Source organism: Aphis gossypii, chromosome X (genome assembly GCF_020184175.1).
Source record: "Aphis gossypii isolate Hap1 chromosome X, ASM2018417v2, whole genome shotgun sequence".
Taxonomy (NCBI): domain Eukaryota; kingdom Metazoa; phylum Arthropoda; class Insecta; order Hemiptera; family Aphididae; genus Aphis; species Aphis gossypii.
Genome location: NC_065533.1, coordinates 51,378,387 through 51,522,565, shown reverse-complemented (window position 1 = coordinate 51,522,565; position 144,179 = coordinate 51,378,387). Strand labels below are relative to the sequence as shown.

Here is a 144,179-nt window from a genome sequence, read left to right as displayed (position 1 = left end):
ATTTAGTCTTTTTAAATTTAATATTATAATATTTTTCAAAAAGTAATAGTATATTTTTTCTAAATTTTATAACGAATCTTATTTTTATACTTCATCTGTTAGGAATGAAATCTTTTGTCTTAAATCAGCAAATATTAATAAAAAAGTCATATTTATATGAATGTTAATAATAAAGAATAAAAAATTGGTTATTTTTTTTTTCTAAATTAAATATTATCATTTTATTCAATGGGTTTTATCATATTTTTCTAAATTTTAAAATGAATCTAATAATTATACTTTCATGTGTTTGAAATGAAATTTATGTGTCTAAATTAGCAAATTATTAAAAATATAGTCATATTTATACGAATGTAAATAATCAAAAATTAAAACTTGTTTTTTATCATTTTATAAAATAATATTATCATTTTATACAATGAGTTATATCATATTTTTTCTAAATTTTAAAATGAATATAATGGTTATCCATTCATCTGATTGAAATGAAATATTATGTCATAAATATGAAAATTGCTAACAAAATTGTCATATTAACAAACGTTTTAAAAACAAAATTTGGTTATTATTTTTTTATAAATTTAATATTATAATATTTTTCAAAAAGTAATAGTATATTTTTTCTAAATTTTATAATGAATATAATTTTTATACTTTCATCTGTTAGAAATGAAATCTTATGTCTTAAATTTGCTAATTACTAACAAAATTGTCATATTTACACTCATATAAGAACTAATAATATTGAAAGCATACCGTTTTCAAGGGGTTGGATATAGGCAATATTGAATAATTTTTGTGTTTAGCTGTGTGAGTTTGTGAAAAGTGTTTGATCAGTAGTTTCTGTGTGTTACTTGAACACATTATATCATTAAAAATAAAAATTAGTATTTAGTCTTTTTAAATTTAATATTATAATATTTTTCAAAAAGTAATAGTATATTTTTTCTAAATTTTATAATTAATCTTATTATTATACTTTCATCTGTTAGGAATGAAATATTATGTCTAAAATCAGCAAAGTATTAATAAAAAAGTCAAATTTATATGAATGTAAATAATAAAAAATAAAAAATTGGTTATTATTTTTTTCTAAAATATATATTATCATTTTTGTCAATGAGTTATATCATATTTTTTCTAAATTTTAAAATGAATCTAATGATTATACTTTTATGTGTTTGAAATGAAATGTTATGTCTTAAATTAGCAAATTATTAAAAATATAGTCATATTTATACGAATGTAAATAATCAAAAATTAAAACTTTGTTTTTATCATTTTATAAATAAAATATTATCATTTTATACAATGAGTTATATCATATTTTTTCTAAATTTTATAATGAATCTAATGCTTATACTTTCATGTGTTTGAAATGAAATATTATGTCTTAAATTAGCAAATTATTAAAAAAATAATCATATTTACACAGTTTAAAAAAAAAAAATTGGTTATTATTTTTTTATTAATTAAAATATTATAATATTTTTCAAAAAGTAATAGTAAATTTTTTCTAAATTTTATAATGAATCTAATTATTATACTTTCATCTGTTAGAAATGAAATATTAAGTCTTAAATTTGAAAATGGCTCACAAAATTGTCATATTTACACAGTTTAAAAAAAAAAAATTGGTTATTATTTTTTTATTAATTAAAATATTATCATTTTATTCAATGAATTTATCATATTTTTTCTAAATTTAAAAATGAATGTAATGATTATACTTTCATGAGTTTGAAATGAAATATTATGTCTTAAATTAGCAAATTATTAAAAAAATAGTCATATTTATACGAATGTAAATAATCAAAAATAAAAGCTTTTTTTTATCATTTTATAAATAAAATATTATCATTTTATTCAATGAGTTATACCATATTTTTTCTAAATTTTAAAATGAATATAATTTTTATACTTTCATCTGTTAGGAATGAAATATTATGTCATAAATATGAAAATTGCTAACAAAATTGTCATATTAACAAACGTTTTAAAAACAAAAATTTGGTTATTATTTTTTTATAAATTTAATATTATAATATTTTTCAAAAAGTAATAGTATATTTTTTCTAAATTTTATAATGAATCTAATTATTATACTTTCATCTGTTAGGAATGAAATATTATGTCTTAAATTAGCAAATTATTAAAAAAAATAGTCATATTTATACGAATGTAAATAATCAAAAATTAAAATTTTGTTTTTATCATTTTATAAATAAAATATTATCATTTTATTCAATGAGTTATATCATATTTTTTCTAAATTTTAAAATGAATGTAATTTTTATACTTTCATCTGTTAGGAATGAAATATTATGTCTTAATTCAGCAAATTATTAATAAGAAAGTCATATTTATATGAATGTAAATAATAAAAAATAAAACTTTGTTTTTATCATTTTATAAATAAAATATTATCATTTTACTTAATGAGTTATATCATATTTTTTCTAAATTTTAAAAATGAATGTAATTTTTATACTTTCATCTGTTAGGAATGAAAGCTTATGTCTTAAATTTGCTAATTACTAACAAAATTGTCATATTTACACTCATATAAGAACTAATAATATTGAAAGCATACCGTTTTCAAGGGGTTGGATATAGGCAATATTGAATAATTTTTGTGTTTAGCTGTGTGAGTTTGTGAAAAGTGTTTGATCAGTAGTTTCTGTGTGTTACTTGAACACATTATATCATTAAAAATAAAAATTAGTATTTAGTCTTTTTAAATTTAATATTATAATATTTTTCAAAAAGTAATAGTATATTTTTTCTAAATTTTATAATGAATCTTATTTTTATACTTTCATCTGTTAGGAATGAAATCTTTTGTCTTAAATCAGCAAATTATTAATAAAAAAGTCATATTTATATGAATGTTAATAATAAAGAATAAAAAATTGGTTATTTTTTTTTTCTAAATTAAATATTATCATTTTATTCAATGGGTTTTATCATATTTTTTCTAAATTTTAAAATGAATCTAATAATTATACTTTCATGTGTTTGATATGAAATATTATGTCTTAAATTTGAAAATGGCTCACAAAATTGTCATATTTACAAACGTTTTAAAAATAAAAATTTGGTTATTATTTTTTTATTAATTTAATATTATAATATTTTTCAAAAAGTAATAGTATTTTTTTCTAATTTTATAATGAACCTAATTATTATACTTTCATCTGTTAGGAATGAAATATTATGTGTTAAATTTAAAAATAATTAACAAAATAATCATATTTACACCGTATAAAAAAAAAAATTGGTTATTATTTTTTTCTAAATTAAATATTATCATTTTATTCAATGAGTTATATCATATTTTTTCTAAATTTTAAAATGCATCTAATGATTATACTTTTATGTGTTTGAAATGAAATGTTATGTCTTAAATTAGCAAATTATTAAAAATATAGTCATATTTATACGAATGTAAATAATCAAAAATTAAAACTTTGTTTTTATCATTTTATAAATAAAATATTATCATTTTATACAATGAGTTATATCATATTTTTTCTAAATTTTAAAATGAATGTAATTTTTATACTTTCATCTGTTAGAAATGAAATCTTTTGTCTTAAATCAGCAAATTATTAATAAAAAAGTCATATTTATATGAATGTTAATAATAAAGAATAAAAAATTGGTTATTTTTTTTTTCTAAATTAAATATTATCATTTTATTCAATGGGTTTTATCATATTTTTTCTAAATTTTAAAATGAATCTAATAATTATACTTTCATGTGTTTGATATGAAATATTATGTCTTAAATTTGAAAATGGCTCACAAAATTGTCATATTTACAAACGTTTTAAAAATAAAAATTTGGTTATTATTTTTTTATTAATTAATATTATAATATTTTTCAAAAAGTAATAGTATATTTTTTCTAAATTTTATAATGAACCTAATTATTATACTTTCATCTGTTAGGAATGAAATATTATGTGTTAAATTTAAAAATAATTAACAAAATAATCATATTTACACCGTATAAAAAAAAAAATTGGTTATTATTTTTTTCTAAATTAAATATTATCATTTTATTCAATGAGTTATATCATATTTTTTCTAAATTTTAAAATGAATGTAATTTTTATACTTTCATCTGTTAGAAATGAAATCTTTTGTCTTAAATTTGCTAATTACTAACAAAATTGTCATATTTACACTCATATAAGAACTAATAATATTGAAAGCATACCGTTTTCAAGGGGTTGGATATAGGCAATATTGAATAATATTTGTGTTTAGCTGTGTGAGTTTGTGAAAAGTGTTTGATCAGTAGTTTCTGTGTGTTACTTGAACACATTATATCATTAAAAATAAAAATTAGTATTTAGTCTTTTTAATTTAATATTATAATATTTTTCAAAAAGTAATAGTATATTTTTTCTCAATTTTATAATGAATCTTATTATTATACTTTCATCTGTTAGGAATGAAATATTATGTCTAAAATCAGCAAAGTATTAATAAAAAAGTCATATTTATATGAATGTAAATAATAAAAAATAAAAAATTGGTTATTATTTTTTTCTAAAATATATATTATCATTTTTGTCAATGAGTTATATCATATTTTTTCTAAATTTTAAAATGCATCTAATGATTATACTTTTATGTGTTTGAAATGAAATGTTATGTGTTAAATTAGCAAATTATTAAAAATATAGTCATATTTATACGAATGTAAATAATCAAAAATTAAAACTTTGTTTTTATCATTTTATAAATAAAATATTATCATTTTATACAATGAGTTATATCATATTTTTTCTAAATTTTAAAATGAATGTAATTTTTATACTTTCATCTGTTAGAAATGAAATCTTTTGTCTTAAATCAGCAAATTATTAATAAAAAAGTCATATTTATATGAATGTTATAATAAAGAATAAAAAATTGGTTATTTTTTTTTCTAAATTAAATATTATCATTTTATTCAATGGGTTTTATCATATTTTTTCTAAATTTTAAAATGAATCTAATAATTATACTTTCATGTGTTTGATATGAAATATTATGTCTTAAATTTGAAAATGGCTCACAAAATTGTCATATTTACAAACGTTTTAAAAAAAAAATTGGTTATTATTTTTTTATTAATTTAATATTATAATATTTTTCAAAAAGTAATAGTATATTTTTTCTAAATTTTATAATGAACCTAATTATTATACTTTCATCTGTTAGGAATGAAATATTATGTGTTAAATTTAAAAATAATTAACAAAATAATCATATTTACACCGTATAAAAAAAAAAATTGGTTATTATTTTTTTCTAAATTAAATATTATCATTTTATTCAATGAGTTATATCATATTTTTTCTAAATTTTAAAATGAATGTAATTTTTATACTTTCATCTGTTAGAAATGAAATCTTTTGTCTTAAATTTGCTAATTACTAACAAAATTGTCATATTTACACTCATATAAGAACTAATAATATTGAAAGCATACCGTTTTCAAGGGTTTGGATATAGGCAATATTGAATAATATTTGTGTTTAGCTGTGTGAGTTTGTGAAAAGTGTTTGATCAGTAGTTTCTGTGTGTTACTTGAACACATTATATCATTAAAAATAAAAATTAGTATTTAGTCTTTTTAAATTTAATATTATAATATTTTTCAAAAAGTATAGTATATTTTTTCTCAATTTTATAATGAATCTTATTATTATACTTTCATCTGTTAGGAATGAAATATTATGTCTAAAATCAGCAAAGTATTAATAAAAAAGTCATATTTATATGAATGTAAATAATAAAAAATAAAAAATGGTTATTATTTTTTTCTAAATTAAATATTATCATTTTATTCAATGAATTTATCATATTTTTTCTAAATTTTAAAATGAATCTAATGATTATACTTTTATGTGTTTGAAATGAAATCTTTTGTCTTAAATCAGCAAATTATTAATAAAAAAGTCATATTTATATGAATGTTAATAATAAAGAATAAAAAATTGGTTATTATTTTTTTCTAAATTAAATATTATCATTTTATTCAATGGGTTTTATCATATTTTTTCTAAATTTTAAAATGAATCTAATAATTATACTTTCATGTGTTTGAAATGAAATATTATGTCTTAAATTTGAAAATGGCTAACAAAATTGTCATATTTACACAGTTTAAAAAAAAAAAATTGGTTATTATTTTTTTATTAATTAAAATATTATCATTTTATTCAATGAATTTATCATATTTTTTCTAAATTTAAAAATGAATGTAATGATTATACTTTCATGAGTTTGAAATGAAATATTATGTCTTAAATTAGCAAATTATTAAAAAAATAGTCATATTTATACGAATGTAAATAATCAAAAATAAAAGCTTTTTTTTATCATTTTATAAATAAAATATTATCATTTTATTCAATGAGTTATACCATATTTTTTCTAAATTTTAAAATGAATATAATTTTTATACTTTCATCTGTTAGGAATGAAATATTATGTCATAAATATGAAAATTGCTAACAAAATTGTCATATTAACAAACGTTTTAAAAACAAAAATTTGGTTATTATTTTTTTATAAATTTAATATTATAATATTTTTCAAAAAGTAATAGTATATTTTTTCTAAATTTTATAATGAATCTAATTATTATACTTTCATCTGTTAGGAATGAAATATTATGTCTTAAATTAGCAATTATTAAAAAAATAGTCATATTTATACGAATGTAAATAATCAAAAATTAAAATTTTGTTTTTATCATTTTATAAATAAAATATTATCATTTTATTCAATGAGTTATATCATTTTTTTCTAAATTTTAAAATGAATGTAATTTTTATACTTTCATCTGTTAGGAATGAAATATTATGTCTTAATTCAGCAAATTATTAATAAGAAAGTCATATTTATATGAATGTAAATAATAAAAAATAAAACTTTGTTTTTATCATTTTATAAATAAAATATTATCATTTTACTTAATGAGTTATATCATATTTTTTCTAAATTTTAAAATGAATGTAATTTTTATACTTTCATCTGTTAGGAATGAAAGCTTATGTCTTAAATTTGCTAATTACTAACAAAATTGTCATATTTACACTCATATAAGAACTAATAATATTGAAAGCATACCGTTTTCAAGGGGTTGGATATAGGCAATATTGAATAATTTTTGTGTTTAGCTGTGTGAGTTTGTGAAAAGTGTTTGATCAGTAGTTTCTGTGTGTTACTTGAACACATTATATCATTAAAAATAAAAATTAGTATTTAGTCTTTTTAAATTTAATATTATAATATTTTTCAAAAAGTAATAGTATATTTTTTCTAAATTTTATAATGAATCTTATTTTTATACTTTCATCTGTTAGGAATGAAATATTATGTCTATAATCAGCAAAGTATTAATAAAAAAGTCATATTTATATGAATGTAAATAATAAAAAATAAAAAATTGGTTATTATTTTTTTCTAAATTATATATTATCATTTTTGTCAATGAGTTATATCATATTTTTTCTAAATTTTAAAATGCATCTAATTTTTATACTTTTATGTGTTTGAAATGAAATGTTATGTCTTAAATTAGCAAATTATTAAAAATATAGTCATATTTATACGAATGTAAATAATCAAAAATTAAAACTTTGTTTTTATCATTTTATAAATAAAATATTATCATTTTATACAATGAGTTATATCATATTTTTTCTAAATTTTAAAATGAATGTAATTTTTATACTTTCATCTGTTAGAAATGAAATCTTTTGTCTTAAATCAGCAAATTATTAATAAAAAAGTCATATTTATATGAATGTTAATAATAAAGAATAAAAAATTGGTTATTTTTTTTTTCTAAATTAAATATTATCATTTTATTCAATGGGTTTTATCATATTTTTTCTAAATTTTAAAATGAATCTAATAATTATACTTTCATGTGTTTGATATGAAATATTATGTCTTAAATTTGAAAATGGCTCACAAAATTGTCATATTTACAAACGTTTTAAAAATAAAAATTTGGTTATTATTTTTTTATTAATTTAATATTATAATATTTTTCAAAAAGTAATAGTATATTTTTTCTAAATTTTATAATGAACCTAATTATTATACTTTCATCTGTTAGGAATGAAATATTATGTGTTAAATTTAAAAATAATTAACAAAATAATCATATTTACACCGTATAAAAAAAAAAATTGGTTATTATTTTTTTCTAAATTAAATATTATCATTTTATTCAATGAGTTATATCATATTTTTTCTAAATTTTAAAATGAATGTAATTTTTATACTTTCATCTGTTAGAAATGAAATCTTTTGTCTTAAATTTGCTAATTACTAACAAAATTGTCATATTTACACTCATATAAGAACTAATAATATTGAAAGCATACCGTTTTCAAGGGGTTGGATATAGGCAATATTGAATAATATTTGTGTTTAGCTGTGTGAGTTTGTGAAAAGTGTTTGATCAGTAGTTTCTGTGTGTTACTTGAACACATTATATCATTAAAAATAAAAATTAGTATTTAGTCTTTTTAAATTTAATATTATAATATTTTTCAAAAAGTAATAGTATATTTTTTCTCAATTTTATAATGAATCTTATTATTATACTTTCATCTGTTAGGAATGAAATATTATGTCTAAAATCAGCAAAGTATTAATAAAAAAGTCATATTTATATGAATGTAAATAATAAAAAATAAAAAATTGGTTATTATTTTTTTCTAAAATATATATTATCATTTTTGTCAATGAGTTATATCATATTTTTTCTAAATTTTAAAATGAATCTAATGATTATACTTTTATGTGTTTGAAATGAAATCTTTTGTCTTAAATCAGCAAATTATTAATAAAAAAGTCATATTTATATGAATGTTAATAATAAAGAATAAAAAATTGGTTATTATTTTTTTCTAAATTAAATATTATCATTTTATTCAATGGGTTTTATCATATTTTTTCTAAATTTTAAAATGAATCTAATAATTATACTTTCATGTGTTTGAAATGAAATATTATGTCTTAAATTTGAAAATGGCTAACAAAATTGTCATATTAACAAACATTTTAAAAACAAAAATTTGGTTATTATTTTTTTATAAATTAAATATTATCATTTTATTCAATGAGTTTATCATATTTTTTCTAAATTTTATAATGAATCTAATGGTTATCCTTTCATCTGTTAGGAATGAAATCTGATGTCTTAAATTTGCTAATTACTAACAAAATTGTCATATTTACACTCATATAAGAACTAATAATATTGAAAGCATATCGTTTTCAAGGGGTTGGATATAGGCAATATTGTATAATTTTTGTGTTTAGCTGTGTGAGTTTGTGAAAAGTGTTTTATTAAATTATTAATAAAAAAGTCATATTTATATGAATGTAAATAATAAAAAAAAAAAGCGGGCAAGTGAGTACCGCTCTGCTGTACATTAGGTGCCGTATGGATCATTATTATATATTATAGGAGTGTTAAATTTGAATCCAATGATAGTTATCATTGTATACGAAAAACGATTCTGAACGAAGATGATTTGTCAGCCTAGGATATAATTTCTAGTGGTTGGTGAAAAAGGTGGTTTAAAAAAACCAGCTTATATTAAAAAATATTTTGAAAATTAAATCACGTAAAGAAAACGCGAATCTTAATAACTGGTAAAATTTTCAAGTATCTACGACTTATACTTTTTGAATAATAACAAATATTTAAAATCGTTTGAGGATAAATCGTTATCGTTACGCTATTTCGTTAAAATTTAAAATTCAAACGCACTTAAAATTTTTCCTATAATGATGCTTCGAGTTTTCTCTATAGATACTTGAAGGTAAACTTATGGAAAACTTAGTGTTGTATTTTTAATCCTTAGTTATAAACACAAAAAATTTTATGATTTTTCAACTTCAAATATTTCGCAAATATTCATAATTTTGACGAATTTTCGTCAAAATTTGAACTTCAAATGCTAATAAAAAAAATTGTGGCTATGTATTCTTATAATTTTTTAATCACTATAAGAATAACATATGAGGAACTTTGTATTAAATTTTCAAGTATTTTGATAGGGCCAAAAAAATTTTATCGACACTTCAAAAATATTTTTTCAGAAAAATTGAAAATTTCAGTTGTCTATAAATAGCTCAAAAAAAGTCAAAATATTTTGAAATTTAAATCACGTAAAGAAAACGCGAATCTTAATAACTGGTAAAATTTTCAAGTATCTACGACTTATACTTTTTGAATAATAACAAATATCAAAAATCGTTTGAGGCTAAACTGTTATTTAACGCGGTTTTTGTAAAAATTTAAATTTCAAACACCCATAAAAATTTTTTGTCTGAATCCGGTAGAGTTTTTTTTACAGATATTTGAAGAAAAATGTATGGAAAACCTTGTACCAAATTTTCAAAACTTAGTTATAAAAGAAAAAAATTTTATGGTTTTTCAACTTCAAAATTACTTGCAAATTTTCACGTTTTCGACAGATTTCGTAAAAATTTGAACTAAAAACGCTTATAAAAAAAAATTGTGACTAACGATTTTTAATTTTTTTTAGCTACATTCAAAACAACTCATAAGGAACCTTGTATTAAATTTTCAAAACTTTTTGGTCATCCAAAAATTTTTTATCGACACTTTAAAAAAAATTTCTCAAAAAAATCGAAAATTTCAGTGGTCTATAAATAACTCAAAAAAAGTCAAAATTTTTTGAAAATTTAACTATATACGAATACCACTGACATTAACATTTGGTGAAAATTTCAAGTATTTTCAGTAATTAGTTTTTGAAATACAACCATAAAAAAAAATTGATTTGGTCGAAAACTGGTTTTGCGTAAAAATTGCCGTTTTTCCGTCATTTTTTTTTTGTTTTTCTCGATTTTTTTGAAAACTGTTGGAAAATGTTAACTTTTTACCTCTATAATGCACCAAGGATATTCACTTTTACATCGGAAACCACCCCCATTGTTTGAAATTGGAGCATTATTTCGACTAGTTATGCTGTACACAGACACAAAAACAAAAAAAAAAAAAAAAAAAAAAAAACACACACCATTGTAAAATCAATACATTCATCACTTCGTTCAGAATCTAAAAATAAAAATTTGGTTATTATTTTTTTATAAATTTAATATTATAATATTTTTCAAAAAGTAATAGTATATTTTTTCTACATTTTATAATGCACCTAACTATTATACTTTCATCTGTTAGGAATGAAATATTATGTCTTAAATTTGAAAATTATTAACAAAATAATCATATTTACACAGTTTAAAAAAAAAAATTGGTTATTATTTTTTTATTAATTAAATATTATCATTTTATTCAATGAATTTATCATATTTTTTCTAAATTTAAAAATGAATGTAATGATTATACTTTCATGAGTTTGAAATGAAATATTATGTCTTAAATTAGCAAATTATTAAAAAAATAGTCATATTTATACGAATGTAAATAATCAAAAATAAAAGCTTTTTTTTATCATTTTATAAATAAAATATTATCATTTTATTCAATGAGTTATATCATATATTTTCTAAATTTTAAAATGAATATAATGGTTATCCATTCATCTGATTGAAATGAAATATTATGTCATAAATATGAAAATTGCTAACAAAATTGTCATATTAACAAACGTTTTAAAAACAAAAATTTGGTTATTATTTTTTTATAAATTTAATATTATAATATTTTTCAAAAAGTAATAGTATATTTTTTCTAAATTTTATAATGAATGTAATTTTTATACTTTCATCTGTTAGGAATGAAATATTATGTCTTAAATCAGCAAATTATTAATAAAAAAGTCATATTTATATGAATGTAAATAATAAAAAATAAAACTTTGTTTTTATCATTTTATAAATAAAATATTATCATTTTACTTAATGAGTTATATCATATTTTTTCTAAATTTTAAAATGAATGTAATTTTTATACTTTCATCTGTTAGAAATGAAATCTTTTGTCTTAAATTTGCTAATTACTAACAAAATTGTCATATTTACACTCATATAAGAACTAATAATATTGAAAGCATACCGTTTTCAAGGGGTTGGGTATAGGCAATATTGAATAAATCTTGTGTTTAGCTGTGTGAGTTTGTGAAAAGTGGTTGATCATTAGTTTCTGTGGGTTACTTGAACACATTATATCATTAAAAATTAAAAATTAGTATTTAGTCTTTTTAAAATTAATATCATAATTTTTTTCAAAAAGTAATTGTATATTTTTTTTAAATTTTATAATTAATGTTATTTTTATACTTTCATCTGTTAGGAATGTAATCTTATGTCTTAAATCAGCAAAGTATTAATAAAAAAGTCATATTTGTATGAATGTAAATAATAAAAAATAAAAAATTGGTTATTATTTTTTTCTAAATTATATATTATCATTTTATTCAATGAGTTATATCATATTTTTTCTAAATTTTATAATGAATCTAATGGTTATCCTTTCATCTGTTAGGAATGAAATCTTATGTCTTAAATTTGCCAATTACTAACAAAATTGTCATATTTACACTCATATAAGAACTAGTAATATTGAAAGCATACCGTTTTCAAGGGGTTGGATATAGGCAACTTTGAATAATTCTAGTGATTAACTGTGTGAGTTTGTGAAAAGTGTTTGACCATTAGTTTCTGTGTGTTACTTGAATACATTATATAATTAAAATATAATTAAAAATTAATAATTAGTATTTAGTCTTTTTAAATTTAATATTATAATTTTTTTCAAAAAGTTATAGTATATTTTTTCTAAATTTTAAAACGAATCTAATAATTATACTTTCATCTGTTAGAAATGAAATATTATGTTTTAAATTATCAAATTATTAGCAAAACAGTTATATTTATACGAATGTAAATAAATAAAAATTAAAACTTTGTTTTTATCTTTTTATTAATTAAATATTATCATTTTTTTCAATTAGTTATATTATATTTTTTTTAAATTTTAAAATTAATCTGAAGGGTATAATTTAATGTATTAGAAATGAAATCTTATATCTTAAATTAGCAAATTATAAACAAAATCTCATACACACACACACACACACACACACACACACACACTTACATACCTAGTACAGTAAAATCAATTACATTCATACATTCATCTTTTTGCTTAAAATCTTAAATATAATATCACCTCAATACAATTTGCTTTACTAGTCTGACTTATTTTAATAACTTTCTAAAATATTTGTACCCATATTACATTACACGTATGACATGAAAGAATATTGACGATTGTTAACAATTTTATATACGTCATTATTGATCAATTGATTCAGCATTCATTCGAGTAAGTTGCACATGCGCAATTCCCGACGCAATCTAGCGGAGGGTACCGGGAAATATGTTTGTGTCGTATACGGTGGCCAATACAGTAGGTGGCGCGTGGCTTATCGTACCTCTGACAAACGCTCGCGGTAGCGGCTGGGATGCATTTATTTAGTCGTTTTAGTACTGAACTACGATTATTATTCCGTTGGGAAATATTGAAATCCAAAAATCTACGATGTTTTTTATTATGTTATTATTAATTATTTAACACATATTTTTGGGAATCGTGTTACGCTTAATGTAACGACCACTTGTAGCGAAATCGATACAATATTGTTTAAACGATTACAAACACCACAATAATTGATGCAACGCAATAATGATTATCCCTTATACAGTAAAATTGTTATAGCCATAATACCATTAAAATGCTCCATTAATAATTATGCACTACGTACAGATAAGTTAAACCATAACGCATAATATTAGTTGCCTACTCAATACCCCTTCATTTTACTACAACACCACATCCAATTTATTCAATGTCATCTAAAAACTCGAGAGACCATATTATTATATTGTTGTATTTTGGATAATGACTTATGTGTTCACTAATTTCTCTGTTATTTGATCAATAATACTTTAATATCATTCATTATTTGTATTAGTATTATTATTAATCGCACACACTCATCAATTGTACATTTGTCGAAAGTTCCATAACCATCGGTAGATGGCGCAGTGTATTCTTACCCGTAAACGGGCTCCGTATTTATAATCATATATTTTCTCGGTAGTGATTAGAATTATATCGATTAGTGCCTATGCGTCTTCTGTTTTTGATTAACTAACTTGTTTTTTCATTTTCGTCTATATTTTTTAGTTGAGTCAAATGATTTTTTCTAGGTACCTATAATAGTAATCATTCAGCTTAAAACTTATTTATAGATTTTGATTAATTAATGCATACTATGATGTTTTCATAATTTAAAAATTAATTTTCTTTCAATCAAGTCCCAGGGACGTCGTGATTTTATATGATAAGTGAATAATAAATATCTTTCTCTTGTCAGCTGTAAAATATTATTTCACTTATTTAACACAATGAGGCTATCGTACCGCGAAGTACATAGTGTAGCGGATATAGAATAGGTATTTGCCACCCTAGGCAAAAGCGTCTCTTCGCCTTCAGATAACACCAATTTTACAATTTCAGTGCGACCGTACGGCTTACTTAACAGTGTCAAAGCACAAAGGGAAACACCCGCTCACCCCTTTAGATTTAGCACCGAGTACAGATTTGAACGGTTAAACATGAAATAGACACTCAAAAGCCTCTTATTACATGGTTATGAAATCCACAATCAAATAGGTATAATGTATATATTATGATAATATTGACATTTAATAACGATAAACTAATTACGTAAATGTTCTTAATCATTTTATAATATTCATAGATTAAATATATTTAATTATTATTACTTATACTTATTTATTTATTTGTGATATAATATACCAAAGTAAATTTACCCAAGGTATTCGGAGTTAGGATTTTTTTTGGATAATTCATAATAAAATAATAAACATTAAGTCTTGAAATTGTTATCAATTTTATTACCTACCAATAAATATTGATATCTTAAATAATGCTTGCATTAAATGATAAGATTTCTAGATCCTGTGTTTTAACGAAAATACATAATACGGAGTATGAAAATTCATAAAATAGACAATATCCATATTATACTTATAGTAATTAATTATAAGACAAATTACTGAAGTTATATAACAGGTTAACTACTACATCATTTTTCAGTGCATTGCCATTACGTGTACCTACCATTATTGGTACACAAGACTAAGGGTCTTCGCCAAAAAGGGTTGTGTGTACCTACTATGGTACACGTAAATACGATTTTAACACAGAAAAATACTTCGTAGTCCACCAGACAAACAAATTTTCAACCAGCCCATTGAAATCTTATAAATTCATTTTTTAGGTAAAAAAAATTATAATTTAAGATGAAAAAATGGTACACATAGGTAGCGGTTAACCTGATAAACTATACTTACAAGTTACACATACTATCTTAATGTCTTGTAAATAAAAATATATTAATATATTATTTATAAATGACATTGAGAACCATAGATATGTAGTTTAATTAATTTAAAGTTTAAACTAAAACAATTTTATAATGTCTGCATATTTTATCTACTTGTACCAAATTATATAGGTATATGCATTGAAAAATATAATCACAGATAATTTTTAAGTAGGTATTACACTATTTTGTTATGTTTACTTACCTATTTTCCATATTATTATTTATGATTTCTACGATAATTGATTATAATACTAACTATTACATACTTTATTTATTATTTTTTAAGTATTTACAGTGTACGGCTTCTAGTTAATCAAGAAGTACCCGAGGAAGACAAAAATCCTCGCCCTTCTAATTTTGTTTTCAATAAAATAAATATTTTTAGGTCTCAATTAAAATTTATTTATTTACCAATTACTTGAGTAGAAAAATAATTAACAGACGATTTTGAAATCAATTAATACGCTATCATTGGAATATTTAAAGTTGATATGGAGTTTACAGATCCACCCAACACAACTCATTTTCGTGATGCAAAAACAAAATGAATAATTCATTTTTGTAGTTATTACAAAAACTTAGAATAAAGTATGATGGTTTATTTAAAAGATGATGTTTGCAGTAATTGTTTGAAGAGCAAAGTAATAACTCCATTTGTCATTATTGATCAAGTTGCTAAAAATGTAGAATTAATAATTAAAGAACGCTTATAAAAATCATAATAATAATAATAATATAATCTTATTATAAAATTACATTATTGTAAAAAATATCTCAATCGATTATATTTTTTCTAAATATAATACCATACTTATCAAACAATATATTTATAAATATGATGAGCTTTGAGTTTTTTTAAAATGGTATTCAATAAAAATAAGATTATTTTTACTGTTATTTTTGATTTGAAAGGTATATTTTTTATTTCACATAGTTATTATCAGTTAATGTGTACTTACACGTTTGCATTTCTTTGATCACTATCGAGGAAACCAAAATATTTGAATACTTAATAAGAGAAAACACTTAATGAAAACAAATTATATATATATAAAAAAAAAAAAATGATTTGCTCGTATACAGATTATGATACGAGCAGACACCAGTATTATTTAAGTAAAAACGTAATAGTATTATGAAATATAATTTAACAGTATAGGTACCTAATAGTTAGTGAATTTATGAACAAAAACCAAACCTTATTAATTATTATTATAAAAGAGTACATTTTTTATACCATGTGCTGCATAACACTGATGGATAAATTTCGAAGTAAAATTTAAAATTCCTACCAACTTAAATGTTTTCATTTTCAATGTTTATATTTTAAAATTTAAAATTCTACTTTTGCATGAAACTGAGGAACTTGGTTTTAATTTGCAGTATTGAATAAATAACACATAGCCACTTGTCTATTATGTATGTACTGTGTGTATTATATATAATATTATGTATATAATAAATATATTATTTTTGGCAAACAAAAATGTTATAAAATTTAATTTAATTCAATTTATTAATAGTGATGTGGTTAAAATATGGTAATAGCTAATAATAATAACAATGTTATTCAAAAATCGTTTTCATTAAAGAAAATTTTGATTTAATCCCAGTTTAATGACTTAGTTAATTAGAATTATTTTACTACTATGTTAATACGATTATATATTGTTGACTTGAAAAAGTATAGTTTTTGACAAACATTAATTAAAGATCCAAAAAACCTTTAAACTATTATAGAATATGTTTTTTAATAAGTTCATTACTAAAAACAAGTTAATATATAATTAAATGTATTACTATTATAAATATCAAACTACTTATAATTTAGTAATTTTCATTTTAGTATGATTGACAATTATAAAATTAATTTAAAAATTTTTTTTTTTTGGTAAAAAGAAGATTATTTTGAAAATTTTCTATTTTATAACAAAACAATAGTACTTATGTAAAATAAAGTAACATGCGTTGAGGCGGACCAATGACAGCGGCGGTCAATAGTGCTAAGTACTTACATACGTATACCTACAAACGTGGAACTACTTAATGTGTGCTATGATTCTATGAGTTTATGATCATCGCATACCAAACGTTATAATTACAATTTTTGTGGAAAGTAGGACTCGTTCTTATCACTTGTTAAAACTGTATTCAATTTATTGATTATGATTTTTTTTTTACTATGAGAATATTTTAAGTCGATTAATATTTTGATTGAAATACCAACATTAAAAATGTTTTAGAGAGAGGTGTATCCCCTTCACCACCATAATTAGGCCCCCTGGTACAGCTGCATCGTATAGTATATATGGGTAAGGTCAAATTTCACTCGGGACAGAATGAGGTTCGAATTTCATTGTGATTAAAAAAAAGGTCATATTTGAATATTGTACTAGAAGTAAAACCAGGTAATGTTCATATTGCATTTGTTCCGATCACATTATGGTTTAAGCAAAGAGTGCAATTCAACCAAACGCCACTCCCCGGTAGCATTACAACTGTAATAATTACAAATTAAAATGATAATCGTCGTTGTCAACAATATGATATATAACCAATAATACCCAGTGTAAATGTCCGGTGTATAATACTCGGTAATCATTAATAATAATAGATTATAAAATCACAAACGCATGCGATCGGTGTTCGCGAGAATTGAGAAACTGAACGACATATTAATAGTGATGGATAATAACGACATTATTACGGTATTGCGTTTCATTTCACGATTCACAGTCGAATACGTTCAGTAACGGTATAACAAAAAGTAAATATATATATATTTTAAAAACCGGAGTACTATAGCTAAGCTGCATAGTAGATGTCGACTGTAATTCGTAAATGACTAGGCCATTGTAATGGAAGTGTTAAATTTGAATTCAATGACGAATCAATGTATACAGCCAATAACAATTTTATAACAAAGACACCTCTACTAACGACAATAAGTCTGTCAGTCTATACTTTTAAAGATATTGTTTAACGTATTTATATTATTATAAGAGTAAAAAACGACGGCAGGTTGAACTTGACGGCCCAAAACAAAACAAATTGTTGTTATGATATATCTAATAATAATTATAAATTATAACAGTAATTAATATAATATTTTTTATTAGCTATTAGTTCTAATTACTTATAGGATGAAGTAAACAGCTTAAATGAATAATAATAATACAGGATGTGGCAAACGTCCACGTTACCTGCGAATGTTATTTTTATTTAACAAAATAACTGACATCGTTTTATTTGCGTTTAAATATTTAACTTTGTCAAAATTTGAATTTGAATTGTTTATAATTGGAATGTGTGTTTATGTATTTGTTTTTTGATGATTTTCCTGTTTCTATAAGCAAACATGTGCAACACAGAATACATAAAATGTTCAAACTTTTTCCCTCATAGTACCTAAATGAATACCATTACCTACAATCTACATTGAAAAAAAACTGATAATTTAAAATCCTTAAAATTAGCAAAAATTAAAGGGAAAATTAATATTTTGAAAATATGTAAAAAGTTTTGATATGATGACTTGACAAAAAAGATGAATTACAATAAAATAATGAAATTAATCTCGTTAAAAATTAGCTTTTTCACAATCATCTTTTTTCATTGTTTTTTTGTATTTTATAATTATTTTAAAAATGACTAGGCATTCTTTACTTTTGATTCAACAAAGATCTAACTAGATCCAAATCTCAAATTGTAACACTTCCAAAGTCGAGTATGGGATTATTTTTATCAGGTAGGTACCCAACTACCCAAGTAAATCAAAAATTGATGAAAAAAACAACGAAGAAAAAAATTAACACTAAACATTATAAAACCAATATTATATTTTCGCTATGCACAAATAGTGAAAAATATTTATAACTTCATTGTCGATAATAATTATCAGGCTTCTCATCGCGTCCGTCCTAATCTGGGTTTGGATTCCTCTGATCAAACATCGACCCGTGCTCGTTAATTAGATAATTATTTACAAATAATAAGTACTTACACCATAATACCTATAACATCATGAACATGATTCACAGTTTAAGAAGGTTCTTTCCGGGTCCCCATCGTGCGTCACTACATAATTATTTTATATTTCTATAGCGCAATAATTCTCCGAACTTTGAAATGTGGGGGGATGTCGACAATGTATAATAATATTCATTCCGTATTTGAACACACGCGCGAGCACGCACACGTGTACACGTGCCAGTAAAAACCATATACAGTGTGATTCTCGTCAACTGTAAACAGTGTATTGCTTTTGTAATATACGTCGCATATACATTTTTTACGTCACCAAAATAAGTGCGCCGCACTCGTCCGGTGACGTCGTTTTAAAACACATTTTCAATTGTTCTCTTACCCGTCTCAAATAAAATTTAATAACGATAATTTTGATCAATGTAGGTAGTTGAAAACGGAAAATAATTAAGTTTATAAATATGCTCTAGCCTCCATTGATTCGTATACCTATAAATAAAGGAAGTTTAATTTAAAACCATTGTTCGGTTTCCATATGGGAATAATTCTGGTGATTTTTTTGTTTTGTTTTAACATAAAACGTTACCGTTAAAAAGCAATACAACAAAACAATGTCGTAATTTCGTACACTTTATTTCAATACCTGGGGGATCTGTTATATATTTTCTGTTTGATCCGTGTTTACGGTTTTATGTTACGTATCACGAATGTGCTGTGTAGGTAGTACTAGATACCTACATTTATTATTTGCGTCGTGGGACGTAATATATTAAATATTATATATTTTCCGTATTTGCTGATTTGTCTCCGAATAGAGGTCGTTGTTCGTTTGATTATTCATGAAAGAAAATCGTCGGGATAATAGTATAATGTTGTTGAAGAATGAGTTTGTTTTCCTTATACTTAAACGCTTTCATGTTTCGACGCTGCGAAAACAAACACAGGGTTTCAATAATTTTTTGAGTCGAAAAGCGTTCGTGATAACTGACAATATTTAAAGATCAAAACTAACGTGTAAACATCAGATAAGGTATAAATTAGGGATAAATGGGTAATAATGGGTGCAAACGTACAAATAATATGAGTAGGTACCTATATGATATACTTAGTCATACGGTATATAATACACTGTTTGTACACAATGATGGTTGCATGTTGATTGAAATGTTGACACAATTTCTAAGAGAAAACTATACTACGAGTATAAAATCTATGAAGTCTATAAAAAAAAACCAATATAGCAAAATGTATTCCTATCTTTGAATAATCTATTATTTTAAGTTATATTTTCTATGATATTCGTATAAATTCGTGATAACTTATAATGATTAAAAAAATAATAAAAATACACTATTATTTGTATTAATGATATTATAAATTAAAAATATGAGCTGTGACTTTAAAACAGCTAGAATTTTAGAAAATGTTTAATATTAACTTTGAAAATTACTTGTGAGTAGCAAACATTATTTTATTTAATATTAACAGAAATAATGATAAAATCAATTTTCATAAAACATCATTCAGATTATTAACATAATATTATTACAATTCACATTGTAATTGATACATTTAATTATTTGCGAGATGTTACGTTTGTAAGTATTTTCCCTTAGGCTGTGAACGTTATAAATTATAACAGATGTACCGAAATTATGATATAATAATGATCGAAATCGTAATTGTAATATTTATGTAAATATTTGGGTATTTAAATTTAACATTTATATGTATAACGTACAGCTATATTGTAATACTCGAGCATGAACTATTTTGCGTATTTTCAATTATATACCGCACTTAACAAACCGTGTGCGCCCCACTGTGAAATTAAATCAACTTTTGTTTTTCATTTTCACAAAGAAATCCATTCTGACGTCGCGCGTGTATGAAATATTTAACATCAGTTTTGATTTACGAATAAAATAATATTCAGTGTTCACGACTTGATTGTGACGTAGGAGAATAACCAATAATATATATATATATATAATGTATATTGTATATGCAAACTTGGTTTATAAGGTATAACACGATTTCCTTGAACTTTCACCATTTTGCGCAGTTCTTTTCATCCCATCATTATATCATACAATACGTATAGGCAAAACACTTAGAGCTGATGGAAAATGTACCCATGTTGTGATTTGGTGACATTATAAATAATCATGTCAATATTGTTTCAAAAAAAAATATTTCAAAACAGAACATTTACCTACTTTATGATGACATACGCCTATGAAATCGGCTGTCATTGCTTACTGTGAAAGTCAAGAACGGATGGCAAATATAATAAATGTACTTTAATGTGCTTAAACGTTTTGATTAAGTTATTAATGAGGTATACATTTATAGGGAATGAGTTCACTCTAAGAGACACCAAAAAGTATATCAGTTTATTAACCTCGGATTGAAATAATGTCATTGAGAGGTTAAAGGTAGTATAGGTATTAGGTACCTATATATATTTAATAATAAATATATCATTGTTATAATATAGATAAAGCTCGTTTGAAAACGCATATTAATTTATTTTTTAATAATCAATATTTAAAAAACTGTCAAAGTCGTTGTCTCGTGAATAGTGTTCTCTTTAAATTGTGTATTAAAAACGTCTATATTTTTTAATGATACTTCGTTTATTTTTCGTGTCCATATTTTTACCACTAAACGGTCGTTTAAAACCCACATAACAAGGGACGATCAGATTCTAAATGAAATCTATTGTAGTATTGTATATTTTTTGTTTGTATAATGATATAATAATAGTTAATATATTATAAAGCGTATAGTTGTAACTTATAATACATTTTGAAAATTCATATTTTACCGTTATGTATATGCATTTTATCGTTAATCGGTGAAGCCTAATTTTTGATATTATTCTACATCACTGAAAACTAAGGTTAAATATTTTACAGGTAATCAGTGAATGTAGGATAATATAGTAAATAGTATGCAGTGAACCGTTAGTGTAGTATACTATATCAGTACCTATAGGCATATATACTTAACGTATGCCGATAACTGGAACATGAATGCGTCCCGACTAGTTTAGTAATCTAGTGCATAAATTAACGTTAATATTATAGTTGACTATAATGGTCACCAATACGGTTATATTATCTGTTACTGATAGGTACCTTGTTTCACGACACATCATTGGAAATGATATAATATAAATATATTATATAGTTGTTTTAATTTGGAGTTGCGATTGATTTGATCTTAGTGTGTCAGGTGTGACGTTTCCACTAAACATGGGAAATAAACAATAATTTCAATTTTACATGTTTAAGCTTGACTTTATCATATCGCGTTAGATTAGTATGATTCATGAAATGCCATAGTAGGAAAAGGTAAAAATTAGAAGAAAAGAACTGAATACAGAATACCTACGCTGGCTGTAAAAAATATAACAATATCACAAAAACAGTTGGTTATAATAACTAATAATTGTATAATATTAACAACGAAAACATAAAAAAAAAAAAAACAAAAACAATAATATAATATATTATGTTGTTTGTTATACAATTTACGATTTACAATTTATAAACAATAAACAATGAGATTTTGTTTAACTCATTTATACGTTTTTGTGTTCTATTGTTTAATATATTATCTTCATGAAATAACTATCTATATATTTGGTTAAAATTTCAAAACAAAAATGTAAAAAGGTATCTAACACGAGTAGTACATATTATATGTTCAATTTTAGGCTAGAATATTGTTATAGTTTATAAGGTTGTTATTGAAAAAAAATGTCTGTGATTTAAATGACTTTGCCTTTGCATATTATGTCAAGTCATTCGCATAAATAATATTATAACGTGTTGTATTAAAGTCATGAAAACGGAATCACATAAAAAGCTTCTCATAACTATAAAATAGTATACAGTTATATAGGTCAACTACGACAGTGTTAAAAATACAAATATATTATGTACGTTATGTGTTTGTCATATTATTGTAATTTTTTTAAAATAATATTCAATATTTAAATGTTTGTGTGTAGCAAGATTGATATTCGGTAAATGACCGTAACGTATCATAGCGCCAATCTCTTTCCGATCACTGTGATAAATAAATTTTCTGTAGACAAAAGCTTTATAATATAAATTAGTTTAAGTAGTACCTACGTTAATAATACTAAATCAACAGTGGTTAGCGTTTAATAGCAGTGTAAAAGGAAGAACACAATTACAATAAATATATATAATATATATAAATAATTAATTATAATCAAATAATATTCTGGTATTCTAAATGCTTGCTTTAAAATAGCTCATAATAAAAAGGTTCATTTTTAAAACTAAAAAAAAATTAATAATTGACATGTTCTAAATTTTATGAAAAAAATAATACGATTAGGCTGGAAAAAAGTAAAGAGTAGGTACTTTTAAGTGACGTGACAACAATTGTTTTAACTCTTAACTGCTATAACCGTGTATTGTATTTACTAAGTAGGTATTCGATGGAGAAGGATAACGAATCTTAAATGTAAATGCTTCCCCTCAGACTTCAAAAATAATAATAAAAAAAGAATCAAATTAAAAAACGTGTTTTACACAAGGGCAAAGCGCACCGTTTGAGTTTCCATAATAGATCACAGACGATGTCAAACGATGTCAAACGTAAGACACATACGGGATTTATGGCTATTAATAGAAAACTATGTATATTAAATATAAATATATAGAGTGATTCAAAAGTCTTTACCTATATACCGTTATTGTAAACACGAGGTAGTCCAGTAGTCATGTTTACTATCATTTTTTTTTTAAATGTTTTTTTGTATCTTCGTCGCTGATACACTCGTCTCTCGTGAGCGTTTATAATGATTGGCTAGTTTGCCGAGATGGACGCGTAACGAAAACAATACCGTATTTTAAATACCTACGACGTACCTACTATGTAGACCTGCGTGTACCGGGCAGACAGTCGAAGCACGTTTGATTATTTTTTATTTACTTTTTTATTACTCTTGCGTCACCATCCATTTAAAAAATATAAATATTATAGTTTTTGAAATCCGAGGAAGACTTTTGAATGACCCTGTACAATAAAATATAATATGTCTCTACGTTTATATTTCAGACGTCGTGCTGCGATGACGTACAGACTTTGGGCCATATTACATTTCTTGGCGGTGATGAGTGGAGGGTTGAGGGTTGAATACATAATAATAATAGTGATAATAATAATAAGTCTCTATACAATCGTACACAAAACGTTGCCACCCCGACCCACCAAAATCACCCTCGACCGCCTTTTTATATAGACACCCTCTTCAAGGACAACAGGGGTTGTTCGGTCGGAGGGCTGTTGTAGACCACGGCGGCCGCAGCTGCGGCGTTTGCGGCCGCCCGTTCCGCAGGTCGTATGTCCCGGTTGTAGTCGTACTGCACCGGTCCCACGCACGTGCACGAGCATACTGACACCTGGTCCACGTCGTCACCAGCGTCCCGGCCGATCGTGTGCCCGGCCAACAGTTTGCCGTTGACGGACGTCACTGCTTCGCCGTCGACGGTAATTACGTGCTGCGACACGCCCTGAAGCTCGTTGTCTTCGCGCCTCACTTCCTCTGCGTTCCTGTAAAAATAAAAATCCCCGGAACCGTTATTGACGCAAATAATAACATTAATAATAATAATAATGGTCTCTGTGTAGTGTTATTATTAGTATTATAACACGAGTTTGACGATAAAACCATAACAATAAAATATCATAAAGATATTGCTCTATTGTATTAAAAAAAACTTTTGTTTAATTTTATCTTCCAAACAATATAGTTTCCACGACACAAACCAATAATTAAATAAATAATTATTATTAATAATTAAAAAAGAACATACAATTAAAAAAATGTTTTGTATGTTTTATTGATAAATATTTTAAATTACAGATAGGTACAGTGTACTTTCGATTATTTGTGATGGATTATCCGCTTTGCGGATTACCAGTAGTCTCCCGCGGAATTATAATACATACATATTATATGTATACCAAAATAATTATAAAGTTTGAAATATTTTCTTAATATTATGTGAGTGTTTAAATAAAAATAAAACAAACTCTAATATAATTTTTCTTAAATACAATTTAAAATTACATGATTTAATTTTTTAATAATATATGAATGTATAATTATAACATTTTCATTTGAGTTTTAATTTTGTGAATTATCCATGGATGCTAATTTGCCCTATTCCACGGATAATCGAAAGTACACTGTATTAGGTTTTAAGATGTAAAGGGAGATGACTTTTGAGTAACGGAAGTGAAGATTACACGTTCCCTTCTCCCACCAGTCGACAAACAAAACGAGCAGGGGTTAAAGTCGTCTCGTAAAAGTTCAATAATAATAATGTAAAAATAATATATACGACCATAAAATTTAATTCAATTTTTATGTATCACATTATTTTCACGACAACAATCTACAAACTTCGAATAAGAAACATAGTGACTGAATAAACAACAATACAAGTAACAAGATTATTTAAGTGGAATCATCCCTCAGAACATGATTGATATGATTGATAAGACCTAATATGGCTTACGTGATATATTCAAGTTATGTGTTTCATCTGCCAGAAAGTATATTAAATTTTATATTTGAAGAGAGTAGAATTATGGTAAAATTGGCTGACGAAATTGTCTGTAGATCCAAAACAAAAAAAAGTGGGCAAGTGGGTACCGTTCTGCTGTGCATTAGGGGGTGGGGTGGACCTCGGACTAGGGTAGGTTAAATTTGAATGCAATGATAGGTATCATTGTATACGAAAAACGATTCTGAACGAAGATGATTTGTCAGCCTAGGATATAATTTCCAGTGGTTGGTGAAAAAGGTGGTTTATGTTTTAATGGCCTGAATACACCAAAATTTAAGTTCTTTAATAATTATTGTAAGCTAAACTTATGAAAAATCTTGTATTAAATTTTCAACTCTTAGCTACCTATACAAACATTTTTATGAATTATACCTACAAAATAATTTGCAAATATTCATGATTTTGACGAATTTTTGTCAAAATTTGAACTTCAAATGCTAATAAAAAAAAATTGTGCCTATGTATTTTTATGATTTTTTAATCACTATAATAATAACATATGAGGAACTTTGTATAAAATTTTCAAGTATTTTGATTGGGCTAAAAAAATTTTATCGACACTTCAAAAAAAAATTTTCAGAAAAATTGAAAATTTCAGTTGTCTATAAATAACTCAAAAAAAGTCAAAATTTTTTGAAAATTTAACTATATACAGATACACAGATATCACTGACATTAACATTTGGTGAAAATTTCAAGTATTTTCAGTGATTAGTTTTTGAATTACAACCATAAAAAAAAGTTCGATTTGGTCCAAAACTGGTTTTACGTAAAAATTGCCGTTTTTCCGTCATTTTTATTTGTTTTTCTCGATTTTTTTGAGAAATTTTTTTTAAAGTGTCGATAAAAAATTTTTGGATGACCAAAAAGTTTTGAAAATTTAAAATACAAGATTCCTTATGAGTTGTTTTTATTGTAGCTAAAAAAAATTAAAAATCGTTAGTCGCAATTTTTTTTTATAAGCGTTTATAGTTCAAATTTTTACGAAATCTGTCGAAAACGCGAAAATTTGCAAGTAATTTTGAAGTTGAAATATCATAAAATTTGTTGTGTTTATAACTAAAGATTAAAAATACAACACTAAGTTTTCAATAGGTTTTTCTTCAAGTAGCTATATAGAAAACTCGAAGCGTCATTATACGAAAAATTTTAATTGCGTAATTTAAAATTTTTACTAAATCGTGTAACGATAACGATTTATACTCAAACGATTTTAATTATTTGTTATTATTCAAAAAGTATAAGTCATAGATACTTGAAAATTTTACCAGTCATTCAGATTGGCATTTTCTTTACATGATTTAATTTTCAAAATATTTTGAGTTTTTTGAGCTATTTATAGACAACTGAAATTTTCAATTTTTCTGAAAATTTTTTTTTGAAGTGTCGATAAAATTTTTTTAGCCCAATCAAAATACTTGAAAATTTTATACAAAGTTCCTCATATGTTATTATTATAGTGATTAAAAAATCATAAAAATACATAGGCACAATTTTTTTTTATTAGCATTTGAAGTTCAAATTTTGACAAAAATTCGTCAAAATCATGAATATTTGCAAATTATTTTGTAGGTATAATTCATAAAAATGTTTGTATAGGTAGCTAAGAGTTGAAAATTTAATACAAGATTTTTCATAAGTTTAGCTTACAATAATTATTAAAGAACTTAAATTTTGGTGTATTCAGGCCATTAAAACATAAACCACCTTTTTCACCAACCACTGGAAATTATATCCTAGGCTGACAAATCATCTTCGTTCAGAATCGTTTTTCGTATACAATGATACCTATCATTTCATTCAAATTTAACCTACCCTAGTCCGAGGTCCACCCCACCCCCTAATGCACAGCAGAACGGTACCCACTTGTCCACTTTTTTATATTTAAAATTTCTGTATTTTATACTGACCCACCCCATGCGATGTTTTTTTTAAAATCATTTTGCTGAATCGTACTATACTGTCTATAGCTTATACTATATTACTATTTTATAAACTTTTAAGGAGGTGCTGATCATTATTTTTTCATAATTCAATGATTATTTTCCATTAAAACTAAAATAATAAATAGGTAAAACCAATTGTATAATAAGTATCGGTTAAAAAAAACTATTTTGCAGGTATAGCGGTATATGTAGATTATAGATATGATATTAATTTAGTACTGACCACGCTTCTAAATATTTATTAATATATCAAACTACGGCTGATTGTATTACATTTAAAGGCAATTAAGTTGATGTTTATATTTTTTTAATCATACGGATTTTCTGACAAATAATATAGGTAATAATTGTATTTTATTTAACAAAGTATTATATTATAAGTATACTTTAAGAGACTGACGATCGTCACTTTAAAACAGCCTTGATGCGGAAATAACAATATTATTAATTTAAATTTTAATATAATATACATACGTTAAACAAGCAAAGTAACTGGTGACGTGTGCTTACACCAGCAATACCGGTAGAATCAATATCCTACAGATTAAAAAATAACTATCAAATGAAAATTTAATTTAAAAAAACTTGCAAATTGATATTGTTATTTTTTTATTTTAATGTTCAAAAAGATATAACTACCAACCTATACAAATTAAAAAAATATATAAATTTGTACTTCTATTTTATATTGGTTGTGTTTGTTTTAATTATATTAAATTCACCTCACCAAGTAATAATGTTCTACAGTACTGACTCAAATATTTTGTTATGGTTCGGTTTCACATAGGGATGCGCAGAATAATTGATTTTTGTCGAGCCGTGGTACGTTATTTTCGTCGTACAAAATATTACTAAGGTATATAGGCATATAATGTACTCCGTTTGCAGTCATATTATGCACGAATTAACCACATTTTTTTCGGCCAAAGGAGTATAGTAATTAGTCTTCGACATACACATGACATGTATATTATATGAATATATGATATAAGTATATAACTATCTGATTTGTTTTTTTCGATGACCTTTATTAGCATAATGTTTGTTAGTAATAATTGTTGAAGGGAGCAACATACCTCTCATAACTTTAGGATATATACTGTCATATTATTATTATAGCTTTATATAGGCATCAGAAAACTCGAGTGCATCTAAAAAATTATCTTCTCTTTTTTTTTATTTCAGATGCATAAGCCATCTAGGTAATATTAGGAGAAACTCGAGTAAATTCTACATAACAGTTTATGAAAATAGTATATACCTATGTACTTTTATAAAAATAACACAAGAATGCAAATTATTTATAATATACATCGTGATGATAAAACCATGTTGTATGCAACCATATAATCGGTTAATATTGAAATAATAACTATTATGGACCGTCGGTGACAAAAATTCAAAGGTTACGAAGCGATTTTATATCACTAAAAATTAAATCTCGTTCGAAACAAAACCATTGTATTATATTAATACATACATAACGTGACCATAATTTTTTTTTTCAAAGCGGGACAACTGTTTATTTTAATAAAAAAAACCATACAATTTTGAGTAAAATAACATATTTATATATATATATATATATAATATATTACTATATTTTTGGATCCACATAATCTGCTTTAAAATAGCCTGTTTGGTTTGTATGTATGAATGATACTTGACATGATTTTTTTGATTGTGATTTGTGATCAATAACCTACCATATAACTACCGCAATTTTTTTTTAAAGCGGGACATGTAAAGGTTCTTTGGGGACAGCGAGACACTTAGCTTGAAAGCGGTCGTATAGTCATGTTATACATACATGATGTTAAGTTCACACACACGCGATGGACTCTATGTCGTCCGTCAAATAAGCACCGACGTTTGTTTTGTACGGTTTTCGATGTAGTTTTATAGACCTCATCATATTTAGGTACATATAAACATATTATTATTATTCAGGGATATGAGGATTATAATTATTCTGGACGTTATCTCAATCGACTCGATTGTCATCAGTGCATGGAAATCACAATGAAGTGACAAAGACCGATTAAACGGTACGCATATTATGTTATTGCTGTAATGTGGAATCGTCTTACTGATGGGGGCCTAAAATTGTCAACAATAATAATTATTGTCGATCCGGGAAGGAAATTAAACCGATCACGAGTAATATGTATATACCTACATACACGTACAAATATCCTGTGTTTATAAAGGATATACCAAGCGTCGCCGCATCTTGATTGCCGTAGTCGAGGTCGTCCCAATATAATATATATGTATTGTATAGTAATTATTATTTGCTCCATTGCGCAATGGCACGTTGATTGACGACCAACCAAAGTATTTGAGACGTTGATTCGACTATAGATTAGTCTCGGTCTGATCGATAATGTACATTAAATAACAATGTTGTGCAGTAATCTGGACACATGTGAACATGCGTTTAATAAAATATAACACAATGAAACGCGCGCAAGGGTGACCATAACCACCATTTCTAAGAGAATGTGAAAATGAAAGGCGTAAACTCAGTTATGAGCGATTGTACATTTCATCAATTAAACCTTTATTGAGTGTAAATTATACAGGTACTATTTGTTTACTTATAAAAACAAGTAAACTCCATTAATAATAGTTCTAAATTTTTATCTAAACTACCATATAATATAGGTACGTAAGCTCTTTCATGGCTTCATATTATTTAGTTTTTTATTTTTACGTTAAAATATAATTTGATAATAATTCTACATGTTATTTAACGCATTTTTTTTTTTTTGATCCCAAAGTTCAGTTAAGTTTGTAGATGGTCTGTTGATTTGTTTGAATAGTTTGTTCGATGGGTCCTAAATTTTTTAGGAACTACACTTGTTAGTTGTTTGGTACTCGATTTTTTAAAAGTGTGTATGTAACAACAACACAATTTACGTAGATGACACATTCAAAAGTTGCCCAAACTTAATTTGAAATAAAATATACTCAAAGAAAAATAAACTTTCTATTAAATTAGAAAAATGTTAGCATAATAAAGTATTTACTGAAAATCATTCGAAACTTAACTAGTGTAGACATTTTAAACTTGGGATCTAACTCGAAAAAATGCATATTATTCTTCCCAATTTAATATGGCTAAATTTAATTATGTTATGCGTTCAATATTTACATGACAATTTTATCAATTTAACTGGTGATAATTGATAAACGTGGTTTTTAATTTTATTGTTATTCGTTGTATAAATAATATATATTTATATATTTGTATACAAATTTAGATTTGTTTTTTTATTAATATCGTTGGAATTTACATTAGTACCCGTGAAACTTACGTTTTGTACGTTTTACGTATTTACGCAGGACAAAAATAATGTACCGATGGAATTTATACATGTAATAAGTCATACCCTTGAATCTACTATACCTGAAAATTTATGTAATTTACATGCACCTTTTTGCATATAGCTTTAAGTTGTTTGTTGTAAAATATAAAGGTATTTATTTTATAAATATTATGTTTTAAGAACACATCGTGCTCAAGTGTGTTGTCTCCATTTTATAGTACCTACCACATAACTTTGCATATTTTACGTTTAGAATAATACATTATACTATTTTTAATAAAACCATTAATTTTACTTATTACCTGATTTAATGCTAAAAATATTCTTTTCCTCGTATTCTTTTATTTTAATTTTAAGCTGTCTTCGATTATGAGAATTTTAAAATGTTCATGACATATTATACAATTAAAATTTAAAAAAAAATGTCTATATGGAACCCTTAAAAATATTTTTATCTTTAATTTCGATTCCAGGTCAGATTAATTCGTTAATAAAAGCAGAAAAGTAAAGTAGATTATTCCGAATGAAATTTGCTATATTATGCGTTAGTTTGACAAAGATAACTAATTTGTACGATGTAGGTATAGTTACTTTTAAAAGGTTATATAGAAAAAAAAGTATAACTATAGGTACATATTAAGAGAACAAAATATAATACAAATATATCAAATTGTAACCTTAATTTAGCTTATCAATAGTAATTAATTTGTATGTATGCATATACCTATGATTATAACTCATGTTTTAATATTTACGTAATCAAAAACAGTTTAACTAAAAAATATTAATTATAAAAATTTAATTTCAAAAACAAAATTGTTTTAAAAAGCTAGAAGGTATTGTTGAATGAGAGGAGGGGAGTCGACTGCTGTTTCGTCCGCTTGAAAATATCTCTGAACGGGCGTGTAGCGTGCACATCATTATGTTATTACTTATTATAATATTTACTTAACATTTTCTACATAATAATATATACTAATAAACACTGCTGAAATAACTACAGTCTGTATTTATTTAGTGTAAATACTTAGAGTGATTATTTTTATTTTTTCTACCCACTATAAAAATCTAAACATAGGTATATACATAAAAATGTAACCCTGTTTTGAGGATTTAAGTCCTTCCTATACATTTTTGTATTCAAACTACATTTTTAGGGTTCCGTACCTCAAAAGAAAAAAACGGAACCCTTATGGCTTATAGGATCACTTTGTTGTCCGTCCGTCTTTCCGTCCGTCTGTCAAGACCGTTTTTCTCAGGAACGCCTGGAAGTATCAAACTGAAATTTCTATATGATACTCAAGTTTACTGTCCCTAGAAGCTGTAGAAAAATCAACCATCTAAGCCAACGAAATCAAAAGATACAGCCATTTAGGCCGCAAATTTCCGCAAATTTTCGAAACTCGCACGGGAATCAAAACCTACTTCCCGTGAACTTAGAACCTTGAAATTTCGTACCAAGTCACGTCTTATAGTACAGATATAGGAAAAATTACGAAAGTCGAAAACCATAAATTTTTAGTTTCATCATATAAAAATAAAATATTTTTGAAAAATATTTTTGACAATTTTGAAAATTTCAAAGTTACTACTTCTTATCTCACGAACGCGTTGATAAATATAATTGTAGTTACCGCAATGGCCGAAACTTACCTCTATGTATTGAGAGGAGACAAAATTTTTCAATCAGCTTGTTACAATAAAATATAACACGCTGAATTACCCGTCGTTGCCGGGTTAAAGTATAAAAACATTAATAATAATTCAGTAAATTTGATAATATTTTCAAATTCTTATTCATCTGTTAAAACATTTTATAATTATTATTATTTATATTAATAATATTATATTTGGTATTATAAAATACCATAACTATGACTCGATTGTCGTGTTAGTTGAACTTTTACTTATATACCTACAGGTTTGTACGGAACCCTCGGTGCGCGAGTCCAACTCGCACTTGACCGGTTTTTTTTTTTAATAAAATGCACAAACAATTTAAAGGTATGTTTCGGTGTCCCGGTTGGTCTTTCACTTTGTCCCGATTAAAAAAAAATCTGAGAGAAAATAACATATTTTAATATTATACTATTTAATAATCAAACCTAAAATAATATATTGTACACTGTGTCATCGGTGTAAGGTTATATTATTATTACTGAAATTTATTAACGAAAATACATAAAAGATAGGTACTAAGTATAATTTTAACAAAAATGACAGAATAAATATAATAAACATAATAAATTTAAAAATTGTACAAAAATATAATTTGGTATATAGGTAATATTAATAAATAATAATTATGTGTTTGTATAAATCAATAAATATTTAAATGAAAAACTACTTAGGTAATTTTATTTACTTATTTCCAAATAAGTGGTACATAAAAAAAAAGTTGATTTAATATCACGTCCCAGTACGTGGTACATGATTTTACCAAAATATGGAAATCTCAACTCAATAGTTAATTAAAATAAAGAATTCGTAGAGTATTGAATATTATATTTTTACATTTTTTATGGCCAATTTAAATTTTTTAAATTCGTTCTATTTCAATTATTAATAGGTGGATATTTTATATTACACGTGTGATATTATAATATTATTGATTAGTTTTATTATTAGTTATTATATTGGTTCTTGTTACAGATATTATATAACTAATCTAAATTTTTATAATGTTATTGTAAATTATTGTATATACTGGGCATCAATTCGTTTATTCTAAAATAAAATAGACACGTAAAGTGACTCAATAATCAGTATGAATGTTAGTTGGTATATTATTTGATTGATAATACATGCATATACACTACAAGAAATGCAATCAACATTAAAAAATAAATATTATTACAAAATGTTATAATGCAAATTTGAAGGAATTTTTTTTCAAAAATAGTCAGAATTTATTTTTTGATTAGAAGAATAAGTCTGCTGTTAAACAAAAACCTTAGAGAATAGGACTACTCAAGCCTCCAAACCACAGGATTTAAACCTAATACCTATAGGCTATAACAGGAACTTGTGATTATTGTGCATTTGTTCATATATTTGTTTCAAAAGAATTAAACAGTTTTTCCCATATAGTTATTATGTATAGGTATAACATTATACTGTAATATATGTATGCTGTACGCATTGAACATTTATCTTATCAAGATAACCGAGCTATGCTTACCTAGTTACCTTTTTTAGTTACATTTTCGATTCAACATAATTTCATCATTCAACCTAAATGTATACAGTTAATAATATTTTTACATCGAAATACTCGGAATAATAGTTTGTATAGGTACATAATACATATTATTATAACCGGTTAGATATTTAGCTGCAGCTAATGCCCGCGTGTATTAATAATGGCACGTGTAAGCAACGGTGCACGTGTAAACCACTATAATAACAAACATTATGATGTCGGTCAACGACCCGTCCACACATATATGGCTGGGTGAAGAGGAGAGCCGCGGCCGCTTACTTTATACAAAACGTACGGTGACATAACTTCTGAGTAGGTTTATACAGAGTGTGAAATTATCCAACAACAACCCATACGCATAAAAAGTGAAGCACAGTCGTTAAACCTGTCTGTTCATCTCGGCATTCGGCAACCGTTAGGAAAAAAAAAAAAAAAAAAAACAGTGGTCTGAAAAATATATTCAACTATATAATATTTCTGTTAAAAATAAATACCATAACTTCGTGAACCAAGGTGGGGAGTAGGACCATGGTATTTTTTCAGTCTAATTTAGTTTTTGAACCACTTTTTTTTTTATATATGTAATTGGAACGGTTGACAACTGACGAGAGTTAAGATGAACTCGAGAGGTTATGCTTTTTCAACATAATATTCATGCGTGTGCAAAAGCTGTAATTATTGTTGTAGATACAATAATTATTATAATGATGTTTACATCTCAATTTAACAAGGTGTTATGATAGAAAGAAAGAAAAACCTTAAAAGTGTTGGAGAGGCAACCATGATTGTCTTGGTTAAAATATTATATTTTTCTTTACTTTAAACCTTTAATGTTTAAAGTATGCTACACTTCCCCTTGTCTTAATTCAAAATTGAATTTTTGTTTTTATTCAAACTATCTTAAATAATATAAATTGTCGAATTTTTATAGGTACACAATCTACAATTATAAAATAATACTATAGTAATACCTAACGATTAGATGAGCATTTATTATCCGTGTAAGTATATAGATAACCTATAATCAGTCTAGCGATAAAGAATGCTTAGAGATAAAGTGCTTAACTCTTGAAAGTACAAACATTAATTACATAACAATGTGCATTTATTTTTTAACTGTTGTAATGCACAACACGCCTACTATTTGTTACAGTAGTTTTTTGTCATAATATATATCATATTATATTTAAAACTAAAGCTTATTGTTTTTTTTTATAAATCATGTTGTTTATAGAAAACAAATATAAAAATTAAAAATTATACTAACTATGCAATAATACTACTCCACAATACTCTACAAGTTTCATTGAATTAAATGATGACTTAGCAAAAACTAAAACAAATAAAATAAAATTCAACAATCTTTCTACCTATATTATATTATACTTATTCTAACCAAACTTGTATACGCGTGTTTAATGTAATTATATGTTGTGAATTTGTAATAAATAAGAATGTATTATTATTATTATTATTATTTTGATATATCAGTTTTACACTTATATTATAAGTTATACTTAAAATTATTATTTATAAAAATTAATAATAATGATATCATAATATAATCAATAAATACTGAACATAGACATACCTAAAAGGTAGTAGTATTAATATTGTTTATTTATCTGTATTTTTTTTTTTATATATATCAGCCTTAAAGATTTACTTTTAAAAGAATGCCACGCTCGTATGTGTTGTTTCCGCTTTACAAACGTACAAAATAGCAAATTTTCATTCAGTAAAATTAATACTGTGTATGTTTAGCTTATCTATTACAGTGAAATTACCTTTTATCTAATTTATGAGTAAGAGCATTATCTGTGTTTCTTTACACACTATTTTAATTTTTAAGCGAGTTATGGGTATGTAAAATATAAATATTTAAAAATGCTCATAATTCACTTAAAAATATTAAAACACCGTGTAATAAACCGACGAAATCACGTTTGCTAATAGGTCATTTTACTTCGAAATTCTAGATAAACGCTTAAAACTGGTTCTGCTGAACAAAAAATTAGCATTTTATGCATTATGAAGACAGAGATAACACACCCGGGTGTAAAATATAGAACTAATAGTAGAAAAGATTTTAATTTTATCGAATAGAACTAATTGCGTGGTCGCCCATCTGCAAATCGTTTGAGTATAATAATTATTGAAACTGCATAACGTTGTTACATTATATTATTATATTCCATTATGTGTGGTCGATAATATATTATTATTATGTGCCTACGTCCAATCCTAATGATATAATATGGCTATATGAGGAAAGCTATTTATTTTTTCACGTCGCATCTACAGTCTGATTAAATTTTTTATAATTGTCAAAACAGTACTTTTTGCTAATCAAAGTTATTAGTCGTTATTAAATATCAATTTACTATAAAATATTAACGCATACACATACAAATAATATACAATAGTGTTTGGTGGATATCTAAAAGTGTAAACTATCGTTGATTTCGACGTTACTATAATAGGTATTACTAAAATGTTTATATTTGTAATAAAGTATACAACAGCATAAAGGCAGCTTACTTTATTGCAAATGAAATTAAAATATAATGATATTATAATATCTTCTTCATATACAACGGGTTCCTTTTGTCTGAGATTGTGTACCAAAACGATATTAAACTGTCAAATACAGTTCCATTATGATGATACCGTTTGAAGAATAAATAGGTGTTGTGAATAATTACACTTCAAAGTGCTACCTACATGTAAATTTAGATACAAACTAGTTGCATCCCAAATAAATACATTTAGTGTAGGTGGGCACATTTTATTTTACAAGTTTTTTTCGTTTCGAGAATTTAAAAGAAATATATATATTATATACCTACCTGACATAATGATTTAAAGATTTTACGTCACTATGAAGCGCAGTTAATCGAATAAATGAAGAAATGTTTTTTGATTTAATTAGTTAAGATATAAAACTTAATTACATAATTTTTAATGTAATCGTGACATTAACAAAACTAATTGTTTTAAATAATAATATTAATAATAAGATAATAATATTTTTAATGAAAAAAATACGTATCCAATATTGAATTAAAAAAAGTTTTTATAAAATATGTCGATTGAATACTATAGTTACAAAATAATAATTCATATCATGTACTTTTTATAATTAAAAAAAAAAAATGTTTTTATCTTTCGTATACTATAGCCAATAACTTCAGATGTCAAGCCAAAACAACTTTATTATACATAATTAAAAAAAAATATGTATGTATTTATGACAATAGATATATCATTATTTTGAATTATTTTTAGTAAAGCAGTTTATTCAAAAAATAGTTAAATAAAGTATAACTGATATAAATATATAACATTATTTATTTATTTTTTTGTTTTTTTTTTATGTAACATTTCAACTGAAAGGAATATAGGAAGCAAGTAATATTTATCCGTATTTCTGTCCCAAAAATAACAGGTACAAACAAAAATAATAATAAGTATGTTTATTACGTTAGGTGTAATTATGGCAAGTATAACAATATTAATATATGAAGTATTATAATATTAAATATACACATTTTGATTTTCAAAATTTAGGTATCTTTTTTCAATAAGAAATAGTAAGTAGTAAAACTACATTTTTTATAAATGGACTTGATTGTTTATTAAGTATACAGCTGTAACCACATGCATTGCTTGCATGACAAAAAATACAAACCTACTTCATACTAAAGGCAGGTAATTAATATTTATTATTATTGTTGACTACCTGTTTTGTAATTAGATTGTACCTAAATCTATTTGATTCACAATATCGATGAACGTCGGTGAGTTGTATGTATTTATGTCTATGATACATTTAATCATATGGCATACATCTTACATTTTCAATACATTTAACATTAACAATTTTAAATTATACCTATGTACAACAATACAGTATATAAGATTTATTATTAACGTGTGTACAACTGTACAACATATTTTTCTATACTAATTGTAAAACTAGGATGGAATTGTCTATATCTTTTAACAAGTTGAATTCTGAACTTGAGAACAATTTGCATAATATACTAACTATTCTGATTCTGTTGACGAAATTTTGAAACGCAATTAAATGACGGCCTTTTGTTACCCATTTATTTCGTGTAGAACTTTATAATATGAGCCAAAACAAAAATAATTTTCTAAATAATGGATTTACTTTCCTAAAAAAAAAAATATATCTAAATAAGAAAATTTTAACATATATTTTTTTCTAAAAATTAAAAATTGCTTAAATAATATTTAATTTAGGAGAGGGGCAAAATGATAAGTTTGATTTCTCAATATATTTTCTGGAGGGGAACTACCCCCTTTTTGCGAGCCCCCTAAAATTCCTGCTATGTTAGTATTGTATTTTTGTATAATTTTTAGTTTCATTATGATAGAAAGGCGTTAAAAGTACTGAAAGTTAAACCATAATATAATTTTATGCCTAAAAAAATCGTTTTTGCATTACTGTTAAAAGGCATTTATGGTTTTCTTATAAATCGTTTTTAATAGTTTTTAATGGCCAACAAGGCCATTTAAATTCAATGATTAATTGTTATAATAATATTTTATTTTTCTTGTCTTTTGCTCGTAATCATCTTTGGTGTTGTACATTCCTATATCAAAACTATTGACTATCTTACAGCAGTTTTATAATATTTTATTTTTTTTTCTTCATTACAATTTTCTTTTAAGCAGTTTAATTTCAAAGCCTGCATTATTCGTTGTACCTTATGCAGATTACCGCTTTGCATATCTAAACTTTGTGTAAACTCTAGCTGATATATGCTGTAAAATATCCGACTGCCCAAAACAATATTACTATCAATCATCATTAAATCTTATATTATTTTACATATTATATGTATTAGTAAGGCTTACATGCTTATCAGATTTAATGCACGTGTAAAAGGTTGTGTGAAAAATATTCGAACATGTTCATTGTCAGTTATCCAACGGACAAAAAATATTAATTATTCTATTATTATTACTATTATTATTATTATTAATAAACAACTGCAGTCGAGTTGGGAACAATAAATATGTCCCGAGTATACACAACAGTGAGGTAGTGGGGTGGTTATAGAGGTATACGTGTATACGTGGTAATCATAAAAAAACCATTTGATGGCATTCATCTCATCCAGACCCTCGCCCAACATCAACCCGACGTTTGAATGCACAAATAAGGTCATGTCCAGAAATTATTATTATAACTATATCATATTATTTATATTAAACGTACCTATTTCGATGTAAATAATTTTTATCTACGCTTAAATCGGTACCTACACAATATATCTCTAAACGTTTGACATATTTCAATGTGACCGTTTAATAACGGTTTATATATTATAAGTTTTATAATAGACAAAATTATTCTAAATATTTTGAAAATATCATTCTGTATATAAAAAAAAATAATTTATGTAATGACAAAATGTTTCAAGTCCCAAAAATTAACATTTTTTAAATCACAGTAAAATAATTAACAAAAATATTTTTCGTTTAAATATATAAGTGCAATTATTACTTCACTACCTTTACACTATACCTTGTCAATATTATATTTTTTAAATAAACGTAGTATATTGTTATAATTTAAAAATATTTTATAAATTATAAAATAAAATGTAAATAAATAAATGTCACAGTGAAAAGTGAAAATAAATAACAATAATATTTTCATTATTTGTTGTTAATAGCCAAGTAAGTATTCATTTTAATTAAATTTTCCGGAGGGAACAATATTCTTTCGTCCATTAATAAATCGTTATTAAAAATGATACAAAGTTAAAATGCATTTATAACACTAAGAAAACCTACAAAAATGAATGTAAAAATGATGTAGAATATAAAAACACAACATAATGTACAGTTTACCAATCGGTAATAAAAATGTACTATGTATAATATTATGATTGTTTGAAATCATATAGTGTTCGCAGAAAATTAATATTTTTATTTAAAAATAACATTTTTACTTAAATAAAACTAATGTTCCTACTTTAAAAAGATTTGAATATGAAATATCATGTATTCTTATAATATTTTAAGCGACTATAATATGGCGAACTCAATTTGAAATAGGTACCTATGTCCTAAATGTATATTGTAAATAATGTGTATATTCTTGATATATATATATATACTTAGCAAAAATAATGGAATTCTATTTATATATTTTTGAATATTCATTGACCTGGACATTTGAGTTATTACTAGGCATGGACCAATTGCGTCTAAAACTAAATTTGTATTTTAAGGTCAGGGTACCAATTGCGCTATTTATATTTTACGGTCAATATACCAATTGCTCTTGTATTCAAATTTTCTTGATATTTATTGATCAATTGATGACAGACTAAAGTGACTGATTTTAATATACCTATTTTATAATTTTATATTATGTGAACTATAATATTATTATGTACCTATTAATACTCCCAAAAATTATTTATGTGTATCTTTATTTTTTATTATATTTATAATTACGATTTAATTTTGAATAATTGACGATCAAACTTGTGACCGATTAGTGTACCTATTAATTTATTTGTATTATATATTTTTTTTAAATCAGCATGTTATTATTATACCTTGTGGTGACCAAATGAATTATTATAATGTATTCATCCTTTTATACTTATGAATTATGATTATATTTTCTTTTTCTCACGGTGAACAAATATATTATTTTGTAAACTAACCAAATTATATTATTCTAAATTGTAATGCCATACTCAAATTATTATTTACAAAATTATTATTATTATTAAAACATGCAAAATACTATAACATCATGATTATCATAAGCTCAAAATTTTATTACTTTATGTCTTAATGATTTAACCACATATTCTCTTATTATTATTAATATTATTTTATTTTAGTTATCATTAACTTTACTTAACTGTATAAAGTCTATAAGTTCACCGACTTGGCTTTAGGGTCAACACGTGGTTTATAGGTCATGAATTAAGTGCTCCCCTTGATTCATGAGTGGTAAGTAGTGCTAAGTTAGTAAAATAATAGAAATCTCGCAATGTATTATGCATTAATACTCGCAAAAAAATCGGTCACTATCTAACTAATACGTTTTTCTTAGGTAATGTAAAATGTTTAGAGCGCAATTGGTATAAACTCCCTTATTATTACTATATTGATTCCAATAACATCTACCGACGCTAAATATAATTAGTGAAATCATGTGACAACATCATTCGCGTGGAAAATGCGCTAAAAATAGTTGAGTTATTGAACGGTATGAAAAAAAATTATATGCAACCGTATAAAATCAAAATGTTATTAAAAATGCGATAATATAAACACTAAAAAATATAATACTTATTTTAAAACCTGTCCAATTGCGTAGGTAGATGCGTGAAAAACTCGGGCGAGGGTGTTCGTAAAAAGAAAAAAAAATTACTTTTTAAATTTTAAATTGAGAGTAAAAACATAATTTAATCGAAGGTACGTGATTTCTTATTGTCGTATAAATCATAATTGTGTTTATTCATTGTCATGTTTTGAACGTTTAAATTAATAATAATGTTTGTCATAAGAACTCAATTTCGATAAAATGTCACTTATAGTGCCTCATATTAATTGAACGCCTATAATGGAAACGTCAAATAAGAAAATATGACGTATATACCTTCAAATAATTTCGCCCCCTTCGTCCTAACACAGTGCTCGGTTGACGGCGACGCTTAAACCGACGATACACATCACGCGCGCGCGCATACACCATTTAGTGTAATTCACAGATATAACATATAATATAAAAATAGGTATGATATTAAATTATATTATTACGAGTATATGATATGTATAGATTCATATAATATATCACATCTGCACAGCTACCGTTAACAAGTTTTTACTTATAATACTTATATTATAAACGAGTAATAATAATTCGCATTCGGACTTTTCGAGGTGGATGGCACACGCAATGCGTTATATTATTAATGTTATGATGTAAAAGTATTTACCGTTTTGTAATAATGCGCTTATACATAGGTACTGCAGCGTGCAATAGACGCACGAGAGTGTAATATTCGTAACGCAAAACATAAAGCGGTAAAGCACGATTCCGTACGTTTTACCTTTTTAGGAACACGATTCCGTACGATTTTGATCAAACAATAGATTATCAAAAACACCCCAAAAACAACACGATTACGTACGATTGTCTGTGCAATGATGCCATTTAATATATATCGCCAATTTGTTTAAAGTATAAAAAATTGTAAAATTTTAAAAATGTAAAAAAATAATTATAATTTAATACCTTGATATTTGTTACAAATTTTTAACAAATATTTTATTCGTCGTTATTTAATATTTATAGTCAATTCGTTTAAAATATAAAAAAATTGTAAAATTGTGAAATTGTAAAATAATAATTATATAATACTTGATAAATACTTATATACTTATGATATACAACAAAAACGTATCTGATAGGTATATAATATCACTGTTGTACGTCAAGTATATAAATATTACTAAACAGACTACCGGATTTACTGTCCGATTTTTTATATGTAGAGTTAGATTGTGGTAAATTGACAGTTGACAGTGCCATTTTTCGCTGGTATCAGTAAGTTCACCCAGTACGCCGGACGCCGGCTCCGGCATACTGTACTTGGAGGAACAGGGCGACCAGCCGGCAAAATATAATCGTGTGTTTGGACCCTTACTTATAGTTAAGTATAAGCGAAACGTATGTAAAATGCTCTAATTAAGGGCGGAGCTATACACGGCGTTTTCCGCCGTGGATTACAACGCGGCGTATAACGTCCGTCGTGTATAACTATTATAGCTACTCCGATATAAACTTCCAATTCGACGGAAAACGGCGCGGAATACGCAGCGTACGAAACGCGGCGGAAAACGACGTTTTAGCCCCGGCCTAAGTCAAATAGACTAATACCATATGGAAATCTGGCAACATTGCATTAAACTCTTGAGTACAAAACGTACGGAATCGTGTGTCTTAAAATGTGCACGATTCTGTACGCTGATAAGCACCGTACGGAATCGTGTTCTACCCACATAAAGATACCTATATACAGTGCCGTAACTACCCTCCGTAGCGCCCTTGGCGAATTTTATTTTGACGCTTATTGTTGTTTTATTTCATAGGTACCCACCAATTACAAATTTTTATTCAATTCAAATGCGCCCCATGTATTACTGCACACTTAGCAAGCGCCCATGTCGCCAACCTCTAATTACGGCACTGCCTATATAATACTCATTTGGGCGGTAGGCGAACCAGTTATACGTCATTTTAATACATAATATATTTTTATACAATATAAAGGGTCTCATTCATAAACGTAGTACACATCCACACACATTCGAATACTTACGGAAATCTTTTTTCTATTGTAGATACACGACCAACGTGCAACGGTGCAACAGCGTCATCCGATTACCCTGTCCGAATAGGCAGGTACTTATATATTATAGGTACCAATGATTATGGATTTGTATTTATACGATTTTTTTTATACGACTCCCTCTCTGCCCATGATGAATAATACATGACATATATTATACTTACAATAGCAGCTATAGTTGTAATCGCGAAAAGAGGCGATTTCACGCCACCCCACGCGGACTCACGTTTCGGTTAATATATCGTAGTGCTATACAAAAAAATTATACGCGTGTACATAGAAGGTGGTGTGAGGTTCGAATCGTTTTTGCAATTAACGCAGAAGCCCCCGAACCAATCGAATATCCTACGTTTTAGTGCACTTCGACAGTCGGATTATGGTAATCCGATTAGGTACATACGAATGATTGAGTTGGTTTGTGTGTGGTAGTTTTAAAGTGAAAAATCGATTGATCAGTCTGCTAAAATCAAAAAGGTCGATCTGCAGCGATTTGGTCGCATAATTTGATTAATATTCAAAAAAATGTTTTAAGGTTATTAAATATAATGAATCGTGGTATTTAAACTTGTTCGTCCTATTATTCCACCACATTTTGGTAGCTCTCAAAGTATTAAGGAAACAAGAAAGATGTAATATCTTAACAATATATATTGTAGTTAAGGGAACTTTTGACGCACAAAAATGATTATTGTTTGTTTTCATTGGAGAGAAAAAAGTTGCTACTAAATCTTAATAACTACAAAAAGAACTGGAATAACAATGCTCCTAAAAAAAGCAACAAAAATAGCAGAACCTTCAAATCTGACTTTTTTTTTTGAATCACCTTTATATTTAAGTTAAATTATTAAATATTTTTTTCACATTAGAAATGTTTTTGACAGGGAAGAAAAAAAAGAAAGTTCATTTAAATACTTATTATACTCAAGAAGCTTAAAAGTGATAATGACAATATAAATTTTTAAATAAATGAAATCACTACTTAATAATTAAAAACTGAAGAATGACTTAATCAAAATATTGTTATAGAAGTACCTATATTATATGCTAAATAAATCTACTTTCAATACAAAAACATACTAAATTATTTTTCAAATCAAATAATTAAATAGATAAATATTTAATGAATATTATTTAAGATCAACATTTTAAGTATCCACATACTTTTAAATTATATATTTATACATTTTTGGAATTTTTATTCATATTATACAATCTTTATAATTAATAATAAAAATCTAAAAAAATTGTCAAAAATAAAAGAATAACGTATTATAAATTCCACTCCTATAGACCAATTACGATCGATATCGGACTATCGTCTGAACTACTAAAAATATAAAATTTAATATACTCAATGTTGTTTAGAAATTTTAATAATGATATGCTATTAGGGTATGTTGCGGTATGTACTGTGTCAGTAATGTAAAATACATTTTGGTCAAGCCAGATATTTAATTTTAAAAGAAAAAAAGAATCATATGAATGCATTTAATTCAGTGTTGTTTATAAGTTGTAATTGGATTTCTACTACCGTTCATTTTTATGCACATCCACAATAAACAATGCCGAGCACTTTATTTGTACACCACTAATTTATGATTAAACCAAAATTTCTTCAGATAAGTAGTTTGATATTTAATCGAATAATAACAATATAATGTATACACACATAACATTTCATTGTTAATACAGTTAAACATATTTGTATACATAATACATTTCTTTGTATATTATACTCGCCAGTCGCCACTCACGTGAAACACATGCTACAGTGGACTGTAATAAATAAATACCAAACAAATGGTGTCGCATATTTCTTGAATATTTTACTTTCTACAACGAGCGCTGCTTATAATATTATCCCAATGTTGTGTTAACAATTTTGTACATTATTCTATAAAAACTAAAAAAAAACTACCTAAACACTTCGTTTGATTGTATTTTATTTAGTTACATTATTTAACTGTTACAATTTATACCTCTTGATAGTTATTATATTTCTTCAAGCACACACCTAACTTAAACGTTATATATTTTTTTTTTTACGAAAAAATCGAGAGTAACATAATTAATCTGTGAATTGTTCAGAATATATTTTAGTTACACTTCAAGTGGCACAATTTATAATTTTATAATTCTTATAACTTTAAAAAATTTGAATCTATATTAATTTAGTTTATAGAAACCGCTTCACTTGTAGGTACTGCGCAGAGATTTAATGATCATTTTGAAAAACCCTTAAGGAAGCAATAATAATTGTAAATATATTAATAAAAAGGTTGTAACGTTGTGATGTATATACTTTTAAACTATTGTGTTGTTAGATAGGTATAATAATAATATACTCGTTTTGGGCAAACCAGTTGTACAACAGATTCACTAATCTCGGTTCGGAGAGACTGATGAAAAAATACTTTAGGCGGATGCAGCTGGCTGCAGATGTTATTATAATATAAATTCACACACACCGACTGCAGCTGGCTGAAGCTGTTAAGACACGCATAATACGCACGAACACACACACACACACACACACATACATGCATTAAAAATAATAATTTTTTGCACAAGGGGAAACGACGTGACAATCGATCTCCTTCATGACAGCGTTTGACGTGGAGGGAAAAATCAATAAAATCAGTCTGAACGACGACTGTGACAAGTGGCCTATGCGTGTATGCGTCACAGTACAGATAAAGACAACAAAAATTAGTGGAAAAAGAGAGTTCATATGTCTATATATTCTATAAGTCTGTATAGTTGGGACAGTTGGGTACATACGGTTATATTTGTGTGAGTGGGTTCGTTATAATAATAATAATGTACTATTATTCAAATTGTACACGTCTAGCTGTTTGTGTTCATTAAATAATCAAAGTAAGTTCAGTGACAGTGACAGTGAAAATGTGACAGTGACAGTGAAAATAAAAAAAACCTATACTGGTACACTGCAAGGAAGTTAAAAGTGATCATACGTTGACCTTACAAAATAAAAAACCATTCGTATAAAATACTTTTTGAGAATCTATAAGTAAATTATTTACCATAACGTTTAAGAACCTGTTGAGATGCGCATACAGGATAATATTTCTAAAATGCATAAATACTTATTTCATTAAAATAATGCATAAGTAATGTATCTAATTGAAAATACATCCTATAAAACAAAATTGCTGAGTAAAAATGTTGTTTTTATTTTCCGATTATTGAAGATTTTATATAAACTAACGAAACTGGCTAAAAAGATGAAATTCTAATTTTATTACCTAGTTCAGTTAATGAGAATTCGAAAAATGTTATGTAAAGTTATTGTGATTATTAATTTTGCTGCTCTTATTTTCATAAGCATTTTTAAGGTTAACTACAGGCGTGAATGTGTGATACGAAAATGACGTAGGTAACCCCAATATCGTTTAATCTTCTTTAATCACGGTTAGTCAGAATTTCAAAACCAGCTCCAAAATAAAGATAAATTTTACATCCAAATTAAAGTGTAACATAGTAACCACGGCTAATTGATTTCAGATGGATCTAAATATTTTATGTTTAAAATTCTAAAACTGTAGCATCAAAAACAAGCACGGTATTGGTTTTCTTTTTGTCTACACAACATAATTTTTAGTACATTCCTACAAAAGAGGCGTGTGTTTTACTACCTGACCCATGAAAAACGATGTTGTCGGGTTTCTTGCTGTTCCTTTCATAATACTTTTATTTTATATGTATACATAGATTTGTGTATAAGCATCCCCGTATTAGATTTTAATCACCCTTGTTTTTTTTTAATCTTTTATCTTTCCATAATTTTTAACTGTCAAAAATACATTAAATCCCGACCTCGATGAGGACGCAAACGAAACAACCGACCCGACCCCTGGCCAGAGGACAGGTGGTTTCCCACGTTCGTTTAATATTATGGCCGTTCGGATAATTGTATGGAACGAGTTTTCGAGCCGTTCGGATAAGCGCATAATGCATCAATAATGTGAGTCTATAGAAGAGATTTATAGTGAAAAATGATAGCATTATCATCGTTGTCATACAGGTAGTAGGTACCCATAATATTATATACTTACTATGTATTGTGTTTTGTAAATACGAATCAGTTTCTAAACGTCTAAACATATTAATTCTCCCAAATTGGTACTAAGTAGTGTATTGATAACCAATAATAAATGACAACGAAAATATTTTGTGAATTTTATTACGAATAAATTATCTAGATATTATTATTACCACTACTATTTGTTTCGTCATAAATTTAAAACTTTTTTCGGGTGGTTCGGAAGAAATATATTATGTAATAAATATGTAAGTGTTAAAAATACGTATTTAAATGTTTATTTTTGACGAAAACTATCCAAAATTATATTCCAATAAAAAAAAACCGAATATTCTCATTTGAATACTTTATTAGATAGGTACGAGGCAGTGAATATGAATAGGACGCCGTACAACGTATTATAATACTTATACTCTTGTTTGAATCGATTGAATCTATAAATGCGTGTTGACGGTCGTATTATGAAAGTCGATTCTGACTACACGAAAAACCGACCTGCATTTAAAACGCTTTTGTGTAGTATAATTTTATGTATAGACCAAACGACACACGTGTTCGGAACAAAAACTACAGTCTAAACTCTCAAGGACACCACGTATAGACGTATAGCAGTATACCGATGAATATAAATTCAGAGACGGCCGCGGCGTTTCATGGGAGATATCGGATTTACGACCTGTGCACTGTGACGTGTACCGGACGCGCGTCATAGTTTTTCGGCTACTGCATAATATCATAACTTTTACCAATCTTTACATAGTATATATTAACAATCGATTGTTCCGACATCTGACCTTATAACATTGATACGCATGAGATTATTTACACTCGCATTTATATTTTATGTCGTTAAATGATTAATAGTATGTATAAGTAGGTATTATATAACAATATTATAATATATGTAAATATATACCTATCTTCGTTCAAACGGTCTTTTCTTGTGGCAACAGTAGTAAAATAAGGGCGGACGACTTGGGGGGAATCTATGTCCACAATTATTGTAAATCATCGGTATGTGTACGAAACGAAAAAACGATTTTTTTTTTTTTTTTTTTTTAATTCATTTTCTTTGTGTCATATACAATGTTCATAGTATCCATTGAATTGTACTTGGTCATTTTTGTTTTGTGTTCAAAATACAACATAACATTTTTAATTTGAGCACGAACTGGTATTGTAAATACATAGGTCATTGTATTAATGTCGATTTCTTAATTTCTTATTGATAATTAGCTTATTTTTCATCATTATGAATAAAATCAAAAGTTTTTGCTTTTACATATTTATATGTATATTTTTATATTTACCTATTTACAGACATGTTGTAGAAACTGGAAAGCGTATTAAATATATTTTAAATCATTATATTATGTAGAAGAGTTTGTAATGAATAAGAAAAGAGTGATAAGACGAATAACGATTTTTAATCACTACATTGATTAGTACTGCAATCTAATATTCTAGTATTCTAGTGACTGCTTTTTTAACCATGCTTTCATGCAATAATTGTATATAAAATAATAACAATTTCAAAAATGATTGTAGAATAAAACATTTTTATGCTTAATATTTCAAATTTTTAATAAAATTTCAGGAAAATAACGGTATAAATATTTCCATATTTTAACTTTTTTATTACATATCATACAATACGCCATAATAAAAATTGTTAAAACAAATTTTTATTTTTAATTGACTTAAATCTTTGATGTATATTCTATAAATTAATCTTTTGTTAGATTAAACTGAAGAAGTGGATTTATTTTACATGTATAAAATTAAGATTCAATTTAGAAATATTCATATATTATGAGTAAATCTAAGAAATTAAAATTTTTGAGACATCATACATGTAATCTTTTATATTATGCGTTCCAATACTTAATCACGAGTTTTATTTAAATGTATTTCCAAATTTACTCAATATAGTTAAACAAAAACACCAGAAATGTACCATAGCATACTGTATATATATATTTTATAGAAATCATTGCTGACAGCATGATTTCTCTAAATCTATGAAATGCACACTCAAAAATATAATAACAGTAGGTATCTTTATACATTATGTAATATGTTGGTATTTTATATTGAGTTATTCGACAAAATAAAATAAAACATTCTGAGAAATATTTAAAAGGAATATAATTTATTCCATTACTATTATATCTGATATGGAAGACAGATCCTTAAACAATTGAAAAATATATATAAGTCTATAAAATACTATAGGCAAACACTTGCGCGTTATCGCTATGCCACTGACTGTAAAAGTTCATCCCGTAATCTCTCTTATCTCATCGTATTATAATTAAAATAATACAATATTATATATTTCTTATAATTTTTTAATTAATGTTGATTCAAAAAAAAGAATATTAAAAATATGCATTTAAATGAGACTTAATCCAGACATATATTTTAGAATGGTTTAGATGGATCTTAAAAATTTTATGAACTTACGTCACTTCATGCATTCGATATTTGTATGATACTTTTATTTTATTGACATTTCAAGATCATTTTCACATCAATCGTTACAATTAATAGGAACCGAATTATTCAAATTACTATATACAATTTAAAACGTAGAGAAGTATGTATTATTTTTGTGTTTTATTATTATAATATAATATAACAACGTATCAATAAAATAATTGTATACTTATCATTGAATGCTAATTATTATTCATTTACATAGACCAAATTATCATTTATCATATACAAATTAAAAATGTATACGAAGTTGTAAAATCATATGACTACACACATTTGACGGTGTACTTTCGGCATTCTTAGAACTACATTATTTTATTTTAATAAAATATACATTCTAGGCCAAAAAACAAATTTAATATTAAACAATAAAAAAATATATAAAATATTAAGTTATTAATGAATAATAATAAATTTTACTGAAGTACAATGAGTTATTTAAATAATTTTTATTAATAATATAATAATAATAATAATATAATAATCGTAACAGTTTTGATTCATTAAGATACACAGACTTAAAAACATAACAATTGTTGCAGACTTGCAGTTATAAGACGAAGAAGATAAAAAATACTTGAGAAAATAGAGACTATAGGTATATAATATAACACCTATTATTCGTTCCCTTGTATACCTACAACCGAAACACACATAACCGAGTTTGGCGTTCAAATGTCCTAATCATGCTACGGGCTATTCGTAAGTAATTCAATCATTAGAATGTCGTGACGAACGGCTTCACCAAAAAGTTTTTACATGTTATCTTTGTACTTTTGTAGTCACGTACAGTGTTGCGAAAACTTTTATTTCGTAGGTCTTTAAAAAGTTTCCTACGCTACACAACATCAACAGCATCACGTAGTTGGCTAGTAGTAACATTATACAAATTATTATATTAGGTTTAGTATTATTGTTAGTTGACACATTTACAATGTCAACAAATATAAAATTGGATAATTTGATTCCTAATGACATTTACAATTTCTTATTTATTAATAACAATAACATAAGTCTTTATTATATTTCTATATTATACTGTAACCTTTTATACAACATATTACGTCATTTGTACCCATACTTGTTCTGTACCTTTAAGTACTTCACTGTACTTGGGGTAATATAAAAAATGATTTATCATGACAGGGACCATACATTTTTTCGTCACTTGTCGATAATAACGTGTTAAATACAGTTAACAGGAATGTTTTTTGTAATTGATGTACTTACAAAACGTTTGAGAAATATTTTTTGTCCAATGACTTATGGAAAGGTCTTCAAATATTAGTAATACAATTGTTATTTATATTCTGTATAAATAATGTTGTTCAAATGTTTTCATAAATAGATGAAAAAACTTTAACAATTAAAAAAAGTTGTTTTCTAAGTTGTTTACTGACATCCACGTCAGTATATTATCACTATAACTAATATTATTTTTATTAGTTTCATTTTTAAGTATCTATAAACACACACACTTAACGTCGAGGTTCGTTTAATAACGGCCGTACGTCTACGGTCTCTGATCGAAGGACCATAGCCCACAAGATTACTTAATGTCAATCATTCAAGTAAAGCAAAATCTAATTTTATTCACATTGATTTTTCACTATACTTACTTTATGATAAATCAATGCAAATTTGGCACTACTATATTTCGCTTCAAACAAATCCAATAAGGCACATTATCTAGATGTTTTTTGGTAAATAAAACTTAATTTTAAACCAAAAACTGTCACTTAATGGTTTAAGTCTTAAGGTCTTAAAATTTAAATCATACTGCGGCCACAATGTAATATTACTTATACCATCAGTTGAAAATAATACAATATACCCGCAGACGTGGAATAGAAAAACAATCGTTTGCGAATTTAAGGGCAGTGCTGTACAATCGTTTTATTGGTAATTTCAGTGGATTTATACCCACATAGATTCCGACATTTGAGATTATGTAAGTCGTACAAATGAAATGTAATATAAGTAGATACCCAAATAATACGACCTATATAAGTAAAGTCTGAACGTTTTTTTTCGGGTAATAGTAACAACATGTCCGCATTGTAATGATAAAGATATAAAGTACTGTTATACCATATACGTTTCATAGGCGAGATTACAATACCGACGATAAAAAATAAAACATTTTAGTTTATTGTAGATGTTTAATATGAAAATTAACAAGTTTATTCTTGATTTTTGCTCTCATTTGTTAGTCGTGTTTCATTATTATCTACATGCATGAGAATATTTGTAAGACGATTTAATATTTTTTTTAGAAAATATTGTCTAATAAAAATTGCAATAGTAAAATAATACAATTATAGTACTTACAATCTACTTTTTAAAAGTAAACGTAAAACACTATAACTTAAGTTTACTGGATTTATGTTTTTCTATTTAAAAATATATTAAGCAACTATCCAAACTGCCATTCATCGCCTTCAATTTAGGGATGGACTAGAAGGAAGTTGATGAGGTAAGCACTTAAAATTTGAACAAATCTCTGGTTATGGAAAAGGGGGGTGGTACACAATCACCGCGTTATAGATTGATGTCGAGTATTTTAAAATAATGTTTTGGTTTTTAATATTATTTAATACCTAAATAAATAACTAAGTAAATATTATTAAAATTATTAATATTAGATAATATAATCCGCAAACAGTCTAATCAGAATGTAACTACACGGCCAAAAGTAAATTATTATATATTCAACTTTGTGCATGTTGTAGTGTTTGTGATATACCTAATGAGCGTCTTAAACTAAATATTAATCACCTGGTATTGTATTTTATATTCGTATTCCACATCTTCAATAAGACGGTTCCACGCAACAGTCGGTAATTATCTATGTTGTAATATGTATACCTAATGTATATTATAATAGAAATAGAATCACGGCGTCTGCAATCATAATATTATGTCATTCACACTCACTAATACACACGTCGTAACAACTAATTGTACCTACAATGCATGTACGCACCGTGCTCATAATTCTATGTGTGCTGGGGATATCTCAAGCGTACTTCAGATTTTTCTTAAGGGTGGGTGGATTGTGCTCACACACGTGTTATACGTATAACGTATATAAAATATTTGTCGTTGTTCATGTTGTCTGCTGCGCAGTCTCAGTGCCCAGTCATAATGACTCGTATTATGTGTACACGAAAATTCACTCTACCGAGTTTATAAGCAAAGGCAACTAGTTGATAGTAATCGATAATAATATATTCAGGACAACGTTTTGGGTTAAATGAAATCTTCTCACATCAAAGGGATTAGTTTTTTTTTTATCACCGCGAGACGCACTGTTTTTATTGTTTACATCAATGGAAAGATTATGCAGCGTTGGTTATGTCTAAGAGAAGCGGAGAGTTGGCCATTATTAAGATAACAGATTGTATTTATCATTAATCTGTCTCGGACACCGTAGAATAATATTTATCACACAGTAAACCACCGAAAATCGAAATAAATTATGAAAGCGTAGAGGTCGATAATTAAATAACAAATTACTATAAAAAGATATAATTCTAAGAGTTTTAGATCTCCAATATAGGTATTATGTTATAACATAGAAGATGTTTGAAATTAAAAAACAGATTAACTATTTATAATAATTATTGTTCTTCGGGTTTTTGAAATACACAATTGTATACATGTGTACACAATACGTACATATTTTATACATACAAAAATAAATTTTTTTGATAAGTTCAATACATCCAATAACTATGCAATGTTCTAGGTGCTAATGTTGTTACTTTTTTTTTAAATGTTGACTGTTTGCTAATACTTAGTGTTAGTACATTCTAATATTCGTACATAACTTAAGTAAGTATTTTAATGATATTGTCTCCACTTAAAGTAAAAAATATTATTCATTTTTATACTCCAATATTTAGCAAATCAACGCTGCTTCGAATACAATATTATTAACTACGATTAAGACTCGCGCTCGGAGAATAATAAGTGCAATCATAATCTATAACCATACACTATTCAAAAAAATTCGTCACAACGGTGACGATGGAGAAACTGGTATTAAAATATTTAACTGGTATTGAAATCAATAATTAAAGATAAAATGTACTTATAAAGTATTAATTAATATAAGAAAATGTAAAATAGTATTTAATCGCATCGACATAAAAGTGAATACTATCGTCGTAAAGTCAACATGTACAGTATTACTGTTATAGTAAATACGACACACGATGAGTATACCTATATAGAGTTTATAAACACTGCAGGCGCACTTCAGGAAACGGCTTTGATGATCTCATTAATTATTTTTGTATCATACAATTTTATATTGGTTAGGTAAATACTATATAAGTAATGTAAAATAATATAGTACCTATATTATAATATGTGATAAAAATTATTATTTAATTTTAACTGTGTACATTATCTGTCTTCTGGATAGACATCAATTTATTATTTTGTTTGTTATACAAATGGTTTAGTTTTCAAATGTATTAAAACAAATATTTAATATTTTAGGTAATATTATGGACTATAAACGAGAGACATATTAATTAGTAGACAACAGTTGACGACTGGCACCGTAATATCGTTTGGAAATAAGTGTATCTAAAAATTAAAATATTACCATGTAAAAAATGTAAAAAAGCGCAAGATATATCAATAATAGATTTTTTTTAAATTTTAATATAAGATTAAAATTATAATACACATTCACTTGGACTAAAACTTATGTCTGTAATCCGTTTTCACACATTTTTGATACCTATTAAACTTGAAATTTTATATATCTTTAAGCATATGTACATTTGGAAATAGTACTACATTTAAATACGTTTAAAAAATTAGACAAAGTATGTTTGTATACTAGCTCCAAAAAATCATTTTGAAAAACGAATGTATCTACCCGTTAGGTTTATTTAATTTCTGACTCAAATATATCGTTAAGATAGAAATGGTATGTGTACCACAGTTGCCTGATTACCAGTTACCACTAATGCATATCAAAGATTTAGGAATTATATTATCTAGCTGTTGGATTGATAAACTATTAAATGTGAAAAATATTCATTAAAACTTTTATGGATAAAATACAGTAAGGTTCAGAACCTTAACGGAGTCTATTCTAGTTGAGTAGCTAACCATAGTAACCCAAAAAGACCTACGGTCATAATGTTACAAAACACGCGACGATCGGGTAACAAAATCATTTTCCCATCAGCAAAAATTATGAATCTATTATCACGGAGGTTTTATTGTATTTTTCACATTATATCCACTACTACGTATGTTGTGTTATTCAGTGTTTCAGGCGTTTCAGCTATGAATTCTAATCTGCATAACCAAGGATTTTCATTTATAAGTGCCACAGCATCACCAATCTTCACTGTTTCTATTTTGATTTTTATTGAATTTACGTAAAAACCCTATACTCTTTTTTATTTACACACATTTTTAGATGTAATTAATTGATTTTAATAAGAAAAAACATAGTCTTTTTGAAAAAATCAATTTTTTATTTATATATTTGGCTTATAATTTTTTTATCATATTAAAAAATATTTAGAATAAATAAGTGTTATATTATAAGGCATAAAGCATAAAACTGTAATTTATTTTCTACAGCAGTAGAATACAACTGTAGTGTGAAGCATGATTCTCAAATTTATCAATGATTACCTACTATGTATATGTATAAAACAATATGTCATAAATTATAGTTTAATAATATTATATTCGTGTCTACACATCTGGACGACTAGTAGAGTTTACTAATGCTATAAAGATTGCGTAACGTGTATAACGTTTACAAACAATTTATTATTATAATGACTAATATGATTTCTTGAAATTAATATTAATTAAATTTTGTATTTATTAACTATAGAGATAAAAAATATACTAGATGTATAATATATCGAGGGTATAAAGACCTACGCCAAAAAGGTTTTGAGAAGATAAATAAATTGATTTTATCTGAGTAGGTTTTTTTATTTAGGGACGGCTGGCGTAGATTTATTGCTATATGGACCTAAGGTCTACCTAAATGTAAGTGTATTGTACCATCCATAACACACTGAAAACACAATAATGGACAGATGGTTTGACTTAAAATATATTGTGTACCGTGTCGCACAATTAATCAGTTCTCAGAATTTTTATGGTCTATTGAATTCGATTTCATCTGGTAAAATATATTAATACCGTATACGCTATATTATTATTATTATTATTATTACATTGCATTCCAAGAAAATAACCATTGCTTTAAATTTCTGAATTGCCTGTAATTTCTTTGAAGGGTCTGTCCGAATTGTATGCTCTGTATAATTTTAATAATCAGACATAATATATATATATATACATAAAAGTGACGATTCCGATTGGAAACGGTCAGCCAGTGATGATTCATATTTATATTATTTTAGTAGAACGGTAGGTGGTTAAATTTATTTTTCAAAAAATTAATTATATATTACATAAAACTATTACCTACCGTAACCATTTTATTAGTTTATTACTAATTGTTATTCACTTGAATATCGTTACATTAATAGTTTGTAAAAAGAATCAATGCACTAAATAATATTTTTTGAATTATTACAAAATATGATTCTTAAATAAATAGGTATCCAATGATCAAAATATTATTGACTATACTTTTAATAAAAACTTAGGAGAGGATGAGCCTCGTATGAAATTTCATATATTTGTATTTATACGAATTTCTTCATCATTTGATCACGTGCAGCAAGAAAAAAATGCGGGAGTTTATCGATTTTTTATGTTTTTATTCATTATATAACTATTGGAGGACGAATTTACGACGAATCCTGTGTTCGATAACACAGGACAAAAATTATCGACAAAAATTGAAAAAAAAAAAAAAGAAGATATTATCCTGGAGCGATCTCATGGAACCCGTGTAATGGGTTTTCAGTGAAACGGCCGCACCGAGGGTATGACCCGCTGCCCTTTATACGGGCAGTCAAATCTCGTACGGTCACCGTAGTTGTCCGTATTGACGAGGGGGAGGGAAAGATGAACAAAAAGGTTATATTATAAGGCCCGAGGCGGCAAGACCTTATTTTATATCGCACACACACACGCAGGGGTGGGACACGCACTCAGTCGGTACACAACGTATAATATAATATAATATAATAATAAATATATTTTATTATTATTTTTTCTTGTTTGCCGTTGTCTCGACGTATGGGACCAATACGACGATGATTAGGGGTAGCGGGCGGCACGTGTTATAATAATACGACGCGTACGTGTCGTGTGTGTGCGAATTGCGGAGACGGCGTCGCCGCCGCCGGTTCTTAAAACTTCGTCTCGCGCCAGTCGGGCGCCGCGCACCTAAACGCGATTGGGCGACCACCACCGAGACCCGAAAACGACACAAAAGAAATTCCCGAAGGAGTGACATATATGTAGACATTATTTTAAAAATACACATCGTATCGCGTTACCTACGAAATACACGACGACAATAATACCATGCGACGCAATATGCGTTGTAGTAATAATATTATATTATAAATTATAATATATTATATATAGGGCTGGGATTTTGATGCAAAGGCAACTTTTTTTCCGGTGTAACGTTGATCTGTAACTATAAAACACGTTTTATAAATACTGTAAAATTAAAAAATATGAAATTTTTTTTCTATTATTTAAGCTATAATAAATATACTTTTAATGCATTTTTATAGTGCATTTTTTAGTCTTAAAGTCATTTTTGCATTTTTTTAAAGGACATTTTTAAGATTTGTCAGGGCATTAAAATCCCAGCCTTATATATAATATATTATTATCTGTGAAGGTTAGGTCCGTGTAGCTACGTACATCATGACGTATGAATGTATGACGCGTGAAAATTTAAAAAGAAAAAACGTGTTGTTCCGGTACTTAACGCGTAGACAGGTAAGATACTTTATTGTTTTTCATTGAATCTAGATAACAATAATTATTATCCACACGTATATACAAGACGACGTCGAGCGTCATTCGCGTCGTTTGTCGCCCGTGACGAGGACCGTATGTCATTATATTATATATTGCTTCTCCGTCATCGAGTCGTCAATATTTTTCAAGCTCGATATAAGTTATGAGTTTTTTTTTGTGTATGAATACTTCGCCATCAGAGATAACCTCTTGATAAAAATATCTCAATTCTATTTTATTTTTTATTATCCACGCCACGAGGTTACCTAGCTGCTATACGAATGTACGCGCATATAATATCACATCATATGCTTTTCATCTATATGATTATTTTCGATTTCAACTAGGTATCTGACGGTATTAGTCCCTAGGCGCTGTCAAAAAAAAAAAATCGTCATCTTAACGATATATATTTTTTATCCTTTGAAAAAAAAATCAATGTCGTAAGACGTAAGTACTATATAGGACGTACCTATATATTTTAGCGAGCACTGAGATATATGTGATTTTTAAATTTCAGTTTGCAAGTCTAGAAAAATTAACGTTTTGGTTTCAATTATTACGGTTGTTATCTTTACTACGGCCCTTTCAAGATACTCAATTCAAAAAACTTTGACTACGAATCTTCAAAATTAAAAATGTCGGTTTTATATTCTGATCGGTTCCAAATGTTACAATACAAATGACATACAATAATTCTTATTATTAACTTTGTTTAAACAGTAAGATGCCTATGGCTCTATCGAAATTTAGATTATGATTTCTAAAATCGTTATATTAAGAATTCTGGTAAGGCTTTGGCTTCATTGTGTATTTTCATAAATATCCGGTTTCAGATCTTATTATATTTATTTAAAATTTTTAGAGCAAACGTCTTCAGTACTATTATTTATAAATAGAGCAAGGACTTACATACATTCACATATTATATAGCTAACTTTTTCGTATGTAGAGTAAGTACACAATACATTTCACAATGTTTGTGACCATAACTTGAAATTGTTAGTGCATATTTTTGCATATTTTGACATTTTTCGGTTTAAAGGACATATTTTTTTGATTATAAGAGCACATTTTAAGTTTGTAGTACATATTATGAAGGGTTTTTCAAAAATCATGTACACTTCGATGAATATTTTTCATAATCAAAGACACAAATTATTATATTTAACTTTTTCTATATAATTTATTATAAAGACGATAGAGATTCATTTTATCTTAATTGAATCTGTAGATTAGATTACAATAAAGTGATATCAAATTTAGTTTAAACTTATAGAGAAATAATATAAAAATATTGTAATTAAATATTTAAAGAAAAAATAATAATTTTAGTATATTAATTATTTTGAGGGCATATTTAACTGCATATTTGATGATTTTTTAGTGCATGCAAGTCCTTACTCTATATTTATTAATTAAATGGTGAGTAGTGACATAATGTTAAATAAAATAACATTAACTAATAACAATTGTACTTTTCCCTCGATAATAAATTTAAAAAACAAATATTGCTAAACGACTTATATCCTGAAAAATCATTGTACTAAAAACAAATTAAATATATATTTTAAATATAAAAATATCAATTATAATATTTAACTAATGCTGCTATATAATACTTTATATATATATATAGTATATATATCAGGAAAAATCGTTATTTAACACGAACAATTATCAAAAATATCCGTTCTAGTACAAATAGACCAAAACAAATATTAATAATACAATTGTATAGTTTTATTTGTGTTGTCCGACATTATTTAAACAAACATAACGAAAAATCAGGTTGAGACTTTAGTTACAATCAATTAGGAGCAGTAAATAATCTTAGGTTGTAGGAACTAATGGGTACTCACATGGTCATGAAACGCAGTACCAACAAGTTGATGCTGGCGGCAACGACGGCGAGTCCAAACAAAATGAATACCAAGCTAAGCGCCACGTATCCTGGCATTGTCATCAAAGCTTGATCGTTCTGAAACAAACAATTTACGTAGATGTAATAATTATATTTTTAATTATAAATTATAATTAATAGTGTCACATATTATATTCGTATGGGTACTTCCAGAATGCATAGAATGTGCAGTCTCGAACTCATATAGTTATACTTTATACGCTTACCTACTTAATACTTATACGTAATAAATTTAAAGTAGGCATCAAATCAAATTACTTATAAAAAATTAAGTAATTGAATTTAGAATTTGTATACACAAGACGTGCTCTAAATATTGATACAATGATGGGTTGTATTATGGCGTGTAAGCGTATACTTAATAAATACATTTGCATAACACCTGCGAATAGAGTTATTATTTTTATATTGTGCATTTGGATATTATATACTCGATTGACAATCGTGTGTTATGTAGGTACCTACTTATGTATTATGCGGATCCCTCGATTCAATCCCCCTCAGAATATATTGTATGATGGAGCATAAAAAATAAAATAGATAATAATATCATCGATTATCTGAATTTAGAACTACTCTATTCTAAAATGGGAGAAACTACCACTCCGATATTTTTTTCTATTAAAAATGTTCAGCTGTCGATATCCTATAATATTTATTTTTAATATTTAATAATGCTTTTTTCGCGTTACGGAAAACAATTGTTGCAGCATGAATGACAATTAGACTATCGCTGCTTTCGACTTTATTTTGATTTAATAGTATCCCCACTAAGTTGTCTCTCTATATTTAAGCGGAAATCTGGTTGAAAGTTCTCGTCGAAATATTTTTGCTAACAAATATTGATTTTTCAACGACCATCTCTGCAGAGACATGTTTAAAAATCAAAAAGTAGAATAACAAAAAAAAAATCTAAAAAAAAAAAAATTCGATTTGCAATCGAATAATTTCTGTTTTTTTTTAAGTTTCGTCGTTTTATGATTAACAAAAAACCGTTAGGTATTCGGATTCTACAATTCAATTTACTTAAACCGCACATTTTAACAATACGGCAAAACAATGATTTAGCCATACATACCCGATCTTATACATTTCGGTGAACAATGTTTATTTAATTTTATTTCAACGTTGATATGTTTATAATGGTAATATATTTTTGTTTTGTGTACGCTGAGTTACGAAATCGATCTAAGATTGATAATTATGGTGTTTATTGTTTACTATGAAATTTTAGTCACTTTGTTACAATTTCATGCAAATAATATTCACGAATATTATTTTTTATTCAAAATTTAACGATTTATTAATTCGGTCAATAGCAAACCAGATACAAATCGACACATAATGCATTTGAATATTATACTACATATGATCGTTTGAGTGAAACTATATTTTTTCACGGCTCGTGTTTTATAATAATTACAGTCAAATTAAAACACAATATGGCGTAATATAGAGTGTTTCGCGTTACATAATCAATGTCTTAGTTCGCACGTCACGTCACATATCCGGAAAAAAAAAATGTATACATTATTGATGCGTCCCATCCGAATCAACTGATGGATGGGTGGCACCTAACCAACGGGTGGCTGCGATACGAGATAGAAGTTCGGCGGACGAGGACCACACTACGACAATGCTGATAATAATAATATGATACATCATCGTTCGGTTTCCTGTAAATTTAGACACGTGTGTCCGTATTACTATTTCGTTTGGCATTATTATTCGGTTATATGTTATTATAGAGTCCATCACTATACGACCCTGATGGGTAGGTATAGATACGACGAATACAATATAATATACATATATATTTAAAAAAAATGTATATTATATACATGATGGTATATTAATATCCTGCCATGTGGACTTTGAAGTATTCATTCACCCCGACGACGGGTTTAAGTGATCGGTCACTGGCATTGGATTTCGCTCCGATACACAGTAAACAGTAAACGAATATATGTAATATATTATTAATATATGTCATCATCATCATCATCGTCATATTATTATACGTCTACCGTGTATATTATAATATACAGGACGACATGATATTATAATAATATAACGCACCGATGTGATATCAGATGTATCGTACTCAGATAATGGTTTTTATTTTTTCGGTACAATATCCAATGACAGAGTATCTCGAACAGCGCCCCGTCTAAAGTCGGTGAATGGTTTCGGATTAGTCAGATATTGTAGATCAGCGAGTTTGAGTTAATAGTGAAAATTGACTTATCGTTTGATTTTGCATCTTTCCTATTTTTGTAATTTATACGATTGCTGTAGTTCGAATGAGAGCGATTGAGTGCAACGAATTATGAAAACTAATTATTACAATACTGTACTTAATTAGCTACTATGAAGTTGATCTATTTAAATTTTTATTCAAAAATATTCAGATACTTGTGTATAATTAAATGATAATTTCAGCTGGAAAGACTAAAAAAAAGTAAAACAATCAAAAATAAGTATTCGTTTGATCATGAAGCGGTGATGGTAATAAATATATATACCTAGTAGGTAAAGACAATTGCTGGGCCTTACCCAAAAAATAATATAATATGCCACTGACGAGTGAGTGTGAAAGCTTACCGATACCAGTTTAGGTGGTCTAGCGATATTTATATTATACTACGCGTGTCTCGTCTGTCCCGTGAGTCTCATTGTATTTCAAATTGCAAAACGGATGACTTTAAACTGGTCTCGTCGTCGAGTTAATTTTTACTAATTAAAACAGGTAAAAATGTAAAACAATGTTTATTACCACGCAAATATACCGTAATAATAATTTATTATTGTGCGCATAAATCATGTGTTTTGTATAAGATTCGAAGCTTAACCATTAGCACTGTTCCTAAGGCTTTCAACTAACGACGGTAGTTCCATCATGCGTTTGAAAAATACTTAATATATCTACACACAATCAATTATAAAAGTGAACTTAATATTTTTAAATATTTAGTTTAATCTATATTATTACTAAATAACCGCCATAAGTGCCTTTAATAACTTACTAATCTCACGAAAAAAGTATATAAATATTATCGATTGGGACGATGGAGTATTGTATTATTATCAATTATCTTGAAATTCAATGGGGAAATACAGTATAGATACTTAGCGTTAGCAATACATAATGCAATATAATTTAGAGATTTTTTTTGTGTTATTGAGTTTAAAATTAAAGTTAATAAATTAAATATTATTTTATAACACATAGGTACAACAATTATTTTACATTCAAGGAGTATATATTAATATTTTAATTCAATATAATTAATTTAGATTGTTTTTTGTGTAAAAATTGTTCTAAAATATTTGTTGATTTACTTCACATCTGGCTATTAATTGAAAAAAATGCACAATATATTTCCAATATTTATAGACATCGAAAGGTTTACATATGTAATTTTACTTGTAAAATTCTTAAATCCCGATAAAGAATAAATATAGTTTAATTAAATTCATAAATTAGTTAAATGCATAGTTTTTATTTATTTTTTAGGCAGGACAGAGAAATGCTTTAATTTTGTATATTTTTTAAATAGTTGAACGTTTAGAATTATATTTTCCTTGGAACTACGAATTGTTTTAATCCAATAGATTCTTGCATGAGTACCTATCATCCGTATATTGCTGGATATATTTTTATTCTAATTGGTAAAATTTAAGCTCACTACTCACTGCTCCTGGGAAAATCATTTTATTAACTTAATACATTAGTTTGTTTACAAACTTGTTGTATTTTTTTATTGACAAAACTTAATGTTTTAAAGTTTTATTTCTTTTTTTCAAACGACAACTCAATATTTTTTATTTACAATTCTATAGCCAAATAAAATAAAATATCTGCTGATTGAGTCAATTTATAAATATGTAATATTGAACCAATAATTCGTCAAATAGTTTACCTTATAAAAATAAACTCAAAGCTTAAGAGAGCAAAAAAATATTTCTATGGTATAAGAGATATGGCAAATAATGTTTAATGTATGATAAATGATAATATATGAACTATGTGTGTATAGGGAATTCCGTAATGAAAAAAGGATTTTTTTTCGAAATATCAAAGGTTTTTGATTTGACAGAGTTCTGCAAATAAAATTATAGCATGAAATATTTATACGAACCAAATAACGTTTAAATCGAAAGTGAATTTTAAAGGACCCACTCTGTTGATGAAAATGTATGGAGGCCATTCAAATTCAATTTAGTCAACAACGAGACTATATATTATTAACAACTACCATCTACTACTTACCAATATAATATATTTCTGAAATTTCACTAGGTATAGTCTGTGTGCATATGTAGGTGTTCTATAAATAGTGTATTAGTATAAAAAATAGAATTACATAGAAAAGTATTATTTTCTCATATTTTTAATCGTTTCTATTAGGATTCCTCAACATTTAATGAGTATATAGTGTAAGTCAAAGATCCTATTCAACATACGTTTTACATTGTATAATTATATTATTTGAATATTTGTAATTTTAAAATACTACTATAATACTTGCGCGTATCAATGATTCAAAAAAAATAAATATATATATATATATATATACATGTTGATAGAGCTAAAACGATTTTTAGATACCTACTTACTAAAAAAACCAACTTTTTCAATAAGTATACTACACTTTGAGTGTTCAGAATTCAACAATTTATAATTATAAAAGGTTTATTATTATAAATGTATATTTTATTTTATTTAAAATATGAACAGAGTAAAATAATCACCAAAATATATAGCTTATATAGCAGTATCTACATTTCTATTTTGAAACCTTAAAATATATGCTTGTAAACATAAAACCAGATTTACTTAAATAGGTACCAATATTAAGTAAAAAGTGTAAAATAAGTGAATAACATAGGTAATATTGTTATAGAACTTGATTATGTAACTATAAATTCGGTCAAAATGTTTTGTATTTAAGAAAAAGGTATAAAATCATATTGATTTCATGTACCATTAATGCTCTTAAAAGTATCTTTTCTATACCGATCACCCAAACTGTTTAGAGAAAAATGCACCGATCGCTTTCAATTAAATGTTACAATTGCCCTTACATACATAAACATTAAATAGGACAATACCAATCAGCAAAACATGGAAGGTAACTAGGTAAGTGTTTAAATAGTTGAAAATAATAAAAAATTAATAAGATCAAAGAATAATAATTAATACCGAATATTTGTAATAACAAGCGGTAGGTATATACGATGTAATTCAATAATAATAACAATAATAATAAAAAATAGTATTTAAATAACTCATTAGGTATAAAGAAGTGAATTTGACCAAAAATTAGACTTGTCTGTATATGATAAATAATGAAAAGTAATGATGTTAGATATAGCCAATATAGGTAACGAGTAACGAAAAAAAAATAGATTTTATTATTAGATATTATTATTTAAACAGTATTCGTGTAGCTTAGCTTCTAAAGTCATTTGACCATAAATTTCAACCATGGATTCATATTTCATCAGGTGCATTCTAGGGTATTTATTAAAGGGGGTGGGATTATATACCTATTATGTATATAATATAATATATATAATATATTTATTATATTATGATTTTATATAATTATAATATAATAAAATTGCTTAACTACGCAGTTTGACGCATATTTATTTACATTGAAAACAAATAATATTTCAACCAACAATGTAAAAAAAAAACGATTGGTACCTACATAAAAAAAAACACTTTAAATAAATTGAATTCAAATTATTATAAATTGTAATACACAACTATCTGTATAAGGTAAATGTGGGTAACTAAAACCAGAACAATAATGTTAATTAACACGATTCGAAATTACTGACTATAAATAAATACAATGACTCGAAAAACATCGTAAATATTAGACAATAATAAATACATAAAAATTTATATATTTATATATTTTTATTATTGTTTGGAGTAAATGTAATAATAGTATGTAATAATTTAATTTTTTGGGGAATTCGAGTAAATTGGCGGAGGGCATCGCTCTCATTGTTCCTATTGTAACCACGCAGATTAGATTTTATTTTAGGTAGATAATGGTGGTAACAGATACAACATTTTGAACTAAGATTTTATAAATAAATATAAAAATAAAAATATTAGCATAGTAATATTATTAAATTTTGTAAAATTTGTTAGTCATTGTTACATGGGGTGGCCAGACGTCCCGTATTATACGGGAAAGTACCGTATTTCAAAGATCTGTCCCGTTGTCCCGACATAAGCTTTCGGGACGTTAAGTTATCTCGTTTTTTAAAAAATATGTTGTTTTTCATACGTATTCAAATATGTAAAGAAAATTACGTAAAATTAAAAATACAATCTTAATCTGTCTGTATTAAATTTCAATAAAAGTATAATTATTTTCAAAATAACATGATTTTTGCTATATTATCATGATGATTGATTTGTATTTTATACCTTTATAATATGTACTAGGTACCTATGTTGTATGTATCGAATTCGATTATTCGAATATGATCAAACATCAACTTCAAATATAATTTAAATCATATTAATTTATAATTATTAACAGTTAATACTAATAAATACTAAAATATATTTATAACTTGTAAAATTGTGATCCAAAAATGTTTATTTATAATAAAAATAATTAACGTCCCATATTTTTGTATTTTAAATCTGGCCACCCTATAATGTTACAACATACAAGATATAATAAATATGATTAGAAACATCTAATTTCTTTCATTATAATTTTATTCTATTTTAATAGATTAAATTGTACACCACTTATTACTATAAATGTATTTATGAATAAATATTATATTTATTCTTTTATCAAACCCTTTTTTATGAGTTGTATTGTAATACACTCGTCTATACACTACACAATAAATCATAAATGAGAGATATTGGTACATTTGCTTAAGGTAAATTGTTACATTTTTCAAATGCCAAAAACATTTTTGCACGATAACATTTCTTTCGATTTCTTGAGAAACATTTAACTAAAACAGCAAATAAAAACCTCCCATTTTTACAAATTTTTAACGAGTTAGCCTGAAGATAACCAAAAAAATTTTAAATCTGTCCAATTTGAAGATCGATGAATAAGTGTATAATATTCATATATTATACCTTGCAAACAAAACAGGAAATAATTTACTAATGGATCTCAATAAAATTCTTTTAAATAATAATTTTTTTTTGATACACTTATTTTTTACTTTATGACGGTGTTAATTTTTTTTGATTTTGACGAAAAGTACCTACATAGTATTTTTGAAAAATATCCCTACATATAGTTTTTAAATGTGTTTATAGTGTATACTCTAGGTAATATTCAAACTCTGAACCATGTGGCCATAGTGTCATTGTTGTACAAAAATGTATTAGTAACATTCAGGCACAATACAAACATCTGCCAGATATGTGGGTATGTACTATATGATATTATAAAGAGTTTACATATGGTCGAGTTGGTCACAATAAATCATTTATGGAAGGCTGGAAAGTATAAAAAGACCAATTCTTAGCCGTGGATACAACCTAACCACCAGGAAGGTCATCGAGTTAATCTGCAGCTGTATTTATTATATAATACAGTCATAGAGTTTTATCGTTATATGCTCTGACTTCTGAACAGATGTTTGCGACATGCATACTATGAAAACAACGGTTAGGTAGACCCTAAAATTGAATTTATAATTATTGCACTAAGGTATAACATTTTTCGGAAATATTTAAATGTTTGAACCGATTGTGAACCGCAACTATCAGTACGGTCAACGCTTTAATTATCTAGAAGTACATCCAATGACGTATTTAGGAAAAATAGGGGTACATAGGCTTTAAATAGCATTAAAAAAATTTGTTGTTTTTTTTTTTGTTTTAAATTGATATTATTACAGTATAGAGTTTGCGCTAAAAAAATGTGTTGTGTGTTTTGTTTAAGTCCCTCATCATGGATTTGACTAATTTCACAAAAATTAGGATATATATTATGTTTTATATTTTTTTGACAAAAAAGTACATATCAACAACCACTTAATAAATCATTAATTATAGTTTTACTCTCAAACAAAATTTATATCAAATAAAAATAGAAAAACTCCAATAAAATTTAAAGTGTCAGATATCTATAAATAAAACAAAGGTATACTTAAAATATTTAAAAAATATATTATATCTAGAAACTAATAAAAATGTGTAGAACAATTCAACTCTTTACAGCCATTAAGTTTTGAATAATTTTATTGTATTTACAATAAAAAAACAACATTGATTTTGTCAAAAACTAGATCTGGATAAAAATGAATATTTTTCCATTAACTTTAAAAATGTCTAGACATTTGGAGTTGTTTATTTTTTTTTATCTTTGACTCTCAGAGTATAAACTACATCACATTTTATATAGTTTTGTAAAAACGATAAATTATTTTATATTTCACAAGCGTATCTTCAAAAAAACATTATAACATCATTTTGTATTTTTTATTGATTAATTGACTTAGCTACCTACTTATACATAATATTTAAGAAGTAATTGATAATTATTAATTGGAACTCATACGAAATTTATAATATTATTATGTAAACAAAAATTCCAAGAAAAATACCAATTAAAAATGTAAATCAATTCTTTGAATATTTTTTATAGTGCGATTATTTTATGAATGTTCATAATCATTATCGGACATACTAATAAGTATAGTTATAATTTATTGTACCTACCTATAACCATTATGACGTAAGTTCTACAAAAATATATTAATAGGTATATACATATATAATATATATTTTGTTAAAACGTTTCTACAAATTTAATTAGCATAAAATATTTCTATTCATTTATTATTTGTAACAAGCTTTTTCAAATACTTTTATGAAAATACAAAAAAAACTACTCCATTAAAATGAAATTGAAAAATATTCCTTATTTATACAGAAAATTATTATGAGTCAAAAATGAAATAAATAACCAATATAATAATGCAGAAACATTATAAAATTCAATAATATGTTTAAATTAAAATTAAAAACGGCATAAATGAAGTTTTTGATTTAATTATATTATGTATTTAATTAAATGTGTAATCAATTACTTCCAAATTATTATAGAGAACAATAATACATTAAACGACTGGACTTATAACAACTATCTATAATAAATTAGAATTCTAAACTTAAAAGTGTTTTTAAGTAAAATTATAAAGTCTAAAATGTAACATAACAAAATATAATATTTCATATGTGTTATATCTGTAAAGAACCATGATGTTTCAAGATATTATGAATATAAATTAAACAATTATAAAATATAACATAATAAATTAACATAGCATAACAGTAAGAAACCACACAAATATCAGGTAACTCGTGGATTATTAGTTTTCTAAATGATAATATATATATATTATATATTATATTAGAATTAAAGAACGTAAAAAGACGAATAAATTAAAATTGAAAAAATAAATATGAATTATAACATGAAATGAATATACATTTATTACTTATCAAATAAATTAATATATTATATAATAAACCAATAATTCACTCAATATAACACAATATAATACTATGTTTTCCAAAAGTTATTATTGCGAAAAAATATATTTTTTTTTAACCAAACATTGTAATATATAGTGACTATTGACTAACGAAAATCGTGAAGAATGGACATAATGGCAATATAATATAATGTGTTGAGCGTGAGAACGCAAGCCCAGGGTTGGTTTAACACCTACGGAATACCGAAACAGTCAAATCGACATAACAGACAATAGGGTGTATTTTGTTTGTCATCCTTCGTGACACAAATAAATGATTTTAACTTTTTTTCAAATATTTATATATATATATTTCGTATGACAAGTATTTTATTTTTATTTAATATTAGTTATTCGACTGAGTCGAGAAAATATACAGGAATTGACATAGTAGGTATATTATGAATATTTTATACAATATAAGAATATATTTTATTATCCTGTAAAATGATTTAAAATATTTTTCATATGCCTTACGTGTACTTATATATCACCATAAGATAAGATAAAGAAAAATTGAATTTTACCATCAACGAACACTGAACAGTACTTTGGGTCTTGCAGGTGTTTATTTGACCAATCGCGTGTTTATGACGTTTGTGTTCACCGATTTATCATTATGACATATTTTCGACAATCATATAGGTAGGTATACAATTCCAAGAAAAATAAGTGAAAAAAGGACAGGGGTTGGTTGGATAGCATCCGATCACATTCCAACAAGTGTAGGCAGGTGCAGACTGATGCTTTGGTGTGCTGTTAGTCGTTATATACAATAGGCTGATTCAATATGTCAGACATTGGAGGGTAACGTTTATTTATTATTTATCAGTTTATCGCTGTAGAATATTTGGGTGAATTAAACCTCCCAATCTTTTCCAGAGTATAGGTATTAAACTTGTCGATATACGGAATGAAGGGGGTAGTTAGTAAAAATGTCTACATAAAAATGGCCGAGTAAAACACGACTAAGAATAAATATCCTACATATTATACAAAAATAGCTTAAAGAAAAAAAAAGGTAAAAAAAAAATTTAAAAATTAGTGGATTTTGTATAATTATTTATTCAATAGTTGGTGTAGCATATTAATGATATTTAATTTGTGTGTTCAAACAAATTTATTTTCTTCTAGAAGTCTTGTAAGTGTATTAAGAGTGCGTACATTTAATAAGAAAATATTATACTCTATAATAAGTCTATCACAGCTGTAGGCGCATTTTATCGCTCTCCGTAGTTAACAAGTTAATAGGATGTTTTAACGTTGTCGTTATTTAATGTTTGAGTTTTTATTTATATTCTCAACTCGGCAAGGCAATTAAGTATGCGTCAAAGATTTTCATTTTGTAATATCACGGCGTTTACGAACCGGTAGGTTTATTCATTTAGGCATGCTGCGTTCTGGAGTTTGACCACAATATTTATGGTCGTCAATAATTATTTAATTAAAAAAGTACACGAGAATTCTACTGACAAAATCAGTTGCTCGATCGTCACATTTACACATCATATATAAATAGGTATACCTACTATTTCATAATTGATTACAACCATATATTATACGATTTTATATTGAACTTGGAACTGATTAAATCGTATACGTTTCTATAACTATAGCAGTCGTAACACGTGCATCATAATATCATTAAAAATTTCTTATTGAGGGTGCAAGTCATTAGTATTTAAATTAGTTTTAGGGCTTATATATTACTACCGTAAATAAGATCCCTTTTGTACATCAATGTTGCCCGAGTGCTCGTCCTTTCTACATCGCTTACTATCGGGACTTGGGAGAAAGGGTTGTCGAATTTACCTAGACAAGAGCCGAAGGACGCAATTTCAATACAATTTCAAAAGTATAGAGCTGAATGTTGCATGGATGCTCAATCTGGTTCATAGCAGGCAGGTACTTTGGTCCAGCGCACTCACAGTGATGCTTTGGTGTGGAAGCAGGACGGAGATAGAAATGTTTCAAGCATAATATGTGTTATTGTAGCGTGAATAATTATCAGAATAATTGAGTTTAATTTGAGATTTAAATATGTTTGTGCCTGTAGAAATAAATTAACAGAACAGTTCACGTACAATAAAGGAAAATTGTTTGTATTGATAACGATTTTATGCCAGCGCAATTATATCAAATGATATGGGCCAGGCCGAACTCGAAAGAAATTTTAGTGAGAGAGGTATATTAACTAAAACATCTCGTATTCAACTTTTTTGAACAAAAGTTCAGTTATTTTATTATAGTTTCATGTGGATGGCATCACTCGTTGTAAAATTGTATAAACGTCAAATACATATGTTATTGTCATGTACCTATTATTGATAAATAGATGTTAACACAAAACTAGATAAATATAAAACATAAATATAGGTAACCGTAGTTTCCATTAATCGGTTTTAAAATGTTAGTTTTTTACTTCAGAAAATCAACAATAATTATACATAGACGAGTACATATCTATCGTATAAATCGACTCTCGAAGTTAAACATATTGTATGGTACACTTTTATTAAGTACTAAGAAAGTTACCTATATCGTGGATTTTATTAAAAAAGACCGAAAGTTGAAGATTCCTGAATAAAATGTAAATTTGTATTGAAATTTATATAACAACTATAATATATTTTTACCATATTTATAAAGGAATAAGAAATTTCACGGCCCAGACATAAACTATTGTTATTTTATAAGAAACCATATGTGACCTAAAAATATGCACCGTCGTATACGAAATACGTTTTTATATAATATTTTTATTTAATTTGTTGGATTTGTGAAACTCGCAATAAAACCGATGGGTTAAAAACATAAACGCCGATAGCCAGTAACTGCTAAATAAGTAATAACATTTAAGTGTAAATAATAATTATAAACCATATTTTTGGTCGTTCTGAAAACGTTTTTATTAATATTTTTTGCACGATGGACTTATCAAATAGAAATATATTATATACGATGTAATGGTGAGTGGGTGAGTTAAGGCGATGGAGTTGTTACTTAATTGTATGTGCAGTGAGGTGGCGGACTGGAGGCATTGGCCCGCAATAAAAATATACGGCTTTATCAACACAAACAACCGAGTATAGGGTGATATTCTATAATAATAATAATAAATAAATAAATTGCAACAAAATATATAAAAGGAAAAAACTAACTCCCGAGATTTATACAGCGAAAAAAACTGTTTTCGTGAACAGAATATATATTATTTCATTATTGGTAGGTATGATATGTATGACCTTAGCGTCAAATATAACCATACGAACTCAAAAGGTGTCAGTGATAACTGGAAATATATAAAATAATATTATATGTATTCACGTTACACATATATTATAACTTGGGTGTGACTACGAAGGTAAAAAAAAAATCGTTTTGGGGTATTAATATTACCTATATAAGTATAAATGTATTAATATGTTAAAATAAAAACGACTAATACATTTATAATGCAATTTAAACATGCATAATGCATTTATAGTTTAAAGATAACTGCAGTATGCCCTTATAATGAAGAATTCAAATATCAATATTCATCTTTAAACGTATTGATATTTTATTCATTACTTACAGTCAGACTATTTAAAAATAAATGTATATATATTGTGATAAATTTATAAACTTACATATTATATATAAAAACAAAATGATTTAATTTTATACCTAACTATAAAAGCAATTAATATATTTTGATAAAATATGAAAAATTACGAAATTATTATTATCGTTATTTTAATAGCCAAACATGTAAGGTTATTCGATTTATTACCCTAAAAGCATCAACAGAAAGTTATAGGACTACAAAATAAACTTTATGAATTCAAAGTCAAGTTATTAGTCGGGTTTGAATAATTCAAGTATTATAACGTCGTTCTGGTAATAACATGGAATTTATAATTTAGAAGACCGTGACACTGAGTATTGATCATTATAAACTATAAGTCAATGTTACTACTCGTTGGGTTCGAGTTCATCTCCTCACATTAATAATAAAAAAAAGCGAAATCCTAGCATTTTCCCGATTTCCCGTTCTACTAAGGTTCACTTGAAATATAAAATGTATAATAATTAATTTTTATATTTCGTTATAAATGAAAACATCTAACATTTTTATACTTTGTCTCATTAACGTTTCCTCTGCAGAGATATTGGTTTAAAAATACAACGCGCGAACTTTAATAAATAAATTAATAATAAATCGATGAAATTTTCACCAATCAACGGTCGCCGTAGAGATCTAGCAACTTACGCTATATTATTGAATTGATTCACGTTGATTTTTATTTTTGTTAAGTAAAATTGTGTTGTTGGTTATTATTTTTGTGTCTGATATAATTGTGTGAATTAATAATAAACATATACATATTGTATAACATGATTCCCCGTGAAATATTTTTAAATCTGTTCTAGGGACATATTAAGGGTAGGATTAAGTTTTCGAAAAGCTCAAGGGTTGAAACCTGATCGCGGGTCTCTATTATCAATTAAAAATAAATACAGTCCTACTGTTTTGTTGAATATTATAACATTTGTGCATAGGTACCTACTTAATTTGAACTCCTGCCTTCTGTTAACTGTTATTTGTTTATAAACAATATAACCATTATTGAACTTATTGTTAAACTTATTGAACTAGAAAAATACTCAAGTCTAAAATGTTGACCAAAATTAAAATATAACAACATAAATAATATACACTTATACAGAATAAAGCCTACAAATATGCTTTCTCTCTCTATATATATATATACATATATTATATACCAACATATAATATGAAATTAATTAAAACTAATAGCTAACATAAAATATAATTACACTTAAATCGTTATTCGAACAATCTTTCAAATAAGTGTATTTAGGTTTTTATACGCATTTTAAATGATTTGTTTGGTAATAATAAGTTTATAGAATTGTTAGTAAATAAGAAACTCGAATTGATATTTTAGGTTGACGATATTATGATGGCTCTCCCTCACATCCAAAGAGCCTGGTTACGAGCTCCACCCCTTTAATTCGGGCCATAAGCAATAACGGCGCAACAACTGTGGTGGCTTCGGCGTCCACCGAATCGTACTCCCCTACATCCCAAAGGTCCGTGGTCCTACCCTACCGCCACGGGGAGCACGCACAATCACGCGTATACACGCGCCGGCGCACGCATATTCCTCGAGAGCGCCTTGATATTGTGATGTTATTATTCTCGCTTATCGGTTTCGTCCGCCGTTATCGCTGCTTGTCCGCTATTTCGAAACTCTTCTTTCCGCAGAAACATCGCGTAATACGACCAACACAATTCACATATTTATTAATAATTTCGGATAGCATTTAATACTATATGGATAAAACAATAATAACAATAATAATAATAATTATTATTATTATTATTTATTGTATTGCAGTTGTTTCTGAAGCTTTGTTTCAGGGCGACCGTTATACTCAATGATTGATATAGTTTTTGTCGGTGTTATTCGCTTTCGATTTTTCTTTTTCTCGCGTCGTCCAATAGTGTTACAAAACCATATCTACGTAGTTCGTATCTCGATATTGCCTCAATACGTTTATGATCCGACTAACAGGCGATTAAACGAAAATGGTGGACACCTGTTACAATGGTGCTTTATAATGTACCTCTAATCACCTGCAAAATATCAAAAAAGATCTCAGCAGTAAACATTCCAAAGAGATCACTTTTTTCGTAAGTACCCGTGCGACCATGTACCTAATAATATTCATTGTTGATAACCGCGTAATTGTTATTATTTTTATTTAAGTACTACTGTTAACAAGCATATTAACTTTTATTGTTTATTTCAGCTCCATGAGCGACCAAAGGATCAAAATGAAGACGTCATGTTATCATGCTATCATGTTTCCATTAGGATTAGATCATATTCACGACGAATGCCACGACGGCTTTGGTAAGTAAATTGTTTTGGTTTCAATACAGTTTAATAGACAACTATAGGTAACTCAAAGTTCATAGGTGAAAAAATTCGAAATAACAAAATTCTAAGGAGCATTAGCGAGAATTTTCATAATCGAGATATCGAGAATTTCGCGAAATCAAAAGTTTGATTTATCGAAAATCGATGGCGTATAATATGAATTAAATTTAAGTGATAAGTAGTATATGAATCTAATATAATAATTTACTATTACATAATATTAGTATTTCCTTGAACAATTTTGTTCCCTAGCTTGAGTTTAGCTCTATTTTAAATTGAAACTACCGATATCTTATTTATATAAAATATTAAAATAAAAGTGTATGAAAAATAATTGGTGCTACTACTTTTGTCCTAAATTATAACAAGTAACTTGTGTTCGAACTGTTCGGATGAAAATTACTTTTCAATAAATTATCACTAGAGGTAAGTTGTGTCCAAACAGTTAGGAACTTAGGACCCAACTTACATGTCGTATTTATTGATTATTGTGTTAATTGTGTTCCCAACGATAATTTCATAACGATATAATTTTATTGTTTTTTATAGTTGGTATATTTACGTAGGAAAAAAACATGTAGGTATAGGTACTTTAATTGTTATGTAATAATTATAATATTGTATTAAATATTTTCTACATGTACACTAATTTCAACGCTATATACCTATGTAGATAATTCGAAAATAAAACACGGGTTTATTTATAGTGTTATATAATTTTTAAAAATGTGATTGTAAATCAATATAATGTAAAAATGTATATCATACATTAGTTATCAATAAAATACTATTAATTTCTTTGTAGTTAAATTTTGAAATATGAATTTTAATACATTTTATTTTACTTTTTTGGTCATTCTTATAATATTTTTTTTTTGATTTAATCGAACCATTCATAACAATATACCTATATGTATTAATTTGAAATTCTTTTAGCACCTACTTTGATATTAGGGTATGAGTGATAAAACGAATAATTTAATAACTCACATGAATATGAGGGTGGAAATGCAAATATTTAGAGGTAGGTATAATATTTAGTATATAATTGTAAAATTGTTGATACCTTTTATCTGTAATGCAAATTGTCACTGTTTAAAAAAACATTGTTTACTTTTTTTGGTGACAAAAAAGGAAGTCTAAAAAACTGTTTTAAAAATTTCCCATTTTCATAAATATTATTAAATAAATAAAAATATTAAATTTATAATTGTACACCCATGCTTGTCAAAAGTTAAATCTGCATTTATATCAGCTTTTAGCCATACTTGACTTATAACTTTGCGAATGATTTTTTAAAATTCGGCATAAATAACTATATTTAGTTAAAATTTCGAGTTGAAAGTTCACACATTTTTTATTTATATAATTAAACATATTATAAAAGTCTATATAAGAATTTGTTTCTTTATGGAGTAATAAAAAGAATGCTAAAGGTCTGTAATAATCATTTTAAAACCCGTGTATAATGAGAATTTAACAAAAAAGTTTTAATTTCAAAAAGTAATTAAGTGTACCGCACTCATAAATACACGTGAATGAATTGACGAATATTAATGTTTTTTTCGGTTGAAAATAAAATAATATTCTTTTCAGAACTTTTTTTCTAGAAAAAATTTTTGTAAACGAAATTATCGTTTGGGATACAAATAACCCGTCATTAAATATAACAAGTACATTGCATCTAAGCATGTGAAACACAACTTTCCTGCTGTAATATTTCGAGTTTTTATTCATAATTTTACTGGACGCACGTAACATGCAGTCAATGAAATGTATTTTACAATGATTCTAAAAAACAAGTCCTCTAAAATTTCTGTAGTAATATTTTTTATGATATTCTGGAGATAATATTTACTTGTTATACTAGGTCCCTTTGTACAGTAATTCATTAAGAGTGTGAAACATGAGCAACAGTTAGATAGGTACAACTTTAGATTGCAGGACAATGACACTTCGTGTTATTTTATACATAAAGTATACATATAATATAAACAAGTCTGAAGTCATGACCAATTGTATTAAACAGATTATTATTAAATAATAAAGTAGGTATCAATATACTGTATAATCTACAGTGAATATATTTTCGCGATATCGATGTTACCTAATAAAATTATCGTTTGCGTTTATCGTTGAAATGCATTTCACTAACATGACCGACTATCAATCTTTAACAATTTGACTCTCTTTTTTACGACTACATACTATGGTCTGCTTTTCAGCCTCCTATTAATATACTACCGTCTGATTCTTGTTAATTTTCTTATAACCTTACATTATAATATTATGTACGCTTACTACTTGAGCATACAGCTTATATTTACATTATACTATACTTAACGTATATATACTAAAATATTACAACATTTCCACGTTCTGAAATGAACATTTTTACTCCAATGTATAAAGTATTTACGTTCTGCAACGGGAGTTTGCTAAGTTCTTACACAAAACATAGTAGGTAAGGGGTTACATATGTAAATTGCTACACGAATAAAAGTATTCCGATACGTAAGTTCCTACACGAAGAAAAATACAATGACGTGTATAATAATTCACAGAGATACAACGCGATCACTATCTACTTATCTCTATTACCTATATGATTAGATAAATGGTATTTAACTGGTTGATTATTAACAGAGGTAACACTACTCACTAGGTACAAGCTAGATAAATTAACTTAATTTTTTATACATTATGTACAGTAAAAAAGAGAAAAACTCTTTTAGTTTATAATAATTATAAATTTTATAAAAAAACACACCGCTAAATCAACCAAATGCAGATGCATTTTTTTAGAGTAGGAACTTACGTATTAATATATATTTTTCGTGTAGGAATTTACATATGCATACTTAGAGGTAATTTTTACATACTATATCTCGTGCGAGAACTTACATTCACCCCTGTAATATACCTTTTTACCTGACCGTATAAAGTGTCATCGTTATTCAGTTCAAACAATGGACCGTACAACGTAACCGTTTACCGTTATACAAAGTAAAGGGCAACTGTTGTGAAGGTCCATATAATATACGCTTAATACAACATATTTATTAATATACATTTTACAATATACCTATAGGACATGTCTCATGCTAATCACTGATACCTGTGTGTCATTACTTACTACTCTTTATACAAAATACTATAACTGTTTATAAGTTATATAACTATTAACTTCGGTTTCAATAATTAACTTAATATAAAACAGTAAATACCTATAATGTTTAGTATTTTTTTTTGCGTTCACATGTTTCTTTTGCTCACATTCTTTTAAAGTTTTAAATATATGGATATAATGGAATTAAAACAGGACTAAATAGTAAAAACATTATAAACGAAACAAAAAAAAATCCCCGTTTAAAGTTTTTCCGAACAAAAAAACACTGTGTTAAAAAAAGGACTATCACGTTTTAAACAGGTCCTTATAATGTATACAGAAGTTGTAGAACTAAACAACTTAGGTGATTCTATTATTATATATATAATATATATATTATATAAGTGTGTGTGTGTTGACTAATCACTTACAAGTATCCCGGGATTTGTATCGGTGGTTTTTGAGTGGAATTATCCTTTAAATATCTTATATATAGGATATCTATACCTACCATATTATAATAATAATAGGTTATTGGTACCTATATACTAGCTATAGCTCAAATTATTTATTTTATTCTTTTAAACATGTTCAATTTTTGTTGTAGTTACAATACCTTGTCAAACAAAATGTAATACTCAAGATATGAAAAAGTTCAAAAATAATAATTCACTCGAATTTATAGATGACGATGTAAGTTAATAAAAAGTATAATATAATTGCTTAATTATTACACGCTATATTATTTATAATATAATTCTCTATTTGCACATTAATAGTATTACTATTGTATTTGTAAAAGCTACAAAAAAAAAAAAATTGTCACTTGTATAAATTATCCGAAATGAGTAAATTACACGGATAAATTGTATGAGTTTGAAATATGAATATATTTGAATCCAAATCGTTTCTGCTTAAATTATTAAGAATTGTCTTAATAATTAAAATAGTTTTATACTATTATCGTTAAAAATATTAAATAGTTTATAACATCGATGCGATGCACAATTTTACGGATCAGTGAAATAAATCTAAAATATGACCAATTTTCTATTTTATTATTTAACAAACTTGAATTCTAGCAAATATTATAACTTTACTAAGATTTATCCTAATACTTATGATAAACTATACAAATCTATTTAAATTATTTATTTTCCTAGAGACTTTCCCGTATGTTTATATATATATGTATAATGTATATATTATTTAATCATTATAATTGTTGTAATTTCCACTGTTATTTATCGTGTTTTTGTTTGATTAACGTAACAGACAATTATTGTTTAGTTAAAATTTTCTTGTATAACTTATCAACGAAAAATCATATATTATTTCTCATCATTATTTTCTTCTTAATGGTCGAATGTATCTTCCAAAATTATTAGCGTCTTAAGTATTTTACTGACCGGGTACATAATATTAATGGGTGTCATGATTTACAGTTGTATAACCAATGAGGTATCGAATATATGTGGTGAAATTTTCTTTAATGTATTCGTTTGATAAATTAGTAATTATAAGTAATGCATGTTACCGTGGTTGTCATTTAAAATAATAAAACATTATAGTATCAAGAATTGCATTTATAAAAAAAATAAACCATTGTTGGTTCCTTATTCGGGCATTTATTTCAATTTTGTGAAAAGATCAAACTATATAGGTATTTTGTGTATAATAATATATTCTTTTGTGAAATAATATGAAGTTATTCTGAAATCTCAGTTGGATTGAAACATCTAGAGCTTCAGGCTGAAAATCATCTTCCACGACTAGTCAAAAGTTAAGGAATATTATATTATATTATGTAATATAAACGTAGTAGGTTTTCTGTTCATGATAAAACTACCACAAGTACAGGCCTGTCAGTTTCATTACATTTATAATTAACAAAATTCACTAAGACAGGTACCGTTTCCAATTTTGAAAACAATAAGGAACAATATAATTATTATTAAAATGTTGATGGACTGGATCTATTCATATTAATATTTAGTGAGGCATAAAATATAAGAAAAAAGTATATAACGTTTTATGTAACGTACTTTTTTTTCTACTTATACCTATAGTATAAAATTGTTGTCCTGAAATTTATTTTTTAATTTTTAACTTTAAGAAGATAAGTTTTCTTACGCCTGTCATGCATGCTACATAATTTAATACAATTTTAATGTTACAAATATAAAGATACATGTCGCATTTGGTGGTGGCCCAGAATCACATAATCAACTTTATAAAAACCTAAACAAGGTTATCATTAAAAGTTTACCTGTGTATTATTGGACGCACTATCCGTATGTATATATATTATATTGTATAGATGCGTTCACATGTAGTTTTTTTCTTTCATTAACATTTATTCAACTGAATATGAAATGTTAGTTATTTTTATGAAAATTTTTTTAGTTATTGGTTTACTGAACTGTATTTATTTTACAACTTTTTTTGGTATGGGGTTTTTTTTTATAAATGCGTAGTATAAACCGATTTTTCATGCGATTAAAAAAATTAATTCTTTGTTAAAACAACAAAGTGTATTTTTATTTTATACTATATTCATTTTTATTTATACCTATAAATAGCTCTAGTAAAAACTTTTAACATTTTATTGTCAGTTACCCCACATAATTTTCCCATACACCGTACCTCTAGACTGTAGTTTCTAAGTAAAAGAGAAGTCCCCTCCTGTCATCCTTTCTGTCATCGGGTTTTATCTTAAATATTTTCTCCTTTGTCAACATTGGTAGTTTAATAAATATAATTTTAAGTACACGGTGTTAGTAAAATTTCACATAATAATAATATATTATTATTAAATTACTAAATGAAAGACATCGTGTTTGGTAAGAATCAGGGCATTTGATAATAATAATTTTTGGTTGACAAGTTACATTACCTAAGAATAAAATTCCGAGACCACTTTGAACCTTAATGACATTATTTTATTATAAAAACTATTTTAAAAGGTAAAAAATAGTCCTTCTTAGTTTAAACATGAACCAATGGTCCATATTTCTTAATTATTATGCCAAATTAATCTAGCAATGTTATTAGAATAACTTGTTTATAAGTTTTTTAGAGACAATAGGTATAGTAAGTGTACTCCACTTTTAAAAAATAAAAATAAAAAACACTCTGTCAATAATTCTAATAAACATGTTTATGTTTTAAGGTTTATTTATGTTATTTCCACTTAATATCATAGATATTATATTTACAGTATTGAATTCTCAGCAAATGTCGTTCAACATAATATAGTCAGTTTTCAAAACAATAAACTAGTTAATAAAAGTGATTGTTAAACACTTTGAAATCGTTTCACAATAAATAAAAACTGTCGTGACTTTATTTTTCTACGTCGTTGACAAAGGTACGCAAATATTTTTAGATCCAAAAAAATTAATTTTAGGAGAGGCTAGAAGTTATTATTGATGTCATCATTTAGTACATGTTCTTAAGTTATTGCTGCTTATTTCGTAAAATTATAACTACCGACTACTTATATATATATATATATATATATATGTTATATTATGATTTTATATTTTTAGTGGAATAACAAAAAGTCAATTTAGAATAAATATAAATAAAAATACTTAAAAAAATAAAATAAAAGTCAGCTCAAAATGACAAAATGTGACTTCATATAATTATTAATGACTCAATATATTTATAATAATCCTTTACTAATGCATCAATACTGATCAATGAATATTTTTTATAAAAACGATTTCAATTGAATTAAAATTTAAAATGTAGAATATAATTCATAACATTAATTATATTGTTCTAGACAAAAGTATTTTTATTACCACTGTATTAATACTATCAATAAATCGAATGTAATTATTTTTCTATTTCAATACCAAATAAGCAAATAAACAATTAGGTACCTACATATATATATATATAAAAAAAGACGGAGAATAAAAACTGAGGTCTAATTTTTTAGTTGAATATATCGAAATGCCAACTTTTTTTTTCTCTATAAACAATCAATAACAATTTAAAAATGCTTTGCAATTCATTCAAATATTTTGAATATTTCACCAAGTATAGAATATGTTAATTTAAGTAATAGCAAAATATACCCATTAATATTTATATATTTTTAATTTGAACTTCATGACAAAAAATAGCTGAGAATAAATCGTTATTAAATGTTTGAATTACTAATGTCTTCAAAATTTAAAACTCAATTATTCGTAAAATTTTTTTGAGTTAATCCGTGTTTTTTTTTTTGTTCTAAGGAGAGCAATGAATGTATAAATCTTACAATGATCTTAAATTTTGAGAGTGATCGCTGATAATAAATTAGATGTAGTTCATAAATGATACTTTTGGAACATAAATTTAAAAATCGGCAATTCAAAGAAAAACAAAAGAAAAAATCAAAACTTTTTACCCAAAACCAGTTTTTGATAAAATCATTTGTAGATTCTGATCGGAGTGAGGAATGTATTGATTGTATAATGATGTGTGTTTTTTTGTCTGTAACTTTCCGAAATAATGCTTCAATTCAAAACTTCAGTGAAGGTTTCTGATTGAAAATTAAAAATATCCTTGTAGGACCTAATTAGACTACTCGAGGCCTGTGTGCAAACCAAAATCTATAGGACCTGTGTGGCCATATTATTATTCCTTTTTAAGGCTCTGCGATATAATATGTAGCCTGTGGCCCGTGTGCGGTGCACACTCTATACACCCAGTTTTTACAGCTGTACTTATAGCATTATAGAAGTTTCCAATTGTCTTAAAAAATCAGAAAAACAATATATAGGAAAAAATGTTATGACTGTTATGAGCATCTTAATTTTAAATTTTTACAGAAACACGTAACTATAAAAATTTTAAATATTTATTATTATTTAAAAAGTGTAAGTCATGGGTTAGGTATACTAAAAAATTGCATAAGTTATTTAGATTTTAAATACATTTTCTTTACATAATTTAATTTCCAAATATTTCATTTATTTTAAGGATTTTAAGGATTATAAGCATTTGAAATATTCGTTTTTATTTAGTTTGTTTTTAATGAATAATGAATATCGATAACAATTTTTTGGCTAAGTCTAAATACTTTAAAATTTAATATAAAGTTCCTTATGAGTTAATCTTATAGCAATTAAAAAATTGATAAGATACATATGCACAAATTTATTTTATTAGTATTTGAATTTCAAATAATGACATAATTCGTCAAAACCATATTTAAATATTTACAAATAATTTTGTAGTTCAAATTTATAAAATGATTTTGAGTAAGTAGCTAAGAGTTGAAAATTGAATACAAGATTTTCCATACGTTTGGCTTACTTAATTATAAAAGAAATTAAAAACCTAACCTAATCTGGCCAATTAAAACAATTTTATCTATATTTTTACGAAATCAAATATTCACATTTAAAATAACAATTATTTACAATCAATTAATTTTAGATTTTTGTTATAGTTAAAAATTACTAGTCGTTAAAAATTGAAACATACACCAATTGTTTAAAATAAAAAATAAATAATTGTTCAAAACGATATGTAAATTAGAAAATGTAATAAATAATTTAATAGTTATTCAATTTTATTCATAAATAGGTACATAACAACAACAATAAAAATAATATAGTATATGTATATGTAATATTAGCGTTTCTATATTTCTATCGCTTCTTTTTATGTTCTTCGTGCCACCTTAAACTATTTGGCTACAGTAAAGCACGATTCCGTACGTCTTACCTTTTTAGGAACACGATTCCGTACGATTTTGATCAAACAATAGATTATCAAAAACACCCCAAAAACCACACGATTACGTACGATTGCCTGTGCAATGATGTCATTTAATATATATTGCCAATTTGTTTAAAGTATAAAAAATTGTAAAATTTTAAAAATGTAAAAAAATAATTATAATTTAATACCTTGATATTTGTTACAAATTTTTAACAAATATTTTATTCGTCGTTATTTAATATTTATAGTCGATTCGTTTAAAATATAAAAAAAATTGTAAAATTGTGAAATTGTAAAATAATAATTATATAATACTTGATAAATACTTATATACTTATGATATACAACAAAAACTTATCTGATAGGTATATAATATCACTGTTGTACGTCAAGTATATAAATATTACTAAACAGACTACCGGATTTACTGTCCGATTTTTTATATGTAGAGTTAGATTGTGGTAAATTGACAGTGCCATTTTTCGCTGGTATCAGTAAGTTCACCCAGTACGCCGGACGCCGGCTCCGGCATACTGTACTTGGAGGAACAGGGCGACCGGCCGGCAAAATATAATCGTGTGTTTGGACCCTTACTTATAGTTAAGTATAAGCGAAACGTATGTAAAATGCTCCAATTAAGGGCGGAGCTATACACGGCGTTTTCCGCCGTGGATTACAACGCGGCGTATAACGTCCGTCGTGTATAACTATTATAGCTACTCCGATATAAACTTCCAATTCGACGGAAAACGGCGCGGAATACGCAGCGTACGAAACGCGGCGGAAAACGACGTTTTAGCCCCGGCCTAAGTCAAATAGACTAATACCATATGGAAATCTGGCAACATTGCATTCAACTCTTGGGTACAAAACGTACGGAATCGTGTGTCTTAAAATGTGCACGATTCTGTACGCTGATAAGCACCGTACGGAATCGTGTTCTACCCATTTGGCTAACGAACCAATGAGAAAGTTAATGTAAACCCTAATTTTTAGTTTATAAACCTTTACATTTAATACACACGTAAAAAAGGTCTTCGCGCCCGTAAACAAATAAATAAATTAATTAATTAATAAATATAGGTACATATATTGCCATTATCTTCAAAGTCAGTTGTAGACAGTTTTCACTGTATAATGTATATATCAAGTAATTATTGTATTTGGAGGGAGGGTAGTTGTACGAGCGAAACAACCCGAGAGTTCTTTAGTAAATAAATTATAATAAAATCAATTCTTTAAATATTTTTCACTTTTTATTTTAAATATAAAAGCAATTGATACATTAATATAGTAATAACATCGTCCTACAAGTATCACTTAATAAGAAAATAAAAATAAAAAAATATATTTACAAAACTTAAATTTAAACAGTTATTATGAAAATTTGAAACAAACCGAGGTAGAACGTTTTAAGTAAATACCGTTCGATGGATATTAATAAACATAATAACTATATACTTATATTTTATTAATACATTTTTAAAAAATTCAAACGAAGTGTGTAGAATATTTGTTTTAAAGTAAACCCATTTCATATACAGAGAAATGTCTGTTATTGATTTTTTTTATTGCTGCTCTCGCTACTAGTATTGAAATAAATTATTTTAATTTATCATTTATAGTGATCTGTACCAATCATTCGGTTTATGATTTCGTATATTATGTTTAAATTGTGTGTTATTTTAATTCGAAAAAAAAATATAGATTATATGCTTTATTTTAATTGAATATTTCAACAAAAAAAAAAAATTATCGTTTTACTTGTTAATACAGTCATATCACAATTGTTTTAAACGAAAATCACACGGATTCGGATTTATCATTAATAGCTAAAAATTAGTTTCTGTGAGATAATTTAAATACAATCTATTAAGTGTAAAATTGATATTCATATTACGTTTTTATCGAATGGGATAAAATGAAATACAAAACGGATATTTTTTTATATACGTTGGATGGGTTAAATGAGGGAAAGTAATATCATATACTGTAAAATTGTAATTCGAACTGAGATTTTGATTAGTTTTTATTAATTGATAAAGCCAATAAAGCTTTATTTGGTTTGAATAATTAATTTTTCGATTAAAATCTCAAGTGTTTGTGAAAAAATGTTAAAAATAGATAAATACACAGGTAGGTACCGATTTCTGATATTTTAACATTAAATTCAAAGCTTTAATAAAATACATAAAACTTTTTAAATATTATATTTTATAGTTAAATAAATATATACATACACTGTATTTGAATAATTTTGATAATTTGTAACTAATGTTCAGTGGTGTGAATTTTAAACGTCATATATAAGATGAAAGATGAAACATATTTTTAAAGTTCCAGAGTCTATACTCTATATCCTCTAATAATTATTATATTTAATAAAATAATACGCTTCAAAATTTAAAATATTTATAAAAAGGATCTACAACCCACGGACCATATACGTGATCTACAATAACTCATAATTTAGATTTTAACCATACAAATATTAAATCATATTACAATGATATAAATGGAATCTATTACTGTTATAATGACATATAATTAATATATTATATATAACATATATTTGGTTTCGTAACTTTGGTTACTAGATAAAAATATCCTGTCGAGTTTGCTAAAATTAAATTAATTTATTTGTTTTTACTTATTTAATTAATTGTATCAACAGACTTAATACCAATGTAATTTTAGGTTCAGGGTGTAGCAATGAATTTATTGACTTTACAATTATGTGTGTTTTTTTATTTAATGTCTCAAAACACTTTTTCTAGAACAAAAAATGCTTAGATCATTAATTATGATGATAGTGGTTTATTGTAGAAAATTTAATACTACCTAGGTAGTATCCATATTAGGATTTCTTTGTAGTTTTTAAAATAAGGGGAGAAACTGAAAAAAAAATAAGAACAATAGTTAGGTTATTACTTTAATTATTAAATTTTAATATTAGTATTAATTTAACTGTTTAGTGCTATTGGTTACCAAAAACTTAGGCCTTATTTTCCACTTTTCCAGAATTCTTTTTTATCGAATACAATAATGCTTTAAAATTGAATTACAATGTAACAGATCCATTTAAGTTCCTCCTTAATAACGAGTACACACGACTCCTACTGTAAATATAAGTGCTTACCCATTTTCCTCCTTTTATTTTTACTTTACATAATTTAAAAATGTTTTTATAGGTTTTGAATAATTTTACTGTTACTTAATTACTACATAAAATATCAAAATTTTCTAGATAGCTAACAATTGTCAATGTTGCTCTTGAAATGTTATTTTAATTAATATACCACTTAATTTTATTATTCGTTTTCTGATCAATAAAGAGCTTGTATGATATTTGAGAGAACCAAATATTATTAGTCTGACAACTGTTTAATCAAAAACTGAAACAGAAAATACACATTTATAAAATAAACATCTCCTTAATTATCGCATAGAATCTTAAAGAAACAGTGTAAGATAAACAACTCAAATTCGTTTTTAAAAGCACAAGAAAAATGTATTATTTCAGTGAAGATTTTCTACGAAAGCATTGTTTTCCTGTTGGAAATCGAGTACGTAAAATATTAACTAAAATAAACAATTTTAACGCTATAGCAAAAGATTTAGATGTATCTTTGTATAGTGAACTCATATCCGGGAAGTAAACAAAATAAAATTTACTTAATAGTAATGTTTTAAAAAAAAAAAACTTTATGCCTGTAAATAGCTCAAAAAGATTAAAAATATTTCAAAAATGATATCATGTATCAAAAATTATAATATAAATAATTAACACTTGGAGAATACATTTTGAATGGTGCATATATTATTTAAAAGCTAAATTTCTAACCAATAATCATAATATTAGATTTTTATATTTTAAACAGATAACAGAGTTGGTAATGAAATTATATTAGTTTGATGTCTGTGTAGGTATAAGGTATACCTAGGTGTAGGTATATAGAACAAACGTGTAATGAAAAATATCAATCAATTTCAATTTCTGCTTTAAATATAATCAATTCAAACTAATAAATTTATAGGAACTATGCAAAGAAAATTTAAGTATAACATATAATTTATAATACGTATATTTTTGTACACTGTATGAAAATTTATGTTTTTAGGATATTTTTAATTTTTTGGGTTTTCAGATTATTGCTTCATAGTACGAGTATGTATTTGGTAATAATTAAGTAAATAATGAAATAAGTCTTATAACTTTTATAATTGACATTTTAGATTTTGAGTGGAATGATTTTTTTCTGTCTGTCTTAACTAAAACAGATAGATTAATATTATTGTTACTATAGAACAGTTAATTTTTCAACGTAAATATTATTCTTTGTATTCCATCATTGGATGTGGCTTCCTTTCTCATATTATTCTGTAAACAAAAAAATTCTATATCTGTCATCATATTTTCTTACTATACACGTAGCATAAATTGTAAATTTTTTAATAAGAATTTAAAAAAATATATATCAGAATGATATATTTGTTATTTTATTTCAATGGTCTATGATAGGTATAATTATGGTCACAGTAACAATAAAACTAATAGTTACAAAAACTAAATTTTTTTTTAAATATTTTGTTTCAAAAATAAGCTATGATACATAACTACTTTGCAACACAAGTAAAAGGAATCAAGATCATTTTTTTTTTTAACTCTAAAAATAAAAGTGAAAATGTGCATGATTTCTGGACTTGGATCATTTAAATTTCTAATTAGGCAACCTAAAAATTGTCATCTGTGTAAACTGTAAGCCCTATAATCAACTTATATGATTTCAAAAATAAAATAACTTTAGGACGCCATTCATTTTTTAGTATACAATCAAATGACCAAATTAGAGGTTTAACAATCTCAGACGACAATTCAAAATATATACGATGTATGAGTAACAAACTTTGAATAGTTTTTTATAATTTACTATAGGTATGTCATATATTAATATTAGAATTACAAATTGTGCTATATAAGTAGTATGTACTCATTAAAGTAGAATAATTTATCATAAAGTACAGAAATACTTTTATGAATAGTATGTTTTTTTTATAGAATGTCTATTAAGTTTCACAATTATTTTTGCATATTATGATTAATTTAAAAATGTCGTGAAATTTGTTTTATTAGATAAATTTTCCTAAAAAATTAATACATTTGCTTTTAAAATTGATTGAAATTATATTATGTTATGAGTTACACAGATATAATAAATTCAAATTTGTACCTATAGGTACTTGGTGAACTTGAACATCACATTTTAATAATTTATCATAAAATACGTTTTGAAAACAGGTACTATTCTAGTTGAATATTAATTTTAATTTTACATATAGAAAAACCAATTCACTATAACAACATGTACATTAAATTGGTCTAAAGTTGAAAGAATATTGTTTTATTGTTTATTGTAAAATCTAAGAGGTTCATTAATATGTACGTGTTATACGACTTATACGACTTTACGAGTAATAGGTACTTCCATTATAATATTGATAGTTATGTATTATTGTACTACTCGGGATTCAAGATTAATCTGATGGTTTTAAAAAAAGTATAAACTTTAATATACTGTCTATAAGTATAGATTATAGGTACTTCACTATTTTGATTACTGCGTAAGCAACTTATTACCTATGGCTTTATTTCAAAACGTCATTTCACAATGTTAGATTCTTGCTATTGTTTAGAGAATAGTATAAAAAAGTATACGTGTAAATGTGGATTTCTACATCATTATTTAGTATTTTGACAGTTTATGTTACCAAAATAACTACGAGCATTGGCTATTGTGTTAATTTCATTAGAAAATTACTAAATGTTCATAATTTTCTATAGTTTATCACAAATTTGTAATTTGAATTGAGTTGGTAGGTATTTTTGAAAAACTACCCAGCATATACGATCCTAGTCTGTAAATACCTACGTATATGAAAGACTTGAAAAATAACTCGTCTACACTTCGAAGTCATAACACATATTACTAAGACTAAAAAGCTCTCGGAAAATCGATTTTCACAATTTTTCACATGACCGCCTGTATAATTTGAAAAATGGCAATACATATTAAACATGTAATATTTACTTCAGTAACCTAATCAACTCGATCACATTGATTGTGCAGAGGAGATACTAAGACGACGCACACATCTATAAATTGTTTATGAAAACTGTTTCATGTGAAAAATAACCAAAATTAATAATATTCGGGCTACAGTCACAGTTGAGAAACCAAATTTATACACGAAACAAAAAACAATAATTTCTGTGTCAGAACATTTTTACTTATTTTTTGTCATTGTTATAGAACATATTTTTAAGTTAAACTAAAAAAAAAAAAATTATATAACAACCTAAATTTTTAAACTCTGAACGAAGCTGAGATTATATTAATTTTATAATGCTATGTGTAGTTTTTTTGCATGTCTGAATCATTTTTTTCTATTAAAAATATTGTTTAGTTGTTTAATTTATTTTGAGTGTAGTTTCTAGTAGCAAATTGGATATAGTTGGTACTTTGAAGGATCAAAAGTAAGGAAAACTGAGAATTTTTACGCAAACCCAGTTTTTCACAAAATTAATTTTTTTTTTATGTACCTAACTAAAATATGAGTCATCTTAAATACTTAAAATTTTCATCAAATATTTATGTTAACATTTTTAATTCATAATAACATTTTCAAAATATTTTAACGATTTTAAAGATAAACAGTGTCTATCAATCTTATTTTAGTTTTTTTTTTTCTATACATTTCAATAAAAATATTAATACAAGATTCTTTATAAGTTGATAATATAAGCATAAATTAAAAATGTATAACTGCAATATTTTTTTTATAATTATTTAAATTTTAAATTTTAAAGTTATTAACAAAATCACAAACATTTACAAATTATTAGTGATAAATTCATAACATTTATATTATTTATATAGATACGATTTTAAAATTGAATATACAGTGTTCCTCAGAATTTTTTATTACTAGAATATTGGTAATAATTTATCATTGAATTAAAATTTAACACTATTGACTTAATCAATGATAAAGTACACTCGATACCTACTATAAAGCAGAATGCTATTTTTAAAGTTATTTTTTCATTTTAATGATTTAAAAAAAACATTATGGCACTGTAAAATAAATTATCTTTCTTATAGAGTATAAATTTGGTTTCAACTGTGATTGTAACTTTAGTGGTTCATTTTCAAGTGAAACCATTTTTTTTTTTATATAGAATCTCGTTATTAAACAACAACACAAAATAGTACTTATTGTTGTGGTATGTGGTTGTAGTCGCAATACATCAACCCCCGAGAAATTTTATGTTAAAATACTTTGAATTCGTGTTTTATCATATTTAAGTTTTGTTTTTTTAATTTTAATAGGAATTAAGTTGAATATCTTTTTAGACTTTTATGTACATTTCTTAAACGTGAGATAAAGGCTAATTGTTTAATTACCTTGTGGATTACTGTGAGAATTTAAATTAATATGAAAATTATAGAGTAATACTATAATAATTATAATTAATTAATTACACAAATTAACTAATTAATTAAGAGTAGGAATTTTAGACCATAATAAAGGATTTTGTTCATGAAATACTGTGAAGAGTATATTATTTGTTGCACTCAAATAGATTGAAACGCCTAAAGCGTTTTAGCATTAGAGAGCTTTACAGAACCCCATAATTGAATACTGTATGTCCATACTGGTCTTATTATTAATTTATATATGTTGAGTTGATTAGATTGAGAGATATTGTGTTTCATGATAGGTCTTGAAAGCTATAGGTTAGAGTTGACTATTTCACGCTTAAGTTTAATGTGTAAGCCCCAGGTTAGGGGTATAATTACTAGAATTATACCAAGATATTTTATTTTATTTTCTGCTAGAATTTGGAATCATTTGATTGTTTACAATAACGAGTGGTGAATCAAGAATTCTTAATAAAACATGTACTTTATTTAAGAATTAGATTTAGTAATAAATTTTACTCAAAATTGTAGTACCTATACCACTTCCTATATAAAACTCCTAAAAATATATGTGTAGTGTATTCTTTATACACAGTCGCTTTCTAATTTCATGCTGTCTTATAGTTTTAATATAGTAGTAGATACGTATGTAGTGTTACGTACCAAAAGAAAAAAAACAACTCATAATCGCCTGTTCTATGATTTCATTTAAATTATAAATTATAATATACCTTGTTAACATGCACTAAACACTGCGCACAAGATCTTTCACTTCGGTACAGAACAATTGGTGTTTCATTAAATAGATTTAAAATCCACGATAAATCATCTTCGGGTCTCAAATATATTAATGACAAATTGATCATTACAAGTTCTTAGTAAAAAATAAATAAATAAACTTAACATTTTAAATATTAATAGTTTTTAAGATATATTAATAAATAAACTAATAAATAGATTACAGTATCGGCTACTCGTATTAAAATGTCAAGTCTTAATGCCTATACCTTTCTCAAACTACAAATTAAATAAGAAATTTCAAAAGTAAAAAGTAATACCGTAGCAGGGTATTTATAAAGACATATCGACTAATAGAATCCGATTTTATTTTAACGTAAATTATTAAAACAAACTTTGGTAAACTGTTTGAATATTTTTTAATTTATTGTAATAGTTAGTGTGATATTATACACCCATTGCTCGGAGAACCTAGAAATTGTAATTTGTAAAAGTCTTTTTTCAGAAAATTATTTCTTAAGTCCAATATAGGTAAATTACAGCAATATAGCATAAATAAGTACACGTTTTGTAAAAACGTTAATAATAATTATCATTTTTGAAAATAACTACCTAAACTATATATTGTTTTAACATAGTGTAAGTAATAATATTTCCAGATTCTTTAATTTTACCAACCAAAAAGATTAATAAACAAACTTTTTGTATTTGATGAAAATAATATACTGTTTTACGATTTGAACATAAGTAATAGCATGGTTGTAACTTGTAAATAGAAGGGGACTAAGCAGGACTTAGCTCTCTGAGTCATCTTCAACCCTCTTTAAGATATTTTAATAAATATCCAAATATTATCTTTATTATAATAAATTATATAATTTATAATCTATATTTATAATATACATAGATTTACATATTTTATATGTTATGTGTTATATGTATGTAGGTATAATAAACTTTTTATTTTATAAGATAATTCATTAAAATAAAATATTATATTATATTTTATATTTATAATCAATTTTTTATCTCAATGAAATAACATCATTATATATTATTATAGTATTATAACATATTATATTATTATTATTATTATTGTTGTTGTCATTTGTCACATTGTATATTCTCAGAAAACTTCGTGTTGCAAAAAAGTTTTTTATAAGTGTAATATTTAATAATAAATTATATTGCCATAAAGTTTATTACGTTTTCATATTAATAAAAATAATAATATTGCTATTAATAATTTAATATTTCCAATAAATTATAATTTTAAAAACAATATTGGCGATTGATATGTCAATCAAAACAATTTATGTCAACAAGTTATTAATAAAATTCATTTATCTCACAAATGTTTTCATATATTAGAGGTAAAAAATAATATTAATAAATAAAAATATACGACCATGTTTATCAAAAAAAATGTTATATACTCGTATATACTTATAAGTGTTTTCAATAGTAGGCATTTAACAATTATAAGAATAACTTTTGAGTAATATATTGTACTAAAAGATCAAGTTTTTATCTTAGGAGCAACAATTTTATCAAATGTAATTGTATAAATCAAAAACTAAAAAAAAACTAAAAAATTTAAAATGTTTATAAATAATTTCTATACAGGCATAATATTTTTACAATTTCATCGTAGTATCTAAAAAATACAAAAATAACAAGAAAAAAAATAATAATAATAGTAATAAACAAATAAATAATATTAAAAACAATTTTCTTGAAACCAAACATTGCGTAAATATTACCAATGTTTCTTGTTAGTTTTTTCTAAAAAAATATTGAAAAATGTTCTACTTCCTATTCTCTAAGCTACCAACAATATCTATCAATTTTTTAATTTATTACCAAAAACCACACTCAACGTTTATAATTTTTCCATTCCTAGAAGGCTAGAAATGCCGTGAATTTAAAAAACAATCCTAGTATATTTATTTCCTACTCCACTAAAAATTGTATGCATCACTAATCCATATAAGTTATCTCAGAAAAAGATTGTATTAATGTACGAATGAAAATAAAGTATTAAATTAATCCGTATCGTGTTTCAAAATATCTTATACATTACATCGTACATAACTAAAAAACCAATTATATTAACTTAAGTTGAAGAAAAGGAACACCTAATCAGGTTTTAAAATTTCAAAGCCGTAGACACAATAGAATGAGAGTATAGAGTATTTTTTTTTTTGTTAAGCTAACAAAAGTAATATATGTCACATGGGTACAACTGATTCGGGTGGACCACTATGACTGATTTAATGAATAATTTAAAAGCTACTGTGTACCATAGCACTTTCAAAATATATGTTTTTTTGTTTGTTTTTCCAAAGGTCTATCAATATTGAAAGTTAATTTATATAAATAAATATATTATCTATCTTATTTTTAACTTGTCAATAATCGATTTGTTTAAAATGGAAAATTACAAAATTGTAATTTATTTATTTAGGAATTTGTTTTAATATAATATGGAAAAAAAGAAATTAAAAAATATGTATTGCTGTGTATACATTTAAAAATTATTATTGAGATCAAACAATTAATAAGATATTATATATCTACTCTTATTACGATTAATCTGTAAAAAATGACATACCTATCTATGATAGAGATAATCATGTATTTATACTTAAAAAGGCCGGTCAATGAAGTATACTACTGTACTGATTATCAAGTGTATTATCGAGCACTGTAACAGATTTTTTAATTTTCAATTCAGTGATATACCATTATTATACGAAAAATAATTCTGAGTGGAAACGGTCTTTCAGCCTTTATTAGTTATTATTACTATAAGTTTATAGCATGAAAAGTTTTTTGATATAGTTATATTAATGATAAACCATTTAATTTCCTATTATTATTATGGTAGGCTTATTAATTTTTTTCCGAAAACATTGAATTCATCATATTATTATTAGTACCTATTAAATTATAATTACTATATATATACTACTCACCTTACATAAAACAGTATGAATAGATTTATAGTAAACTAGATAATATTTTAAAATTAATCAACATATTTTTAGGCATATTTTTATTTTCATTATTTTATAGCAAAATGTAAAAATAATAATTTATATTAATAGTAATTTTTTTAAATCCCCATGAATAACATTTTCAAATTATAACAAAATAATTAACATTTTTAATCAAAATATATTATTTCGTCCAAATTTAAACATTGTAGGTAAATCTGTACAGACAGATGTGTTTTTTTTAAATTTTTTAGTTCCATATGAATATATTATAAGAAACTTCGTATTGAATTATAAAACCTTAGCTATAATAATTAAAGGTTTGGTAAATTTTTTAAAACAAAATAATAGTAGTTTGTAAAATGTTCGTTATTTTGTAGTATTATTATTGAAATAATTTATTCAATTTTGAACTACGATAGGTTGATTAATTTTTGGCTAAAATATTCTATTTATTCTATTAATAGAATGTTTTGTTTATTTTATCCAATTTTCTATAATAAACTACTTAAAAAATTAAAAATTAATCCATTTTTTGATCTATTTATCATGTAGATATATTATAAAAATACCTAATAATAAACACGTATAATTTTTTTCAATACATTATCATCGCTCCGTTCAAAGTCTAAAATGTACACAATGAATTATTATCATTTAAAAAAATACTAACTAGGATTAAGTTAATTCAAAATTTTTACTTTGGACATTTAAAATATATTCAATTAAACATTTTATGTTTTGTCGCCCTATATGTTCTATCTCTATGCTGTAAAGTTATCTTTGAACATTAATGACTTTTAATTTTTTTTTTTTTTTAACTTGTTTCTTATTTTACAAAAGTATAGATGATACTTAATGATTTAAAAACTTCTAAATGTATTTATTTTTTTAAATATGAAAATGTTATAAAGTACAATAAAAAACATAACATTTCATATATTTATGTAATAGTATCTATTTTAATTTTTATTGAACTAGAAATATAGTTTATTATAAAGAAATGCACTTAAATTTTTAAATGAGTTTTAATTTTAATTTTGAAATAATTGCTGAACTTTATATTATTTTCTACTATCAATTTTTAGACAAGTAATTAAATAATGTATTATTTGTTATTAAAATGGGTGGTCTCATAAGTGGCCCGGGGTCGAATTTTAAAATTTTCCACTATTCTATAAAATTTGAAAATTAGATTTTGTATTTTAGTTACCACCTTAATTATAATATTTTTCCACTAATTTACTATCCGATACCTATTTAAGGGGGTTAATAGGGTGTATTATATCGAAAAAAATGACTTCATGGGAATAATTCTCAGGCTTTGTATATTGTCGGATTTTGGTAACTATACTTTTATTTGAAAGAAGAAGACTTCCTACAAGCCGCATCGAACTCCAAAGTTTATTTTATTCAAAAAAAAAAATATAATATAATTCGTACAACATTTTAAAATTGTATTATTTTTGAAGACATTTTATAAAATTTGAGATTAAAATATTGAAACACGGAGATTAATGCAGGCCGCAGAATATTACCCTCTATTAGTTAAAAAAAAAAATTATCAAATTTGGTTGATTCTACAGAACAGGATCCCTATTCCTCTAGAGCGTATTTTTGTGTACAAAATCGCATTGGAACATGACGCCTTAAAAATGTAGTTTAATAGTTTACTTTTTAACCATGGTATTTTAACAAACTTAACCAAAATGAAACGTGTTTTCATAATTTCTTCGAAATAAAGTGAAAATTTTAGCGTACATATCCCTTAATACATGTTTTAATTTGTAATTAGTATAAAATATACTAATATTTATGAAAATAATTAAGTAATGATGTCAAACATTTTACTTTTGAGAATATATTTTATTTGAATTATTTAGTATAACATAAAATGACACAAACATAACCTAAGTGCTTTTCGGTTTCCTTTATAAATTTAACATTTTAAGTTATAGTTTTATAACAGCGTAAAGTTAGATATAATTTACAATCAACAATTCAGAAGCCTTTTATATATTCTCCACCAACAATGATGAGGGGTGAGATATAAGGGTTATCACTATTGCCTTTGCTGTTATTGTATACATACTATATCTACCATATGTTCACTAATTCAGTAATTAGTGATCATGTAACTTTAATACTTGTGTGGCATATTTATAATGCATATTTTTTGATGTAACAGGCTTATCGTAATAACAAAAGGTATTGTTCAATATTTTAGAATCTGGATTTTAACATTTATATTAAAAAGCGACATATGAAAATGAAGTTCATTTTATAAAATGTCGGTTTACATATACATTTGTATAAAGTCGATAGTTTTGAGTCATAATAATAATTTGGAGCATTAATTTATTATTGTTTCACTACATGAACGCGTTTTTTCGTCTAAATATAGGAGTTAAAAATGATGACACGTATTTAGTAAATTGTTAATAATAATTGCTAACTATTATGTATATATATACATATATTATGCGAAAAATTCTATTAAATATTATGATATATTATTAATAATTTAGGTGTAAGTGTTTGATATTACGTCATGATAAATTTTAGAAATTAAAATATTAAAAACAGTTTTAAAGTTTAGAAGTATTTAATTAAAAGATCTATAGAAAATAAAAATGAATTTTTTTTTCAAAAGATGTCGATTTAAACTATGCATATTATACTCTATTCATATAATTTGTACGTTAAAAGTGTTTAATAATAAACAAATATATTTGAAATAACAATAAAAGATACGCACTGCGCACATATCGTGGCGTACTCGTGGGATGAGATAGGGATGATTATGGTCATTATATTAGTTTTTCTTGGTTAAGTGATTAAAACTATGTAGGTTTAACATAAAAATATTATATTTTCAATGTTATGGGTAAATAATTATTAAACAGTAATTTCAAATTGAATGACAAAGGAAACTAGAATTTACTAAACGCTGTGGCTATATAAAAAAAAAAGATAGCCAAGTGAAAAACACTCTGCTGTAAGCGTAAGTCAGGTCACTATAATTGATTTATTAAATTTGAATGCAATGATAGGTATCATTGTATACGAAAAACGATTCTGAACGGAGATGGTTTGTCAGCCTAGGATATATATTTTCCATAGAGTGATGAAAAAGATGGTTTATGTTATAAAGAACTTAATACTAAAAAATTAAATCTTGTACAGATAACGCCAATTGTTTAAATAACTGGTGTAAGTATGTTTCAAGTTTCTATGACTAGTAATTTTCAACTTTATATAAATCTAAAATTATTTGATTGTAAATAATTGTTATTTTACATGTGAATATTTTATTTCATAATGATTTAAATTTAAGATAAAATATTTTTGAAAAATAAATAAATATAATATAAAAATAAAAAAATATACTTAAATATTTTTAAGTATTTTGACTTAGTCAAAAAAATTTTATCGATATTTATAAAAAAAAAAAAACTAAACAAAAACGAATATTTTAAAAATCTTTAATAGCCTTAAAGTAAGAGAAATATTTTGAAAATTAATTTGTGTTAAGAAAATGCCAATCTAAATAATTAGTGAAATTTCCAAGTATTCACGACATATTTTTGTATAATAACAAATATTTAAATTCGTTTGAGGATAAATCATTATCGTAACTTATGCGATTTCGTAAACATTTAAAATTCAGACGCTCTTATAATTGTTACCTATAATGACGTTTTGAGTTTTCACTTTATCTAGCTATTTGAAAGAAAACTTATGGAAAACTTAGTGCTTGAATTTTTTAAATTTAGATTTAAATCCAAAAAATTGTATGCATTTTTAACTACAAAATTACCAGCAAATTTTCACGATTTTTACATTTGTCGTAAAAATTTAAACTTTAAATACTGATAAAAAAAATTGTGAAAAACTACGATAAAAACTAGTTATAAGAAATCTTGTAGGTATCAAATTTTCAAGTTTTTTTGGGCATTCAACATTTTATTATCGACATTTCAAAAAAAAATAAAAAAATATACTTAAAAAAATCAAAAATTTCAGTTGTCTATAAAGAGCTCAGAAGAAGCCAAAATATTTTGAAAAATTAACCGTGTATAGATAACTCTACTACAAACATTTGGGTGAAATTTTCAAGTATTTACAGTGATTAGCTTTTGAGTTACAACAATGTATAAAAATCGATTTTGTTAAAAACTGGTTTTATGTAAAAATGTCCGTTTTCCATAACTTTTTTGTTGTTTTTCTCGTTATTTTTGAAAACTACCAGAAACTTCTTACTTGTGACCTCTATAATGCACATCACTAAGAATATTCAATTCACCATCAGAAACCACTCTTGAAGTTTTAAATTGAAGCATTATATCAACAAGTTATGATAATCACAGACACAGACACACACATCATTATAAAATCAATACATTCCTCACTCCGTAGTCCGTTTAAAATCTAAAGCATCTCGTTTATTTTATTTGTAATTTTATATAGTACAGTAATTAATAAGAAAATATAATTAAATATTACATTAATCCTAATAAGAATCCGCACCTCTTACAAAAATACTTATCATATACACTACTGCAGGCACATCTTATTTTATTTTTTTCATTAATAATTCTATAAAAATAAAAATATATTTTGTGTAATATAACTCTTAGAAAGGCGATCTTAGACTAACCTTCCCTAACTCTCACTCACCTATTAAATGTTAACGACGAGTAGATAATATTATTTTATTATACGTTACACTATTTTACTATGTGTTGTAAATCACAAAAAATAACACATAAAACGACTGCAAACAAGTTGTGTCCCTATGTTTTTTCGGATTACTCACAAGTTTGTTATAATTAGAGCATACATTAAAAAATTATCAAATATGCATTTAAAAATATACACTTATGCACAATAAATTAAAAATATGCAGTTAAATATGCCCTCAAAATAATTAATACACTAAAATGAATAGCTTTAAAAATTATATTTTTTCTTTAAATATTTAATTTTAATAATTTTATATTATTTCTCTATAAGTTTTAACTAAATTTGATATCACTTTATTGTAATCGAATTTACAGATTTAATTAAGAGAAAATGAGGCTCTATCGTCTTTATGAGAAATTATATGGAAAAAGTTAAATACAATAATTTGTGTCCTTAAACGTGAAAAATATTTACCAAAGTACATGATTTTCGAAAAACCCTTCAAAATATGCACTATAAACTTAAAATGTGCTCTTATAATCAAAAAATATGTCCTTTAAACCTAAAAGTGTCAAAATATGCAAAAATATTCATTAAAAACTCCAAGTTTTGGTCACAACATCGTGAAATGTATTGTGTACTTACTCTGCATACGAAAAATTAACCAGATAAAATATGCGAGTGCATGAAAGTCCTATTTATATTTTATAGACTTATAATTAATACAAATAAAAAGTAAAAATAATTAAATTATTAGTTTTAATAAAATTACATACCTATTAGATAAAAATTTAAACGACCGTTTTTATAAATTCAAATTACGAAATTTGTTCATTCTTATATGCATTTAATTTTTGACAAAGAAATAAATGATTTCACGTGTTGTCTTTGATAATTGTCCAAAATTTCTAGTTTTAATGTAAACGTCACATTGCAAATTCTTTATCACTTCAGTAAATTTAAATATATTTGAATGGCTTGAAAAAAATATAGAATTATATTTCGAGTAAAATTTTTACAACTATTAGTCATTAGTTGTGCACTTGTGCGTAGTATTGAATTTAATGACTACACAAGGAGAAAATAAAGCATAATTCATGACATAGTTATCCATTAATTAACATACAACAAAGCAAATTTTTGTTCAGCTGAATCAATTTTATTCTGTTAGCTTTAATACTAGAGTAAACTTACCTATTATCAAATTTAAGGTAAGAATAATATTATCTAGATCATATTCTAATAGGCATTTATTGATATTTTAATTTTGAAGTGCGAGTTAGGAGCATTTTAAAGTTTAAATATTTTACATAACTATAACTCACTTAAAAATTAAAATATCAATAAAAGCTTACGAGATGATCAAGACAATATTGTTAAATTCAAGTTTTATAATAGGTAAATTTACTATATTATTAAAATTTAAAACTAATATCATAAACTTGATTCCGCTGAACGAATATTTGCTATGTTGTATGTATGTAAGACGGAGACAGCACATACAGGTGTGGCGTCCTCTTAGCTGCGCATAAAACAAAACAACTTAAATATTGTTTAAGTTATTATGTCTATAGATGGTCGCACAGGGTTTGTCTTGTTCAATAAACAGGAAGATTTTCGCAGATACAAAACACAATTTTATTTGGTTGATTTACAAACATTAGAATTCATGCGTAAAATTGTTGTATCAACAACGAAACATTTTGAGAGGTTATGATCATTGATATAGGTAGTAAAAACTGTTTATATATCTGATAAAAAACGTCAAAAAAAAAAAAAAAATGTTCTATATATTTTGTTAATAATTAAATAATCAATTTTTGTTGAAATCTTCAATTGCTTTTTATTCACTATTCTTAACACTTTATAATCGTACTATAAAACGATGTAATCGTATGGAAAATATTTATTATTATGCTAAAAACGTACTTTTTTTATTTTAAAAATAAGTAATTCAAAACGTAGGTACTTAAGTATTATATTTTATTATATTTATTATTAAACTGTATATTTTAGGGCACCCACGGAAAACAGAATCTCGCTGTGATACAATCATGGATTGATCGGATGGACGAAACACTGAAACATCATAAGAAGTTGCAGCAGGAAGAAATCTGGTCACGAGTTCTCCAATGATTTAGGTACCACTGTACCAGCTAGCATGTAACAAACGTTATACCATTACACTTTAAACATTATATGAGTTATATAACTACATGAACCCTGATTAATCAGTTTTCGAAGTAATTATTGTTTTGCTCAGGGCGTAGCGTGCATGTAAGCACTGTAAGCACTGCTTACACTTTAAATCAAAGGAAAAATAAATTTGATCAATCACGACTAATAGGTACATAATGAATGATTTTCAAAATGTTATTTTTATTTATACAATATTTAAGTGATAGGCTTATGGCTGTTAGTGGTTTTTGTAATTCTTTTATTTGTGTCGTACGCTGTCTACTGATTACCAACTATTTTGGGAAAATCATCGATTGTAGGTCTATTTTTAATGTATTCTGTATTATGTTAACTGTATAATCATAATACGATATGCAGTGTAACACATTCTGAAATTGCTTACGCGCAACTGTTGTTTTCGAATAACCTATAATGCCATAGAGCCATAGAAGGGGTCACGTATTTAACTAGCGTTTGTAAGCACATTTGATTTTGCTTACGCTAGAAACAAGGAGCGACCAGCACGTAGTCCGATGCGATGTAATATGTAAACTATAGTCGTTTTTACGTACACTGTCACTGGAATCCGCCTAATAGACTTGAAGTGTTATACATTTTTCAATTTCTTTATTTTCTCGAATTTATAACATGGATTCATTGGCAATTTAAATTTAAATGATAATAATTATTGTAAATGTATTATTGAACAATTGTTACAAAAATCTTTTGGAACTTACTTATTTTCTGAAAAACAAAATATTATAAATAAGGGAAGACTTACTCCAAAAGTTCAAAATTTAAAATAAAAAAATAAAAAAACTTTTCGATATTTTTTAATTCATCCTATTACGATTCAAATAAATGGTTATCTGCTTGTGAAAAATCTCAAAAACTTTACTGTTGGCCTTGTATTTTATTTTCACGTGAATAAAACGTTTGGTCAAAATTTGGTTTTGATAATTTAAATAATTATCATAATTTGAAACATCGTCATGAAACAAATCGTTCACTTATTGAATATTAAATCACTTTAAAAAAATTTGGTAATGTTAAAATCGAAACATGTTTAAGCGAAGCTTATAAAATAAGTATTGAAAAACATAACGAAACAATAAAAAATAACCGTTATGTTGTTAGCCTTTAATTTACAATTAGGTATTTAGGTATAGTACCTATATTCTAATCATTTTTGAAAAAAAAATTTCCCTGCTTACATTTTTTTAATATCCACGCCACGCCACTGAGTCTTTTGCTGCAGATAAATTGTGCAAAAATTGGCAAATAGTTTTAAGACATATAAAGCCGTCATCATTATTATGATATTAAATCAAAGGCAATTCATTTTATGTAGTTCACATGTTTGTAAATAATTATAGACTAAATGTGTAAGACGTCAAGTATTTATTAGCATTCGAAACGTTAGAAACATAAATCGTTAAAATATTCAGAAAATAATAAAAACAATATAATAGGTAACAAAAACGCATTTAACATCAATATTAATGAAATATATAATAATTACATAATAATTCTGCACCTTTTAATAAGAAATTCGCTTTTTATTTTAAAACTTTAATCCTTAAATTACAGTGTCTCACACAAACACATAAATACAGGAGAGTTGGCATTAATTAGTAAGTTAACTCAATCGAACTCCGATGTTAACTGGTTAATTAGTTTACGCGAATAATACGTTAATAATCAATTAGTAAATATAAAGTTTATTTTTTTCTCCGTGCCAAATGAAACGCTAATAGAATTTAGTTTTAATAAGACATACATTTTAAAGTCTATTATATACTTCAGTAAACTCTACTTAATTGTATGCATTGCGAAGACTTAAAGACACATTAAACGAATATATTAGATTTAGTTCAATTTTTATTTTTAAATCTTTGTGATTATACCTATATTATTCAATAATTTTAGAGACATTTCCACAAACAAAAATAAAATACAAATACAAACAGTAACAGTTAATAGCATTTACATTCCGCCTATGGAACAACTGCAAACTGTTTCGATGTATAATTTATTTATTCTTAACAAATAATAATAATGAAGTCATTTAAAAGTAAAATTATAATAATGTAGAAATAATTGATATAATATTGTCACATTCGTAAAAACGATTCTTAGTTTAGATAATCTATTTTATACACAGTTTAAAGGATTTCCGCACGTTAGAATATTGTAGTTCATAGGTACGCCAATTAAGTTCCAATACAACTCCAATAATGGAAATTTAAGTTTTTTCCTTACAAAAATCATTCGTGCTGTATACAAAATAAACTCCCCGATACAGATTATTATAAGTTTCCCAATATCCTTCACACACACCCAAAAAAAAAAAAAAAACTAATAATAATAAAAATTGTAATTATATTGTTGTACCTAGTGCTTATAATATGGAGTTTACCTAATTACCTATAATATTAAATCATTTTACTCATAATATGTTTTATTTATGATTAATAATCGACAAAATGTAATTTCAAATATGTTTGAAAAATATCTACGAGGTTAACTTATTTTCAACACACAGATATACTGACAACAAATTCACATTTTTGTTACTTTTTCAAATATATTGGGTATAACTATATTTCCAAAGAATTTTGGTAGTGAAACCTTAATAAAAATGTTAATGTCGAAATCATCAAATATACGTTAATTTATCTACGGCACAGTAAGGTTTAGTAACCTATATTATAAAGTTTTTATTAATATAATTGGAATAAATATCATTTATTGCTATAGGACACATTATTATTATTTTGTGTTAAATACAATAATAAATATTTTTATTAACTTTAAAAATTTTATCAAGCGCAAAAATATATTTTAATCATTTTAAAGATAGAAACCAACATAAATAAAGTGTTTGTTCCAAAAATAAAAATAAATATAATTTAATTGACAATACTTAAAAGAATAGTGGTCTTACAATTGTGTGAATAAAATATTTTTATGTTTCAATAATAAAAAAATACGGTAGACTCTCGTTAGTCGTTATGTCGAATTTCAAGGGGGGCAAGTAAAAGAAGATATCTAGTTTTATTAAAAAAAATTTTAAAAATTTAAAAATAATAGTACGAATAATACAAATGCTTAAAATACAATATAATACTTAAAATATTTAAATAACTGAAATGACTGAATAATAATTTTTTTTTTAAATCTGTCATTAAAGTTCGCTTAATATTACTTTGTCTGACAAGATGTCTTCCAAATTAGATAATGCAGAAAAAGCCTTATGTTTTATATTTGTTGTTGTAAGTATGTTTGGCTTGTTCAATTGTAACTTCAAAAGTGATTTCCTTCTCATTTTGTGATCCAAAATCGATCTAGCTGGGATTAACAATGGTAAAAATATTATTTGTGTACCTACTCGAGATAACGAAAAACGATTGATTTTATATCGAGTTATATCGAGAGAAAGACGTTATTAAGTGTAATGGTAGTTTCGAGGGGAATTTATTGTAATTCGAAATAACAAAAAATTAGAATTTACTGTACTTATAATTTATAATTACTTATAAAATTTAATTTTATAGTTTTTATCGATCGACGTTAATTATAAACTAATTATACGATGACAAATGATACCTATGTAACAAAATTGCATAATATTTTAATACAAAAGATACTAATCGTAAATATAACACTAACCACTTATAAAAATTTGTTGATAATATCTCACTTTTTTGAATTATTGGAAAAGATTCCCTAGCTAAAATTCTATGTATTTTCATAATGTATCCCTAAAAACTTCAGACATTTTTTTAAATAACTTCTATAAAGATTTATCTGATTTAAGTAATATTTATTTGTGATAAAATTCATAATTACATAATGCGAAATATTAAGCTTTTAGATAATTTTTTCTATTCATAAAGTGCTTTTATAAAATTAAAAAATAAATTCGAGTATATATGTCATATAAGTTAACAATACATATTATTATTCAATCAGTTAAAATTATAATTTATTAACAATAAAGACTTATAAAGACTGTAAACTTTAAGTTTTGACCTGTTATACAATGTCATGTTATTTTTATTGAAACGTTGTGGTTTTACAATTTATTTCAACATTTACATATATATTTACAATAACATTTATATTTTACATTTAAAATGATTAGATATAATTAAATGGATAAACCAGTCTCACGGATGAAGGATAATATTTGTATTATAGCAATTTTAGAATTGAGAATAGAAGGTAAAGTTGGTTGGATGTTTTGAGGTTTTAAAAAATTAAAAAGAGTTAAACGATCATAGGATAATGAGGGGCAGCTGAAGATGATATGGGAGAGGTCGCAAATTATCTCTTCGGAGTGTGTAGTACAGTAAGGGGAATCGTTTAGAGAGAGTTTATAGGAATAAGAAGTTTTATCATATTCTTAAAGATATTATTATATCATACTGTTATTTTATTATGCTTTAAATAGTTATTGTCTTTTATTACATTTTGATTTTTATTAGCAATAATACATTGTATTATAATGTAAAATATATTTAATTAATTAGATTAGCTAAAATTTTATTATAAATACAAAATAACCTGAAGTCACTCTACTGTATAGTAAGTTTCAAGTGTACTTTTTTATCAAGTAGGCCATTCATAGACATTGTGTCAAATTTGAATTTATTACAAAAAAAATTCAATACCAATTGTTGACGATGAGTAGAACTTTATTTTAAGAATATTTTATAATATATTTATATAACACGCTTTAAGCTGTTTATGTCATAAGCGTCACATATATTAAATAATAATTTTAATAAAAACTAAAAAATATAAAATATCTATAAACAACACGAAATATTTTTAAAATTATACAATTAATAGAAAATACTAATAATAATGTTTGATGAAAACTCTAAGTCTGAAAAACGGGTTTTGCATAAATATTTCTGTTTTTCAATCATTTTTATTTATTTTTCCGTACCTATTATTAAAAAAAAAAAAAATACTATTTATTTTTTACCTCCAAAGTACAAACTACATAAATATGATTTTCTATCAAAACAACCTTAAATATTGTAAAGATAAGCAAAGTTTCTTCAGATGTAAACAAACTATATATAATTTAAAAAGAATATATTATTGTAATTTATAGCCATATAGGTACCAATGTCATCATATTTGAACAAAATGTGTTTAAATTTTAATAACAGTCAAATTAATTTATTTACGACACTGCAGTTATTATAATGATTTATTTTTAGAATCTTATTTCAAACTAAGTTATTAAAAGCTCAACTATATTTTGAATAAAAACCTAGTTCTTATTGGGCCGTGGGCATGTTTTCTCACTAAATATAGTTAATAGTATTTATCTAATTTACAAATTTACAAATTAATGAAGTTTATTGTAAAAACGTTAAGCTTTCCATTTTCAATAAAAATATATTTTTAAGAAAACAAGCATTAAATTCTACTCAAAAATATAAATTCCATTTCGAACCGTTTTTTCTTTAATATTTAAAGCTGCCGGTACTTAATAAAATAATAGTTTAAAAAAAAAATTAAAAGGAACAAAGTATAATACTATAGACGTTAGTTGAACTTTTTTAATTTTGTAATTAATATTTCATGATGTTTTAATGTTTAGATCAGTGGTTCCCAAACTTTTGACACTGCAGTTCACTTTGAAAACTTTCGATACATCATGGACCACCATATATTTTAGACCTTATTTTTTCTCATAATCAAAAATAAATTTTTTCACACATTAATTTTGGAATTTAGATTTTGAATAAATAATATACAGTGAAAATCCGTATAGCTGACATATAATATTGTTTACTACTGTTCAAGTTTAAGTAAAAGTTTTAAATTTATTAACAATTGAACATTTGAACACAAATTACTATTAAAAAAAATATATAGGTATCATATTATTTTTTCGAAAATTAATTTATAAAAACAAGTTAATGTGATTTTTGAAAAAAAATTGTGTTCTAATTTTATTATAATATTAATTTTTAGGTAATTTAACATAGTACAAAATTCATTTCAACATCGGGGGGGGCCAAACCCCCCCCCAGGTACGGCCTTGCACAATTCAGTACTCTATTTTCATATCAAATTACTCATAGATAATATAATTAAAATATGTAAATTGCAATTCAGTTAATATAATTATTCATATATTACAAATCAGATGTTATAAAATTTTAATCATTTATTGGTGAACACTTATCAGACCAAAGGGGTTTCCAAACTTGTTTTATTGGCTAAAACTTATTTGCACACAATGTATTCACAAAAAATAGAAACTTTTTTTTTTGGAGAAATTTAACTATGCGTAGGGTGTTCATTAACTACATGGTGCGTACTTATATATCTCTCGACATTTTCGAATTGGTCACTAATGGTGAAATTTATTACACATACAACATTTTCAATTACTTTTTATAAGGCTTAGCATTTTCTGTATAATCATAATATTCTAGTGTCATAGATGGGGGAATTAAAAATGCTGCTTGATCTATTTAATTTAACATAACTTTTACATTATATTCAAGACATATTTACAACTTTTTGATTAAAAAAAAATAAATTTTATCACAACTAAAATAATTTTTTAATCAAGTCATATGATATAATAATAATAATAATAATAATAATATAAGAAAAATATAGTTAATAATAAATATAAATATAATTGTCTTTAAAATAATTTTAAGTAGGTACCTACATATTTATTATTATTTGATATACACATTAGCATTGAAAATATTAAAATATCAATTTTTATAGATTTATAATTAGAATATATTATTTTCATACGACTTTGTTTTTCAATATTTTTCTCCTACCCATATAAGTATTTTATTTATTTTTTTTTTCATACACAAATTTTTAATCAGTATCGACTTAAATTTTCTTTAGCACCTACTTCAATAATTTGATGAATATGATTGTGGGAAGTATAAAATTGACTATTGAAGTACAATTAACATTTTTTAGCTCTGTTCGTTGTTCTTGTACTATTGTCTGGTTCACTAGTCCACAATTATTCTGACCCAAAATTATGATCAAAACCAAAATAATTTTTTATTAAATAGTCAGAAAAATTTATACTTATGTTGCATGGACCTTGGAGCTATTGAGATTATTTTACATTGTTTGGTTTTAAATAAGGTAGACCGAAAAACTAATTAAACTACTTTCCAATTTCAGAATTAATTTTCCAGTATTTTTTTAATAATAGATGAAAACTGATGGGAAACTACGATTGAAAATAAATTGTATGCTATAAAAGTCTACGGACACTCAGTACACCCAAAATTATATATTTTTGTTGTATTTATAGTTCATAATTTTGTGCACAAACAAGTCTCCACCGTTTTACTCAAGAATCATATCTTATCAAAAGCTTTTAGCTGGCCAAAAGTATATGAACACATATCATTTTTTATTTTATAGAAATGTAGGTATATCCTTAAAATTATTTTTATGATATACTTCATTATATTTAGTATTAGTTTTAATAATAATTCATTGATTGTAAATTTTAGATTCTGAATAAAGTAATGAATGTATTAGTTGTTAGAAGTCAAAAGTAAACATTTTCCAGAAGTTTTCAGGAAAACAAAAAAAAAAAAAAGCGGGCAAGTGAGTACCGCTCTGCTGTACATTAGGTGCCGTATGGATCATTATTATATATTATAGGAGTGTTAAATTTGAATCCAATGATAGTTATCATTGTATACGAAAAACGATTCTGAACGAAGATGATTTGTCAGCCTAGGATATAATTTCTAGTGGTTGGTAAAAAAGGTGGTTTAAAAAAACCAGCTTATATTAAAAAATATTTTGAAAATTAAATCACGTAAAGAAAACTCGAATCTTAATAACTGGTAAAATTTTCAAGTATCTACGACTTATACTTTTTGAATAATAACAAATATTTAAAATCGTTTGAGGATAAATCGTTATCGTTACGCGATTTCGTTAAAATTTAAAATTCAAACGCACTTAAAATTTTTCCTATAATGATGCTTCGAGTTTTCTCTATAGCTACTTGAATGAAAACTTATGGAAAACTTAGTGTTGTATTTTTAATCCTTAGTTATAAACACAAAAAATTTTATGATTTTTCAACTTCAAATATTTCGCAAATATTCATAATTTTGACGAATTTTCGTCAAAATTAGAACTTCAAATGCTAATAAAAAAAAATTGTGCCTATGTATTCTTATAATTTTTTAATCGCTATAAGAATAACATATGAGGAACTTTGTATTAAATTTTCAAGTATTTTGATAGGGCCAAAAAAATTTTTATCGACACTTCAAAAATATTTTTTCAGAAAAATTGAAAATTTCAGTTGTCTATAAATAGCTCAAAAAAAGTCAAAATATTTTGAAATTTAAATCACGTAAAGAAAACGCGAATCTTAATAACTGGTAAAATTTTCAAGTATCTACGACTTATACTTTTTGAATAATAACAAATATCAAAAATCGTTTGAGGCTAAACTGTTATTTAACGCGGTTTTCATAAAAATTTAAATTTCAAACACTCATAAAAATTTTTTGTCTGAATCCGGTAGAGTTTTTTTTACAGATATTTGAAGAAAAATGTATGGAGAACCTTGTACCAAATTTTCAAAACTTAGTTATAAAAGAAAAAAATTTTATGGTTTTTCAACTTCAAAATTACTTGCAAATTTTCACGTTTTCGACAGATTTCGTAAAAATTTGAACTAAAAACGCTTATAAAAAAAAATTGTGACTAACGATTTTTAATTTTTTTTAGCTACATTAAAAACAACTTATAAGGAACCTTGTATTAAATTTTCAAAACTTTTTGGTCATCCAAAAAATTTTTATCGACACTTAAAAAAAAATTTCTCAAAAAAATCGAAAATTTCAGTGGTCTATAAATAACTCAAAAAAAGTCAAAATTTTTTGAAAATTTAACTATATACAGATACCACTGACATAACCATTTGGTGAAAATTTCAAGTGTTTTCAGCGATTAGTTTTTGAATTACAACCATAAAAAAAAATCGATTTGGTCGAAAACTGGTTTTGCGTAAAAATTGCCGTTTTTCCGTCATTTTTTTTTGGTTTTTCTCGATTTTTTTGAAAACTGTTGGAAAATGTTAGCTTTTTACCTCTATAATGCACCAAGGATATTCACTTTTACATCGGAAACCACCCCCATAGTTTGAAATTGGAGCATTATTTCGACTAGTTATGCTGTACACAGACACAAAAAAAAAAAAAAAAAAAAAAAAAAAAAAAAAAAAAAACATACATCATTGTAAAAACAATACATTCTTCACTCCGTTCAGAATCTAAAAAAGCGGGCAAGTGAGTACCGCTCTGCTGTACATTAGGTGCCGTATGGATCATTATTATATATTATAGGAGTGTTAAATTTGAATCCAACGATAGTTATCATTGTATACGAAAAACGATTCTGAACGAAGATGATTTGTCGGCCTAGGATATAATTTCCAGTTGTTGGTGAAAAAGGTGGTTTATGTTTTAATGGCCTGAATACACCAAAATTTAAGTTATTTTATAATTATTGTAAACTAAACTTATGAAAAATCTTGTATTAAATTTTCAACTCTTAGCTACCTATACAAACATTTTTATGAATTATACCTACAAAATAATTTGCAAATATTCATAATTTTAACGAATTTTCGTCAAAATTTGAACTTCAAATGCCAATAAAAAAAAATTGCGCCTATGTATTCTTATAATTTTTTAATCACTATAATAATAACTATGAGGAACTTTGCATAAAATTTTCAAGTATTTTGATAGGGCCAAAAAAATTTTATCGACACTTCAAAAAAAAATTTTCAGAAAAATTGAAAATATCAGTTGTCTATAAATAGCTCAAAAAAAGTCAAAATATTTTTAACACTCATAAAAATTTTTTGTCTGAATCCGGTAGAGTTTTTTTTACAGATATTTGAAGAAAAATGTGTGGAGAACCTTGTACCAAATTTTCAAAACTTAGTTATAAAAGAAAAAAATTTTATGATTTTTCAACTTCAAAATTACTTGCAAATTTTCGCGTTTTCGACAGATTTCGTAAAAATTTGAACTATAAACGCTTATAAAAAAAAATTGTGACTAACGATTTTTAATTTTTTTTAGCTACAATAAAAACAACTCATAAGGAACCTTGTATTAAATTTTCAAAACTTTTTGGTCATCCAAAAATTTTTTATCGACACTTTAAAAAAAATTTCTCAAAAAAATCGAAAATTTCAGTGGTCTATAAATAACTCAAAAAAAGTCAAAATTTTTTGAAAATTTAACTATATACAGATACCACTGACATTAACATTTGGTGAAAATTTCAAGTATTTTCAGTGATTAGTTTTTGAATTATAACCATAAAAAAAAATCGATTTGTTCGAAAACTGGTTTTGCGTAAAAATTGCCGTTTTTCCGTCATTTTTTTTTTGTTTTTCTCGATTATTTTGAAAACTGTTGGAAAATGTTAACTTTTTACCTCTATAATGCACCAAGGACATTTAATTTTACATCGGAAACCACCCCCATAGTTTGAAATTGGAGCATTATTTCGACTAGTTATGCTGTACACAGACACAAAAAAAAAAAAAAAAACACACATCATTGTAAAATCAATACATTCATCACTTCGTTCAGAATCTAAAACCAGTGACGGAAAACGAAAATTTTTACGCAAAACCAGATTTTAACTCAAAAACTTATCACTGTAAATACTTGAAATTCTCACCAAATGCCTATTATCTATATATAAATAAATTTTCATAATATTTTAGCTTTTTTTGAGTTGTTTCTAGATAACTGAAATTTTCAATTTTTCTAAGTATTAGATTCTGAACGAAGTGATGAATGTATTGATTTTACAATGGTGTGTGTTTTTTTTTTTTTTTTTTTTTTTTTTTGTTTTTGTGTCTGTGTACAGCATAACTAGTCGAAATAATGCTCCAATTTCAAACAATGGGGGTGGTTTCCGATGTAAAAGTGAATATCCTTGGTGCATTATAGAGGTAAAAAGTTAACATTTTCCAACAGTTTTCAAAAAAATCGAGAAAAACAAAAAAAAAATGACGGAAAAACGGCAATTTTTACGCAAAACCAGTTTTCGACCAAATCGATTTTTTTTTATGGTTGTAATTCAAAAACTAATCACTGAAAATACTTGAAATTTTCACCAAATGTTAATGTCAGTAGTATCCGTATATAGTTAAATTTTCAAAAAATTTTGACTTTTTTTGAGTTATTTATAGACCACTGAAATTTTCGATTTTTTTGAGAAATTTTTTTTAAAGTGTCGATAAAAAATTTTTGGATGACCAAAAAGTTTTGAAAATTTAATACAAGGTTCCTTATGAGTTGTTTTTAATGTAGCTAAAAAAAATTAAAAATCGTTAGTCACAATTTTTTTTTATAAGCGTTTTTAGTTCAAATTTTTACGAAATCTGTCGAAAACGCGAAAATTTGCAAGTAATTTTGAAGTTGAAAAATCATAAAATTTTTTTCTTTTATAACTAAGTTTTGAAAATTTGGTACAAGGTTCTCCACACATTTTTCTTCAAATATCTGTAAAAAAAACTCTACCGGATTCAGACAAAAAATTTTTATGAGTGTTTGAAATTTAAATTTTTACAAAAACCGCGTTAAATAACGGTTTAGCCTCAAACGATTTTTGATATTTGTTATAATTCAAAAAGTATAAGTCGTAGATACTTGAAAATTTTACCAGTTATTAAGATTCGCGTTTTCTTTACGTGATTTAAATTTCAAAATATTTTGACTTTTTTTGAGCTATTTATAGACAACTGAAATTTTCAATTTTTCTGAAAAAATATTTTTGAAGTGTCGATAAAATTTTTTTGGCCCAATCAAAATACTTGAAAATTTAGTACAAAGTTCCTCATATGTTATTCTTATAGTGATTAAAAAATTATAAGAATACATAGGCACAATTTTTTTTTATTAGCATTTGAAGTTCAAATTTTGACGAAAATTCGTCAAAATTATGAATATTTGCGAAATATTTGAAGTTGAAAAATCATAAAATTTTTTGTGTTTATAACTAAGGATTAAAAATACAACACTAAGTTTTCCATAAGTTTACCTTCAAGTATCTATAGAGAAAACTCGAAGCATCATTATAGGAAAAATTTTAAGTGCGTTTGAATTTTAAATTTTAACGAAATAGCGTAACGATAACGATTTATCCTCAAACGATTTTAAATATTTGTTATTATTCAAAAAGTATAAGTCGTAGTTACTTGAAAATTTTACCAGTTATTAAGATTCGCGTTTTCTTTACGTGATTTAATTTTCAAAATATTTTTTAATATAAGCTGGTTTTTTTAAACCACCTTTTTTACCAACCACTAGAAATTATATCCTAGGCTGACAAATCATCTTCGTTCAGAATCGTTTTTCGTATACAATGATAACTATCATTGGATTCAAATTTAACACTCCTATAATATATAATAATGATCCATACGGCACCTAATGTACAGCAGAGCGGTACTCACTTGCCCACTTTTTTTTTTTTAAAGTGTTGATAAAAAAATTTTGGGTGCCAAAAAAAATTTGAACATTTAATACAAAGTTTCTTATAAGTTGTTCTTATTGAATTTAAAAAATATGTTAAAATTGCGTAAGTTGTAAAATGTCATAAGTTTTCCTTTAAATAACAATAAAGAAAACTGAAACGTCACTATAGAAAAACATTTTATGACTGTTATGAGAATCTAAATTTTAAAGTTTTACGAAATTGTGTAACGATTACGATTTATCCTCAAACGATTTTCAATACTTGTTATAATTAAAAAATGAAGTCGTAGATACTTGAAAATTTCACCAGTTATTTAGATTGGAAATTTCTTTACATAATTTAATGTTCAAAATATTTTGCTTATTTTAAGCCTGTTTATAAGCATTTGAAATATTCGTTTTTGTTTTTTTAAATATCGATAACATTTTTTTGGCTAACTCAAAATAATTGAAAATTGAATACAAAAATCTTCAATATTTAGTCTTACAATGATTTAAAAATTATAAGAATACTTAGGTACAGTTTTATTATTAGTTTTTGAATTTCAAATATTGACAAAATTTGTCTAAATCATGAATATTTGCAAATAATTTTGTAGCTAAAAATGTACAAACAATTTTGTATAAGAAGCTATTTATTGAAAATTTAATTCAAGATTTTCTATAAGTTAGGCTTAGTGCTTAAAGTAATTATAAAAGAAGTGGAGCGTAGGCAATTAAAAAAAAAATTTATCTAAACTTTTAAGAAATCAAATATTTAAAAAATAACGTAAAATAACTATGATTTTTAGTAAATTAACTTTAGATTTTTATTATAGTTAAAAATTACAAGTCGTAGAAATATGAAACATACACCAGTTGTTTAAATTGCCATTTCCTGCACATGATTTAATTTTGAGGTATTCAGATTATTAAAACATAAATCACCTTTTTCACCATCCAGTGGAAAATATATATCCTAGGTTGACAAATCATCTTCGCTTAGAATCGTTTTTCGTATAAAATGATACCTATTATTTCATTCAAATTTAACACACCCATTATAGTGACCTACTCTATATCTGAGGTCCATACGATATATCTTATTGTACAGCAAAGAGTTACCCTCTTGACTACCTTTATTTTCCTTTATTGTATTTCAAATAGAAATAATTAGATACTTCAAAATTTCACCAATTCTTTAGATTGGCATTTTCTTTACATAATTTAATTTTCAAAATATTTCGCTTATTTTAAGGATGTTTTAAGGCATTTGAAATATTTGGTTTTGTTTAGTTTTTTTTTTCATAGATATTGATAAAAAAATTTTGGCTGAGTCAAAATATTTGAAAATTTAATACTAAGTTCCTCATAACTCATATGTTAGTCTTATATTGATATTAAAAATCATAAGAATACATAAGCACAAGTTTTTTTTATCAGGCTTGATGTTTAAATATTGAAAAAAAATCATTAAAATCATGAATATTTGCAACTTATTTTGTAGTTATAATTCACATAAAAACTTGTGAAAAGAAATAAGAATTGAAAATTTAATAGAATATTTTCTTTAAATTTGGCTTACAATAATTATAAAAGAAATTGAGTGTTGGCCAATTAAAAATATTTTATCTTAAATTTAAAACATTATGAAATTAAATATCTACATGTAAAATAACAATTATTTACAATCAAATAATTTTAGATTTATGTTATAGCTGAACATTACTAGTCGTAGAAACTTGAAACATACCTTCACCAGTTGTTTAAATTGACATTTTCTGTACAAGATTTAATTTTGTTGTATACAGGGAAATATATATTATATACCCTAGGTAGGCTGACTAATCATCTCCGTTCAAAATCTTTTTTTGTATACAGTGATACCTTTCGAATTTAATACATACATTTTAGTGACCTACTATACAGCAGATCGTTACTCACTTGACCACCTTTTTTATTAATGACAAGTAGGATATTGATGTTTTTTTGCAAATACTTTTAGAGAATTGACGTTGTATGTTATTTAAATATTTATAATTCTTCGAAGACCGGCTAAAACTAGTTAGTGAGTCGCATTTAGCCCGAAGACTATAGTTTGGTCAAGGTATCACGAGTTTATAAAATTGATTCGTAAATAAATTCCAAATATTTACACGATATATATTATATTTCAGACTGATTTCAAGTAATTGATTCAGAATTGATTTAACCTCAATCCAAAATGAATTGTTTGAAAATTATAATTATAATTATAATTTTATACTAAAAAACACATTAGTTTGGCCAGTTTGGGTATTAGAAATAACTTTTCCCAAATATTTAAATTTTAATTTCTTAAGAAAATCTCTTTTGCACTGTAGACAAATATGTCAATTTACTTTGTATCATATTAATTAATAATTATTAACCGCTCTTTTGACTGATATAATATGATACACTTCACTATTTGATCGTGATTTAGAATATTGTGGATGTCGATAAAATTGTCAACATTTTATAATTTTAATCAAAAATAATTTCGAAAAACATGTTAGTATTTTTATGAGACTTAGTTGTAATTAAAAATTAAAATTGTATGTTTTATCGTAATATAATGATATTTTCTGTTGACAATTTATTTACGGAGTACCTACACAATGAAATTTAAAGTATTTTATACTATATATTTTATCATTAATCATTAATCAAGATATATATTTTATTATAATATTAAAAATTCAATAACCTATATAAAAATGTGAATAATTTATGTTTATTTTTTTAAAGTGTTTCAAGTCTAACTCTGAAGCGGATGGAATGATACTAATGTCAAGTTTAAAAATTGGTATCACAACCTTGTAACAAGAAGAGCAAATTCTCAGCACAAAGTCTTTTGCATCATACAAAACTATTAAACAGCTGTTATATTATATCTATTTATTTTAATTATTTTTAAGTAACTTTTAAGTTTATAATTTATATAAATTTTAATTAAGTTTAATTTAATTAAATCAAAGATAGTAAATAATTTAAAAAGTTTTTTTTTTCAATCATTGTAATCAATGCTGGATTTAAATCTCAGGGGGCCAAAATGCAATTATAAGTGTCGGATTCCCTTTAATTTTTTTTTTTTTTTTTAACTTATTTATACCACGGATTAATTATTTATTTGTTCATTATTCGGTAATATTAAATACTCATGTATTCCTTTAAATTAAATCACAAGTAGAGATAAAATGAAAAAAAATTTAGAATAAACGGGTGCGAGTAATTTGTTAAATTAATTATTTTTTGGGCATTATTTAATATTCTTAATAATTGATTACTATGCTTTATACAGTTAGTACATCTAGAACACCAGCCAAAGGCGTCTAAAACAATTTCAGCCTCGAATGTCTGTTATATTTCACCCTCACAACCCGCTAAATCGAGTACTGATTGTAAATACATTAAAACAATATAATATAATTATTAATTGTAAACATTAATCGATTCGTCACAATTAATGTTCTGATATAATATATATTTCAAACATTTACCATGTCCCAATCAAGATAATATTAGACACATAATAGTTTTAGTATCTCGTCACTTATATTTTATAAATCTTTTATTATGTTCTTAATCGTTAATAATAAATAATAATTACTTATTCATCATTATTATTTTTGTTATTTATTTTGTATTATTCTAATGATGCAATGGTTGTACTACGAAAATTCGTAAATAGAGATGTAGCCATAAGTAGCCATAGGTATAAATGGCATTGCGATAAGATTAAGATTATATTTAATATTACAAAATTTGTAGTAGATACAATATATTACAATCAGATTAATTTGAGTTGGTACGAAAAAAATAGCATATAATATTATTGTGAATTCTGAAATAATACTTTTAAAATGTCAACATTGTACACTTAACTTAAAAACTAATTAAAGTCTCCGTTGAATAGTTCAGAATTAGTTTTCTGTATTTTAAATTAAAAATTCAAACATTTTAAATACATAATTATTTGAAAATTTTACTTAATAACAACTGTTAACCATACATTTTGGTCACATAACAATTTAAATCAAATCAATCTGAAACCTAATCAATGGAAACTGTAGTTAATAGGTATGTTCAATAAACTGCGTATGTATTAAATTTATTAAACAATAAAATATGATAAAAACAATTTCTCTTGCAATAAATTTAATAGGTACATTATATTCTATTGAATTTTCAATAGATAAATATAAATTTTTCTTAGTATAAAAATTACAAATATTACAAATCAAAATAAACAGTTGTGTAAGTATATACATATTAGCGATAATACAACATTTAATAGCTATATTAGCCACTGAATTAAATTATAATAAATTGTTATCCCCAACAAGGAAATTACTATTATATTTTCCAAATAATGTAAAAACCAAGATTCAATTAACAAAATTGATAATATATTATATTACGAGTATTATATTTTAGAGAGTACACATCATTATTATACATTACCTAATTCAAACTATAATAGTGTATGTGAGTAAATAAAATGATGGTGATCGTTAATTTCGATCGAAAAATATTATTCTTATATACACTTCATTAAAATAAATATAAAATTGATATAATACTGGTCCAAATAAGTATTAAATACAATAAAATCTGTCAATAATCATTTGATCACTGTGATGTACAGTAATTATAAAAGTATACATACACTTTGTTTCCATTGGTTCTTTTAGACAAACCACAAACCAACTATTGTAGTTGGTGGCGTCAGTTTCAAAATATACATTTAATAGTATTATTAAAAAAAAAAAAAAACAACATATTTTTTTCAAACGAATATTGGTCATATTATGCTACAGTAATACTATCTAAATTAAAACTGCAGTTTTGCAATAAATCATAAAAAATTTAACTTGTTGAATTATAAAACTGTTGCTAGTACATTAAAAAGTTATTCGACCCAAAAATAATTAATATCAATGTATTGATAAATAAATTCCATTATTCAAAAGATAATTTTATAGTATAAAAGTTTGCATATTATTGAATATAATGCTCTTTAATGAAACATTTATTAATTTTCTGACGCATTATACTTTAATTGTACTTAAACATTACACCATTATAATAATCTATAGGTGTTAAGAATTAGGATATTATAGTTTGAAAGCAGATAAATGTCAAATGATAAGAGGCGTATAGGACCAGTATCGAAAATGTATTACGTGAAAAACATTTGATAAGTACCTGTAGTGCGACGTAATCTCCAAAACCGATGGTGGTGAGCGTAACGAAGCAATAATAAAAACTATCAAAATAGCTCCATCCTTCGTATTTTGAAAACACGGCCGCACCAGTGGTGATGATAACCGACGACAGCATTCCAGTAGCAAACATTAGATTCATTTCCGTGGCTTCTTCCTTTTTACATTTTAAATATTGTTTGGCCCTGCAGATGAATAATTAAAACGTTTTATGTATTTACTAAGAACGCTGTTGGATATTTCACATTGCTGTAAAAACATATTAACAGGATGTTTGTTGCTTCTTTAATGAAGCCGTTAATCTGAAATTACCATAGCTTCTGAAGCACGATAAGGTAAAGTTTTTTAATCACCGGGTTCCATACTCAAAAATTAAAAATATTATACGAATTGTCAGTTTTCTTAAGACTCTGACTCAGCTTAAATTATACATGGCTAAAAATACAGTCTTGTAAAACATACTTAAAAAATTATTTGAAAACCATTTTTTAACATGTATGTGTTTTAAATATTTATTTTCAAATATTTTTTCATTTTCATATTTGTATGAGGAAAAAAGAATAATCTATTTACCAATGTTTGATCTATTTTGAATTTTTTTAACTATTAAAGGTTAACGCTAATTTCTTTCAATCTGAATCAACTTCACAATATTTTAATTAAATCATTTATACAAATAATTTTGGTTATTTTCAAATTTGATGTTTAGTTGAACCCACTAGGCTCAAAAATATTGTGAGTAGTATAAAATAATGTGATTAATTTCAACGGTTAATTTATTAAAATCTTATAAATAAATTAATAAAAAACAATTTAGTGAATCTATAGTGATTCAAAAGTCAAATAAATAAATGTTATGTATACATTTCAAATTAATAAAATTAATTGTATTTATAAAATACTGTTAATATTAAATCTAATGTTTGTACGAATTGACAAATAGTTATAAGGGGACAGTTGAAATGTATAGAAAACAATATTTTACACATGAAGTTAATATTATCAAACAAATTAAAGTATATATTATAATATTTAAATTAAATATATATTTTTACCAAACGATTTTAATAATACAAATTTTAAGTATTCTTTACAAGACTGCGACTACTGTCTATACAACGAGTTTCTGATTATCGTTACTTATGATTTATTAAGAAGTTAAACTAAGGATAACTATATATAATTATATATAGTATATATAGTTAAGGATAATGCAAAAAATATATATATATATATATTTATATATAATTAGACCTTACTTAATATAAGTACATAATTGAAAATACAATTTGGAAAGTATGTATAAAGTTGAATTGAATAAAACTATGTATACAAGGTTAATGTGATTGTATAAATATTGTGTTAAGTTACTTATAATAGAAATCAAAATTATTTAATTTATCATGAAAACTATAACTGATAATACTTAATTTAAATTAAATAATTTATTGATAGTAAATTACAATAAACAAAGGCATGGTAAACGACGTTTGCCTAATGCAATTCCTTAGCCGTATACCTATATTTATTTATTATATTTATTTTACAAATTAAAATTTGTGTGTATAAATGTTTAATTAATTATCATAATATATTTTTTATATATATTAAATTGTTGATAACCTATGTCCCATAAAAAATACTAAATTAGCATTTATAGTTTAAAACTATGTATTATGTGGAAAGGGGATAGTTGGTGGGTCATTGTTTAAACACTTTGCTCAGGGTATGGAATATGATTTTCATAACACACTGATGATATAATGTTATGTAATCACTAATCAACTATTATGTACACTACATGATACCTATATTGATTTTTCGAAAACCATATTTAATAAATTTTTCTGCCAATATTTAAAATAAAATAAATACAATTTAGGACAATAACACAAACTTAACCATATGTTAAATAATAAATTGATTTTACCAAATGTAAATCATTTAAAATTTCGTATTTATCCGAAAACAGCTACGAAATCATCCAAAAATACACAGTAACACTGCCAAAAATTATTAAATTTAAAAATAGTATTCATGCTTTATTTAGAAAAAATAGCTCTGGTTTTTGTTGACTAGATTGAAAATTCAAATAAAAATGGTGAAAGTTTTAGCATTTAAAAACGTAATTGTTATTGACGATTTCTATTAAATTAAAATGAAAAGGACATTTGAAACTTTTTTTTTTTTTAATTGATATAGGTACCTAAATATTATTAATCTATAAAATAGAAATATTTTCATAATTTTAATTTTAAATAATTTTGACATATTTTTGAACATATATTTTTGGTATAGTTTAAATTATTATTAATTATGTAACATATATATTTTAAGAACTATTATACAATTAATATTAATTTTTTTTTAGTAATCTAAATAATTTTAAAGTTGCATTTATAATGACGACTCAAGTAATAGTGGAATTTTCAAGTTTCTACAATTGATATTTTCGAATAATAACAAAATAATAAAAAATATTTGATGATAAATCTCTATTAGATATAATATTTTTGATAATATTTTTGAATATTAGTTGTCAAAATTTAAACTTAAATTGTATAAAAATATATACATACAGCTTTACACTTACTCTTATTTTTAATTGTAGTATAAAAAAGTTATTATGAATTTTGTATTAGGTACATGTATTACATTTATAAACTATAGGTTTTAACAGAAATGCATTTTTAACTATAAAATAATTTCCTTTGAATTGTATACATTTTAAGCGTTGGTAAAAAAATTGTGCTATATTATATTTTCGATATTAATAGATTATGGTATGAAAAACTTATAAGAAACTTTGTATTACATTGTACATTTTTTCACGCATAAAATTATTGTAAAACTAATATATTCATCTCTCTGCTCAGAATTAAAAAAAATAATTATAATCTTCTCTTAAATTATTAATACAATCTAATCTGCACAGTTCTTATTGTTATACTTATAGTTTTATTTCACATATTAACAAATAATTTTATTTTAATTCATTTTACACAAATTAATTTTCATATTTCTGGTCAATCGAATTTCATAATGTATACTAAAAACTAACCAGCAAAAATCAGTTTGTTTCGAAAATTACGTAATTTTATTGATAAGTATGTTAAAAATAAAATATTTCCTATATAAATCAAAATAATCTAGAAAAAAATTAGGGATAAAAATCCATTTCTATACAAAATCCAATTTATATTTTGGTTGTACCTATGTTATAAAAAAATATGAATCGTAGAAACATAATATAAATGAAATATATAAAATAAATCTCACTTAAATTATCACTTTCAATTCACTACATTTTTTGTGTTTAAGTGTTAAATAGATACTAAATACTAAAACAGTATCTCGTGAATTTCACATAAACCAATTTAAATATAATATCAAAAAAGTCTTAACCTAGTTTCTTATAAGTTAAATATATTTAAGTCATAATTACTAGTTGGTAATTAATGCGATTTTTTTTTGGCAAAAATTAGTTTTACGCTACTTTATTACGAGTTCTAATAGAAAAATAAAATATTATAATATCATTATAAATGTACTGTAAATTATTATAGATTAATAGACGGTCTTTTATAAATAGAACACATTAGAATAATGTAAAAATAAAATCACATCATCTTTAAATAATAACAAAAATATTATATAATAATTATTATTATTGTTAATTATATGTTATATGTTTTTGAACATGTGTGTAATTCATCAGTTTAGTTTATAGTTAAATTTTTCAGTAAATATTTTGTTTTTTAATCATTTACCATGAAAAAAAATATAGTTTTAATATATTATGTATTGCAAGTAAAGTTAAAAAAAAAAAAAAATGAAACGATTTTTCACCTCCTAATAACTACAGACGCAAATTTATTTAAACGTTCACCAATACTCTGGAACATAATAAGTCCTAATGGTATGCCCACCATAGCGTATGCCATACAAAATGCTTTTCCACCAATTGTCACTGGTGTCGAATGCCCATAACCTGTAAACAAAAAATAGTATTTTTAGAATCCATTATATATTATACATAATATTATATCACTCTATATTTTATTAAAATTTTTTTTTTTTTAACGGTGTTTTATTTAATAAAGTAATGAGTAATAATTTGTATTAAAATAAAACACCATTATGACCTGTTTTTATAACATTAATTGTAAATTCGTATACCAATCATAGCCAAAACGACTGTGGAGAAATAAAACGCGCCCGCAAATTTCCATTGTGGTCCAGCTTTGTGAGGTTTGTTTTCGATGATAGCAACCTCCATCATTCTATAATCATCTTCGCTTATGCTGTATTTTCTCACCAAAGCTGCCTTTAGTTCTAAAACCATCGTAAATATATATATATATGTATTTAAATACTATAGTATAGTGTAGCCGTGTAGGTATATATTATACAATGTATTTATTAATTAAAGCTATCAACAAACGTAGAAGATAATATTATGAATTTTATGCTACCATCATAATAATACTTTAATACACCTATTTATATATTTCGAGGATTGATTTTGAATTAATCTCTGTTTGATTTTAACTATAATTCAAAAATAAAACTCCAGCCAATTAAACGATTAAATCATAAATATTTATAAGCAGTCCACAAGTAAATAAATAATTTAACATTAATTTTATAACAATAAGTAACAGACCTGTCAGTTTTAGTATTTGCATTGGGAATACAACTGTTTAAAAAAGAAAGGAAGTGAACCTAGCTATAATAAATAATAATATTATTCAAATATATTCAAATTAGGATAAAGATTACTGAATATACTTATGACATACCTACATTCATTTTCGAACCGATTATAATACAAACACGTGTACAAACTTTAACAAGTCTATTATTTTTTCCAAGTTTAAATTTGGTCCACAGATATAGTATACGAGTAATAAAAAAAATTAATACGTATCCATTCAATATTTAATGAAAAATAAATATTATATATTTAGTTTAATATTTAGAGAAAAGTTATTGCAATAATATACAACCTTTTTTTATTATTACATTAGTACCTACTAGAATAGATAAAGAAAAACCTATTTAATATTTATTTGGATACTTTATATAGTATTCTTAGAATTACAAGGTACTCATACAATTTCCAATATCTTATTGCATGTACTCTAAAATCGAAATGATATTATTTTACCAGAGTCACTATTATACAAAGTAAATAATAAATAATAATATACAAGTACGCAGTTCCACAGCCCACAATAGTGAGCAGTTTCAAATCTCCAATGATTAATATTATATATTAAATTGCAACACAATAACTAACCATTATTTTGACCCATTCATGTTCTCTTTGTTTATAATTTTTATTCAGTTTAGTTAATATCTTTCATCAACTTCCGTAGTAGTAGAAATACTATAATCTCTATAACTTTGAGGGTAGTTGGTACATTGTGGGATTATAAGTATATTTATCAGAATTAAATAATCATGAAAACAAAAAAACAGGGAACATGCTTTGCTAATCTGCTATATGTCTATAGGGTAAGTTTCAAATGCAATCATCATAGAATAAATTACTGTAATAAAATTGATGTATTAAATTTTAATTCAATGATATTATATCATTGTATCATTATATATACGAAAAATAATTCTGAGTGGAAGTGGTCTATCAGCCTACATTTTAATTTGTTTTATAATAGATAAATATAAAAATATTACTACAGCTGTTAATAGCAAAGTATTGTCATAGAACGGGTTGAATATTTTTTTGGTAAAATAAATTAAAAGTATTTTTGAAAACTCCCTATAATTTAATGTAAAAATGTTAAAATAATATTAAATGTCTTGAAAATTTTAAATTAAAAATTCTATATATAAAAAAAAAAAAATAATAATAAAAAATTTGTGCATAATATGCAATTTTAATTTTTTTAGGTAAGAAAAATCTATAAAAAAACCATATATTGTATTAAATTTTTATTATTTTTATATTGAATAAAACTTTAAAATTTTAAATATCTATACATTTTAAAAAGACCCAAAATATTTTGAAAATGATATAACTATGTCTATTAATATGAATATTCGGTTTTTTTTTGGTTTTTCCCAATTATTGAAAAAAGTATTGGGAATTTATTTTATACCACCCAAATTTTCACACTCTTACCAGAAAAAAATTCTGAAATTTAAAATCAAAACATTTTTACTTAAACTTTTAAACATTATTAGTATATAGTATACAAAGCTTTCACATTGGTTCAGCTTATAATATTTGTTTAGGCTTTTGTATGCAGTTGTAAGCTCTGGTATGTTTAAAACAACTTCATAAATCAGATGGAAAAAATTTATTCAATTGGCGAGACCACCTAATCAAGTTAATTAAAGGTCTAGATTAAAATACTACCCAGAAATTCAACCAAATTACTTCAACGAAAATAGTGCTATGATATGTTAATTTAATGTAAGTCACAAGGTTTTTCTAACGTGAGACGTCCTTTCATGTTATCATCTTCCTTACCTCTTATTATTTTAATTACTTAGTGTACAAAATATTGTCTTGATTATAATTTTTTATATTAAAGATATTTTTTATTAAAAAAAGAACTTAAAATTATGTTTTAGAGTTCAATAAATTTGTAAATTTATACTAGGTAGTACATAAACAAGTGATTTTTACCTAAAAGGTGATTCCATCTTTTTCTTTCAGTTTCCGATTCCAATGCATCAAATACAGCAGCTCCCACTAGCAAATATGTAAATGTGCAAACTACTAGGGATAATGTGCGCACGTTCTGACGCTTCATGTCTCTTGTTTATTCGTGTTACTGAAATATACAAAATCTAATTAACCTGCGATATTATATTATGTACTATTGTATGTTTTATGATATGATCGTGCACATTAACATTTTAGCTTAATATAGTATGTTGAGGTCGAATGAATATTCGTGTTTGTCATTAGGATTATCATTTTTTTATTTTAATTAAACATTTCATTTAAAAAAGTAAATTATAATAATTAAAAAAAATCGTATGCAAACGAAACAAAATATAGCACCATGCGCTGTAACATATAGAAATTATTTACAATATGGATTGTCAAGCTATTTTAGGGGTGTTTGTTTTACTAAATTTTAATAATATATCACTTAGGTACTGTAAGCATGTATTATTATACTGTCGTTTATCTACGATTAGTTCTCCATAATATACTAACGTGGGTATCTGTTTTTGTATAAAATTATTTGAATGTGTTATACAATAATAATATAATATAAAAGAAAACGTTTGTCCGAAGAATAGAGGCTCTGTGTTGTAATGCATTATATTGCTTTCTACTGTTAAACATAATAACAATTGCTTTACATAAACGGTCCACGTTACATCGTGTTTTAGAATAATATATGTAATCTGAAGTGAGTAGTCACTAGTCGATTGCGATAGCGATATTTAAGACAAAAATGATTATTTTACGATTAGGCGTGCGGTTTATGTACGTGTCCGAGTATGCCCCTGCAGCCTACATAATATTATTATTATTATCATAATATAATCCGTTATCGCTACTATTATATTACACATATAGAAACAATAAGTGATGTTTGGCGGGAACTCTGAGTAAGATATCGTGAGATCATGGTATTCCGAATATTCCATATTATACAAAACAAAACCGATAGATTTCACAATGCATAGTATTATATTTACATATTATAATACAGATTATTGTACTAGAGCTAGAATGAATACATAAGCTAATCATCATTATTTGAACCATTCGTACCACGGCTACCATGCATATTATACTGCGTATTCGTTTAACGTCGTCCATTCTAAATAATTTCAATATTGCGTTACCCATACAAGAAGTCTAATGAACTTTTTGACTTTTTTATCCGGGCGGTGCTGCACGAAATTATTTTTGCGCATTATCGATATACATATACGATGGTCCCGATAACAATCAATATCAAAATATGTAAAAAAAAAGAAAGGAAAATACAAAAGCAATCTTCATCTGTACATTATTGTATGTAATAACTAATAACACATGAATAGGTACATAATATATAATATATATTATAATATTATATATTTATTTATCTATTATAGTTATTGACATAGAGTTGAATTGATTCACATAAAAGCCAAAATATCAACGTAAAAATATATAATACATAATTATATGATTAGGTATATATCGTTTGACTACCATTTTTGGTGTAAATATAGAAAAATAATAAATCAGTACCGAATAAAACATGTCATGTACTGCTCACTTAAATTAAATTAAATAAATAATTAATAAAACTTATTAAACAATAAAAAAAATTACAACCGCCCACCCATCACACCGTACACACATTACACACCCACGGGGACTTGATAAACTATGGAAATATACAGTACAATTTTTACTTAGAAACAAAGGGGCAGTAGATGTAGACACAAAATACACTTGATATAATATTTGTATGCGTGTTTAGCATAGTCTGTGAAAGTAAAATAAAATACACTCGTTCCAATAATTATTATTCTCGCCTCCAGACGCGTATTGTCGCAAAATTCAGCTGCATCAATAAGGATAAGTCCTGGTGCAGCCAAATAGGGAGATAGATTAAAAGAGAGAGAGAGAGTGAAAGCTTATTTCTAAAAGACAACTTGTTTGTATAATTTTACCAAGTCAGTTATCTGAAATGTAATACTGAAATAAAAACGGTATACTTATAATATTATGACTATTGTGACTTAGTTCTGGTTTTAGTGCTATTTTCGTTGATTGAAATTATTATTTATTGTGCACGGTTTTAGCATTTAGCAGAAGAATGCGATAGTGCTTTAAAATTTCTTTAGAATTGTCATTGTTTCTTATGTGGAAGTTTCAAGGGGGTAAGTACCGAATATATATAATAGGAATAGGTCAAGCTCAAGCTATGTATTTGAATTCAGAAATATTTTGTTTGAACACGTAACCAACGACTAAAAAAACATTATTTTGTTAAAAACATATAATTAATATCTACTGAACTTACCTTTCAAAAATAGCGATTTTGATAACTAATTATCTGAAAATAAAAGATATATATAACTCTATAGACAATAACTCAGTGTAACCAATTATTGAAGTACAAGAAAACGTTTGACAACCATATAAAAAACAGTCGTTTAAAGAAATTAATTGAACAAAGTATAAAGTTTGGTTTACAAAATAAATGCGTTTACAATTTGACAGTGACAAAAACTATAGGTACGTACCGTTCTTCACGAAATAGAAGTGCCTCTCGTTAAGTTAATAATGTGGATGAGATCCCACCCTTCCCACAAAAAAAAATTAATAATAATAATTAAAAACAATATTGAGCTTTACTTTTAATGCGATGATCAATCTATATCAGATGTAAGATAATAATATATATGAACTATATAGGTACCTACAATATATGAAAAATTATATAGGTATTGTGTAAAATATATCGGTACTGAGTGTGTTTCGAATCTTGTAAACTCTAATAATATAAGTAATGACTATTCAAAGATCGATACTTTATAAAAACTTTTATACATAAATCGGCAATTTTAGATTTGTTTGGAACACAGACACGATAAATTTACTATTGCTTACTACAAACAGTAGTGTATGTTAGGTATTGTTATCGATACGCCACACGTTAAATTTCGCTACGCCCACCCCTCAAAATTATATTTTTATCTGGCGGGTACGCGTATACGAGCGTAATAACACAATATCATATAATATTATTGATTCTGTACACTCGACCACCGACATATTATTATCACATCGCGGTGTTGATAATACCATCCGAGGGGTGCCGTACGACTCTGACGGATTTTCGGCACCCGAACGATCCGCAGTAGTATAGTCTGAGCCGTCGTGGCACCAAAGTATGTATAATAATATTATTCTCATTATTGAGTGTATCGGGCGCGTTTCGAGAACAGTTTCCGCGCAGAGGACAAGCTCGTCGCGATCGATCGTCGTCTCCGTCAATACAATGAGACGAACTGTCGTTTATGCATATCCATATCATAATAGCCGTGCACGTCATTTTTAAATATACGCTATTATATTATGATATCGCAGTCGAACCCGCTCTACGATTTATTTCGTATCGTTATTAGTACACAGAGTACAGTATTATATACGTACCCTAAACGTGCAGTGTGTTGTACACGCTCATCACATCCGACGCGATCTCAAAGCTTCCTCGGTCCGTCGCCGCGTTTTTCGTCGGGTTTTCCTCCTCGGCGGCGTATGACTACGCTTTTCTGCATAATATTATCACGACGACAGTGGTATCGTCGTTGCGATATTCGCCGTGTGTCTGTCGTCGGCCCCGTGGTGTGTGCCGGTCACCGCCACCGCCACCGTCGTCGTCGCCGCCGCCGCCGCCGCCGTGCGAGAGCGCCGCCGCCGGACCGTTTATCGCGCCCGCCCCGGGTGGGACGGGGGAGAAAATAATCGATTTTCCCGCGCGAAGCTGCGGTGCGCAGTGTCGCCGGCCCTTCGGCGCGAGATATATACCGCGAATGTCCCGCCATCGAGTTGCAATATAATAACAATGACGTCGCATGCACACTGCAGCGTTATTATCGTGTCGTCGTCGCTGCAGCTTTATCGTCGTGACGTCATATTGTCAATCGTGCAATTATCGTTTATAACTTAAGTACCCGATTTTGCGTGGGTTCGATCAGAATTCGAATCGAAAGAAAACATGACGATATTATAAATAACGTTTTGGCGAGATTAACTCGTGCTGCATGATGATTCAAATGGTGCAAAAACCACCGACCGACGCGTGACGTTATAATAATATATTACGTATATACACAGGCGCCTACCTACTTGTTGAACGACGCGAGTGCAGGAAGTCGAGTGGTGTTTATATACACGCACACACATCATTATTATTTATAATAATATAGAATGTCGTCGCCAATATATATCCCAACGACCTCGTTGCAGTTAAAACGTGAACACCGCGACCGAACCAAATTCAAACAAACAAACAATATAATATAACGATGGACGTGTTTTGTGCATAAAACGGAACACGGTCATTATAGTCATAATATTATTATATATTTTGAACCGACTACTAATCGATTTTATTATACGAGTATATGTTAATTTTTATTATGACGTAAATTTGATTTTTTAATGATAAGTGTTTGTAAATATTGTGGATTAAATTTTAAATTTGTTTAATTTACCACTATTGTGAAAAAAAATTTTTTGGAAAACAAACAGTATCGCCTCCTCGTGGTGTTCTCTGGATAACGATAAATGATACTCAAATATTATAATCATTACCTACTTAATTTTAAATTGATCTTAACTACTCTGTACGAAATGGGAGTCATATAAAAATAAAATTTGGGTGAAACGGGTACCCGGGCGAAACGTAGAGGATCAGTTTTGAGCGAAACGGGTCTCCCCCAAAAATGTTGTACGTAAATAGGCAAATTCAAATAACTAACGGGATTAGATGAAATGGAAAAAAAATAACTTATAAGAGTTATAGATCATTTAATAGTGATTAGTGACACTCATAACGGAGCATAATATACAGAAAAAAATCTAGATACTTATTAGATGTCGTAATCAAATAAACATCTTTGGATAAAACTTTTGAAATCTCATGAGTCGGAAGCTGTTAAAGCAATTTAATTGAGTTAGCTATTGCCTATTTGTGCTCTTAACAACAGTTTATATAATAGGTAATGAGTTTATTTGTGAATTCTTAGCCATCTAGGCCATTTTCTAGAAAACATGCACTAATTCAATGTATACATATATTTGTTTATCATCATTATAGACCGGACTCGTTAGCGTGCATAAAAATATGAATTTGATTCTGTGACTTGGCCCTTATATCACAAAAAATTTCAAAAATTAAAATATTTTTTATTTACAGTGCTATTTTGATAATTGTGTTTATATTGTTTTATTGTAGTAAAATATAAAATAATAATATGGTCGAGAAACATTTTGATAACCCACGTGGACTATAATATGTCATATTATCATATTAATCATATTATAATAAATTGGTCGATTACGGACCGCATAAAAATACATCGTGCTAAACAAGAGCCAAAGAAAAACAAATCATATAAAATTAAATTAAATTAAATTGTACTCATTATACGTTTGAATATAAAATTTTAAAAACCGTATAATACACACCCCTATATTTTGTTTCGTGGTATGTTCGATTTTTGCTCACTTCGGTGTACACATAAATAAATATTGTTACATAATTTTACTCTCGCTACCTACCTACGTGATTATCTTGGTATAAGTGGTATACCGTTCTCAGGTCGTACATCATTACAATAACGATCAATCAGATGACGGCTGTATACGCGTGTATATACGCTTAGATACCTAAATAATAAATAAAATTATTATGTATTATATAATATATAAATAGTGGCTGTACAGTGTACACGTATATAACGTTTGTATTAGTTACCATAGGTATTTAAATTACTCGCTTCTCGTATGATTATTATTATCTCTCGTCCGGAGCGCTAAACACGCGATAGAGATATTGCTTATCCTTTTTGGTTTATTGTTGTTTAGTACAATAATAATATTATTATTATCAACTAACTATGATATATATATATAAATAATTGTTGTTTAAAAACAACAACATCGACACATCGTACGTATATGAAAGTTCAATGTTAAAATACCTTATAAAGTATAAACTATAATTAATATATGTACTAGTCGGACTATATTATGTTATATTTTAAATGATCAATTAAGAAAAAAAATCAATTACCTATAAAACAATATAAAACTTTTAATTCAAATTACAGACTCATTCAAACTTAAAATCCATCAGTTGCTAAACTTGGAACCAATTCACTTCCTGTAGGAGATCTGTCTCGTTGGCTCTGAAGAAAACGATATTGACGTCTGCTGCATAGTTAAATCGATAAATTAACAAATTAGTTGAAAAAAAATTAAATTAATAACGTTGGGATTTCATTACTAAATTATCACTCTGTTCACATATTATATGCCATTATTGTGTTTTATGTATATTAAAAATTCAACATATTTTTTTATTATTACTCAAAGCATTAACTATAAATATTATTTTGTAATAATAAGAAAAAAATCAGAATGATAAAAAATGTAATTTAGCTTACGTCTATCACTATATAATATTATTATTTTATTTATTTATTTTTTTTACTTTTGACATAAATTTAATTTAAAACTAAAACAACAATAATGACGTAATGAAAAAACCCTTTATTGATAGGTACAATAATTTAAGTATTCCAGGATAGTATACATATAATATAATATAATACATTATCATATTTTTTATATTGTTTTTCATTCTGTACAATAGAATACAAAATATTGAGTTTATCATGAAACATTATAACTTTTGGAAAAAAAAAACTTTTATTTTATCCGATACGTTTTTTATTTCATGCCAGGGATATTCGTGCCAACGATTTTTTGAATATACATTATACATACATACATAGATAATAATATAGAATATAGATGATAGTCTGCAGCTGATGATATATTTTAAAATTATTATAATGTCTGATGATTATATCAAAATTTTAATACGTGGTGTATATGTCTAATGGTATATTATGGATATAATAGTATATCATACATTATACAATTATTAATATTACATTAATATTTGGTTTCACCTTTTACTTTCACCATAAATAATATTTTTATTGATTTATCAAATTTTCCATTCTTAAATTCTTAATAAATAAATAATATTGTTTTGTATGAAGACATTTATATACAGTGATGGCGTTTTATTTCTTTTCGTGTTGATAAATTATGATCATTAAAAACTAAAAAAAAATTATACTCAGGGATGCCCAATTTTGCTAAAATATCCTACATTTCAGGAGCACCTATTTTATAAAGGTATAAGATATAGGACTTATAGGGGACCCGCAGAATTATTACCCATCTCACTATAACGCAATATTATAACTTTAGATGAATCAATTTTACTCTGTTCTTTTAATATTAGTATTTTACTAACAATTAAATCTAAAAGAAAAAATAATATTATCTAATACATGATTTTTATGTGATATCATTTAATTTTAAAGCAAGTTTTGAACATTTTAAAATGATTTTTTATTAAAAATTATAATATCAATTAAATAATCCAATGTAAAGTCTTGGATAATATTTTAATTCATATATTTAATAGTAGATCAATCCATTATAATATTAAAAATGATAAAATGTACCTAATACTAAAATGGATTAGGTATTCTCAAAATACTATATTATGTTCAATATTATGCATTGGTAAGATACTGAATCAATACATTCAATGTTATTTTTTTTTATTTTGTTATATTATAATATAGGTACCTAAGTATATTTAATAATCAAAAATCCATGCTTATATTTTTATTGGAAGTTTTTTTCATCGACAAGCGTTGTTAGATATTTACAAAAACAGTCTAAAAATAAATTGTTTTCTATAAATCTATAAATTATTCATTTATTATACATTTTATTTTTTATACGATAAAACGATCAAACGGTAGTCAAAGATGTTCGAACCGTGTATCAAACTACTTAGGTGGCTTAAAAAATAAATCGTATACATGACTTTTTATGATTTAACAATATTTTCAAGAGATCGGTTTCAAAACAATACATCATAAATGCTTACTCGTATAGCTATAATTCGTTGAATTCGTTTGAAGTTGAACAATAGGTACATCCACGCAACGTTATTATTGAGTGTTCATCTAGTTTTTTCTTTTAAAAGATTCCATTATTACTATAATATGTATCAGAATTTTTTTCATGGCCTCTGGATCATAATAATACATAGGTACATTGTATTTGGACACGATAATCAAAATATTCCTTTTCGGTTTCGATAATATTATCATATAGAGTTTTTATTATTGTATAAATTATAATAAATAATAGTTACTGTAAACTTGTAATGAATACCACTTAAAAATAAGCTCAAATATTTTATTATCGTGTTAAACACAAATTATATATTACCTATACAGCAGTATACATACACTTTCTTTGAATTTAATTAAAATGTGTTCACGAGCACGCACTGAGTATGGATCATCACTCGATGCAATTTTCTTCAAGTTGGACTTATTTATTTACATTTATAGTAGGAAAATATAATATCATATTTGCATGTTCATTAATTTTATTGAACAGTGTTATTACCAGAAATCAAAATCAAATTTAGTTATTCACTTATTTAATGTATTAAATATATTTATACGACTATATTATACTTGAAAGTATTATACATTTTACATAATCATATCTTTTTCGTTTGCCGTTTGATAAATTTGAAAACTTTCATAAAATGTGTACATTTTTGTAATTATTTGAAAAACTTAGGTGTATAACAGGAAATAATCATTCAATAAAATATTCAATGTGTGTTATCAGTAATTATAATAATTATCAAATACCTATAATTTTGGTTTAAAAAAAAAAAGAATTTTTTTTTATTTAAGTCAAAAACATTTCGATATCTCAGTATTAAGTAGATAATTTGAATTAAAAGTTACAATATTACAATTTATACCTATTTGACGCAATAAGTATATGTGATCAAGAGAATATATATTTATTAATTATTTATAAGACATGTTACTGAATTAAATTAGTAATAAACACATGATATTTACAGATATTACAGATTACAGACACTTTGATGTGAGAAGTCATCTATTAATGACATTTACAAATTCAACACCAAAAAGTTTATTGCTCTGCTGTAAAGTATGTATAAATAGAAGGTATTAGTATTTCTTGTCATTGAGTATCCTACTGTAATATTAATAAAATATATATTAAATATTTTGATTTTAATGATAATCACTAACCTAACAATAAACGATTCTGAGTAGAAACTGTCCGTCAACCAATATAACATAGGTAACATATTATATTTTTATAATATAATAAATTATTATAATATTTATTGATATAATTGTAGAAATTAATTTTACTAATAGTAACACAGTAGGCGTTGTATGGTGTGTAAATAGGCAATATAGCTTATAAATGAGTATAAATAATATTTTGAAAATGTCATTGCGTAATGCCTATAATAAAATATTATGATGTAGGTACCTACGTAAAGTATGAAGTTAAAAATAATAATTGTCAACATATTATAAGTTCTTGAATATATTATACGTGTTAACTAATAATTATTACACATCATAAAACAACATAATATTATTAGATACAAAATACATTAGTAAAATGATATATTATGAATACTTTACACTTATTATACGAAATGACGCCCTGTGAAAAGTAAATATCAACACGTATCTATATAAATGGCAAGCATTATATTATTATATCTATAAATAAATAAACAACATCATGTAAGTCATTATTTATTACAGAACGTGGTCGTGTTCATTACAACGATTGCTAGGATTAAGTTTACATTCGATGGAAAATAAAAATCGATTCCTCGTCTACGTATTCTCCACTTTTGCTATGTAATTATTTCTGTATATTATACAGGGTGCGAACAGTACCAAATATATGTGTTTGTGTTATACTAGAGTTCAGCGTGTGACGCAATACACTTCCACTGTCGAAAAGAAAAGAGAAAATACCGATTTCCGCAAAATATCAATTAACAATATTATTTTTGGCTATATAAAAATCATAAAAACACATTTTTATTGGTATATTTATCAAAATATCGTACAAACATAAATTGGAAAATTCAACATTTGTTTCTAGGTACTTATTAATAATTGTATAACAAAAAAATAGATTTTTGAAAACATTTTTCTTTGCGGGTAAGCTTTAAATAAAAACTGTACCTACGATATTTAAATAAGTATGTTCAATGACATACTTTTATATAATTACTAATTAGGTATATTGGTTATGGCCCACCCCTATAAACATGTATAATATATAAATTATCAATAATAGTCTAATAATCAATAATTGAGTTAAAAAAAACCGTACATTTTTTTACTATCAATTAATATTATAGCATTTTTTAATACTGAGCCAACTGCATTTAGACTTATATTATGAAACCGTCAGCCGTGAACCATATCAACCGGTTTAATCTCTCGAATTAAGTCGATATACTATACAGTATACAATATTATCATTTATCGTAAGGTTTAAATCTATTTAAATCTACATATTTCGGAAAAGATTCTCGGTCGGGCCGTCGAACTGTTATGCGAAAATAATAAAACGGAACATAAATGAAGCCGACGAGGTTATTTCTATTGCAAGAACACCGTCAGCTTGACGACGATCGCGTCGCCGACCGCGTAACGCCTGTACGTCAGCACGTCGTGCCGGAACTCCATGGACGCGCAGACGGTTTCGGCGGTGGCGGCGCACCGGACGTCGTCCCAGATCCGGGACACGATGTCTTCCGGTTCGAAGTCCGTCTGGTCGAGCACGCTGAGCCGAAGCCGGTGCGCGAACGGCCACCTGAGCTGCGCGTCGTACTCGCCGGCGGCCGGCACGGCGGCCACGCGAACGGTGCGGGCCACCACGTCCGAGTGGACGGAAAGCGATATCCGGTAACTACGGGGTGACACGTAAAACGGCGGGCTACGGACCAGGCCGTCCGCGGCGCCGAACGACAGCCGCCAGAACGCGTCCACGCGCCAGTAGTAGACGAACGCGGCGGTGGTCGGTGCCCGCGGACGTCCGCTTCCGGTGGGACCGTCCTCGGTGGTAGACACGGTGCCGTTGTACGTGCCGATCTCCCGAAGTCTCTTGGTGTCCACCGGCCCTGCACCACCGTCACCCACTGCAGGCTTACTATGGAAACACACAAAATGTATTGTATTTATCGAATTATATATTGACGATAATATAATAATTTTATTATGCGATAAAGGCGACGCAAATCCTGCAGAAAGTATAATCGGGGGATATATGGATCATCGGAGTTTATGATGATGTGTTAAAAATGGTTGACATCAAAATAATGATATAATGTTTTCCGTATTGAATATTAACAGCTGTCGAGTTGTAACGCGTACGTCATTTTTATATTTAATACGACTCTTTATACATTGCGATTCTGTTTTTATTATTGGAAATATGACGTGTTAATGTGGTATTATTATATATAATCGTATTTCAGTGTCCTGCCCTTCATGCGTACTATACTTAAAATACAAAAAATAATTCCAATTTTACCAGTAAATTTCCCGTCATCTTTTTCGGTATGTTTTACGAGTCTCCAAACATATACGATAGAGATATGACGTTAAACCGTTAAAGTAACAGCGCAGATATCGTAAAAAAGCGTTGTGTAATATTAATGTATAAACTGAGGTCGGAGATAACAAACACTTATGTCGTGTTGTGGTAAAAAATATGAATTTGATTGTAATATTTAAAAACGCAATGTTATTTTTATAAGCGATACGAGTGTCCAATACAATTGGCCTAAGTAAATAATTAAATTTACCTATAAATCTATATTTTTTTTTCAACGTTTAATACTTTTAATGTACCTTATGATTTGCCCGCTCAATAAAACGCGTTCTATATGAAACAATCGTTGTTTTATGTTTTCTGCGTCTGCTATTAATAACGTTTCGATGCGATGAAGCCTCACGTTCGTCTCGTCTGAAATTATAATTGCAATAATAATACATCGATATTAAACTTTAATCGTTACTCGTTAGTTACTTATGTCATTATAATTTAAAATGTATACATTTTATAGTATTTCAAATGAATCTATACAAAAGTATATAAAATACAAATAAATATTAAGTATATTATAATTTCATTTCTGAGCTATAACATATTACACCTAAATTATTAAAGCATATTGTAATATTGTTTTTTATATCATTAAAAACAAATGGTTATTAATATATTAATAAAACGAACATTTTTCATGTGAAGGTCAGCCTTCGTATTAAAGTATAATATCATGTAAGGCAATTAGGCAATGCAAGAAACTTACTCTGAAAAAAAAATTAACCTCATATATTATAGATATGTTTTCTGTTGAATGTCGATAGAGAATATTTTAAAACACTTTCGAATAGGTAAGGGAATTATTTATATTTTTTAGTAAAAAAATACAGATTAGCTTTACCGCATGAATAATTATCCTTATAATATTCGTATGTTGTTATTCATTTTGTTTAACGTCAAACGTAGCTCGGAAGTTACAGATTATACTGCAGTAATTACTATTTTAATTACACTTATAATTAAATACGTGCTAGGCTAATTCAATAATATGATACTCATTAGGTTTATTATCACTGCGTTTTAACCCTGTATATCGGTGTTATAGACTTATAGTCAATATTATTTTATCAGATAAAATAAAAAAGTATTGATAATTGGTCTTGACTTTCCCACGAAAAGTAACTACATTTTAAGCATGATCGAAAATAATACATTATATTATAAAAATGAATAATAATTAGGTAGCACGTAAGTTATAATAATAATTAATAAATAATATCATCGTTTGGACGTTGCGGTATTGACTATACCTAAGTGTTATAAATTGTGATACAAATTATAGAGGTTTATGTATTATACTTATGTTGCAAATGCCGTGACAAAACCGCGAAAACTTTCCCTCGGCGGTGGCCACGATACGGTCGGTGATGACTTTGCACGACGTGTACTGCACATCGATAGCGCCGTCCGACGTGAAGTTTTCTGGAAGTCCGTTCAAAAATGAGACGTTCTGTTGGGCTACGACCGTGGCGGTCTTCAATAATAAACCGATGGTGAATCCTACGACGGCGGCAATGATCATCGTGACAATCTTTTTAAATCTTACGAACGTGTTATATGTAAACGTACTATATTATATTTTAATACAGATTATAGGTACCTAACCTACTTAGTACTTGTAACTTATACGTTAATATTATATAACTGTTGCGGCGTGACGGTGCGGCCGTGTACTGTGCCGGTTGCAGAGTATATAATAACCGTCGATGGCATATATAATAGCAGTACTCGTGAATTGTATCGGTTCAGGACTTAACGAGAAACAAAAAATCTCACCAAAAAAAAAAAAAATCTATTTCTACTCCGTTACGAGTTCGGTGCACAAGTGCATAATAATATACCACACATGTACAAGCGATATAGGGCCGTTCCTAATTTATTGTATGTTTAGATAATGATGACGCTATATACTCGTATTGTATGGTATAATGCTCGTACATAGAACTGAGCAGACGATTTTATTTTATGCACACCACGTCCATCAATGTGGTAAAAATAATTCACAATACGCGTTATACACTTGTGAGCTGCCCTGTAATAACATCCATCTTGCAGAGACGGTATAGGTACCTATAACATATATAACAACCATAACAGTGTGCGGCGGGAAACGTATAGCGCGTGGAATATAAAGAGAAAAAACTTTTACGATATTGTAATTCTTCCGCACATAAATACATAAATATATATGCATATGTGTACAGAACTGCGGCGTTTTAAAATATTAACGAACAGTATTTTCGTGTGTACTATATATAGACCTCACAGTATCGTATATTGAAACGATATCGTGTGTGTCCTGTGTGTCTCGTAACTCGTAAAAATTAAAAATCTTTTTTTAAGAATGCTTGTTTTACGCTATACATATATCGTGCGTGCGGACCCAACAGACATCAGACATTTAATAGTGTGTTCACACAATCGTATAATCTGTAATATATATATGTGTGTGACTATTATACGACGCTGTAATGTGTTTGCAGGGAATTTAATCAGTGCGTTTAAAATGGAAGACCGTAACTTTATTTCAATGGATCTGTTAAATTTTATTCTAGTTATTTGTATAAGACATAAGTACAACTTATTTGAATACAGTTTCTCGATATCTGCTAATATTGTAAAATCAATTATAATAGAATATACATGTGAAAGATCCTATAGACGTATAGACGCGTCCAATAATTATAAATTATAATTGGACAAGATCACGATTATATGATAATATATTGTTTATTTTATGTTAATGTGTTATAATCAGACGTTTTAGTACATCTATAAAATTGTTCGTAGAACAATAAAATGTGAGTGATTAAGCATACGTTTTTACATATACTATCACAAAACTGTGTATATTTTATATTGAACTCAATTGAAGAATTAATTTACTTAACATTTTATCATAATAACTAATGCAATTTTCAACCAAAAATTTCATGAGTAAAACCACTGTAATATTTTATAATTAGTTATTTTGTATAGAAATCTCAACTACCTGCTTTATGGCTTTACACGTACCTAATACCTATATATTTTTATTTTTTTTACCAAATTTGACAGTTGAATCACATTTGTGACAGAAAGATTATTGATTTGATTTTGTGCAGTGTAGTTTCACACTTTTTACTTAAAATTTTTTTAGAAAATTTAGGAACCCACGTTCGATTTGGTCTGTTTTCGGTGGGTAGAAAAAGTGTCGAAGTATGAATATAAATCGAAAATACTGTTTAATGGTATGGTAAAAACCAACACCCTTACTCTGTGATTGACACTCCCTTTGTAAAATAAACAAACATTTAAAAACATTTAACCAGTTACAATTGGTTTTCCATTCCCACGCACATGTCGCATTAGATGAACTCCTCTCCAGATTATTACCCCGTAGATGCTCCTTCTCCACCCTTTGTCTTTGCGATGTTAATCTATAAAGACAATGCTATACTTCCATATTGGTATGCCATTACAATACTTTACTCAATATGTTATTATGACATAAATTATACGTTTTAGTCATTATAACAGTGCGGCACTCTGGTGAAACAGACTAGGTATAGGTAGGTACTTATAACAGTTTTAAAAAGTACCGGCTATACTCAATTTTAAAATTGAACTTTATACTTAATACGTTCAACTGGTTAGAAGTGTAGGAATTGAACAGATTTTTATAACTTCACCTAGTGTACGTATAATATTACTAAAATAAAACATAATTTATATTATTTTATTTAGTTTATAGTGTTTATATCGATAACGTCATGAAGCAAATCGCGAACGATCAAACTTATTTCCTATTAAACACAATAAAACGCGTTCACGAATAAAATTAATACTATTAATGATGTTATATGATATTATAATGATAAATATAACATATATATAATATATAGGTATAGTATATTATATAATTTAATAATGATACCACAAAATATGATTAAAAATATTATTTAGAAAAAAATAACATTAATTAAAATTATAATTCAGGTGCTTTGATTGTCTTTAAAAAAGTTAATCAATCGACAAAGAGTTTTAAATGATTAAATTGAATAAAAAAAATTATAATATCATAATGTATAATGGCTAGGCATATATTATAATATGTGTGTGCCATATATTTACAATTTCCGGACAACGCGATTTTATCTGCTTAATTAATTAGTATTTATCAAGCAAATACTAAAAAAACAAAACAACAAAAAATTATGTTATGTATATTATGTTCAATTTTGTTATATAATATTATACACAGTACTATCTATTAATTATTATAGGTTCAGGTTCGCGTAATCGATGAACTCATTAAACGATCGACCAACTAATTTATAAATCTTTAGCAATATCTACTGCGGCCGCAATTATAATATACTTGATATAAAATGTTGCGATTTGAACTCTAAATCGAACATGTTACATTGAGCATTGGATATCATAATACATATTATTATAAATTATTCATATTAGTTATGAGTAACGATTAATCAATCATTTCAATATTGATGATTACGTAAAGTCAATTCGATATTGGCGCAATTATAAGAACCTTTGAATATTAACATAATAATAATATTATTGTTAAGCGCGCAACGACCCAAATTATCAATAATAACACAATAATATTGAACGCCGATGGTAATTAGCCGAAACCCGTCTTTTTTTGCGATAAATCAATGGATCGATTTCGCATACATTGCACGAATTATGAATATTATAATATTAAAATAGATAATACATAAAATATGCATAGTAATAAAATACTTAACAAGATCGATTTAAATATTTATGAATTCAATTACTGTTGTTTGCTTATTTATTTGTAGATATTAATTATATATTATCGGCCACTGGCGGCTATAGTGGGCAAACGTAAATAATAATATTATCATACAACACAACGGTGGACGATGATGACGATATGACCTTCCGCACGTGTGTACAGTACTATAGTGTCATATATATATAATCATACCTACCTACACTGCGTGTCGTATTAGTCGTCGTATTTTTAATTTCCTGTAGCAGGAGCGTAGTAAAAGCATAATTTTAGTTTCGAAGAAACTATAGCTGGCTATAGGAGTAGCGCGTGAAGTGACTTATGCAGGACGTGGGGTCGCTGTGAGCAAATCGGAGGTGACTCGATTTAGCCGACTGTAGCTGTAGTGCTTGTGCACAAACTGAACAAATATAATATCACTATTATAGGTACACATAAAACATAATTTTCTTAAACATATTATAATACTATATGGTGGTATGTCTTAAATAGGAATTCGATAACTCCGTCGATGATGATAAATTATTG

At 25.7% G+C, this 144,179-nt stretch overlaps 3 protein-coding genes across 5 annotated transcripts; 1 reads left to right on the top strand and 2 right to left on the bottom strand.

Moving 5' to 3' along the window:
• Positions 1-23,630: 23,630 nt before the first annotated feature.
• On the bottom strand, positions 23,631-130,981 carry LOC114125355 (two pore potassium channel protein sup-9-like). Of its 2 annotated transcripts, XM_050205732.1 has the most exons (8): positions 130,736-130,981; positions 129,600-129,632; positions 127,244-127,391; positions 124,765-124,920; positions 124,435-124,576; positions 120,569-120,770; positions 60,315-60,433; positions 23,631-25,022 (listed from the first exon to the last, which is right to left on the bottom strand). In XM_050205732.1, the coding sequence occupies exons 3-8, from the start codon at positions 127,368-127,370 to the stop codon at positions 24,704-24,706; spliced, it is 1,065 nt and encodes a 354-aa protein (XP_050061689.1). In that variant the 5' UTR covers positions 127,371-127,391; positions 129,600-129,632; positions 130,736-130,981; the 3' UTR covers positions 23,631-24,703. The 2 variants fall into 2 exon arrangements, with proteins under 2 accessions (XP_050061689.1, XP_050061690.1); XM_050205733.1 differs by lacking the exon at positions 129,600-129,632 and having other exon boundaries at positions 130,736-130,980.
• On the top strand, positions 75,502-118,243 carry LOC114130322 (uncharacterized). 2 transcript variants are annotated; one of them, XR_007605630.1, is made up of 6 exons: positions 75,502-75,632; positions 75,752-75,855; positions 79,599-79,684; positions 102,642-102,766; positions 110,134-110,250; positions 118,109-118,203. XR_007605630.1 is itself a non-coding variant. In XM_050205734.1 (5 exons), the coding sequence occupies exons 1-4, from the start codon at positions 75,547-75,549 to the stop codon at positions 102,759-102,761; spliced, it is 396 nt and encodes a 131-aa protein (XP_050061691.1). In that variant the 5' UTR covers positions 75,502-75,546; the 3' UTR covers positions 102,762-102,766; positions 118,109-118,243. The 2 variants fall into 2 exon arrangements, 1 of the variants encoding a protein (XP_050061691.1); XM_050205734.1 differs by lacking the exon at positions 110,134-110,250 and having other exon boundaries at positions 118,109-118,243.
• A 6,133-nt stretch (positions 130,982-137,114) lies between the features above and the next one.
• On the bottom strand, positions 137,115-140,710 carry LOC114125346 (uncharacterized). The gene is made up of 3 exons (XM_050206026.1): positions 140,186-140,710; positions 139,132-139,246; positions 137,115-138,427 (listed from the first exon to the last, which is right to left on the bottom strand). Exons 1-3 carry the CDS (start codon positions 140,406-140,408, stop codon positions 137,878-137,880), a joined length of 888 nt encoding a protein of 295 aa, XP_050061983.1. The 5' UTR covers positions 140,409-140,710; the 3' UTR covers positions 137,115-137,877.
• Positions 140,711-144,179: the final 3,469 nt, after the last annotated feature.

What these genes read in the sequence shown, in the direction of transcription:
- LOC114130322 (XM_050205734.1), top strand. Translation starts at nt 75,547, where the DNA reads ATGGTGCTTTATAATGTACCTCTAATCACCTGCAAAATATCAAAAAAG. An exon ending in CGAATGCCACGACGGCTTTG is followed by an intron (nt 75,856 to 79,598) that starts GTAAGTAAATTG and finishes TTTTTGTTGTAG; the next exon opens with TTACAATACCTTGTCAAACA. An exon ending in TCGAATTTATAGATGACGAT is followed by an intron (nt 79,685 to 102,641) that starts GTAAGTTAATAA and finishes TGTATATTTTAG; the next exon opens with GGCACCCACGGAAAACAGAA.
- LOC114125355 (XM_050205732.1), bottom strand. Translation starts at nt 127,370, where the DNA reads ATGAAGCGTCAGAACGTGCGCACATTATCCCTAGTAGTTTGCACATTT. An exon ending in AGTCGTTTTGGCTATGATTG is followed by an intron (nt 124,577 to 124,764) that starts GTATACGAATTT and finishes TTTTGTTTACAG; the next exon opens with GTTATGGGCATTCGACACCA. An exon ending in GTACTGCGTTTCATGACCAT is followed by an intron (nt 25,023 to 60,314) that starts GTGAGTACCCAT and finishes TTATTTTTACAG; the next exon opens with GAACGCAGAGGAAGTGAGGC.
- LOC114125346 (XM_050206026.1), bottom strand. Translation starts at nt 140,408, where the DNA reads ATGATCATTGCCGCCGTCGTAGGATTCACCATCGGTTTATTATTGAAG. An exon ending in TCACGGCATTTGCAACATAA is followed by an intron (nt 139,247 to 140,185) that starts GTATAATACATA and finishes TTATAATTTCAG; the next exon opens with ACGAGACGAACGTGAGGCTT. An exon ending in TTGAGCGGGCAAATCATAAG is followed by an intron (nt 138,428 to 139,131) that starts GTACATTAAAAG and finishes GTGTTTCCATAG; the next exon opens with TAAGCCTGCAGTGGGTGACG.